Source organism: Epargyreus clarus, unplaced genomic scaffold, assembly GCF_041222505.1.
Source record: "Epargyreus clarus isolate Ecla_fem2 unplaced genomic scaffold, WU_Ecla_fem_2.2 ptg000027l, whole genome shotgun sequence".
Classification (NCBI taxonomy): Eukaryota; Metazoa; Arthropoda; class Insecta; order Lepidoptera; family Hesperiidae; genus Epargyreus; species Epargyreus clarus.
The window spans coordinates 7326294-7470472 of NW_027332234.1; the positions used below are offsets into that span (position 1 = coordinate 7326294).

Consider the following 144179-nt stretch of genomic DNA (forward strand, 5'->3'; position numbering starts at 1 on the left):
GTTACGCTACGAATATGATGCTGTCGGAGTTACACTACGAAAGATTCTTTCAAATTACGGTACTACCATTACAATTTAATTTTATATTCTGTAAAGTTATTTTAATACGCTAATTACTTGTGGTAACGGCATAGAATAATAGCATTTTTTATATTAGGAAACCTTGAAATTGCCACCAAACCAAAATTTAAAATTGGTCATTTACTCGTTGAAAATATATTTTCAGGTAACGAAATTCTTATTAAGCTTCTTGAATTGTTCAAATATAATCATATGAGATAATCTTTGCAAAGCTATCAGAGCTCGGATTATGTTACTGCTTCAATATCAAGATAAGTTTAACTACGCATTTAAACTTTTGGCTTTTCGCATAAACCATTTTACCGTGCAACTTTGAAAAATATTACGTACGTATTTTATTTTAAGAAGGTGGTAGAACCCTGTGTGGCTCGACTCCGGCGGCATCACCGCCACACCTATTTCTACCTAATAACAGCAGTGTTAGGCGCTGCTGTGTTCCGGTTTGAAGGGTGTGGTAAGGGAGACAGACTTTTCCAAGGCGTTCCAGCTTAGTCCTCAGGGGTAAGGCCGCATCTGTGGCCGACCTCAGGTAGGAATATCTAATCCTATCTGGGGTTGATTAAAGATGTCCATGGGCGGCAGCAGCCACTTACCATCAAGTGGACTGCATGGTCGTCAGCTACTCTCATATTATAAAAAAAGTACGAGCCTCCAATCCCCCTGATAGTCACTGCCGACAATGGAAAATAGGACATTTGTAACCCACTTTATACAGAACAGGTTAGGACGTAACGTAGATCTCAATCTGATCATGGATATGAAAAATAGATATCGCGGTGGTGCTACCCAGTCGAACCATACTAGCTCTACTATCTGTCTATTCCCATTATAATTCTAATTGATTTATTACCAAGAAATTAAGTATTAAAGCTTTACATATAATAGCATAATACCTACAAGTTAAAACAATTTGTTATAATATTGCATGTTTATCTTACGAGTAAATTAGAATTGTATGGATTAACTAAACTACATTTTGGCTAAACACCGTCACCAGTCACATGCACTGAGCAGTAATTTTCTAGATATGTACATACATGTTAGTTATCTTACTGATTGCGTTGTTTAAACTTGTTTACCTCCGCTATTGTTCGGTGAATGTCCACCGGAAATTGTGTAATAGACCACCAAAAATGAAATTAAAAGAAAATTGAATGGTATGAACCAGAGAATTATTCATCATTGATTAGGATATTTCTCTATTCTCTCTCCAGAAAAAAGCTATTGCAAACTTGATATCATATCACGAATTCATGGGATCCGACTACTATCCTCCAATCAGGTAGATATCGATATAGACCTGTTGATTACGTGGCTAACAGACACAATACCTATCTGATACGTTTTTCACATGAATACACACTTGTTTTAAGCGTGGGTTTAGGACGTGTGGGTCTTTGTGGTTCGTGGAGCATCTACGACACACAAGGATTTACATAATACCACACTAGTCCGTGTGCGATAAGCTATTTTAAGTTCCACCAAATATTTGACCACATTACAACAGGATCATTGGGGTAGTGTGGGTTCTGGCCTTTTTTTCTTGAGGGGCAAATCTTCAAAAGGTACCCGGTACCTTGGGAGCGACATGGGGTTATGTGGGAATTTTACCGGGGTTATGTTTTGAAATATCGATACGAAAAAGGTGAAAACTACGAAAATTGTAAAATTTTGGCGTCAACTTTACCGCCCGGGGAAGTTAAAGTTAAAAGTTTTCTTTTCTAATGAATATTTTGTCATCATATTTATATGTTAATGGGGACCACGACATAGATAACCTTAGTGTAGATGATGTGTAAAAATGTCAATTTTAAAAGAAGCTCTTTGGAAGATCAAACTTGTGAAATAAAATTATTTAGGTTATAGCGATGGTACTACAAATAGGACAGTTTCCTGCTGTCATTGTGTTTACTCTTTCAACAACACTTACCTGCATCATGACGCTCTATTTGAAGAGAGAACAAGCTGATCAGCAAGGTGACGTTAAAATAGCTAGGTATAACAAAATATGACGTCATAACTTACTATGACTGTTTATTGTAGCGGTAAACGGTATTTGGTTATTATATGCAATTAAAATCAGTAATCAAATAACTATTTGTAAACTTTTAATGTAGTATTTAGAAAAAATATCCAATTGCCTACAGATTTTTTTAAGAAATAAGTAATAGGTATCTTTGTACAATCATAACTATACGTCAAAAGCATGTTTTGTACGTGTTTAGGTATAGGTATAATAATTTCACTTATTCTCAATGTAAAACAAATCCTTTTATATAAGGTTGTTATAATTACAAAGAAAAAGTAAATCTTTTTATGGTTACTTAAATTTTCTTTACAGTAAAGGGAATCTTATTTTACCGTCACCAACTTCCCTTAATACTGAGATATAAATCACTTCTACCTACGATCATCAGATTAATTTAATCCGGTACCTTCCATATCCCTGTAACCCATGGTCATATTTAACCGACCCCAAATAATCTTATTTAAAGTCAATAATATATCAGTCGCTACCCCTGACGATACCTTACATAGCTACTTATTTAAATATATTTAAAAATAAATGCATGTTTGTCTGTTTGTCATATATCATTCATGCACGGCTATTATAATATTTTAAAGTTGTTGAGCATACGCAAAGATTTCAGGCATAGTACATAATTATATCCTACCCTAATCGAAAATTATAAACAAATTCAAGCAAAAGAAATCATTATAATGTTATATGTATGGTTGAATCCAGGTTGAAAATATTTTGATAGTGTTGGACACGTGGGGCGCTATATCGAGATTTATTGTGACAAACACTGATCTGCTAAGAGGCATGATGACACTATAGAAGTCAGGCCGTAGAGCCTTTTACCATGAAATGCTCAAGAATAATACGAAGAGAGTGAATGCGAAATAAAAAGTAACTAAATCGGTGTGATTACACGAAACTAGGAAGTTAGTATTACTTAGTATCATACAATCTTGGTGATATAAAAACTTGTTTGCCCGTGCAATTCTTTATATACAGTATGAAGTTTTGAAAGTGGTAGAAGCCTGTGAGGTTCGACGTGGCGGCACCACCGCCATACCTGTTTTTGCCTCATAACAGCAGTGTTAAGCGTTGTTGCGTTTTGGTTTGAAGACTGTTGTAAGGGAGACATACTTTTCCGAGGCGTTCCAGCTTAGTCTTCAGGGACAGGGGCGCATCTGCGGCCGACCGTGCGGCCGACCGTCGGCCGAATGTCTAATCCTATCTGGGGATTCTTACATAAATCCATGGGCGACAGTACCCACTTACCATCAGCTCGACTGCATGCTCGTCTGCAACTTCTTTATTATATAAAAAAATGTGTTTTTCATTTGACCGCGAAGAAATGTAACAATAAAAATATTTACATAAAGTTTCATAAGATCTAATGAAAATAAACTGAATTATCCTAAAAATGCTATAGTTTTTCCTTTATCATTAATTTCCAGAATTTTTTTCCTTGTGAGCAACACTAACCAATATTGCAACAATTAATTTTTTATGGAACTCATTCGATTCTCACCTAGGCCAAAGTTTATATTTAAAGTCTATCTACTTATCCAGTTTCAGTTTTAAACAACATCGGTCTTCATGTTTTAGTATATTATTCCTTATGCTTTCAGATTTCGCTATTAACGTCCACTTAAAAATTCACTCTGTATATCTATCTACCTACTTCATAACAATATCTTAAGTCTAATTTCGTTCATGAATGATGTAAGTACGTAATAAGAAATATTTACACAAACATAATATTATCACCACGTCAAAAAGAATTATAATATGACGCTCCGTCGTCTCATTGTTTGTATGAAGCTGCCTCGACACACAAATGTCTCGCATGCCTCGCAGCCACATTGTATCTTGTGTCATCAAAATCTTCCGTAGTAAATTCTTGTTGAATATTTCATATTCGTCTATTAATATATTTTATATGTCATTATCCATTACTGTCCTCATGTGCACGGTTCTTCTCGCACAAACTCTTTTTTTTTATATAATAATATAGGATATCCTATAATAGTATCCTATAATAGTAGCAGACGAGCATGCAGTCCACCTGATGGTAAGTGGCTACTGCCGCCCATGGACATCTGTAATCAACCCCAGATAGGATTAGATGCTACCCCTGAGGACTAAGCTGGAACGCCTCGGAAAAGTCTGTCTCCCTTACCACACCCTTCAAAACGGAACACAGCAGCGCTTAACACTGCTGTTATTAGGCAGAAATAGGTGTGGTGGTGGTGCCGCCGGAGTCGAACCACAAAGGGTTCTACCACCTTCAAAATACACTCAGGGTCATACTCTTCCGTTCTAGATTTTTTGTAATTTTTAAAAGTGGCTAACTAACGGGCTGTCTACCTGTTTTATATATTATAGAAGAAGCAGACGAGCGTGTAGTCCATCTGATAGTAAGTAGCTACTGCCGCCCATAGATATCTGCAATCAACGCTAGACAAGACCAGATTTCCAATTTAGTTCGAACACAGACACATCGCTACCCCAGAGAACTAAATTGGAATGCCTCTGAAAAGTATGTCTCCCTTATTGCACCTTTCAAATCAAAACACAACAGCACTTAATACTGTTGTTAATAGGCAGAATTAGACGTGGCAGTGGTGCCGCCGGAGATGAACCGCAAAGGGTTCTACCACTTTTAACAAGTGGTCATTGCCCGTAGACATCTTCTGTAACCCCAGGTTAGATTTTGTCTAAGGTTTCCACATATTACTTGCTACACCCGACAAAGTAATATTTTGAAACGTTCCAAGATGTCTGTCTTACCACCTTCAAACCGAATTTCAGTTGTAAACTGTAAAATGTTTTATAATTAATTAATGCGTCGCACGATAAAAGATAGATACGACTATGACTTTTATATGATACGAGAATAATTTTCCTCATAAATCTGTGTTGTTCGCTTGGGAATTTCTTAGTAAAATCACGTAAGAATTCTCAACAGTGCCACTTAAAAATCATCATTTGTCTTAAAACAAATATTTTTATGGAAATTTGTTCTTTACATTTCCAGAAAGTTTTCTACTTACAGGTAATAATAAATTCTTAGAAGCCACTATTAGTTTGTAAGCTACCACTTTCCCCGATTTTTCTGAATTACATTTCGTATATTTATATTTTTCGCAAAACACAATTTCACGGTGTCCTGCTCTAATTGTGATGTGTACTTGTCGTGCTCTAGCTGTTATTAAACCCTACGTGGTCTGTACCTCTCGAATAAATCTCGAAGATTTCCACCACTTGACTCCTTTATTACCTGTCTTATTGGATACACATTGGGGTTAGGACGAGTGCCACTATTACGAGTTGTTATTGCAAACAAAGCATTGTGTATCAGGGAAGTTAAGATATTATATAACTATGTAACAGTAACCGAATCTATAGAAATAAATCTCTTTAGAAATAAATTCAAATTAATTGAATTTGAACCCATTTGATTTTTTCTTTACAATTCTTAAAATCTAATATCCAGAATCAAACTATCCGAAACTATCGTATAATCCACATTAATTCCATATCCGTAACCGAATCTGAGATCAGTATAATATTTTAAGTATTCATACTATCCCTACTGTATGGCTATACTTCATGTTCGTATTTGAAGTATTCTAGATAAGAATACCTTCACTATTTTGGTTATATTTAGTGAAGCAAATATTGGAATAGTAATAACAGGTTATGATTTCAAATATAAATGTTTTCCTTAGCTCATTATGTAACATATACAACAACATAACATGTAGGTACATCATACATATATATTATTTTATAACAAGATTGAGTTTTTATATCTATCATTAAAGAGTAGAAATTGGAGAATCTGACGTGATTTACACACAAAGTTTCTGTAGCTAGTTCGTCTCCACTATTACAGGTTTGGGGTTAAATCTCCAAATAAATAAATTGTATTACGGGTCTAAATGATTGTGTACCTAATTGTTGTTACGTGCACGAAGCGCGCACGATACAAATATCCTATTATTGAATACATCAAAATATGGTTATAGCTTATTCTTACTAAATAAGCATAACATACATTACCACTGTACAACAAATTAAAATACGTTTTGCTAGGTACTAATGCATTAGGTAAAGGTCCTTAGTAAATGGCGCAAACGTAGGCTGAAGGCCAATTTCTGGGAAATTACTAAAAAAATGTATAAGTACAGAATTTGTTATGTACAATGAATAGATACATTATTGATACTCGTATAAAATTTAGTATTTGTTAAATTCTATTGCCTCGAATAATAAAGTGTCAAAAACTTACATTTTTATAAAATTTCTTCTATAGTATATGCTCTTAATATTGTTATTTTCACTTCATATAACAATATTATGATACTGCCATTATCGCTTTCTTAGGAAATTCTCTCAATTAATGCAATATTATTCGGATATGGATCAAACGCCATATATTATTTACATAGATGTTTAACGTTAAGCAATTTTTGCTCATAATAAATTATAAGGCGTTTTATATTCCCTATATTGATATAATTACGAATAACATTTAACTTATCAAAAAGTGACAGTTAAATTAATAAAAATTGTTAACTTAATGATACTTATTTAATAATAAAGTTATATAACGTTAAAATTCTTCCAAAATTCGACAGACACGAGTAAGTAAAACGTATAAATAAAGACACGCTTATAAATAAAGTTTATAATATCATCATTAGCTTAATTATAAGACCTACTTAATGTCACTTTCCTAGTAGTAAAATGAAACAACGACGAAATAGTGGATTTTTGGAAGAACACGATTGTCTTTTTTCTAAGGTGTAGAGTTTTAACGTGTAGAACATCATAGCTATGGCGTGCATCTCTTGAAAACAGTAGAGTGACACTTGTTCCTATATTATAAAATAGTTACATATTTCAGTTAGAAACCAGATGAGTCTGAGGTAGAGGAACATAATCCGATGTAGGTATATCGTAGTTATCAATGTGTAATGTTTTATGAACAATTACGTATTTACCCAACCACCAACGAAACGAATCTTATCTTTAATCAACAGAGACGGAAAATCCAGACACGACATGGATGACTGCGAAAATGAGTTTCTTTTCATCATAATCACTATTTTTTTCAAAAACTGCTTTCAGATTTAAAGAAAAAGGGTCAGACTAGATTTTCTCAAAAACAATAAACGCCTTTTATCGCCCTTTTTGAGAAAATCTGGTATCTATCTACCCTAAAAGGATCGAAAAGACGTACCCTTAATCGAGGGGTTCCAACTTAGCTATGAGCAACCTTAGGTACACTTCTATATAAGAATGTGGTTTGTTACAATCAAAGTACAGGTAATCTTTTGGATGCAATTAATGGGTGGTATAGATGTAACACGGATAGGCAGCGTGGTAATTTCGTACTTCTATGAACTGCTTTTATTACAAAAAATGAATCCTACTTCGTAAGTTTACGCATAAATAACAGTCCTATTCTAAGCATGTGGGCAGAAATTTAAAATTGAAATGAACATTATTTATCATTGAATTGAAATACTTTCATACAGAAAATTGTCTTCTTTAAATTTAATGCCTTCTATAAATCATGAGCATTCGGAGAAACTTATATTCTCCATGAAGGGGAAAGGTTTTTTCCATTATTCCTTCACAGTACAGGCGACACTACTTTGGAACGCCCTGCCCGAAAACATCAGAAAAGCCACTCGTAGGAACACCTTCAAGAGAATGGTTCGGGAGCATTACCTTCGCATGTCCTCCAATACTTGAGTCTTCCAATTTTCCTTAACTGACTGTGTTGTATATATTTATTTGTATATATTTTATTTGTATTATATATTTATATATTATTTATATTTATTATTATTATATGTAGATATTGTATGTTTTTTTTTTCTTTCTCTTACAGTTGTATTTCTTGTCTATGCCTACCACATGTTATCGCCATCACCCAGGGTCGACTGGCAGAGAATGCCATTAGGCATTAAGTTTACCCTTTGTAACCCTTAGTTTAAGGTGTACAAAAATAAATAAATAAATAAATAAATAAAAAAGGCATAATAAACAATAGTATTTCTGGAAATAACTTAACATGACCTGAATCCGTCCTGAAAACGTTTGCAATTAACTTCACTTTGCGCCTGAACTTAATATCTGGTATGTTACCCAGACCTTTGTTGTTGTGTGCCTGGAAGCTAATATGCTTCATTCTAAAGAACGAGGAACTATTCTTAGTTTCTCATTGTAACGTAAGTTCACTATGAATAGAAATATTTTACCCGACTGCGGAGAGCAATGTCTTTCGAGCGTATGTCCGTATGTCACATTCTTTGGCAAGTTTTTAGCCCAAACGGCTTGAAGGATTTTAACATTGGTGTCGTTAGATTTGTCTAAATTATATGTCTTAAGCTATATATTTAAACTGTCGTGTTCTTTGTTTTATAATAAAACAAGCTTTTGCCCGCGTTACGAAGTAATATTTCCATCCCCTATTTTATCCCCTTGGGGGTAGAATTGATCAAAATCCTTTCTTAGCGGATACCTACGTCGTAACATCTACCTGCATTGCAAATTTCAGCACGATCCGTCCAGTGGTTTGGGCTGTGCGTTGATAGATCACTATGTCAGTCAGTCACCTTTGAGTTATATATATTTAAATAGACTGTAGTATCCAAGTACAAGTTACAAGTGTAGTAATGTTACTTTACGTAACCTAAAATAAGATTCATCATCAAACGATTTATGAGCCATCATTGAGTTAGTCTCCGATAAATAATATTAATAAATAATAGTTTAAAAAAACTAAAAAATACACTTTTTATAGAAAATCCAACTAAAAAATAGAAAATATTTTTTTTTAAATTTGAATTAAGAATAGTGTAAATAAGATAAAAATATTTTTTATTGTAAAAAAAGCGTGTGGTGCATGGTGTCAATAGTTATAAATATTTTATTGATAGATATTGAGTAGAAGGATTATCATTTTGATAATATCTTAAAAAGCACCCCACGCTTTTTTTACAATAAAAAATATTTTTATCACACATTGGTGTTTATTTTGAATTGTCATCGGTCCTTAATAAGTATGCCAAATTTCAAGTTAATCCGACGTTTTGAAGGGGGTTAAAATCATGTTCAAAGATTCCGTTACATACTAACATACCAACATACATACGTCTGAAGCTAATAAAAGCGTATTAAAAAGGGTTTACTTTCTGGCTACCATGCTAACTAAAATACGCTTTGATAGTCTTCAAACCACATTGAGAACTTTTTATAGAACTCCAGGGCGTGTACATTTCCTCACAATTTTCCTTCACCGTTAAAACAAATGATTATTAATTTCTGTTTACCATGAATTAATCTTTGAGTTTATGAACTTTTACTGTTTCTGTTACCATTTGTGTTACGTTAAGTCAATAATCTTAACACCAACGCAAACAGTTGGAGTGAGATAATATTAACAGAGCGATTTTTGGTAGTGGAAAATTCAGTAGACTTTCGTTGGTACGGTCGGAAAAGTTTTGCAGAAAGAATATATTATTTTTTATTGTTTTTTAGAATATTCGCAACCGAAACAGTTTTAGTAGGTCTTAAAATAGTTAGTACGATTTTTGCGTTTATGACTAAATTATCTTTGAATTGAATATAAATATATAGTATAGAAGTAAAATACATTTGCATGTATGTATTATATTGTATATTCTATTTTAGCCGCACACTGCCTTATAAAGTTATTTGTATATGACACTATATGATGATAATATGACTGTGATACGACGGTAGCATGGCCGTAACCTTGGTTTTCTAATGGTTAGAAGGTGTATAACTTCGGTAACACCTGCAAGGCCTTATCTACTTCTACTTTATAGTAGTAACACTTCTGTGCTCTAATTTAAAGGATGTGGTAAGACAAATCATTTTTTTCTAGACATTCCACCTTAATTATTATGTAAAGAAATGCATGTGGATCGATTTCAATTAGAACACCAATTATATTATAATTATTAATGAAAATAATTATACAGATGTCCATGGTCAACAGTAACCACTTCAAATAAGGGATGTTCATTTTAATAAATAATAGTGGCATGGAGAGATCGTGTACTGACCCCACGAAGCCGTACTGCAACACATAACTATAATAGCTCTAACCGAATTAAATAAAAGTAATTAATATAACAATCATTGACTTCATATAACAATCATTGAAAATAGAAAACAATAGATTAATGTTACCATTAATGTTAAATCAACCTTAATGAATTCCCCATTAGCAACAACACATAATTGAAAGTTATTGTTCTTACATAATTACTTTATAACTTTGTTATTTGATATCTTAAATCCCATCCTGTTATGTTGACGCTACTAGAAGCCGTGTTATCTTGTGTTGTTTATTTGTTTCTATTGGGAAAACCATATCTACCTAATGAGGTGCAATCGCTAAAGCAAACGAAACGCATATAAAAGCAATCTGGTGTTTTAGTGGTACCATAGTAACGAAATCGTCTGTCGAAGAAACGAGCAACTAACTAGACATGGCTTCGAAAATAATTCTGGTGCTTCTGGTTGTGGTAAGTTACCTTTCCTTTCTACTTCAGATAATCTTCCATGTGGTATGGACCCACACAGAGATGATTACACAAACTCGACGCAGAACTCATATCCAAGTTCATCATTTAGGTGTCTCTCGGTAGGGGTAGCGATCTGAGAATAATTAATCGAAGAATCGGTCTTTGGGTTCAAAAAACTCGATTATTCTTCTTTGGGCCTCGATATTTTTGTGATCGATTTTAATACTTCGATTCGAATAGATTCAAGAATCGATATTTCTATCGATATTTATAAAATCGTCATGCCCATCTCTCGGCTTACATCGAACCCAGAACTATGTTAATGTGAAACCGATATGGCTACCACTTTACCACATGTAACGTTAAAATATACAGTTTTGAAATTTATTTCGATTTTACATCGAGTTAAAGGAACGAATAAATATATTTTTAAAGGAGTTAATTTTAATTAAAGTGTAATTGGGAATTTGCATAATTGCATATCAATATATTTTTGTATCAATTTATTTTTAATTTAATTTCCTTAGATCGCAGCGGCTGCCGCAATTCCGGCGCAGGCTGCAGCTGGAGCGAAGTGGCCTGTAGCGGGCGGACCGAACCCCTGGGTCCCGTCTTGGGTGGCCGCGGCCCCCTGGTTCCCGCAATGGACTACAACGTGTACAACAATAGGATCAACCTGCAGTGACTGCTCGACGAAACTCATTTGCACCAAGATCGGTGGTATGGAGATACAGTGTACTGACCCCACGAAGCCGTACTGCAACCTGGGCGAATGCTCCGCGACTCCGTCTGCTGAATGTGCACCAGTGTCTCCCGCACCAGCTGAAATTGTGTCAGAATAAGCAGTACACAAAACTTTACAACTGCAACGGAGATCTCTTATGAAGCTATTCTGACAAGAAACTGGTTTTCAACAATCTGCAATCATTGGAAAATACATAGAGATCTAGAAACTTTTGGACTTGTAACTATAACCTCGCAAAGAACATATCGTGATTATTGTAAGGAAATTGAACGAAATTTTATTAAATAGAAATATGTAATTTTTTTTATTAAACATTTAATTTTAGTGACTGCAATTACGCATTTTGTATTTTTTCGCTACTTTATTTTATAACTTTTATTTACTTATTAATTTATTTGGAATTAAACTTCATATAATATATTTACATGACTACAATATGTCATACAACACCGCAGCGTTGTAGTAAAAATCATAAAAAAAGATGTGCTTCCCTACATTCAAAAACTGTTAAGTTCTTCCTACATAATGTTTGAGTAAAGCTACTTAAACAGAATAAAATATTATTATTTAAGAGTATGCTTTGACGATTTATTTAACATTTACTTCTATTTGAAGATTTTTAAAGAATATTTGTATCTTTACTCAATATAATGTTCAAGTAGTTTGTTTGGACATTATTTACAATGAAATAAAACAGTAAAGTTTAAATATGCATAATTGCACAAGCAACCAATACTAATTTAATCACAAAGATTCTGCAAAATCAAAAACAAGTTCATTTGATGTTTATGAGAATATGACTAATTAAAGACAAGATATTGTACTTTCAATACCTACCTTTATCTTCCTTAAAGACAGCTAAACTTCTTATGAAAATATTATTTGATGTGTATGCTTTTCCAGTTGAAAACTCACGCACATAAGTGCTAATAATTTACATACTTAATGATACTTACATAGTGTATGATAGTTGGTGAAGGTCGGTATCTAGGGTTGAATCTAGCGTTAATTTTATTATAAATAATCTACCTATCAGCTACTTTTTATGCAACTTCCATCCTCTCTACGGATTTTTTAAATTTTTAGTTGTAACTCTAGTAATTTCTTTCTACTTTCTTAAAGTAAGCATTGCATCTATTCCTATTTGTAACGTGCTTGTTACTAGAGGAGCTTTACCCATTGACCAAATAGAGAAAAAATATTCTATAAATTTCATAAAGGGTTCATTCAGTTCATAATAGTCGCACTGCCAAAGCAGTGTCTGTCTTTTATATTTACCATATAATATGGCTATTATTATACGTAACATTTATTTTTATTTATTTATTTAATATCTATGCATATACAATATAGACAATAGAAAAAAACATAAACAGATATCATGTACAAGAATAGTAGGTATGTATTTCTGTAAAAAATAAGCAGTACCTACATTTGATTTATTTTATCAAAAATTATATAAATAATATAATAGTAACATATTCGGTAGACGTGTCCAATAACCACAATACGAAACCTATTGTGCACTTTTCGTGGAAATATGAAACTATATTTCTCAGTAAGCCTTCCTCCATTTCTTATTCAAGTGTGCACTTCAAACGTATAGATATGTAGCAACCACACAAATGGGAAATTGAACCGCTTTGTATGCAATATCATTTTTCTTTGACAATTGTATTGGTATCGGGAAGCCGTAAATTGATGTGACACACGAGACAAGGACTATTATAAAATAACAAAATATTGAAATAATATATGCAGCTTACTTTGTGTTATAAGGGACACATACTTCTCCGATGTGTTCCAGCTTAGTCCTCAAAGGTAGCGGCGCATCTGTGGCCGACCTCAGGGATCTAATCCTATCTGGGGTTGATTACTGATGTCCATGTGCGGCAGAAGCCACTTACCATCAGGCGGAGTGCATGCTCGTCTACTACCGATATTATAAAAAAAAACTTACCAAAAAGAGTAGATATAGATATAATTTAAACTATAAGCATACACAGGTCAACTTATACGCAATAGGTGGTAGAGCTGGCTGACTTACGTATGAAGTGACATTTTAGTTTAAAAGGGAGTAACAACACAACTTTGATCGGCTTCAAGTAGAACTCTTGTTATCTATAAAGTTAACTAAATGCTCATGGGCGATACAAACCACTACCATGAGGAGGGCTGCATATTCATTTGCTACTCGTTTCATATAACTTTTTTTTTTATGAAAGTACACATGAGGAATGTAAACTAACTTTTTCTGTGGACAAATTATCACCGTCACGACATATTAAAATCGGCCCGAAATAATCTCGTTCTCGCTATCGGCTTGGTGACGGTGCGGTGAACAAACGACCTTACGCTGTTTGTCCACCGCCACCGTCACCGAGCCGATACCGATAATTAATGACGGCGCCGAAGTAGCGTAACATACATTTACTATAGCCGCTTGTCCACCGCACGTCCGTCACCCGAGCACCGTCATCCCGGCCGGCGTGACCGCTAGATCAGCACCGAGATTTTGACGGACATCGGTCCGCCGGCAATATAAAACACATTGGAACTTGTCCATACACTGGCGTCACACGCGTGACAGCTGGAACAAAATAAACCGCTGATATCGGTCGCGGTGGACAAACTGTCGCCGTCACGACATATGAAAATCGGCCCGAAATAATCTCGTTCTCGGTATCGCTATCGGGCTCGGTAACGGTGCGGTGGACAAACGACCTTACGCTTTGAAATTTGGCCACCCACCACGCTCAGCTGAAAAAACTATCACATTGTACTAAGATTAATAGCACAATTAAAATAATTAGTGCACACGACCTACGACATGACGACACGACTCATGTACCTGTTTACGAAAGTGTGAAAACATATTTCAGATTAGATAACAGGTTCAAAACAATTACGAGTAGGTTTATAGTTTCTGTGAAAATTCCGTTCGGAAAACAATAAACATTTGTGTTGATTCTCCACCGTTGGAAAACCCTCTACATATCTACCTGTGATTTTCTTATTTGCACTTTCTTGACGGGGGATATAAGTTGTTGATAACTGATACACGATAAATATATAAAAGCGAATGCACGCAAGATCTAATAACTGTTCACCTCTCAGTGTTTCTACCTTAAATCAAAGATGGCTAGTTTCAAAAGCATTGCTGTCCTAATTGCAGTGGTAAGTTATTTCAGTTTGAAGTTTACTTCTTAATAAACTCTTATCTTTTTCATTAAATACTCCGCCGAATGGGAAGGTATTGGACCCGAATCCAATTATAGCTACGTTACTTTATAAGATCTAAAATTTTTAGTGTCATAGTGTCATTTTAGTAACATAAAGTTTCCAATATATTTTTAGGAGTAAACTTCTTTAGCACTTTGGCTAAAAAGTTAATATTAGATTTATAATCGTTTACTTCTGAACAAGTCGATTCATTATGGTCAATGGTCATATTTTATACAATGTGCTCATATTTTGATATATTCATAGCCAGGATCGAACAGTGTAAACACTGTGAACGAATGTGGTATTCCTGTAATTTATGAACTTCACTCTTTCACATTTTCTTAATCTCCAAGACATCAAACTATGAATTACAAATCACATTGCTTTACTTCTAAAAGGGCAAGACGACGCCCACCGGGACAGTTATGTATTGGTATACCTATAAAAATAGGTATAAGTTGATACCTCTACCAAAACCTATACCTAAGATTAGGTTAAGTTAACTTATACCAAATAAATACCATAAATAAAAAATATGAAAAATCTACAAACTTATAGATCTTTATATATATATATATATATATATATATATATATATATTTGTGCGTGTGTATGTCACTGAACTCCTCCTAAATGACTGGCCTGACTTTGACGAAATTTGTTGTGTGTGTTTAAGAGGACTTGAGAATGGTTTAGATTCACAATTTAGTCCGTGGGAAAAGGTTTTTTAAATTAATTTTTAATTCGTAAGTACTTATAGAAACGGAAACTATGCATTTGATCAAGTGATGATCTTTAGCAAAGTTGTTGTCCAAGAGCCCACGAGGGTTTGGGAGTTGGTACGTCTAATTTTCGACAGATGGCACCACTGTCATTCCAATGCAGGTACAAATTTTCCGTTTTATGTATGTCATATTATTTCTTTAAAATGCGGGTGAAGCCGCGGGCACCACTAGTTTCTATATAAATTCATACGTTAAATTTTATATACTGAAAATAAACTTCGTCTCACAATTACAAATATTGCTATTCCAATTAATTTTTAATTTGAAATCGTCTGCAAAAACAAATAAGTAGCATCGATATCAAATAAATGAAAGTCAACATTAAATCTATATTTCTCATAAGTTGAAGGAAAATGTCTCTTCTAACCATCTCTTTGTTTGTTTTTAATAACAGTCCATTCCGAACAAAGCTTTCTCGATATAATTGAGACCGATCGTCATTATTTACCGATCCTTATTTATATTTTCTGTTTTCTCAATCGATTTGCAGTACGCTCTGTTCACTGCGGGTTCGTGTCAGAATTCCCAAGGGAAGCCCCATGAGGATCAAGGTGGAGCTCATGAGGACCAAGGAGGTGCTCATGAGGACCAAGGAGGTGCTCATGAGGTCCAGGGAGGACCTCATGTATCACAAGGGAGAGTTCGCCGTCAAGCTGCCCAGGGACCTGGTAACCAGGGTCTGGTAGAGTGGACTTCGTGCGACTTCACAGCGCCTTCAAAGATTTCATGCTACGATTGCAACACGCGTGTCATCTGCAAGCCAATTGGTGGCATTATAAAGCCATGCGGACCTCAGAGACCTTTCTGCAACAATGGCTTGTGTTCTGCTGTTCCGAGTCCTGATTGCGCTTAGATTCTGTTTCGTAGTTTTATATCACAAAAATAATTATGTAGAAGGATAGAGTATCAAAAGATATTTACATTAACTGTGTAGGAATTATTTTTTGCTAAAAATATAGTAACTATGACATAAAACATTGTTTTCATTAAAATTACCTGTATTTAGTGTAATTCATCAGTAACCCGTTACTGTCCTATTTCTGAGTATGCGTCTAACCGCGCTGCTAAGTGCGAGTTGATGGACTTCACATACCTTTGATGTTTTTTTAAAAGATCTCTCCAGATAGATTTTATTTCTCCTCACGATGCTTTCCATCAACGTTAAAGCACACGATAATTAAATCTAATACGCAAAGATAATTTTGTCAACATCAAAATCGAACATCCTTGTCCGGAATTCGAACTATGATCCCTTCAATTGAGAGGCGTTTCAACCACTGGGCTATAAAGCTATATTCAGTATAATAATGATCTACTAATGTGTTTAAATCGCCGATCAAAGTGGTTACTATGGCGTAACAAAAACAATTAGAAAATACCTATCGCTCTCTTTAGGAAAAATGTAGCGAAGAAAAGAATGTAATTAGATAGCTGGAGCTCAAATTGAACATAAAAGCAATGTTGGGATGTAATGAAAATTCTTCTGTCGACGTAACAATGACAATGGTATCCTATAACCCGTTACGTTTACAAGTCACACTTGATACGACCCGAGATATGAACCCGAGCGTGTAAAGCTTTTCTTGGCATCCACTCGTACATATCAGCAAATTCCTGGTTTCGGTTTGTCATTTTAAAGTAGATGTTATTTTCATAAGAAGTAGCAGTTATAAGTTACTAGCTGACCCGGCAAACTGTACCGCCTCAAAATCTATTTATCAAATATATTTCATATAAAATATAGCCTATGTTACGCGTGGATAATGTAGCTTACGAATGGTGAAAGGTTTTTTAAAATCAGTCCAGTAGTTTTTGAGCCTATTCATTACAATCAAACAAACAAACAAAGTTTTCCTCTTTATAATATTAGTATAGATTATTATAGACAAACTAGTGAGCAACATAATTTTGTAAAGTCTTTTCCTAGGTACCTTTAAAAGTGATAAAACTCTTACTGGTTCGACTCTGGTGGCACCACCGCCACACCGTACGCTGCTATGTTCTGGTTTGAAGAGTATGGTAAGGGAGACTTTTCCGACGCGTTCCAGCTTAGTTTTCAGGGCATCTGTAGCCGACCTCGAGTAGAAATCTAATCTTATCTGGGGTTGATTATGAAATGAAATGAAATGAAATGAAATGAAATGAAATATATTTATTTTGTATAGGCCAACGGCGGCACTTACAAATTGTCAGTTACAATATTTTCTTAAACTACTACCGGATCGGAACGCGACCTCTACTGAGAAGATCCGGTAAGAAACTCAGTGGGTTTGTCTTTTTTAATTTTAAAAATAATTATTCTCTTTTTAATTTTTTTTTTAAATGCCATTATTTTTACATATAATTAATAAAGCATTAGCTCCAGTATCTTGCTTTACATTTATCTAAAAAAAAAGAAGTTTGTTCAGCAAGATACGCTACACTTTGACATTTTCTTAATTAACTAATAATTATGTTATTGATCAGTCCCAAGCTGTTTTATCATTAGTATAATCAGAAATTTTATAATAAGCTTTACGACTAAGTGTGCTTTTGATAATAACTTTAAATTTATTAATTGACAAATTTCTGATTTTGATGGGCAGTTTATTATAAAAACGTATACATTGACCCACAAAAGAATTACTTATTTTGTGGAGACGAGTAACATGTGTAGAAAGGTTAAGTTTGTTCCTTGTATTTACATTATGCGTGTCACACCGTTTTACAAATTTATCAATATTTTTCCTTACATAAATTAGGTTTTCATATATGTATTGGGATATAACAGTTAGAATATTTATTTCTTTAAATAGTTCTTTTAGTGAAGCTCTTGGAGGCAGGCTGTAGATAGCTCGTATAGCTCTCTTTTGCAATAATAAGATTATCGATTTCCATAGGCGCCAGTAGCCAATTACAATCAGGTAGACTGCATGCTTGTCTGCTACTCTAATAAAAAGTCTTATTCTAAATAGGAACCTTGAAAATTCTCTAATTATGCTTAATAATAGTATATTTTTTGTGGAGTAAATAGACATAGGTATAGTCAGATTGGTAAAGTTGTTTTTCAAGAAAATTTCCTTAAATATTAAGTTCCTTTGTTTCCATTACAGGTTTTTTACTTCCATTCATAAAAATAACCTGTTATAGGGTTCTAACTAGCTTAATAAAACTATTTAAACTAGTTTAATTTGGATTTAAGAGGATATAAACAGAATTAGCATAAGTTTAATCGGCTCACTATCAATGAATTTAAAACCTGAATTTTCGAGTACGAGTGTATATAATCACATTACTTGAAGCACTATGAATATTAGTTTACTGAGTTGATTCATCCACAATGGGTCTCATTTCATTCTTCACTGCTCTGGTAACTATTAATATTTATTATACATTATTCAGCACTGTTACTTATAAGGTTAGAGGACGGAACAGAAAAAACTATAGAGTCATTGGTTAAAGTAAGAGAAAATTATAACTATCTTTTACCTACAGTTTTTATTCTCTGTGTGCGAACTGCGAAAGCACCTCTCTGAAAAACACTGTTATAACGCTTAGAATGTAGTTATTTAATCGATCAATTATTAATCATATCCTAATTTATTTATTTGTTCAATAATGAATTACTCGATTTTAATCACGTTCTCATAGCATTTTAATTACATATTTTAGCCATTTATTCTAATGTGGTGTTTTGTGCGTAAAATAGTTATACAACCTAAAAATCGAATTCTTTTAATATCATAATTTTATTCAATATGGGAGTAGCAAATGAGCACGCAGTCCACCAGATGGTTTTTTTTTTTTTTATAATAAAGGAGTAGCAGACGAGCATGCAGTCCACCTGATGGTAAGTGACTACTGCCGCCCATGGACATCTGTAATCAACTTCAGATAGGATTAGATATTCCTAGCTGAGGTTAGCCACAGATGCGCTGCTACCCCTGAGGACTAAGCTGGAAGGCCTCGGAAAAGTCTGTCTCCCTTACCACACCCTTCAAACCGGAACACAGCAGCGCCTAACACTGCTGTTATTAGGTAGAAATAGGTGTGGCGGTGGTGCCGCCGGAGTTGAACCACAAAGGGTTCTACCACCTTTAAACCCACCCAACCCACTACCACTGGCTACCCATGGACATCTGTAATCAACCACACATAGGGTTATATATCCTACCTGAGGTCGGCCACAGGTAGGAATATATAACCCTATCTGTGTTTCTACGAGTTTTCAAAACATCCCACAATTTTACGTTACGTTTACTCAAACCATTATTCTGTTCTGTTTGCTTTAGTAGACTGAGTAACCGTAATAAGTAATTGCTCAAGTCTTTTTGTCTGCCTTACATGTTCGCAAAAAAGAGAGACAAAACATAAAGCGCAATTTTGTCAATTTAGACATTTAATGTTCCGTTACTGATACTATAGTTCTGATACAATCCGCTAGCGGCGCTGATTGGAAATTGCATGGCCAATACGTAAACAAGTACCAAAACAGTCATATTTGTCAAAACGTAAAATCTCATGGTAATGGTACAGTGTGTCTTCTCGATGTTTTCCTCCATCGTTAACGCACATACATAAAAAATTAGAGGTGTGTGCCTATGGTTTGAACCTGGGACCTACCGATTGTGTGGCCAAGTTTCCACCAATACTCTATCACTACAAAAACTACTATATAAAGTACTACTCTTTTTTTATAATATTGGAGTAGCAGACGAGCATGCAGTCCACCTGATGGTAAGTGGCTATTGCCGCCCATGGACATCTGTAATCAACCCCAGACATGATTAGATATTCCTACCTGAGGTCGACGACAGATGCGCCGCTAGCCCTGAGGACAAAGCTGGAACGCCTCGGAAAAGTCTGTCTCCCTTGTGGACTACAAACTTGTAAATTGAGTTTGTACTCAATGAACTTACGGAATTTCTATTGTTATTAATTGCTGATGTACTTGTGAAAAATAAATCTTATTTATTTCACAGGTTTTAATTAATATAATTTTGGCCAAACATGACAATCCGATAAAAAGTGCAAACATCGAGAATCTTCTCGACGAAACGGATCGTCATTTGCTCACAAGGATACCGAGAGCGTTGGGGAACTTCAGCCTAGATTTTCCAAAATATATCAGTATAATCCCCTGTAATTATACAACTGATGTAAGTAAAGTGGTTATTACAATAACTTTATTTTATCGTCGTCAACCCATTACTGTCCTACTGCTGGGCACGGATCTTCTGTCAGAATGAGAAGGATCAGACCAGAGTCCACCGCGCTGGACAAGTGCGTATAAGTAGAAGTTACATACCTTTGAGAACTTTTTTAAACATCTCTTAGGTATGCAAGTTTCTTAACGGTGTTTTCCTTTGTCGTTTTAGCAAGTGATAATTTCTAATACGCAAATAACTTTGAAAAATCATTGCTGCCTGGGATCTTATCTCGAACCTCTCGAACAGGAGGCCGAGTTTCAACCATTAGGCTTGTCATCAAAGTTTGTCATCAAAGCTACGAATGCTTGTCATCAAAGTTTTTGTAAAGTGGTTTGTTAAAGTTCTTACATATATGCATGGGAGGAAATACTATATTATAAAAAAATCTTTGAGAACGAATGAGAGTATGAATTATTGTTGTAGACGGCTGCTAGTTGCCCAAGCTGCTCCCAGGCTCTTCACTGTTCTATGTTCAACGTTGGGATTGCACGCAACTGCTCTTTGCTCGGCTTGACCTGCAGGGAGGGTCACTGCTCCTTCCTGAACAACACTGAATGCCCCACCTCTTAATAAATATAATTAAGGTATGTATTCGGCTTTAAGTTTTATTCCCCACTTCTAGACCCTGAAAATTGAGATAAGTCTAGAGCAAGCAAAAGAGAGGTCTGAATCACAGGTTTTAACTTTTTTCGTATATCACTCAAATTTATAATCAGTTTTTTTTCCAGCGCTCCCCAAAAGTCGGGGTAAAAAACCCTATTTTATCTTATAAAACAAATCGCAGAACTCTACATTTGATTTAGACCTTTCACCGCCCCCCTAACACCTACGATGTAGCGTTATCTCTCACTTTGAGAAACACCGACCAAAGTGCATGAATCAAATTTGTTCCTGGAAGAATATATATCTAATTAATTAATTGCTTATGAAGCATTATATGATTAAAACATTAAATAAGTAATAATCTTCAAAATACTGTGGCATAAATATTCCTTCCAATTTTTTCAGATAATCGTGTAACAGAATAAGAAGAAGAAGACACAAAGCATTGAATAAATTAAGATTTTATTTAAAAAATAAATTCAATTATTTAATTGGAAACTGTTTTACGCTTTATTTTTAAATCGCTCGTAATCCCAATAAAAAATACCTCCATGAGGACTTTAACACGTTTGGATGTTTTAAGTTAAACAGTTTGAGGCTGCTTTTCCACTGGAGACATGTGAGGCTTCGGCCCCTTATAAAGGCACAATAAGATGTGATGTGTGAAAATACTTACTATATAGCTACACGGACATACTCACGTATACGGCTATACTCACGATATAGTTACACGGACCTTAGCTCGCATTCCTAGCTCAAATTCTTAGCTCGTAGCTGACGATATAAAAAACAAACGTTAACTACCAGATCTAAACTAAGGGATGAACTAATGACTAATTTGGCACCTAAGTACATAAGCAAGTAAGTTGATTGGAAACCAACGTACACAATTATAGTTGGTGATATTTTGTAGATAACAATAAACTTGACATACTCACGAGTTTCTATTATAAAATCAGCCGCGGTGAGACATAGCACGCATCCCTTTCATTCGAAAATACATGTCATGATGTTTACAAGAAAGTGAATGAGGTATGATTACTTTTGTACATCATTTCTTATATATTATTTTTAATAATATAAAACAATACATACGCTGCTAAAAGGAATACCAATTACATGACAGTTTTTCACAAACGGATATCATTTAACATGCAATATCTAATGTTAATGAGAAATAAGGTATACTATTATGATACTATATCGAAGGTGGTAGAACCCTTTGTGGTTCGACTCCGGCGGCACCACCGCCACACCTATTTCTACCTAATAACAGCAGTGTTAGGCGCTGCTGTGTTCCGGTTTGAAGGGTGTGGTAAGGGAGACAGACTTTTCCGAGGCATTCCAGCTTAGTCCTCAGGGGTAGCGGCGCATCTGTGGCCGACCATAGGTGGGAATATCTAATCCTATCTGGGGTTGATTAAAGATGTCCATGGGCGGCAGTAGCCACTTACCATCAGGTGGACTGTATGCTCGTCTGCTACTCTTGTATTATAAAAAAAAAAAAAAAGAAATATAGAAAGAACTTAAGTAGTAGGTCTGTTAAAACAATCGATACACGTCTTCCACATAACATCTAAACTGTTTTTAGTCCTTAAATAATATATTATAAACGAGTACTTCGTAAGTAATTTTAGCAACAGGTCGACTGAGCATGACCACGGGTATGCTGTATAGGTAGATAAATAAATACTCGTATTATGTTTTTTTTTCTTGATGTTCGTTTATTTTTAGACATCACAGGGAATTTTTCAGTGTTGTGGAAGCCAATGTGTTCATTCAAAAGTCTTTGGTTAATATAAGCTTTACTGTAAATGAACGATTTTATTTGATAAATCTGTACTTTCACTTCATTTTTTTTCCAAAACGTTATTTTTCCAGTTGTTTTATCGGATCATTATGTCAAAATTATTTTAGGACGGATCCGAAACGTTGGCAAATGATGATCACTTTTATAACTTACTAGCTGACCCGGCAAACTTTGTACCGCCTCAGAATCCATTTATGAAATATATTTTATATTTTCTCACCTTTTAAGCCTTCCCTGGACTTCCTCCACAAATTATTCTAAACTAAAATGAGCCAAATCGGTCCAGCTGTTCTCGAGTTTTAGTGAGACTAACGAACAGCAGTTGATTTTTATATATATAGATTTACTAGCTGACCCGGCAAACGTTGTGTTGTCATATAAAAATGAATTTTCTAATGCCACATTATAGAAAAATAAAAACAAAAAAAAATGTACAAAAATTAAAAAAAAATTAAGGGTGAACAACCCTTATCACTTAGGGGTATGAAAAATAGATAGTAGCCGACCTACTCAATATGCATATAAAATTTGGTGAAAATCGGTAAAGCCGTTTCGGAGGAGTACGGTAACTAACATTGTGACACAAGAATTTTATATATACGAGTAAGATACGTATATTTCGTTTTACTTATATGGAACCCTAAAATATGTACTACGTCAAATATGTTACGTCAGAGGTAAGTGTAAAATGTACATACAAAATATTGTTTGTCTAATTGCCTGATACATGTCACTCCTTTGTCATTACACTTGAATATAGTCTTTCTTTATAGAAATGGGAGAAATGTTTGTCACTGTTGGCATAAAATTAACATAAATCATTATGTATAAATCGTATATATACTCAAGTAGGAAAGTGTCCCTCATTGGTTACGTCGACTTGCATCCGATCAACTTACATCTGAAATCATCGTCAACAGATAATATGGCTTTCAAGCTTATTGTACTTCCTTTTCTCACAGCTTTGGTAAGATCATTGGGTTTATTTATTTTTACGATTTATTGACGTTCAGTTTGTCAGTTAAGTAACTTATTAGCACTTGCCTGTCCCCAAACTTTGCGATGGTGCGATGGATGGTGAAGCTAGAGGCCCTCTCCAGAGACCTGTCTTTCTTTTTTTATATTACATCGGAGTTGCAGACGAGTATGCAGTCCACCTGATGGTAAGTGGCTACTGCCGACCGTGTACATCTGTAGTCAAATCCAGATAGGATTATATTCCTTCCAGAGGTAGGCTACAGATGCGCCGCTACCCTTGAGGACTAAGCTGGGATGCCTCGGAAAAGTATGTTTCCCTTGCTACACCTTTCAAACCAGAGCACAGCAGCGCTGAACACTGCTGTTTTTAGGTAGAAATAGGTGTGGCGTCGCAATCGAAACACCTGTATCAACAGTATAGCAATGAGCTGCAGCCACTAGTAATATTATAAATATTATTAACTGGATTATAAATATACCCTATCGGTACGTGCTGATAGAACCCTTCGTGGTTAAACTCTGGAGGTACCACCGTCACTCCTATTTATACCTTGACACAGCAGTAGCAGTAGCAATGGCCACTAACCATCAGATGGACTAAATGCTCGTTTGCTACTTCTAAATTAAAAAGTTAAGATTGCTTATTCATTTTTGAAAGAAAGTTCTTTTTAGTAAAGTTATTCGTTTCCAGGTTGCTGTTAACTTAATATTTGCTGAAGGATTCGGATTGCCATCTTCAGGCGACGGCAATAGTTCCGATCCAAGCTCAGCACTTTCTGGATTATTAAGTCAACTGCCGTTCCCTCTTCCTTTCGGATCCCGTCAAGAGCGATCTGCTGAGCCCGAAGAGTCTGATGATGGGGAACATCAGAACAGATTCTTTTTCGCTAGTCGTGTCGCTTGTAACTACACTGCTCAAGTAAGTAATTTCTTAAAAGCGGCAAACCAACTTACATTGCTGATATAATGTAGTGGCATGTTTACGGAGTTTTCAGTTTCATTTTAGCGCGTTGCTTACTACGTACCACGTATTCGGATATTACAGGCTTTAATCTGAGTGAAACACTGGATTGAAGGGGATGATGACAAATTTTCAAAACCCCTTCTATAAAGTACATGTCTAGAGAATCCAAAAATCGTATTATTTCGGCAATAAGTTGAGTATTAAAGAAAATAATAGCATTTTTATAGCCATTTTGAATTCAGCGTGAAAACGCTCGCGAGTGTCATGACGTTCTTCGGTGGTGTCATACTAGGACATCCCATACAAAAGTTCAAGCAATTTAGAGACATATCCAAAAATGACGTCATTATTTTACTTTTTTTTATTAAAAATTTAATATATCTTAAAGTTATTTTTTAAACTGGGTAGTTTTTGAGAATCCTATCAATATATTGATTATATATCTTCCTAATCCTTTCAATATATATCTTATATTTTTTAACTATCATCATGCCTTTGTAGTGTAGTTTGTTGGCAAGCGAGTAATCAAGATTCGGAGCGAATAACCTTATAAATTATAAACCTCATTTCGTATGTTTACGCGTAAAATTCATGACAAAAAGTCAATTATTTTAATTATTTTCCAGGGTGGCACCACGTGCAGTAGCTGCAGGCAAGCATTAGCGTGCTACCCCAACAACGTAGGCCGCCTACGCACTTGCCGCGGTTTCCTCAGCTACTGCAACAATGGCCGATGCTCCTTCATCCCTGGCCCACAGTGTGCCAACTCGACCAGCGGATAAATTTACACACCTATGAAACAAGGTATACTTTTTGAAGTGAAATCGTCTTTAGCGGTCTTGTACACTTTTTGTAATGGGTAAAAAATGTTAAACTCGAGTCAGGACACGTGACCTGATCGAAAATTCGTAAGACGGCAAAACAAACTGCAAGTCAAGGTGTCATCTGGTGTCAGCATGGAAAAAAGATGTCAATGGGTGTCAGTTTCATTTTTTATTTATATTTTATTATTCAGCTTAGGTTTCAAAAGTTTTCACTTTTGCTGGCACTCCCACTGAGTGCAACCCGTTGATTTTGCTACATGCTGCCCGCTCACCAGAATTATTTATCACCCAAATCAAATCATTTTTTTTAATTCAAAATGGTTCTTTACAGATCACTTTTTGAATGCCAATACAACTACCACCACTTCACAAGGTGTTTCGTTATGGAGAAGAAGCGGCGAAAGAAACTCCATCAATACTTAGACCCAGACAGATAGAGATAGATAGAGAATAGAATTACAGTTTTACCAGAGATCGGTCTCAAATGCGTTGCTTTATTGCTAAAACTTTAGACTTAAAACTATAGATACATAATAAGTAAGCGCGCGCCACCGCGCTAGCCAAGTGCGTATTAGTAGACACGTGGTTGTGTCTTTGAGATTTTTTTTTATAAATCTCTCCGGTGTGCAGGGTTCTTAACGATGTTTTCCTTCGCCGTTTAAGCAAGTGATAATTAATTTCTGATACGTACATAACTGTAAAAAATCAGAAATACGTTATTTTCCTGGTATTTTTCACTATTTCTAACAATGTCTGTCCATTTCAACTCATCTCTTCCCTTCTTCATTTGGTTTGAAAAGGGTTTGAACCAATAAATTAATTTTTATTTGTGTTTTGTTTCAGCTCGCATACTTAAGACCTTGAATAATTGGTTGTAAGTGAGTGGTATATAAAAATAAATGTTTCATAAAATCAGTACCGACTACCGATAAGTATGTAAACCACAATAATTAATTGAATAATAAATTGATTTACACTTTAAAATATACTTTTATTACCCTGCTGTATGAACCGTATACACAAATTTTGAAGGCGCTCCAGCTTATTTATTTGCTCCACGGTAATGACATTACACACACATCAGCATAGCCAAGTGTAGGTAGAAGTAGAGGTTGTGCAAGCTGTATTTTAGTGGCAATAGGTAGGTAATACATTCTTCAACTCGGAGCGAGCTCACTGCGGCAAACAGCTCTTACTGACATCAGTTATCTATGATATCCCGTACCCAGCAGTGGGCCCCCCGAAAGAAACATACATAAGTGCGGTTATACACGGCGAAATTTCTTGTAACTTAAAGTAAAATACATTTATTTAATACAAAAATCTTAAATTTTATTTTATAGGTACCTATTAGTAACTATTAGGGCTCGAACACAAAACTGCGATGCGACGCGATGCGAATTCGCAACGCAGTAAATTGCGATGCGAATTGCTGCGATGCGATATCGTGCGGCGTAGCGTCTCTCAGGGTGACCAACAACAACAACCACTGTGCGATGCGAATCAATTCGCAAGTTCTTGCGATGCGAAGAGGGAGCTCGCAGATTTTTGCGATGCGACGTCGCATCGCAGTTTTGTGTACGAACCCTTATAGTAAATAATAAAATAAATGACTACAAAAGTTTTTTGTTTTTATTTATATGTACCTATACACTCTGTAAGTAAGGAACTTCAAAGATGGTTATCGATAAATTTGCCTCCCTTATTGATAATCAGTAGATATGTGCCGAATAGTGGTTTCACCGAATAACCGAATACCGAATAATATTCGGTTTAACCTTTACCGAACCGAATATTCGGCCAAATTATTCGGTTTACCATTTCTTTATTGTCAATTTGCCAGTTATGTGTGTTCATTAATACTTTAAAATATTGATTTGAGTTTTAAAAATAAATACCTATTAAAAGGTTTAAAATAAATGTTTACTATTCTAACTGCAGATTAAGTAATGAATGTGTTGACTTGAGGTTTCAAAATAAATGTTGATTTGAAGTTTAATTGCTTTATTTTATTAGCCTTATTCAACACATTCTTCATAGCATTTGAGTTTAACTTATAATATAACATAAAACTTACATAAGAAGTTTTGTGTTTTAATCCTGTACAATGTCGTGTACACAAGAAAATAACCGAATAATTCGGCCGAATACAAATAGCAAAAGAGATGCCGAATACGCCGAATACCGAACACCAAACGAATATTCAGCGTATCTCTAATAATCATTCTATCCAATATTTCTGATATTTGACAATTTGTGTTATTTGTATACCCACGTACTAGAAATGGTCAAATTTCAATCTTTGCAAAATAAGATAGATAGATTATTAAAAAAGGGCATTAATCAAGTGTGTGTCAGACCACAATGTGGTCCCACACGCAGTATAAACATTTGTAATTCGTGGTCGTTGCAATACATATTATAGTAAAAACAAGCTGACCCGGCAAATGTTGTGTTACCATATAAATAAAAAAATATTGAGGGTGAACAACTCTTATCACTTAGGGGTATGAAAAATAGATAGTAGCCGATTCTCAGACCTACTGAATATGCATATAAAATTTGGGGAAAATCGGTAAAGCCGTTTCGGAGGAGTACGATAACTAACATTGTGACACGAGAATTGTATGTATAAGATAATAATATATTGTACACATTACAATGTTATATTTTATGAAATAAAGTAAAAAATATGATTTCCGCAAAAATATTTTTCCGAATTTTCCGGTCACCGGTCAATACCTGGATTAATTACGCCTATAATCTATCCAAAGTTTTGTCTACTAAAGATTGATATATGACAATGTCTATATACTAAACATTGTATACGTAGATATACATATTTAAATTACAGAAAATAGCTGATATTCCTTTTAAAAAAACCATAAAACTACTAATAACAATTTGATTTTATAAGGAAGTTGGTCGTGGGATCTTTGTGTTGTTCACACAAACACAAAGTTCCTTCTTCCAAAGTTCCTTGAAGACTAAGTTCCACCTCACCACACCCTTAATTCTGGCACACATCGATTACGAATTATCTATATATTTATATAAATCTTAGATTTACCACCTATTAGCCACTTAAGCAACTATTTGCTTAAGCTAACATCTCGTCGTTTAAGCTGCTAAACACTTAGCCGCTGCCGCTCGTGCGTCCCATATGCTTGAGCGATCAATATGATATTTTATTCAAAAAATCTATCAACAGTCAAGTGTTTACGCGTCCGCATAATATAGATCGATAAGCTACTCTTTATTTGCTGAACGGTTTATGAAAAAAAATGTATTCATAACTTATATCCAAAATTGCCTCCGCCTTCTCCTCCGAGCTGGTTAAGCGCCCCCTCCTTTGCTCGCTCGGCGTCTTCCTTCGCAGACATGACCACGTCGCAGAAGGTGATCATGCCGTCCCAGGCTTCGCTGCACTGAACCATCGCTCCGACGATGGCCGACGGAGAGAGATCCGGTCCCACTTTTTCGACGAGGATCCGCCGCTGCGATTCCCACGCCGGGCAGAACTGCAGCGTGTGCTGAGCGGAATCCTCGTCGAGCCCGCAATGATGACACTGGGCCGTCTCTTCTCTTTGTATCCTTTTCAGATACTCACCGAAACAGCCATATCCGGTGAGTATCTGAGTAAGGCAGTAGGTCACTCTACCCCTGCTCTTCAGCCAGGCCCGAAATTTCGGATAAGAATAAGAAAGTTAGGATAGCGTCAACGTCGGACAGTTACCTACGAGTACCTCGAAATTGCTTTCGGACGGATTCTAAAACCTTGACATCCTAAGACCTAACAACTGTTTCAAGTTTATACCTTTATTCTTTTTTAGTAATATACGGAATACTAAAATAATAAGTATATCTTATTATTAAAATGTGCTATAAAATCCTACTAATATTATAAAGGCGAAAGTTTGTAAGGATGCCTTTTTGCCTGGATGCCTGGATAACCTTTTTAATATGCTTATTTTACGGTATTTACTTTACGGTACAGTAATTTCTTATCAAAATAAATACTTTTATCGCCTTTGACATTTAAAGTAGATAAACTTTGTCCTCAATAATTATTACATCAAATAATTTGGACAGATACTTTAAAACTTATCACGTGAATATGTGAACATGGCAAACTTGTGAACGTCAGTTGCTATTAGTTTCGGGTTCATAAGGTGGTATGTCATGTTTTTTGTACAAGGTGAAACCGCGGGCACAACTAGTAATATTATATTTCTATATACCTTTGCATTATTTTCTGTATGGAGTTTGTATACACATGAATGATTTATGTTTAAATACACGGTAGTCCTTTGTCATCATACCTTTGAATAGTCTTTCTGTTATAGAAATGGGAGATTTGTTTGTCATTGTTGTCATAAAATTAACATAAACCATTATGTAGAAATCGTATATAAACTCAGTTAGCAAAGTGTTCCTCATTGGTTTCGTCGACTTGTAGCCGATCAACTTTCATCTTAAATAAAATGGCTTCCAAGCTTATTATACTTCCTGTTCTCGCAGCTGTGGTAAGAATGATTAAATGTACTTTTTAACATTTTTATTTTTAAGCTTTTTTTGAGGCCTCTACTTCGTAGGCACCCTTGCCATTCACTTTCGTTTCACTATTACTATTTCAGCCTAATTACAGCAGCATTAAGCACTGCTGTTTTCTGGTTTGAAGGGTTGGTAATGGTTACATACAATTCAGAAGTATTCCAGCTTAGTTCCCAGGGTTAGCAGCTGATCGCGAACGAATGCTTTTAGCGTACCCGCAGTCCCGTTAAAGGGCGTGCAGAGGAACACCGTGGGGTTTTAGCCGGTCGGAGTCCGGCATATCCTCTCCGCTGCCCCCGCGGCTGAGAGAAACCCATGACTGGTTTTCCCACCTAAAAAAAGGGTTAGCAACTGCACTGAACTGCAGGTTGACTGTAGGTATTGTATGAGCATTTAACGTCTACGGTCTAATATAGCTTGCCCGTCCACTGACCGTCATGAATCAACATGAATTGGAATAGTATTGATGTACGCTCTGGGTGTCCTCCAGAGACCTATGTTTTTCTGATCAATTCTACACAGGTCCATCGGCGAGACATACATAGAATTGCAGACACCAGCGAAATATCGTCGTCTACTCCTTTCCTCCCAAAATGAGAATCCTCCTCCCACCTACTCAGCGAAATATAAATATAAAAATATATTATACTAAGATATATTAAGATCGTTATACTAAGATATTTAAGAGGCAACACAGTCGCACTTAGCTTTGCCTTGTAACATCGATATTTACATAAGATTTTGGTTTAAAGATTATGATAAGGGAGAAATACTTAGTGCCGTTCCGACTTAGTCTTTTGAGACGGAAATGCTCCTGTGGGTACCCTCTGGTAGGAATGCAATTTATTTTTATAAGTTAATACATTTTAACAAGACTTATTCGTTTCCAGGTTGCTGTTAACTTATATTTTGCTGAAGGGTTGCCGGCATCTGAAGATGGTGCCTCCGCCTTGGGGCTCCTCCCCAAGCGTGTTACTTGCGACTACAGTAAAACAGTACGTATTTTTAAAGCCGGAAAAATTCGCTATAGTGATTGTAAGGAGTGACGAAATTTTTGCATTCATTTTATACCTACCGCATTGTTTCAATAAAAGTAGAGGACTTACGACATCTAACTTGTTCCACATCCCACTATATCTCACAACGACTAGATTTAATATTTATTTGTGGTACTAAAATGTTACTGTCTCGACAAATTTTACGTACGATACGTGTAGGTACATCGAGTGGCATTATAAATACTTAAATTTTCTTATGAAAATATCTTTAGGCCAGTTCATACTCGTAACTTCGTTTATATAAGAGTTCTGGTATGATGATACTCGTACCTATATTTGCTTTCTGACACCTGAGTTAAGTAATGAGAAGTTAGTGAAAATTAAAAAAAAAAACAAAATCCTACCAAACCGTATAGTGTCGCATATATTTTTAATTAATGCATAGCAAATTTATTATAGAATTCATCCTATATTTTTCTCAATATAGAAGCCCGCGCATTATTGATCAATTATTTAATTAGAATGTTTTAAATTCCAGCCTGGTAGCAGTTGCGTTAGCTGCAGGGAATCCTTGACGTGCCGCCCCGACAACAAAGGCGTTATACACACTTGCCGCGGTCTCCTCCGCTACTGTAACTACGGAAGATGCAGCTTATTCGCAGAGAAGAAGTGTGAGGACAGTAGCGAAGAGAACAACGGCAGTGGAGAGGGCAACGGAGGGAACAATGATGGAGGCAGTGGAGGAAACAACGATGGAGGCAGCGGAGGGAACAACGGAGGAAACAACGATGGGAGCAGCGGAGGGAATAACGGAGGAAACAACGATGGGGGCAGCGGAGGGAGCAACGATGGAGGCAGCGGAGGCAACACCGACTAATAGATAACATACAACCGATGTATCATAAAATTAAATAAGGGTTATAGCATTCTGTGGCCTAAACCCGCATTTTAGTCACGCTTTTCCGTGTCCAAAGTACCCAATTTTTACACCGTACGAATCAATAGACTAATTCAAATTCAAATTCAAATTCTTTATTGCTCATGCTTATTTTCAAAGTCTTACAAATTAATCATAGTACAAGCATGCACCCTGTTAGGGTAATGCAATATAATATTTACATACTTTTTTAAGAACCGAAATATCTTTATAATTATTAAACAATAATTTAAAATAATAGATATAATTGTAACATCGTCAAGATAGAATAATTAATACGATGTCAATTATTTTAAAGAATGTATATAATATAATAATTATAATAGTTAATTAGTCAATTATCTGTATAAGTCAGAATTTCAATGTCTGTTATGTAAATAATTATTATTTAATAGCCAATTTGGTTAAGATTCAATAAAGGACTTAATAAAGGAGTTAATAAGGATTACTTTGTTTAAAGCAATAATATTAACATAATATTTTATTTTTGGTGTATTTACGTTCTTGAAAATGTATACCTATATTCTAAGCAATCGCATCACTGTAAGTCTGTTGGACTGTATCGAATTTTATTGGTTTTTTTTTCACATCAAAGTAGATATCCTCGCTGCTTTAACGGGCGCTAACTTCACGCCGTGCGGTAATTGGCAACTTAGGCCACGTGTATAGTAATATACTGTTAGTTTTATAAGACACGTAGCAAACGAACATACAGTTCACCTCATTGTAAGTGGCAACTGTCTTCCAAAGTCTTATTTCTCTTTATCTTATCGTCAGCCCATTACTGCCCCATTACATTTACATTACGGCATAAGTCTCCTCTTACGCTTTTTGTCCACCGAAACCGTCACCGAGCCGATACCGATAATTAATGACGGCGCCGAAGTAGCGTACATACATCACTATCACTACTATAAAACAAAGTCGCTTCCTGCTGACTGTCCCCATGTTCGCTTAGATCTTTATAACTACGGACCTGATTTTGATGCAGTGTTTTTTAATAGACAGAGTGATTCAACAGGAAGGTTTGTATGTATAATACATGCATAACATAGTAGAACAACACTGATGATTTTACAGATTTCGTAAATAAACACATATGTTTGTTGTAATATATGGGGAAGCACGCGCTATCAACACAAGTGATTTTCATTCGGATTAACAGAAAGTTACCATAACATAGTCGATAGTATAGACTGTATTCCTTAATTATGAAAGTAGAAAAAAAGGATGCAGTATACCTGGAAAGTGGTCACTGCCGCGCATAAGGATCAGTAACCAACTCCATATAAATTGAAGATTTTACTTAAAGCCTATCAAAGACGCGTAGCCACTCCTGAGTAGGTACCTACAGAATTGTGAATCAATCCATATGTGGAAGCTCTTCCGCAGAAACGACTGAACTGCTATAAGTTAGAAATAGGTGTGGGGGTGGTACCATTATGATTCCGGTTAAACCATATTGATCCTAGTACTTTTCAAATACATTGTTATGAAATATATTTCACCAAGAATGCGAGGTTACGAAGCGGCTTTCACGTTATTGGACGTGTGATCAACGAGGCAGGGATCCGACTACGGATGAGAGCATGTGTGGTCGTAAACACTTGAAGGTGTAAGATGATTGCAAGCCTGTGCACGGAGAGCCCAAATCTCCTGCGCTCAGGGGACTTCGTTTGCGTCCCATCGGAGATGAGCGAGTTCTCTACATAATGCCGAGGGAGACCACCAAGTTGTATGGTAAAAAAATCCTGCAGCCTGCACAGTGGCGCTCACAAATTAGAATTTTTGTATGTCGAACCTTGATAAGTCCAAAAATCGAAAATAATGTTTTTTCTCCTTGTTGAACTCTAAAATCTTTATTACTCGAAACCCTCTAAAGAACTACTAGTTGATGTGTCAATAGGTTTAATAATAATAATGACATAATGAATAATCCATTCATAAATTTCGATATTCGATTCGATTTTGATTTTTATACAAATAAAAATCAAGCATGTAATGTAGGTATGTAGAAAATAAAATAAATGTATATTTGGCCATTATCGTACAAGTATGTAATTTGGATGCATAGTTTAGTAGACTTCCGGTCTGTATCATATTGCGAAATCGATTAATGGAGGAGCGCACGAAAATATGATTTTGAGTGGATTTAGTAGAAATTAACCATAACGAAACATAATTCCATTTCTTAGAACGAAACATAATTAAATTTCTTAAATTAACATAGTATATTTATTGTTGTGTAATACCTATTGAACCGTAAAACATGTGAACGTCCCGTCATCCCAAGCATCCCGCTCATGGATATATCACCCTTCGAACCGAGCAGTGCTTAACACTGCTGTTATTAGGCAGAAATAGGTGTGGCGGTGGTGCCGATGTGTCGGCAATATAAAACATGTTGGAACTTGTCCATACACTGTTGTCACACGCCGATGTCGATCGAACAAAATAAACCGCCGATATCGGTCGCGGTGGACAAACTATCGCCGTCACGACATATTAAAATCGGTCCGAAATAAACCTTGTTCTCGGTATCGGCTCGGTGACGGTGCAGTGGACAAACGACCTCAGAGTGCACCACGCTGCAGAATTGCGAATTGGTAGACCTCATGCATCTTTGAGAAGTTGTGTTTTAGGGATGTTTTTCTTCACTGTGACAAATTAAAACACGTTTACTTCTTCCGTGAATATTTTTTTATATTGTTAACACAAAAATAAGTAAACGAAGCAAAATAATTGATATATAGTAATAATAATTTGTAATATGATATTACTTTCTTTTTGTATCACAAAAATAAATTGATTTTTTATTTATTTTTTTCAGCTCGCAGACTTTACACACTTATGTATTGTTTTAGTGAGTGATTAATCAATATACTCGTAAATAAAGAAAGAAATGTTTTCAGTATAATCCATATGTAATTCAAAATAATTAATTAAAAAATAAAATAATTAACACTTTATAATGTACTTTTATTAAGTATACTAGCAGAACCCACGGCTTCGCTCGCGTAAAAAAATAGTATATGACATAAAATATACTGTAATTGTAAATTTGTACCTTTAACAATTTTAACGCTAAAGTAGTATTAATATTTAATTAAACGAATATTTTTTTCTTTCTTTCTTTCTTTCTAATTGAAACGAAAATTCATTTCACCAGTGAAAAAATATATACTTATTATCATAAATCCTAGACACCAAAAACAAGTTTTTTTAAGAAATTAAAGTAACATGCAGTCTATCTAACAGTAAGTTAACGTATGTGCCCTCTGTACATTAAAAAATAATATCAAAAAACTCATAGGCAGTTCATAGAAACTGCCAAGTAAAATGACAGCATTAATTTTTAAAACAAGCTTTATAATATATATTAAAATGAGTCTGCTAACAATAACTCACTGTACATTATAACGAAAAGATACCATGCACCTACCTATAAATTATAATTATCTTAAATAATCAGTAATATATCGTCAAGGTTTTTAAACTTGATTGATTAGAATCAAAAAGCAAAAAGTGCCTTTGCCAAATTGACGCCGAACGCACGCAGTGCTACACAGTGCAGTATTATACGAAACGTTTCAGCGTGTTTTTACCCCTTTCATAATCCACATCTACTGTATCCTTACCAGGAGTTTTTACGTTTCGACAAATATGACTGTTTTGGTATTTGTTCACGTATTGGCCCATACGATTTCCTAGTTCTGACACAATCCGCTAGGGGCGCTGATTGGAATTTGTATGGGCAAATACGTAAACAAATACCAAAACAGTCATATTTGTCGAAACATAAAAATCCTGGTAAGGGTACTGGACTCATGGCGGTCCACGACGGTTCGGATTGCACGATCATTTATGCCGACTATGTGCAAAATGAATTGTATTCCCGAAGTATTCCCCTGAGCGCCTGAGCTTCAAGGAAGGTGCAAAAAGAGCTCTTCTTTAAAGCCGGCGATACATTGGCCACTCCTCTGGTGTAGTAAATGTCCAAAGGCGACGATGACTGCTTTCCATCAGGTAACTCGTCTGCCTTATCGTTAGGTATACATATAAAAAAATCCTTTATTATAAAAATCTCGGGAAGCGCAAACTTGCCAGGAAATAAAAAAATATGTAACCTAGCTAGGTTATATAACGCTATCAATTACAAGTACGGTCGAAGCCGGGTCTGCCCTTATTACGACGATAACATTATTTGCCTATGCCTATTACACCGCTACCCTTTTACTAATCCTATATAATTACTATCCTAAGTACTTATCGGACTGCCCAGGTATATTTATATGAGACTTATACTGACTACCCATTAGCTACTTAAGCTATAGTTGCTTAAGGTACCATCTCGTCGTTTAAGCTGCTACGCAAACCGCTGCCGCTCGTGCGTCCTCTTTGTTGCTTGAGCGATTAACATGTTTTTATTTTATTCGAAAATCCTATCCACAGTCAATTGTTTACGCGTCCGTATAATATAGATGGATAAGCTACTCTTTATTTGCCGAACGATTTATAAATAAAATTAAAAAAATAATGTATACATAACTTTTATCCAAAATTCGAAAATTTTCTGCTGTGGAGTATAGTCCGCGTAAAACTGCTAGATCGAGGGGTCCGAGGTTCAAATCCCACGTACGCACCTCTGATTTTTCAAAATTATGTGCGGATCACTTGCTTAAACGGTGAAGGAAAACATCGTGAGGAAACCTGCATATCTGAGAGATTTATAAAAAAAAATCTCTAAGGTATGTGAAGTCTACCAATACGCACTTGCTCAACGCGGTGGACTATTAGTAGAAGATCCGAAGCTAAGTCGAACTGGACCGAGCTGATAATAGAATGAAACTCATTTTATAACGAAATTAGTACATTGGGTAATACATTAAAAATGGGTTTGCTAAAAAAATCCTGGACAGGATAATTTTAATTATTTTTTGAAAAATTAATTTTCATTTTGCAGACAACCCTATATCAACGTGTTCACAATAAAACAGCGCTTCTACTGATATAAAATTTTATCTATTATCATCATGAGTGAAAGTAGTTGCCAGCGAAATACCTGTTTATACCTGACAACCCAGTAGTTCGTCCACGTAAATAATAGGCAACCCAAAGCCTGCACATTCTGTATGTTTTTAACATTCACTCAGAATAGAATTTTCTTATTATCTTGATGTTGCAAAATTTAATTTTCAATTAAATTTTAATTTTTCAAAAAATAATTAAAATTATCCTGTCCAGGATTTTTTTAGCAAACCCATTTTTAATGTATTACCCAATGTACTAATTTCATTATAAAATGAGTTTCATTCTATTATCAGCTCGGTCCAGTTCGATTTAGCTTCGGATCTTAGACCATATGGCCTAATCCTTCTCATTGTGAGAGGAGACCCGTGCCCAGCAGTGGGGCAGCGATGGATTGATGATGTTGATGATGAAGTATATACTATTACTAAGATGTGCTATGAAGTCCTACTAATATTATAAAGGCGAAAGTTTGCGAGGATGGATGGAGGGATGTTTGTCACTTCTTGTAGCAAAACTGCAAACAGATTTGAATGAAACTTTCCAATAATATAGTTTGTATATCAGAATAACATATGGACTAAAATTCATAAAGATATTGCGTGGCTTCACTATAATATAACGATAAGTAACAAGTAAGTCGCAATAATTCTTACCCTCTGAGAGCTGTCTGGGCTAACCCTGCCTAGTCCGTTACAGTTACATAAAAATAATGTATGGTAGCATTTTTTTGCCTTCAATAGTTATAATACAAGTCCGCGACAGCATATACATATCTATCTTTTACGTGGTAATCATTATAGATAAGATAGTCGGTCATATTACCTTTTTATTAAGCTTATTTTATGGTATTTATCCAACTCTTATCAAAAAAATACTTTAATCGCCTTTGACATTTCGTCTTTTACATTTAATAATTTTGACGGATAGTTTAAAATTTATCACGATAAGATTGACTTGACCGGAGCTATATTAAAACACGTGAATATGTGAACATGGCAAACAAGTGAACGCAAGTACTATTAGTTTGGGTTCATAAGGTAAGTTTATCATGTTTTTGGTTTCACCCGCGGAACATGATAATTATACCTTTACATTATCATGTTCAGCGAGTGAAACCGCGGGCACAACTAGTAATATTATATTCCTATATACTTGCTTTATATTCTGTTTGGAGGAAGTATACACATGAATGATTTATGTTTAAATACACGGTAGTCCTTTGTCATCATACCTTTGAATAGTCTTTCTGTTATAGAAATGGGAGAAATGTTTGTCATTGTTGGCATAAAATTAACATAAACCATTATGTATAAATCGTATATAAACTCAGTTAGCAAAGTGTTCCTCATTGGTTTCGTCGACTTGCAGCCGATCAACTTTCGTCTTAAATAAAATGGCTTCCAAGCTTTTTATACTTCCTGTTCTCGCAGCTGTGGTAAGAATTATTAAATGTACTTTTTAACATTTTTATTTTTAAGCTTTTTTTGAGGCCTCTACTTCGTAGGCACCCTTGCCATTCACTTTCATTTCACTTTTACTATTTCAGCCTAAATACAGCAGCATTAAGCACTGCTGTTTTCTGGTTTGAAGGGTTGGTAATGGTTACATACAATTCAGAAGTATTCCAGCTTAGTTCCCAGGGTTAGCAGCTGACCGCGGACGAATGCTTTTATCGTACCCGCAGTCCCGTTAAAGGGCGTGCAGAGGAACACCGTGGGGTTTTAGCCGGTAGGAGTCCGGCATATCCTCTCCGCTGCCCCGCGGCTGAGAGAAACCCATGATGGGTTTCCCCACGTAAAAAAAGGGTTAGCAGCTGCACTGAACTGCAGGTAGACTGTAGGTATTGTATTAGCATTTAACGTCTGATATAGCTTGCCCATCTACTCACCATCATGAATCAATATGAATTGGAATAGTATTGATGTACGCTCTAGGTATCCAGAGACCCATGTTTTTCTGATCAACTGTACACGAGTCCATCGACGAGACATATATACATAGGATTGCAGAGTGTAGACACCAGCGAGATATCGTAGTCAACCCATTACTCCTTTCCTCCTAGAATGAGATTCCCCCTCCTTCCTTCTCAGCGAGATATGAATATAAAAATATATTATACTAAGATATATTAAGATCGTTATACTAAGATCTTTAAGAGGCAACACAGTCTCACTTAGTTTTTCCTTGTAACATCAATATTTAGATAATATTTTGATTTAAAGGTTATGATAAGGAAGAAACACTTATATGTGCCGTTCCGACATAGTCCTTGAGACGGAAATGCTTCTGTGGGCACCCTCTGGTGGGAATGCATCTTATTTTTATAAGTTAATACATTTTAACAAGTCTTATTCGTTTCCAGGTTGCTGTTAACTTATATCTTGCTGAAGGGTTGCCGGCATCTGAAGATGGTGCCTCCGCCTTGGGGCTCCTCCCCAAGCGTGTTCCTTGCGACTACAGTAAAACAGTACGTATTTTTAAAGCCGGAAAAATTCGCTATAGTGATTGTAAGGAGTAACGAAATTTTTACATCGCGTGGCATTATAAATAGTTAAATTTTCTTATGAAAATATCTTTAGGCCAGTTCATACTCGTAACTTCGTTTATATAAGGGTTTTGGTATGATGATACTTGTAACTATATTTGCTTCCTGACACCTGAGTTAAGTAATGAGAAGTTAGTGGAAATTAAAAAACATAATGTCCTACCAAACCGTATAGTGCCGCATACATTTCAAATTAATGCAGAGCAAATTTATTGTAGAAGTCATCCTATATTTTTACTCAATATAGAATCTCACACATTATAAATCAATTATTTAATTAGAATTTTTTAAGTACTTACAATGTAATTTTAAATAACTTCCAGCCTGGTAGCAGTTGCATTAACTGCAGGCAAACCTTGACGTGCCACCCCAACAACAAAGGCGTTATACACACTTGCCGCGGTCTGCTCCGTCACTGTAACTACGGGAGATGCAGCTTATTCGCAGAGGAGAAGTGTGAGAACAACAGCGGAGAGGGCAACGGCAGTGGAGAGGGCAACGGAGGAGGCAACGGAGGAAGCAACGAAGGGGGTAGCGGAGGTAGCAACGAAGGGGGCAGCGGAGGAAGCAACGAAGGGGGCAGCGGAGGTAGCAACGAAGGAGGCAGTGGAGGAAGCAACGAAGGGGGCAGCGGAGGTAGTAACGAAGGAGGCAGCGGAGGAAGTAACGAAGGGGGTAGCGGAGGTAGCAACGAAGGAGGCAGCGGAGGAAGCAACGAAGGGGGTAGCGGAGGTAGCAACGAAGGAGGCAGCGGAGGAAGCAACGAAGGGGGCAGCGGAGGTAGTAACGAAGGAGGCACCGGTGGAAGCAACGAAGGAGGCAGCGAAGGGAGCAACGGAGGAGGCAGCGGAGGGAGCAACGAAGGGGGCAGCGAAGGGAGCAACGAAGGAGGCAGCGCTGGAAGCAACGAAGGAGGCAGCGCTGGAAGCAACGAAGGAGGCAGTGCTGGAAGCAACGAAGGAGGCAGCGCTGGAAGCAACGAAGGAGGCAGCGCTGGAAGCAACGAAGGAGGCAGCGCTGGAAGCAACGAAGGAGGCAGCGCTGGAAGCAACGAAGGAGGCAGTGCTGGAAGCAACGAAGGAGGCAGCGAAGGGAGCAACGAAGGAGGCAGCGAAGGGAGCAACGAATAATAGATTTGATGACATACAACCGAGGTAAGTATGGTATACAACCGAGGTATATCATAAAATTAAATAAGTTTTAATTTTATAATACACGTAGCAAACAAACATACAATCCACCTTAATGTAAGTGGCAACTGTCTTCTAAAGAGTACTTTGTTTGGACTCATTTATCTTTATCTTATCGTTAGCCCATTAGTGTCCTACTACTGAGCATAGCATCTCCTCTCAGAGTGCACCGCGCTGCACTATTGCGAACTGGTATAGGTTCATGCATCTTAGAGAAGCTTTCACTTTGACAAATAAAAACTCTTTTTCTTGTTCCGTGAATATATTATAAACACAGGTCTAAATAAATGAAATAATTGACATATAGTAATAATAATTTATAATATGATATTACTTTTTTTTCAGCTCGCAGACCTCAGTTATGTATTGTTTTAGTGAGTGATTAATCAATATAAATATAAAAAGAAATGTTTTCAGTATATCCATATGTAAATCAAAATAATTAATTAAATAATAAATTAATGTACACTTTAAAATATACTTTTATTAATACTTCATCCCTGGTCTATTTCGGGTATCTAAGGCTAGTAATATTCATCTTAGTTCGCGCATGTTGAATGACTCGCATTTTACGTAATACGTATAATGATTATATTTACAAAGGAAAAATCGTATAATTAGTAGACGAAATATGCACTGAAAAAGGGCGAAATATGCACTAAAAGGTCTAAATATGGCCAAAATATGCACGATCGAATTACCATTATTTTTTATGATGATTTTCGCAAATTGATATAGGGTATCTAGTAAATGGAGTCTTTAGTTTTTGCCCAGGCTTAGAGTCAAGTTTTATTGACAAATCTAAAATTATTTTTCATTTTTGTGGAACCATACTAAAATGACAAACATATTTTTATGTTACCAAAGTGTAGTAAGTGTAGAACGTACAAGAACATTTTATAATACTATCAAACTAATAAAAATATTTATGAAGACATTTTTAATAAGTGACTGGAAAATGGAAAAGTTGAAAAAACCTTTTTCAATATTTTTAACGTTTCCGAATTTCTGAAATATCAAGGTCAATGAAAAATTACTAAAATATGCAATAACGACAAAAAGTGGTGTCCAATCCGATGTCCAATAATTAGCAATTAACGAAGCTACAATTTTAAATGTAGCACCTTCGGTGCAACAAAGTCACAAAAGCACATTTCGTGATTACAGGAAAGAATTTTCAAGTTTTTTTCAGGATTATCGTATTGGTTTATTGTATTATTACTGGATTAGCGTATTTTTTATAAACTTTTACGGCTGTCTTTGTTGCCAAACGAAGGTATTATTTTTAAGCAATTTGGCGTACTTAAGTCGATTTTCCTACTTTGGATTTATGACTTTGTTGCACGGAAGATGCGTTGTGTTACAAACAAACTTGCACTACTTTTCTTCTAATTTGTACACATTATATAACAGTGCATTGTAATTATAATGTTCTCACGAGTACATATTATAAAACCAACCGATGTGCTGAATAGCGTTACAATTAAAATTTCATAAGTATGTATTAAGTACTTAGGTATAGTCCGTGCTGAGCCAGGGAGCGCGCTGAACCCGCTCGGAGGAGGAGCCGCCGCGGCCGTAGGTAAGGGCCCCCGACGCGGTGTCCCTGTAGTTCCGGGACTAGAATAGGGCTACGGTATCTCCTGCCTGTCGTAAGAGGCGACTAAAAGGGGGCTTCCGGGGTTGCGGGCGGCAAGAGTGGGAGCTCGAACCGCCCGGCCAGCGGCCCCGGGAAGGACGACGGTATGTGTGGTCGCATACCGTCGTATACACCAGATGGTGTGGCGAGCGTCAAGCTCACCTGGGCGGAGCCCGACGGGGCAACGCGCTTAGAGGACTCCGGTTGCGTTCCTTTGGAGATCCCGGAGCCCTCAACGCAGCGCAGAGGACGGCCACCGGGGGGGTTTTAGTGCGGTAAAAATCCCACATAACTCGGCGTCGCTCCCACGTTGTCGGGTACCTTTTGAAGGTTTCCCCCTCGACAAAAAAAAAAAAAAAAAAGGTATAGTCCGTGCCAAACTGCTAGTCCGCTCTAAACTAAAACTAGAAAAATAATTAATGACAAAGAGTTTAAGAGTAAAAGGTTTCCATTCAGAGTAAACAGTGTGTGGTTGATATTTTAAATGTTACAATCAGTCTATTGGCAATTATCTATGAGAGAATAGTTATGAACCGCAGTAAAATGCACCCTACGATGCTTACTCTGAATTGAAACTCTTTACTCTTAAACTCTTTGTCATTAAAACGTATTTTCTAGTTTTTAGTTCGATTAGCAATAAAAGAGTGTTTTTTTTTTTCATTTTTTTAGTCTGTGACAAACTCTTGACAAATAAATTGGGGAATTATTTAATCTAATAAAGATAATAGGAAACTGTTATTAAATTATTGCATTATCATCGGTCCTTTATACGTGTGAAAAGTTTCAAATTAATCAGAGCTGTGGAAGTTGGTGAAAATAATGCTCAAAGATTCCGTTACATACATACATACATACATACATACAACCTAAGCTAATAAAAGCGTGTTAAAAACAGTAAAGAGATTGGAAAAAAATGTGTATATTAAAATGTTCGAACTACGACTCACACTTAGTCAGTTATACTTCCTTTAAGATAAAAAATAAAACGATCCAATTTGCAGTGTCTACTAAATGAAATGAAATTGAAATGAAATTTATTTATTGCAAGAATTTATAAAAGGACAGACACTTACGATCCATTCCAACTTAGCTCTGTGCTCAGCACTGCTATTTGTCGGCGAATATATTTCTTCACTTGTACACATAGATTAGTATAGATATCTCACCGCCTTGTAATTGAGGGAAGCCACAAATGGCTGACATACGTAAAATGGCTGACTGTTTTTCCATTACGTCTCCGACTGTCATGGTGTAATTTATGCGGAACAATGCCGACATGTGCAGTTAAGTGGTGCAAAAACAAGGCGAAATCGAAGAAAAAGTGTGGAGAAATATCGTTTCATTGGTAAATGCTCTAGAAACCTTTCTTCCTTTCTTTATATTTTTCAAACACAAAAATAGATGACAGTGACAATTTCAATTGTCAAAACTGGTTACATTCTCTGGTTAGTAATAAGTAATCTTTACTAATCTATGCTTGTATATTACAAACTTTAAAGTTTATCGTTATTGCAACAAATTTTAAATATATCTACATTACAATAACTATATTATAACTATATTTATGTACATAATAATATATACAAAAAAGGGGAATAAAAACAATAATCACTATAAATAAAACAAACCATCTAAAATTGCCGTGTGAGGCATGGTTCCCAAAACGCTGGCGGCGTTCCCTTGCTGCACTGCTAGGCTCAATCTTTGGGCGAAGTAGCCGCCAGCTCTTTGGTCACCAGAAGCGAGGACAAGTCTGGTCGACATATCTGACATGAATTTCTTCATGTCAGATGACCATGGACCCATTGTCTCTACTGCAAGCGCCGCAAACAAATAATTATCCAATATATTACTATATTTGCGGCGCTTTAGCATCTGGGCATGGTCGGCTGCAGCCCCAGCGCTCACAGATGTATTACCAACGTGAGATGGGGCTAGAGTGTCGACACAGGTCGCGTCCCATACCAGGGGTCGTCCGAGACTCCACGGCACCAAAGTGATACCATCGGGTCTCTTGCCATCGTCTCTGAATAGACCAGAAGGTTCCAGTGTCGCTGGTACAGAAACGGTAGCAAGAGCACGACGAAAAAGATCGTTAAGAGTCCCGTGACGATAAAGCCGACCGGCACTCCTGGTACAGGACAAGCCATGTCGACCCAACGTGTCCACCGCCTGCCCACACGGACAAAAGTGAGACTCGCATACCTTGGCACCGAGCCGGAGACCTACAGAAATTCTTAAGGTAACTGGATCCAGCACGGTGCCAATATTACTAGACGGTAGCGCATGTAACCAATAGCCTGACTCGCTTTGAGCAACAGCTAGTAAACGGGCCCTATCGAAGTTATCCGAACATCGTTCAAGAAGGCAGGCAATAACAGATTTAATTGCTGGCATATCCCAAATGCATTGTTTAGATTTATCTATAATTGAGGTATCTTCAGACGGAAATAAAGCACTCCAGGCCTCCGTAGCCTCCGACATGTACGCTACCCGAACATCATCCATAGAAATGTTTAAGATGTCGGCGATGAGGGTAGTCGTACTATGACAAGAGGCCAGGAAAGCCGGGAGCGCCAAACTTTCCGTCCTGCGGATATCTATGCCACCGAACTTAATCGGAAGAGTTGCCTGCATCCAGGAACGATCATCAAATTGTAAATTTAGAATTTTGGACACAATTTTTTAATGATAAGTCTAAAATGTGAGTAAACGTAGGAAATTTCCAAATAGGACAACAACGAAGTAAGTACAAGAATTTAGGTGCGAAGGAGGCAAAGGCGTAAAATGTAGATAGCCATATGCGGTTTTATGTCGTAAAGTCGTTCCGAATTTAATTCAAAGTGTGTCAATTTAGAATTTATAATGGGCAAAAATGCATCTTCAAATATTGGAGCACCTAATAACGTTAAATTTTCTTTATCTACAATAGCTATATTTGGAGATAATAAATTGAATTGTTCGTTAATATGATGACAACTTCCGACTGATAATTTGTCCGAAAAAAAAAATTCACACTTATTAAAATTTAAATTTAAACCAATTTGGTTAAAGCGATCGATTATAAATTGAAGGTCCCCCAATACAGTTGATAAATTTCCTCCCAAAGAACCATCATCAAGGTACCATACATTAAATTTTGAATTTAGTTGTGTAATAATTGGTTGTATTGCCAGACTAAACATAACTGGGCCAAGAGGGTCGCCTTGCTGACAGCTCACACAAGATTCAATAAATTTATCGCCAAATAATAATTTTGATGGGGTACCATAACACTGCCACATACATTAACATTACAAACTAGAAAATGCTTATAAAAACAAAAAAACTCGCCTGCGTTTTAACGCAGGCGAGTTTTTTTAATATTATCTATTATATTATTATCGATAATATTTTAATATTATCTAGTCTTTCTCACTATCACACTTTAGACAAATCCATTAACACCTCATATGTATACCGTCAAGGCGTTTGAGATCAAAAGAATGAGACATAAATACACATTACCATCGATATATTACTAATAAAGACGCACATTACCCTTGACGATCAAGAAAAAAATACAAGTAAGAATTTTAAAAATTGCACCACTTTGTTTCATAATATAGAACACAAGAACAATGTGTCTACTCCTTTATTTGATAAGACAAAGAAGCGCAGTGTCAGAGGAGGCTACGTTCATTATGTAATTATTTAACAGTTTAAGTAAGTAGAATTACTCATTAGTCTTCAATTAGGCTATATGTAATTAATATAAAGAACTTTATTACTCACGTGGTACTTTATATATACAAAAAAATTGTTTCATAATTAATTCCCGTTAGTGGATTTCTATGTTTTCTTCTGTGTATTGTGTCTAGTCTAGACCTTGCAGCACCAACTCACATAATAACTAGCCTTTAAGGACTGAAGAGGTTGACTTTATTACCATAGATTAGCATAATGTATAATACATCAATCGTATATAAACTCTGCTAAGAATCTATTCCACATTGATTCTGCAAACGTCTCCCTGATCAGTTTTACTTCAGTTAAATCGTCACAGCGTACAAAATGGCTTTCAAGCTCATTTTCCATCTTTTTACAGCTATGGTAAGAATGATAGAATTAATTTACCTACTTTTAAATTAATCTACAATTTATTATTATTTACAATGTCAATGGAAATTTAAAGTAAAAAAATGTAAAAAACTACAAACTAAACAAAAAAATATATTCACCAAATTTACAAAAAAATATATTTTATAAATGAATAATCTATAATCGTAATCGCTCAAATCATCAGATTATTATAAATTTATTATTTTCAACATGTTATTTTTGAATTATACTTTATTTTTATTTATTTTTTTGTTCGACCTGCGGAGGCACTGCCGTGCCCCCAGATATTGTACTACGATAATCAATAATTAAATTACTCGTTGGATTTGTTTAAATTTAGCATATTTTGTCGTATGCGTATAAATGTTATGCTCTGTATGATCTCTCTCTCTCGTGTGATGAACTCAATACTCTCATTATCTACCCATAGGTCACTATTACTATTTGCCAACTTGTAATAAAGTTTGTTAAAAGATTCTGCGCAGACGATGGACCGATTAGTATAGTGTTTTTTCTGGAAAGTTATTCACCCCGTTCCCAATATAAGTACATTTTATACTTGTATATATATACTAACCGCATTTGTAAAACGCATATAATGATATTTAGTTTCATACTAACTGAATGAATAATATTATTTTTAAAAAATATTATCTTATAGGTTGCATTTAACTTAATTTGCGCTCAAGAAGAACTTGAAAGGCACTTCGGATTACCATCATTTGGCATTGGTAACAGTTCTGGGCTAAACTTCCCGTTTCTTGGATTATTCAGTCAACTGCCCTTACCCTTCTCCTTGGGATCTCGTCAAGAGAGATCCGCTGAACCTCAGGAAGTGGAAGAAAGTGATCACCAGAACAGACTTGGCACTTATGTCTCTTGTAACTACACTGCTGAAGTGAGTATTTTTTAATAATATAGGAATGAACGAACATGAAGTCAAAATGATGGTAAGTGGCTATTGCCGCCCATGGACATCTATAATCAATCCCAGATATAATTAGATATTCCTACCAGAGTCGGCCACAGATGCGCTGCTACCCCTGAGAACGTTCCAACTTAACGCTTCGGAAAAGTATGTCTTCCTTACCATTCCTTACTCTCTTGCCAGAAAACAGCAGCGCTTAACACTACTGTTATGAGGCAGAATAGTTGTGGCGGTGATGCCGCCGGAGTCGAACCACAATGACTTCTATCACTTTCAAATATACTATAATACTCGTATAAATAGGCATTAGACACTACATGGCTGTAGTACCGTCCCGATTCGACGACAATAGATCTAATATCTTTTAAATATGCGCAATTTTATTATTTTCCAGGGTGGTACAACATGTTCTGGATGTAGGCAATCCCTATCTTGTTTCCCCAACAATGTAGGTCGTGTGCGCTCTTGCACCGGTCTGCTCAGATACTGCAATGACGGTCGGTGCTCCTTTACCCCTGGAGTACTGTGCACATAATTCTTCACCAAGGTATGAAAATGATAAACGGTTTTCACATTTGTTTACTTCATCGCCCCATCACCATACGACTGCTGGGCACCAGGCTCCTCTCAGAGTGAAAGGCGTTCAAGCCATAATTTGAATTCACACATTTTAAGAACTCTCGGGCGTGCAGGTTGCAGGATGTTTATCTTCTCTAACTGAGAAGACCCGTCTTAACACCCCATAAACCCATCTAAAAGTAAAACTCTTTAAACGTAAACCTTAATAGAATAAAAAAGAGAATCATAATTTAAGTTTAAGAAATTCGGGCTCTTGATCGGGGTCCGCGGTTCAAATCTCAGGCCTGCCTCCTCTCAGATCTCTGATATTTTAAAGTTATTTGCGTATAAGAAAATTAGAAATTAAGTAATTGTCACTTGCTTAAACGGTGAAGGAAAACATCGTGAGGAAAACTGCATACCTGAGAAATCTTAAAAAAATCATAGGTATGTGAAGTCCACCAGTTCGCACTTGGCCAGCGTGGTAGTAATCCTTTTCATTCTGAGAGGAGACCCGTGCCCGGCATTGGGACATTAATGGATTGATTATGAATATCTGTTTATCTAAAAGCTATATTGAAATTTTTGAGAAATTTATTTGAGTATGATTCATTTTTTTCCAGGCCGCCAAACATGCATTTGGGGATTGTTATAAAAGTGCCATATTATTTAATACGAGTACATTTTAAAGCCTATTAATTATTATTCAAAGTAATTATACATATAGTGTTCATTAATAAATGGCTATGCTTTGTAAATGTTTGGTTTTAATTAAATATTGAAAACTCATGTGAAGGAATATTTTATTTTACTTATTACTTTATAAGAATTAACGATTGCCCGATTATTCAATAAAAATAATATAAAAAAAACATTAAAATTGTTAATTATTCTTTGATAATTTTATTTGTAGGAAATAATTATCTTGTATTTAATTTAATTTGTAAGGATCATTTTTTTCTAAATATCAATACTGCTAATTAATGATATTAAATGAAACATTTTAGAATAAAACAAACATATACTTTGGTTTTCTTTATTTATTTACAATAAACACGACATTAAAATTTATAAGTAGATATTAATTTCTAAATACATCAAGAACGAAGAAAAGGAAAAAAGAGTATATTATTTTTCAGGACACTGTCAATTTTATTGTCAAAGGTTAGTAAGGTATACAAGGTTCTTTAGTTTAAAGCTTAAGATAAATAGATGTATATATTTTTACATAAGATTAGTTATTTGTCAAACACAGCGAATTCTAGTCAAAAAGAGACTAACGTATTTATAAAGTGAGCTATTAATTGTGCGACCACTTAGTGTGTTCACCTCAACTTTTGAAGGCTCTTTTGCCACTTTATAATCATTCTAACATTACAGACATATTATAAAGATAGGAAGCATTCAATAATTAATATTTAATACTCTCATCTAAATATATTTTAGTTTCCCGAACTATAATATGTTGGAAAAATTACAAATTCCCTTTTATAAGTATTTGCGATTGACAACGTATTCTTAAATCTATCTAAAATTATAAATTACTTCATTTTATCTGTAATTTTCAATCAAGCCAGGTCGTTTTCTTAAATTAAGATCCGTTGGAGCTTATTTTATTAGATTATTGTATAATTTCAATACTTGAAATTGCATCGCAACTTTTATTATCAAATAGAGATTGTTATTATCTAAGTTATTGTCTAGGTTAATGTTCAGGTCCGTTCTCAGTTTTTTAAACAGTTGTTTTTTACAGCATAAAGTTTGACATCAAAAAGCGTAAACTGTCTCTGTTCGGGCATTAGCCATTTTAGAACCTCACCCTGAGGCCTACGTGCGGGATGACGTGACGTCATCCTGCGCGCACGGACATAGCTACAGGTTCTTACGACGGCTCGGTAGACTGCTGTTGCGGTAGCTCTTGCGGATTGCCTTATCGACCGCGGGAAGGAGAAGGTACCGCTTCCCGGACGTGTGGTGGGGGACTTTTAACGACCTGAAGTAGTAGAACTTGTTTGGTTCTTTAGGAGGTTGCCAGCGGTTTCGCGTCATTGCTTCATAGTGGGAAAGGGTGAGGGGAGGCGGTATGGAAGGCGAGTTGCTAGGAGGAACTTCGTTGCTTAGCGCTCGGTGGAAGTACCGCCCGGTCGGGTGCGGGTGAGCAGGTATTGCCGGCGGCGATATGTAGGTGTCGTCGCCTGCGTCGATGGATGCGTCATCTTCGGTATTAGAGATATATTCCCTATAACCAAAAAAATATGTAAGACTAATTCATTCGTTCAGAATTTCAGAAATTATTTCAAGATGTTCTTAACTCCGGTGTTGTCAATTTTTTTGTCTAATTCTCCCCCAAATCGACTTAAAAAATGTATGTACCTAACCAGATATATTTTTTTTTTAATAAATATTATTAATATAACTTCTACGTATGTTATTTTATCGTACAATATCTGTAAAATTATTAAAGTTACGTTCGTAGTTTAAGTTAAATCATTCTACAGAATAAATTAAACTGGGCAAGTATTTAGAGCATTTGAAAAGGTTTTTAATTTCACAGAACAAAAGGTAATGTAGCGTTCGCAAACAATAAACAGACACACGGGAAACAATGCAGTGCTATCGCAGTTCCGGACACTTGTCGTGTCGTGCAAAGTTCCGACGTAAACTTGTGACGTCACTAGTAAATGAAAGTTCATTTTATAATATAGAAGTAGCAAACGGACACGTTTCCTTTGGTATTTGTTCACGTATGCCCATACATTTCTGATCAGTGCCCCTAGCGGACTGTATCAGAACTGATTGGAAATGTATGGGAGATACATAAACAAATACAGAAACAGTCATTTTTGTAAAAACTCATACTAAGGGTACTGATAGTAAGTTACCACTGCCGTAGTTAGACATGTGTATTTTGCTTGTAATATTGTGAATAAAGAATTTTAACATTATACAAGTCGGAATAGATGTAAAATATGTAAGTTATTCATATTTTGAAATATTTATGTACATACTCACCGAGTTTGGACATTCTCGTTAGAGGGATACTTCCTGTGGGAATTAATAGACCATGTTAAACATTGCTCAATATAAGTAAAACTTTAAAATTAAATATTAATCCTTCGCTAAGTAAATTGAACGTGTTTATTGGGCAACATTTTGATTTTTTTGTTATTGCTAGGTAACACAAAAAATCCCAATTAATGAGTCTAAAAAAATTTAAGGTTTTTAATTCAGTAGCTATGTATATGTTGTCCGTCAATAAATCAGTATTTATTTTAGGTATCTGCTACGTTACTCGATATTTAAAATGTAAATCTGAAAGGAAATTCTATTCATGGGTGGTCCTGTAAAAGAATTACATCTTCATCATTTACAAGATAGCTTTAAGAACTGAATCCTTTTCTATTATTATGTGTCTTTTACAGTTTAAATAATTTCATTTTCCAAAAATGATCATAAGTTAAAATTAGTAAATAGGAATTGTTCAGAACCTGTGCAATGTGCATGGTACAAGTTGAGAAATTAAAAACCATGAGGCATTCCAACTTAGTCCTCTAATCAAGGCAGGAATTGCATCTGAAGTTGATTACGTTACTACCTCTAAGGGCTAAGTTAGAACGCCTTGTGTGCGTCTGCCTTACTATAAACCTGTAGTGTATTCATCTGCGGAAATAGTGTCATATAGTTGAGGCGGCAGTGCCACCGCGGTGCAACAGAGAGTTCTATCATTATCGAAAAAACACGAAAAAAATGAAAAAAAACTGTCGTTATAACAATCTACAAAGCATCAAAAATAAAGATGAAGAATCCATGCTGCTAGTCTTCGAAACACCAAATACCTGTGCAGCTTTTGAACATCGGCCTAGTACAAAATAAACAAAATGTGCTCCAGTTCACAAGTTCCTAGAAGAATCACATGTACATATTGTACCTAACATTTATCACAAGTCTAATAGACGGCATGCTGTTTCCGGCCTAATCCTATGCAATTTTGCACAGAAGCACTAAAGCACATAGACTTCTAGTTAACTACGATCCTGAACATCGATGGCTACCACATCTAACATTTAAGTAACCTGTAAGGTAGATATTCCTGACTGGGTAGCAAGAGCCTAGCGCGCCCAGATCGGCTATATCTGCCCCCAGAGTACCTAAACGTGGGTAATAAGCCATAGCGGGCCAATGACCCAATGTGACGTTTAACAAAAGTTTGTTGATCGTAATCTTCATCTGCAACAAACGCAACAAATGCAAAATAAAATAGATTACAATTTAAATAGACTTTGATTTACCACTGATTGTTTTAATTACTAAAAGAGCTTAATAAAAGGTAAATTTTAGGAGTTTAATTAGTTTTCAATCAGAAAGTGACCCAAAAAGACCCTGTCAGACCTATGTCCGCACACAAGTCTTTGAAATTAATTATGCGTGAAAATTTTAATGAGTTTTACCTAATAATAAGTTTGATGTTGATTTTCCAGAATAACTAATAAATTATTATAGTCCAGTGGAATGATTTGGAGTCCCCTTCTCTGGTGGTCGGAGTTCGAATCCGACACTACTTTCTCAAGGTATAATTGTGGAAAACTTATATGCCTCCTTCATTTTAGGTTGAGTCTTAATACCTGCACTTGAAACAGTTCAGCTGTGGGACAGTAATGACTTCATAATTATGAGAATAATAGTGGATTTGCACAATTCGACTCACCTACGGAACGTTTATCATCACTTTCGTTTTCGTAGTCTTCTGAATCTTCGTCAATATCATTTTTATCAATGACATCGGGAATTAGGAGTACAGAGCGCTTATTCCTGTTATTATTGTCAGTGTATATTGGGCGGTAAAGACCCAGAGCTGGCAAGCCGACAGAACCCCTTTTCAGATTCCAGTACCCGTCACTGTCCATTTGATTTGGCACAAACATATTGGGGTAGATTCCAACATCGCTCCGTTTTAGCACGCGAGACAAAGGAGGAAACATATCTGGGTTGACTGACTGTTGGAAGTCGTACATTTCGTTAAAGTCATAGGGCCCATCGATTTCAGACAGAGGCGGTATGGGATTTTGATAGAACGGATAGTAATATTCGTCTCCTGCGATCTCATCCTTTTTGTGAATCAAGCCGTTACGGGCCAACGCTGCGATGTTACGTTTCTCATTTGGCTGGCTGTATTGACCTCTTCCGAAGCGATGCCCATCTCGAGCTAATGCTTGAATATTTCTCTTCATTGTTGAGTAGCTTCGAAGGCGAGCGATAGAGGCCATGTTTCTTTTATCAGGAGACTCGTCATCTTCTTCCTGTTTGTCGGTTTCATCGTAAGGTGATCTGAAGGTTGGCAGCTGGCCGTTTTTAGCTAAGGTCGAAATGCTTCTCTTCAGTCCATTGACTGGGCTGCGCAGATAACCTTCCCTGGCCAAGGCTGCGATGTTTCGCCGGGGCATACTTGGCCACTGAATTGTTGGTGCATCGCTCTCTAAGCCAACAACCTATCATATAAAACAAAAATAATTAAAATGCTGCTGGTACATATTAAAAAAATCATCAATAATATGTTTTTTTTAAATGAGTGAAAAATAAAGCAAGCCAATGTTTAGTGGCTTCTGCAGCTAATGGGGACTTGTCATAATATCCAAACACCTTGATACCATTAAGGACTAAGTTGCCAAGTCTCATATAGTTAAGTTCCGCCTCACTCAAACTAGGATCTCTACCACCTATGAAAGCTACTTACTTGATTAATATAAGTTGAGAATGCGAGAACAATGGTGGCGCCTAAAAGGAAGCGAGTCCGGCGCCGCGAATGGAGTTTTCTAATGTGCCTCCGCATCTAAATGGAATATACAAAAATGAACATGAAACAACTACAATTACTTATATCATTTTTTAAAATATCGATTATGTTCAATTTAAATTATTTTAGTTGAACAGTATCAGTATTTTGTAAAATAATTTACTAAAGTCGTAAGATTATTTCCACGTAACCGAAACATAATCTAGGTTTTTATGCCTGCTTTGCGGGCTAATCTTGGAAACAGCTGAGCCGGATTTAACGAAATTCCATGTAATCATAGGTAAATTTACAGTTACGGGTTTTTACGGCGAATATACAGGATTCTGGCGTCAACTACGATGTCTACGTCAGACTTCGTCTAACTCCCGTTATAAATAATCAATCTATCTAATGTTCTGCTAACCAGAGATTTCGACCTTTGTAAGGAAAAGTTTGGATAGATCGAATATTAATAACGGACAAGCTGATTGCCAGAGTACTCTTCTTTTATTAAATGTTTAAAATAGTTCAATTGATAGGTACTAATATATCTGCAATGCAGCTGTAGCGCACTTTGCTAGTTGGTTACTATAGCTTTTGAAGAAACTAATTTTATCCTTAGTAATAAATTCAAGATTCACGCTTATAACCACTCTTGAATAAGAATATCTGTTTAAATACTCAGATAGAGAGAAAATTACTTCACAATATAGTAAATACCTATTATCCTTAACTTCAGTTGGGATTTAAGTAAATATGTTAAATGTTAATGCAATAAATATGAATAAAACAAGCCCGATAATATTAAAACAGAAAAAAATTGTGAAGGATATCTTCACAAATTTTGCAGTGCCCGTAAAAATAACGAATGACTAAATATGTGGTTAACGATTTACGAAAAATATCTTGATATCAAACGAACATTTTACCTTATCCGTCTATTTATTATCTAAATAAACTTCAAAGCTATCTAAATTACTCGTTCCTAGTTAAAACCCGAAACGTAGTTGTAAAAACAACAATAAAAGTCCTCATAAAATCGTTTACTCAATTTCAGTGGTTTAACTCCGAGCCCGCATAATAGACTCGCAGGTGAGACATAAACTTGGCGCTTGGCAGCACTTAGCAATTCAATTACCTGCCAACGAATGAAGTGTTTTCCATTAAACAGAAACAACTGAGTTTCAACCGAGGTTTGATTAACAAGTTCTTAACTTCTTTAAATTTTTATTAATGTTCAAAATATTGAAAGGAAAAGTCTGTATGAAAAAAGTAAATAGTATAAAAACTCAAAAAACTGCATCAATACGTTGGAAATATTAATATTGTAACTGTCGCCGGTGTACAAGTAGGAATAGCTGCACAAATTATTTAGACAAATTAAATATTTATAAACACAGAGCGATTACGGTTTGCTTCGCTACAATTAGCATAGGTTTATGTTTTATTGGTTTTGCTTCGCTACAATTATAATAAATTTATGTTTTATTGCTGACTGGCCGAATATTTTATTTACTTTTTCTTTGAACAGTTAATCGTATAAGATGTTGATTGTACAGGAAAATTTGTTTAGGCTCGACTTGGCGGAGGCACTGCCGTGCCTCCAGATATATGACCGATTTTTTAATTCTTATGAATAATGACGATTTATTTATTTCGTGGAAAATTCACTAAGCCTTAAGATATGTTTAACTCAATATTAAATCAAAGAATTGTATTATTTTCTATTTTATTTATCAACAGGATTTTATTGAATTTTGATGGTAAAGTTAAAAATTAGAATACATAAAATTAAGTATTTTACTTATTGTCGTTTTGAAAATTAGGTACCTAAGTAGGAACATTATTTTTATTTAGAAAAATAATTCACATAATTAATTAATATTAGGAAATACTTTTAAAGGGGTGTAAAAACAGACATAATGTATATGCTTTAAAAATAATTATTTTTAAATGACACTGAGCGGCCAATTTCTTTGTAGGTACATATGAAGACTTTTCTGCGAAAAGTTTTAATACGCAAGAGAAAGTTTCCAAAAGTTTTTCTCACTTGATTAATTAAACAAACCATAATAAAATAAAAATAAGATATGAAATTAAATTTAAAATTAAAGAAAAGTTTCTAAAAAAAGTTTTTCTGTGCTATAAAAATTTTAAAACAAATTTTAATAAAAAAATATATTAAAAAATATAAATATTAACTTACCTTCGGAACTAAGGTCACAAACTACAATAGAAACATACAACTTTCACGGCTTTACTGTGAATTTAACTTGCTGGAACTGTCCCGTTGCTAGAGGCAATGATGCTACGCTTTCTGGTCTCCCGGCTTTTATACCATCTCCAGCTCCTGTAATACGCATGCGTGGTCCCTAAGGACGGGGTTGAGTACATATGCAGCATGCACTTTAATTGATAGGATTTAGTTTCAGGGCTATATTTAAATAGACTACTGTGGTTTCACCATATACGGAGGTTTTTACGTCTAATGGAAAGTTTCCACGTGTCATACGGTGTTAGGGAGCTATTCTATAATCTTGCTAGATAGGTAAAAGGTTAAAATCTAAGTCGTAACATGTATTGAAAGAATAGGTAGACAAAGACTTTAAAAATATATATTTTTTATTTTTTAAGATTGATTCGACTACGGTGGTACCAGCGACACGCCGATCGACTTTACAAAAGCAATTGAATGCTACGGTGTTTTCTTAGGAGTAATGAGTGTATAAATTATAAGACGAATAAATGAATGTAAATTAAAAAATATCTTAATGTAAAAATTCTCTTCAATTAGGTATAATAAGTAACTTAATATTGTTCAAGAATAGTTAGATCTCTTAGAGCTGAACGCTTTTTTTTTTATAATATAAGAGTAGCAGAGCATGCAGTCCACCTGATGGTAAGTGGCTACTGCCGCCCATGGACATCTGTAATTAACCCCAGATAGGATTAGATATTCCTACCTGAGGTCGGCCACAGATGCGCCGCTACCCCTGAGGACTAAGCTGGAACGCCTCGGAAAAGTCTGTCTCCCTTACCATACCCTTCAAACCGGAACACAGCTGCGCCTAACACTGCTGTTATTAGGTAGAAATAGGTGTGGCGATGGTGCCGCCGGAGTCGAACCACAAAGGGTTCTACCACCTTCGAATCTTCGAACGCTCTAACTTTGCTTCCCATAATCACAAAATGTGTGACTATTTGTATAGAGCTATTTTTTGCTGTAGATAGGTATGGGGTCGTCCTGTAGTTTTTGATATCGTACTTTGTTTTCACATAATTTTAAAGGGGGCTAGCACCATGGCTAGTTAGATAGAGAATACGCTGTAGCAACTTAGTTTCTTAGTCTTTAAATATATCACCGTTTTACGCGAATTTATCCGAATTCACAATGAGATGTCGGTGGAGTAACATATGCTATAATTGTAAGCAGTCAGATTTTTTTATATAAAAGAGTATACGGCCTGGAGCATAGACTTCGATTTTTTTCGCTACGCTAGTCTGGAGACCCTGTAGAAAAGAGGGCAAGCAACTACTGTCGATACAAATTCGAAAAGGGTATTTGGGAAAAAAGGGAAACGGTGCTTATGCTAAAAATCTAAAAAGTGTAAAATTCCGCGGTTTTTTAACGAAGTGCGTAGATTTCATTCGTAAATCATTAAATGTCAGTAATAAGAGGATTGGCCACCGGATCCGTTCCCAGTGCGCCCAATCAGTTTGATTTGTATGTCCTCTGGTGTTTATTTACGTAACTAGGGAGGTGGCAGTGTGATGAGTGTCTACCCACACTATTCGGATGATTCGGATGCAGGGATAGGAGTAGTGGTACCTCGTGTTACCTACTAGTAGCTACTACGAGATTCCACCGATATATTAGACATTGCATTACAATTTGCCGAATCGGTTACCGACTATTTTACAACAAAAAAGTATCGCACGAGTTTCCAGTCCACCGGATGGTGAGTGGCCACTGTCATTCTTAATCATCTATAATCAAACCTAGAGTTGATTGTTTTACCACAGCCCATCTCAAATAGACTACCTGAGATGGACTACCGGTGTTAAAACTGTCAATTTTTGCCTACGTAAATTGACAAATTTCTAACAGTGTTGCAAAAGTAGCTAAAATTGATTATTAGTAGCGGAAGTTAGGTAATTCGCCCTTCAATCCTGAATACAAAGAAAACTCAACATTGCTGTTATTAGTCAACAGCCACAGTGGTGATTGCCACCATTGCCAAAATTATTCCCGAGTCGAACCACGGAGCGTTTTACCATCTTCAATTCACATTTCAGACATTGCATCAAATATTTCCGTCGTGGTAAATTCTTTAATGTCCCACTGCTGGGCGCGGGTCTCCTGTCAGAGTAAGGAGTTTAGGCGACCACACTGACCAAATGCGAATTGGTAGACTTTTTTTTATAGAACTCTTCAGCGTGTATTTTCCTCGTGTTGTTTTCCTACACCGTTTAAGCAAGTGATAAATAATTGATGTCTAATATGTACACAACTTTGAATATTCAGAGGTGCGTGCCTGATATTCGCACCTAGATCTGCCAATTGAGAGGTCGTATCTAACCACTTGATTACCACTGCTTAGGTAAGCAGGTAGTTGAATTGGTATTCAAAAATATTTATCACTATTATGTTTGAAATGTGTGTGTGTGTGTGTACCTTTATCTAAAATTCCCAAAACCAATCTGTATACCAATCCGCACTTGGTCATATAATTCTCATGTGAAGTTGAAAAATTATTGTCATTAAGAATAAATACGTGTGGCGATGGTGCCGCTGAAGTCGAACCACAGAGAATTACCACCTTTATAGGTATTCCTTTTTTTATTAATTTATTCTTATTTAGTTCTGAAGACTAACTGTGATCGGTGAAGTGCTACAAGGTGCAATCCGGTCCCATATAATTAAGCTAGTTAAACAAAAACTTGTGATAAAATCAATGTGTACACTAAAATTAAGTGTCCTTTTGAGTGGACATAAAAGTATCTTATTTATTACATTTTATGAATAAAACTTCGTAATAAAATTCTACAAGTTCTAAAATAAAATCTTGTTGTATTTTAAAACAGTTTTGTAGGAGGCGGATATCGGACAATTCGATGTTATTTCTATGAAGCGGTAAGCTTTCATCATTCACTCTCAATGGTACTAGACAGATATGAAAGGAAATATAAAAATAACGTGTCCTTGATAATAATATTATAAATATTTTATTTACTTTAAAATAAATACATTTAATTCATTTTGATTACATAATAAGTATACATAATTATACAAAAATATAAATATTAAGCTTATTAAAAAATGTAAACATGTGATATTATTGTAAAAAAATACTTAATTTTACAATATTACATTATAAAACCACCTTAATGTTTCTTAAAAGTTAAAAGATATAACTACTACTAAACTACTATTAACTAGCACTAAGGACCTTTTTTGTCACGCAGTTTTATGACCGCGTGTGAATCTCACCTGTATACGTGAATTAACCTGCTGCAGTCTCTTAGCATACCGCTTGTGTGTACATGACAGGAAAAGTATCTATGATACGTTAGGATAAGAGTGGCATGCATACGGATTACGGACCATACAAACGGGCAAAAAGCCATGTGACAGGAAAAGGAAATAGAAATATAATATTAGTATAGAAAGAAGCATTTCTATACTAATATTATAAAGAGGAAAACTTTGTTTGTTTGATTGATTGTAATGAATAGGCTCAATGACTACTGGACCGATTTTAAAAATTCTTTTACCATTCGAAAGCTACATTATCCACGGGTAACATAGGCTATATTTTATATGAAATATATTTGATAAATAGATTTTGAGGCGGTACAAAGTTTGTCGGGTCAGTTAGTATTTTATAAACCGCTTACAAATTACACTTTAATATTTCCAATATTCACTTATTGTCTTTAAAAACAGAACACATTTTTTATGACAAAAATAGACCAAACATCATAAATAATAAATTGAAATAATTTTTACATTATTTACATTTTATTAAAAATATGGCTACTTATAAACTAGTTTCCATCTGCAATGTCATTAGTTCATTTAACTTGTTCTCCACGAATTCCAAATCGTTAATTCTTTCCAAAGTAGTCACATTAGACGGCAGAGTGATATTCGAAGCTTGCGAACTATCAACATTTGATTCGCTCGAGTTCACAGAAATGTTCCAGACATGTTTGAACTTAGCCGTATTTTCATTGTTTATAGTCAACCTTAATATATTACTTCGAATATCCTTGTCTTCTGTGAATGTCTCTTGATTTATACTTACCGTAGGATTGTTAGGTAATCTTGACACTGTCGATAAGTTTGTCAAGTCGTTTATTTGATTTAGAACTTCTGTAAAAGAAAAAGATTATGAAACATATATCACACTTATATAATTTTTAAGGGGTCGCAAAATATATCGAAATCGTAATTTTTATAAAGTTATTCAAACAAGAATTGTCTTAATAGCGTAGGGATACATCGTGACGTAACATTAATTTTCAAAGTAAGCTATTCTAAGGTGGTAGAACCCTTTGTAGTTCGACTCCGGCGGCACCACTGCCACACCTATTTCTACCTAATAACAGCAGTGTTAGGCGCTGCTAAGTTCCGGTTTGAAGGGTGTGGTAAGGGAGACAGGCTTTTCCGAGGCGTTCCAGCTTAGTCCTGAGGGGTAGCGGCGCATTTGTGGCCGACATCAGGTAGGAATATCTAATCCTATCTGGGGTTGATTACAAATGTCCATGGGCGGCAGTAGCCAATTACCATCAGGTGGACTGCATGCTCGTCTGCTACTCTTATATTATAAAAAAAAGAAAATCTACCAATCTGCACATGGCCCGCGTCGTGGACAATATCCTAAAGGGACTAGCTAGATAACATTTTTAACAGCTGTGGGTGACAAACGGTGATACTAATCGAGGACTGCAATAAGATACTTAATTGAAGGTTGAGGATTCAAGTAATTGCACTTTCATGTATAGACAGGGGTCGTTCTTGCCAAAATATGTATCAAAAAATATAGTTACGTTTGACACATTCAATGTTTAAAAATATATAAGGGCCTAATGCAATTTAAATTTAATGCAAAATTTAAAGTTACCTGTAATTTGCAAACTTGTTGTAGCGTCCATCAAGCTGCCTTTTTCCGAAATAGCACTACTTTCCCAGGCATTTTCATTTCGTAACACATCTCGGTCCTTATACACGGCCTTGCATTGTCGACTCAGCACTGCCTTTCTTAGAGAACATCTCTGCATCGGCGAGTTATACAGGATAGATTTACTTCGCTTAGACTTATATGACGAGTCGCATATCTCATCCAACTTTACTGAGAAACTCAAGTCTTTAAACTGTTTCACTTTGAGATTCTTCGTCAGAATAGACAACGGATATTTCGCGGTTGAAGAACGAATGTTCGCTGTTCTCGTGAATATACTCCTAGATATCGTATTTATACGCTTTCTTGGCGAATTGATGTATGTACACCCATTTTTGCCGTATAATGTGTGTGTCATATTTCTATCTTCGATCGTAGGATCATCCTCATAGAAATGTTGATCATTGTCTTTCGGGCTGATCAATGCATTAATTCTTGATACTAACGTGAAAAGCAGTTTAAGTCTTTTTAGTAGCTGTGCAAATGTAACTTCTTTTAATGATTTAGATTTGTTTGTGTCGTACACAAAATCGTCACCTGAACTCAGCATGTTGCTTACAACTTTACATTCCAATTGAACTAAAAAAATATAATATAAGGGAAACAAAAATTAATATATTGCTTGGTAAGTTTTTTTTATATAATAGGAGTAGCAGACGAGCATACAGTCCATCTAATATTAAGTGGCTACTGCCTCCCATGGACATCTGTAATCAACCCCAGATAGGATCAAATATTCCTACCTGAGGTCGGCCATAGATGCGCCGCTACCCCAGAGGACTGAGCTGGAACGCCTCGGAAAAGTATGTCTCCCTTACCACACCCTTCAAACCAGAACACAGCAGCGCTTAACACTGCTACTATGAGACAGAAATCGGTGTGGTGGTGGTGCCAGAAATGGGTTGTTAATAGTGTATTTATTAACTAGTAAAGGTGCTAGGGTGGTCCAATTTGAAATCAAATTGAACTTTAGGTAATAAGCCTTTATCTTATCACGCGCGTTTATGTCCGCGCGCGTGTCTCTTGCACACGCGTGATTTATTTCGCTGAAGTATCTCAGTGTGTATTGTGTAATGTGACAGCAAAATGATCTATGAACTGTTTGTATGCGAATGACACACATGCGAACCAGAACTATACACGAGTGAAACCGCGTAATAGCAAAAAGTTAGGCCATTTTCCTAGCACGCGGGTTGAAGTACAAATCTTATAAATCACGAATATTAATCATAATTTTATAAGATATTTACTAAAATGTAAACGTATATGATTTTTTGTTTGTCTATCTGTTCTTGCTAGACTTTAAGAAATAAAACAGAATGCAACAATTATTCCTACCTTTATTTAAATCCTTTAACAGCGGAACCAATTCCGCATTCTGTTCCAATGCCTCTGGTTCGTATTTATTGTAAATATTGAAAAAATCGCACACAGTACAGCCAATGTTGATCACTGCACACACTTTACTGTTGTTGTAGCCATTCTCTTTAGTTACATCTAACAACAATTGATGCATCATCTGTTTTACTCTCTGTAATAAAAATAATTATACATAGTTTAAAAACTAAAAACCACGCTAAAGTCGCACAAGGAAAATCGTTAATCCTGATGATCCTGATGAGAAGAACGGGATATAATTATTAAAAACGTGTATTGTCATCGGTTCTTGATAATTCTCCAAAATTATAAATTAATCGGACCGTTAAAAGTGGGTAAATATCGAGTTCAAAGATTCCTTTACATACATACATAGATACAACCCAAGCTAATAAAAGCGTGGTAAAAAGTAGAATGTTACTTCATCATTAATCCATTATTGTCCTAGTGTTAGGCAGGTTAGTAAAGGAAGAATTTAGGCCATGTATAACAATGCGTGTTTGTCCAGCTAGCCAAAGCGCGAATTGTTAGCTTGTTGTTGTTGTTGTTATATGACGTCACATACCTTTAAAAAGTTTTTATAGAACTCTTCGGCGTGAAGTTTTATGATATTTACCTTTACCGCTAAAGCAAGTGAAAAGTTATTTCAAATACGCACATAACTTTAAAAAATCAGAGATACTTGCGTGCCTGGGATTCGAACCACGGGCTCTTAGAAGACGCCAATTTCAAACCAGTAGGCTGTTATGGGTATTCAAACTCAATTCACAAAAAAGCAAACATAGTAAGTGTAAGAATTAGAAAAAAAGCAGGAAAATAAGAGTACATTAGATCAGAAAAACAAATTAAACACATGTATAAGCTACTACACTTCAAATAAAAATAATTAAATATTTTCATTACGTCAGAAAAAGCAATCGGGTCGACGATTAGAAACACGTTATTCTTAATCTCAGATATTTCCTGATTCCACGAGTCAATCAGCAGGTCGGAGTGTGTGCTGTTAGGAGACATCATGAGCGCGGGGACCAAATGAGGGTCCAAGGCTTCTAGGCTAGCAAGACCGCTCTTCAGGGACAACACTCCTGTAATTACACAAATAACAGCTTTTAAAAAGATACCACAACCAACGACATAAATGTATGATGTCTTGAATGGTCATCAATTTAAGAAAAAATAACGCAGTATACGCACGCAATAACGTTCATTATAAAGTAACCGTATCGTCTACGAGACAGATCGTAAAAAATCACGACACGGCGTCGTACGTTTATGGGTTAGCCATTAAACAGACTTAGTACTTGTGGTGCATTGTAATATTGATGCCTTAAATATTTTTGCTTAGGCAGTCTGAAAGGTGTGATACGAGTATCGCAGATGGCCACAATAAATGTCTTTGCCTTTGCAATATGGCTGGCTCTCGCATGATCTGTGACTGTTGTTGCCATTATTTGTTTCTGACCTTATCACAAGACTCCAATCCCAATGAAGTAAATTAAAAATATCTATAGGCAACTCCAAATTTATTAGCAATGGGATGTACCTACTGCATGCTACCATACTAATTTAACACTTGAATAAAGAAGAACCAATAAGGATCCATTGCTCTTCCAATAAACGCTTTCTACACTTTCTACACTTATAGCCCCACAAAGATTACCTGTATCATGAGTGCTATGGACATACACAAACTTCATTATTTAGATATATCTGGCCAGGGATCGAATCCGGGACCCTCTGACCGTCGGACCGGTATGGTGACCTGCGGGTCGTCGATAGTTTTTTTTTTTTTTTTTTTTTTTTTTATATTATAGGAGTAGCAGACGAGCATGCATGTCCACCTGATGGTAAATGGCTACTGCCGCCCATGGACATCTGTAATCAACCCCAGATAGGATTAGATATTCCTACCTGAGGTCGGCCACAGATGCGCTGCTACCCCTGTCGATAGATATTAGTTATTCAATTGGAGTATCCAACCTCATACTAATATACTTACTTTTCTGGTCTGACGAGCAAGATATAGCGAAAGAACCTATTTGCAAGAGCCTCTCATTGTACAAATCAAAATCCTTCACAAATACGCAACTTTCGGCCACATCATCATAGTTGACATTGCAGGGACACATGTTATCCTTCTTTGATTTTAGATGGTTCCTCAGAACCTCCACAAGGGAAGTACTATGGCTGAAACAATGTACTAACAGGGCTAATAATGCTGTATTTGTGTTTGTTTCTAGTACATAGAGAACATCTTTCAGAACATCAATCAATAGATTGGTGTTGGACGGCTTGATTGGCAATTTTAACGACTCCGTTGTAGCATGGAATACCGCATCTAAGTCGCCTTCAATCACATCACTTAGTAAGGCTTTCGTTTCTCTTAACACCTGAAACAAAAGTATATTAAAAAATTGGTGTAATGTGCCGAGAAGTAACACTGATCACATATTTCTACATTTCACAAATTCTAATCAAATAATAATATTTAAATTGAGAAGGGAATCGTACATCTACTTTAATGAAGATCATGAATAGGTACCAAATAAAATAAATAAGACAATTGTTTGACAATAGAAAATGTACCAAACTGTTTCTCAGTGCCAAGTATTAAAAAAATAAATTAAATAAAAATGCATTTATTTAAGAAATTTATTTATTTATTTATAATGTATGGATAATATTAATATTTTTTATAAGTCACTTACCACTTGACATCTAACTTTCACAATGGGTTGGTCTGAGGGTAAACAATATCTACAAAGAGTCATTGCTGACAATAGAAGCTCATCTATAGATGTGTGCAATTCACTTACACATTCAACTACCTGAAAATAGAATTGTTTAACAACAAATAACAATTGGTTATTATAGGTGGTAGAACTCATTGTGATTCAACTCCAGAGGCACCACCGGCACACCTATTTCTGCCTAACAATAGCAGTGTCAAGAGCTGCTGTGTTTTGGTTTGAAGAATATGGTAACGGAGACATACTTTTCAGAGGCTTTCTAGCTTAGCCCTCAGAGGTAGCCGCGCATCTGTGGCCGACCTCAAGGAATGTCTAATCCTATCTGGGGTTGATTACAGATATCAATGGGCGGCAGTAGCCACTTACTACCAGGTTGAATGACAGTCCTATATTATAAAAAAACTTACCTCATTTTTCCATTCTTCATATATTTCATCAGATTCCTTGTAATCCGTTCTATAGACAACTGTTGACATTTTATTGAGAATCTCAAAAGTTTGGTCAATCCAATTCACAAAGTACATCGTAGTTATCAACAGGGAGCTGTTTAAAGTATCCACACTACTATTACCAGATTCTAGAAGGCATTCCTCAATGGAATACAACTTTTCAAAGCAGCATATCAATCTCTCTAAAATATATTGTCTGCTCTCCTAAAAAATAACAAAGGAATAATTGTAAATGGTACAACAGATGCCATAATTTTGTGTCATTAAAACAATGATTATAGCCACACATTAGTCGGCATCAACCCATTACTGTCTCACTGCTGGGCACAGGTCTCCTATTGTGTAATCAAATAAGCATTGTCTAAGCGCAAGACAATGACTGTTATTATACTATTTTATAGGTAAAATGTATAATTATCCAATTTGAAAAATTGGGACAGAGCTCAAGCTAGAGGGTTGAATTTTTGACACAATGTATTTAAACACTAAGAATGCATTTTTGTAACTTTATCCCAGAAGAGCTACATAAGGTATAGTCCGCTCTGAAGTAATTACGAGCAGGTGTAGTCATACAATTTCCTATGGCGACGCGATTCATTTCTATATTCAGAGCGGACTAGCAGTTTTACGCGGATTCAAAGCTTGTAGATATTATTTGACTGAAAAACAGACCTGTAGACACAATTGTTGGTTATGTTCGTGTTTAAACACATCTAATAAGTTAAGGACACACTTCTTGATCTGGTTGGAGCAAAGTGAATAAACATCGCGAATTTTAAACAGTATACTCTCATCCAATGTTCCATCTTTGATACGAAGCTGTATCTTGTTCGAAATTCTTTGAAGTAAAGGATATACATTTTGCAGCAATATTTCCTGGAAATAACAACATTATTCAATAATATTAATTGTAACACATATATTCCAACAATACGTTATCAAGTTTTACCACAAAGTATTTTGTAGCACTCTGAGGATCTTTAGGTAAACGGGAAATATTGAAATAATTTTGATCCATTACTATATACCAGATACAAATTAAAAATAGAAAAAATATAAAAATAAAACTTATCACAAAACTTTTGTATAACAAAAATTTTGAAAACAGTTCAAACTTTCAATTTAAATCCAACGATTATTTTGACAATTGACATATTTGGCATTGCTTAAGTTTTTCAATAGATGTTTTATGCCTTTACCTTGGATTCTTTCCTTTCGATCTTTATTTTGACAATTTTATTCAAACTTATCTATTCAAAGTTGAGTTACACAGATACAGTATTAATAAATAACTATGGCAGTGGCTTAAGATGGATTATACTTTCCAAGTTAGATTCGTCCCCACAACCTTAATGGTTGGGCGACAACCACCCCAGCATCCTAGGTATTTTATGAATATTAAAAAAAAGGTTTAAAAATAAAATAAAAATACGTTAATATAAAAAAATAGTAATAAAATTATATTTCAACCATTGAAATATTTTTATAAGTGGAGTACAATGCATTTCACATGCTAGTTAATTTTAATATGTATTATTAATATTGGTTAGCGCAGTAGTACAATGTGCGACAGTCTTTATAATGAAATGACATTTACAAATTTTAATCTGTGGCTAGTGGATGCCAATATTGCATTTCTCAGACTCAGAGACAAGAGCTCTGCTCTGAGCTATCGAAAAATATTGAAGACATTGAAGTTGATTTACTATTTTTCAGATACGAACGGGAAGAAATTAGAAAGTACGTAAAAATGAGTGAATTGGTCTGGGGTATTAAAAACGGCGATATAGATCAAGTGAAAGACATAGTAGAAAAAAATGTAAGTAGTTTTATTACTTTATTTTATGAACGAATAATTGGGCGAATTGATGATGAGTCTTTTGTAAAATGATGAAAACTTCCCTTTTTTCCTCTTACAAAAAAATATATGTGTAAAGGAAAATCTATAACAAAATTATCAAAAGGAAAAATATGAAAATGTGTCATATTGGAGCCGATTTATTGGTTTTTACAGAAAGTCGATGTAAATGCTCTCATAGACGGCCGGGTCCCACTGCACTACGCGGCTGATTATGGGCAAACAGTCGTTGTGAACTATTTGCTAGACAAGGGTGCGGATCCTAATGTAAGTAACACCTCCATATATTCAGAATAATCGAAAGTCCCTTAAAACATTTCAATAAATAAGATAAATTCTTCGTAAATCGAGCTAAACAAAATGCGTAACAAGAGAATATATCAAAAAAGATTTATTTGTATTAGTTGTTTGTATGAGATTAGATTCTACAAATACTTGGACACATTGTCATACACACATGATAATAATAATTTAATGTCCAAGATAGTAATGATGACTCAGTAATTTTAGTGTAACGCTAGACGTCTAGACATTTGATTGAAGTGTTCTTCAATTGAAATGAAGTTCAGTGAGCATACACGGTCATATATACATGTAACTATTCACATATCTATGTGCCTGGAACACAAATACAATAGATTTTAACATTAATAAAATTTTGGTTTTAATTAAATGTAGTAAAAAAAATGTGTGTGTTGCTTTTATTAGCTTGTAAGAAGTTACACTTTGCCAAAAGTTGTTAAATATTTTATTGGCATTTTGCACTCTGGCAAAAGTAGATACTATAATAATATGTGTACTTTATCCCACGGGTAAAACTACTCTGATTTCTTTTCCTAACTGTGCCAAAAGGAGTACAACTCCATAATTAGTAATTATTACTCCCACATTTTAAAAGGTACCAATGACACCTCATATACCAAATTCATCAAGCCATTTTAACTTACGGGCATGCCAAAAAATTAGACATATATTCTCGAAAAATATTATCTTCCATAGTCGGGTAATCTGATACATACTTTACATCTACAAATTAAAGAGTTTATCAAAAATATCAGTCATGAAGCACCATTATATTACACTATGTTTATATGTTCATGTAATTTATATTCAATGTATTCATATAATAAAATATTTTGAAATGAATGATTTCAGATGGTGGACAAGCATGGAATATCAGTAATCTTGGCGGCTATTTGGGAAGGTCATACTGATTGCGTGAAAACCTTACTGAAGCATGTAAGTGTTGATAACATTTGCTTAATTTTAATTATAGTAAAAGCTCCTGATTCAAGTTTTCCATATCACGGATTGCAGTTGGGTGATGCCACATTTGCATTATTCTCCGTCCAATAAGTGCACATTTCAATAAATTGTATTCTGTAATGTGTATGAATGAAACATGAAAAGTATAGGTTATCATTAGAAAAGTATAGAATATTGTTTTCAAAACAGTAGCTAAAAATATAAAACAGGCATTCAGTCTAAATTTTCCTTCTGCCAATTATTTTTAGTCTACTATTTAAAAATATATGTGAGATTTTTACTTTGGTTCATGTTACTAAATTGTGTTACATGTGCACATATAAATGATTGCCATTATTTAATGTTTGGGTAAAAATGATAAACATTCGTGATTTGTCGATAAAATGAATTATATTCTGTATCAATGTAGGCTACGCTATATCAATAAATAGTGAAAATAAATGTAATTCTAGTAATATATCGTACTTTTTATTGTGCTTAATTTGCGCTTTTGGTAGCTATGCGAAATCTGATGTCTAGTCAACAAAAACCAATTCGCTGTGAAAGCAGTGACCTTGTAACCTGTTGAATGGCTGCTTACAAAAAGTGAATTAAATTCTTTGCATATTCTTGGAGTGGTTATATAAAATTGATACAAAACCTGTCTTAAGTAAAATGACAATTCTGAAGTCAAACAATTGTATACTTTTATCATAAAACATATATTTGTATAAGATAGTATGTTATCTATAAGCAATTAATTGATAAATTATAATTACAGGGTGCTTCCAAGAATGGCAAAACTCCAGACGGAACACCATACATTGAAGCCGCCGAAAAGGATGAAATCAAAGAGCTTCTAACATAAAGAGAAGCAGGTCTCATGTTTATTTAAGTATACATCAAATTCGCTCACATATTATATAATTTTCTACAGCTATGATAGAATCACTAGATCGAAAAATAAGCATCTTAATATTTTTACATGCATTTATTTTTATTGCGATTAATTATTTTTATAAGCTCAACATATGATAATGTAATAACATATGTTTTAATGACTGCGTCCATTAGTAGTATTGATGTTTTTAACAATTTTGATGTAGCTGAGAACTTATAATCATTGTGCGAGTCCTATTAGCAGACCGGGTGAGATATTTTAGAGGAACAAGTCAAAGTAAGGTTTAAATTTGTTTTTATTTGCCTTATAAGGAGTGTGTTGTGTAATTTATCAATGATTTGTATATGTTTTTACATAACAAACATCTGAACAAGCCAAACATTATTTCTACTCTAATTTATATGAATTATGCCAATTGGACTCATACAAATCTTTCATTGGTAATATTCAGAAAATGAATTTTGTGATTACCATTGGCTCTGTTTTGGTGTGTGACTTCCAAGGGCCTATACTCTAAATTTAGCATATTTAATTATTTTATATTAAGGTCCCAAAAGGGCAGGGATGTAATTTTTATTGCTAAAATAAAAAAATAATAATCAATGGACTTTTTTATTTATATCTATCATTTTACAAGACATTTCTTTTAGAAAATAATGCATATATTATACTACCATTTTGGTAACATTGAATACATTATTAATAAACTACCTTTTTTGGTACCACTGAGATTATATTCATACTGTTACTATAATCTCATTACAGTAATAATAATTTATTAAACACTTAGTGCCTATTCACATGTATGACAACCACAACACATGACAGCAAATATTACTGCAGTCTATTATAATTGTAGCGACTATTCAAATATTCCAGCTGTGCACGCAAAATGTTGTTTATAGTTTTTTTGCACTTAATATAGTCAGTATAGTCCACAATAGAATAGCAAATAAAGCCTCGTATTCATTAGGCAACATTTGTCAATAAAGACTGATTATCAATGTTTCATCATCTCTGTAAACGTTTTATAAGACTACATTTTTTTACAAATTTGCACTATATAGTTGGTCTGGTGTGATGTGGTGGTAAATTTAAATAGGCACTATGAGTCATAAGAAGACAAAACAGGAAACAATTATACTGTACAAATACATACCTATTACATAGGTAAATTAGTAGAAAATTATTTGAATAAATAATAGAACTAAGACCAGCACAATTAAATAAATAAATAAATTTCCTAATACTTGTTTCGAAACATTTTTAACTACTAATCTAAGGTAATAAACAAAAACATAATGGTAATTAGGTACAGTCCACGGCAAACTGCTAGTCCGCTCTCTGAATATAAAAACGAGTTGCATCGAATAGCGAAGTGCCCCTCCCGGCACTCATCCGCTGCCTGCTCTCGTCCACGGGTACATAGCTGCGTTAGTATGCCCTTACGTTGCTATGGAATATATGATTGTAGTTGTGTGCAACAACTTCAGAGCGGACTTGCAGTTTGGTGCGGACTATACACTTATATAAAACTAGGGAGGGATACTTTAATATAACTGCCTATAATTCCCCATTTCCTGGGGTATACTTTTTGTATTTATTATTTTTTGGTGGACAGTAGCAAGCAGTTTTCTGTGCATCCAAATAAGATTTACATCCAAGTGTTAGTGTTCCAGTAAATAGTAACTTGGCTGCTGCTTTACACCCTGCAAAATAATAAGACTTTTCAAGCATCATCTTAAATGTTACAAGAAAGAAGATACAGAGTGGAATAGTCACAAATTTTATGAAAAAGTTTCTGTGGTAAGGAAAAGACACTTATATGAGGCTTAGGTTTATAACTGTCCTCAGAGATTTCACTAAAAATGATTCCCTAGTGGTTAAGAATCACTGCCTCTCGTTCGAGGGGTCTGAGATTCAAATCCCAGGCATGCACCCTGGATTTTTCAAAGTTATGTGCATATTAGAAATTAATTAACTTGCTTAAAATGGTGAAGGAAAATATTGTAAGAGAAGCTGCACAACTGAGAGATTTAAAAAAACTCATAGGTGTGTGTAGTCTACCAATACGCACTTGGCTAGTGAAGTGGACTATGGCCTGATCCTTTTCATTCTGAGACGAGACACTTGCCCAGCAGTGTCCCACTGCTGGGCAAGTGTATATATAATGGGTTGATGATGATGAAAAAAAGTTAATTACCTTTTGTAATAGTATCCCCAGCTACATTAACAGATTTGTAGGTATCACAGTAATTGTAGAGGCATCGCTTGAAATCCAAATCACACACCTCCTTCCCGCTATTACACGTATCATAGCAAATGTCATGGCTATCACAGCATTTCGTCATCTCATCTAAAGGGAGATACTCGGATGATATCTCAAATCCTAAAGAACCGCACCCATCAGACTTGGGGATGTGGTTCCTGTTGCGGACTGGTCTTTGACCTGAAAGTTTAAGTTAAGAATAGGACCATCAATCAACATAATAGAATTTCAGTGAGGGCTAAAGAATATAAACTTAAAGATATATAAAGAATATAAGCTTAAAGATATAAATGTACCATCGCAAGGGCTATCAACAATGGTATCTAGGCAGAAGGTTTTTTTATAACAAAATTCTAAGATCTCATATTTTAATAACAAAAAAGAGATAATGATATTGTTGAGTGGAATTTAGAGTTAAATAATGAATGAATATTATAATAAATGAACCGTGTTAATAGTATGTATTAACTGTAGCTTATAATTTCTAGGATTTCATATTTGTTTGCTGTTTGCCCTTATGTGTTAAAACAAAGAAGTGCAGTGTCAGAGGACGCCACCTTCATTATATGATTATTTAGCAGTTTAAGTTAGCGTAGAATTACTCATTAGTCTTAAATTAGGCTAGATCGTAATTAATATAAAGTACCTATTACTCACTTGGTACTTTATACAAACAAAAAAAATATATATATTTGTTTGCTTTCTAGACAAGAGATCATACCTTCAGGGCACGTAAACACACACTCCTCTTCAACAGCCGCGTCAAACACATCGTGAAGTGATTTAAATTTTTCAGCGACCGTTATTGCATTTCGAAGCATATCACCGAAAACAGATTCAGCGGAGAGTACCGCATCTTTTAAATTTCGTAACATATTTGAACCTATGCCTGTGTACGCATAAGCCGCGAATGTTAACACATAAATGAATATTTTTTTGTACGGAATCTCCATGTTTATCCAAATGGTATGGGTAAATTCGTGGTCATGTCTCGATACTTATTTTAGTACCCGAATCACTGACGTGGTTTTAAAGAATTTATAAATAAAAATAAAGCTTCGCTCAGCAACAGCTGCTTGTCAGAGTGACAGCTGACATTGATGCATTTGGTAAGTTTCAAAATGTAAAATTGTCCATTTTTTTAATTGCTATACTAGGAACTGACAAATACGATCATACAGCCAGGCTCATTAAGGCAGATGCAGACCAAATATCAGACCAGACCAAAGCTACGCAGAAGTTTTAATGATAAGTAACAACCTTTTTCTTGTTTCGTGCAACTAACTACACTAGTTTCATAAAATGTTTCTGTTCCTATAGTTTTCAGTGTTGAGTTCATAGTCGTAACAAATATTTTCATTATAAACATTACTTTTGTTTTATTGAATATTATAAATTTTTGTCTTATATATATATATTATACAACATAGCAATAGACATATAGGGTACAATAATTTTATAATAACAATGTTGAAAACTTAATATAAAGCTCCAGAAAAAATCACGTCATTTTCCTTTTTTTAAGTTGAGTAAAAATATGTGATACATTTTTGTTTGGCAGAGTAGGATTAGCATCTAGTTACAGCAGAACCATAAACTATATCCGGTAGCCATCTTGGTTTAAAAAACTGTTCTTTTCCGTTTTGTTGTCGTGAAAATGACGGGCTTTAGTAATAAGGTGAGAGAGAAAAATAAGATTTTAGTGAAAATATTACCAATTTGTAGTGATTGTATTGATTTAATGTGAAAATAATTAATTATACATATAATACGCATGGAATTATTGACCATGCCGGAATTTCACCAGTTGCAATGTAGTACACGTGTTTGCTTCTCACATTTTTAACATTAATCGTAAATAAAATTAGGAAATGTGTCGGTATTTATTGGATACGTTTAATTATCTTAACCGTAGCAGTTTTAAAGGTATATTATTACAGTGTTCAGTGTTAGTATAAAATTGCGTTAGGTTAGGTTAGCATTATAACCACACTATGAACGCAGTGTGTTAAAGTAATTATTCTGTTGTGGTTCACAGGCCATTGTAATCGATGGCCGCGGCCATCTACTGGGCCGCCTGTCGGCAGTCATTGCGAAGGTCCTGCTTGAAGGAAACAAAGTTGTTGTCGTACGATGCGAGCAGCTTAACATTTCCGGTAACTTCTTCAGGTAAGTTTACATCTATTAGTTTACAAGTTTACAAGTTATTCCTAGTAATGTCGAGGCACGTTTATCTCATACTGAATAGACCATCTAGGTCGGGTGTTTCATTAGCTTATATTCTCCATATTTACTCAGCTACCATGCAATCGTCAAATAGTACAGCAAGTATGTCCTTTTTACTATATATTTCAAGATTTTCGATATATTCTATAAATAAGTTAAAAATAAGCAATCGTTACACGTATATCTATATTTCTAGTATGTGATATGTGATTTTAATATTTTTGTACTCTTCCCATATTCAATTTTATTCGCAGTGGCCATTGTGCTAAAATTGTAACTAAATATACAGCATATACACATTGCTGCTATTATCACTAGCGTCACATTCCTAGCCAAGCTCTTCTATAAAATATTATACTAAATACTTTAAATGAATAATTAAAATTTACTATTTCCATATATGATGTTTTCTTTTGGGTAATTTGCGTCTGAACAATAGATGTTGTTATTAAAAAAAGTCTGATTGCTGTAACAATCATTTGAAAAGACAAATCACAGATATTACAAATAACTAAAATGTGGCTTATTTTCAGGAATAAGTTGAAGTTCATGTCATTCTTGCGCAAGCGGTGCAATGTTAACCCAGCCCGTGGCCCTTTCCACTTTAGAGCACCATCCAAGATTCTGTGGAAGACTGTCAGAGGTAAGATGACCAATAGTGTCCTAAGAATAGGATAGTAATAGCGGTTGCAACCTTTTTTTATCCTATTGATAGTCTTTAACAGTAACTGGAGGAGGCTTGAAGCATATTCCAATTTTTTTTTAAATATATAAGTAGCTTGGAGCATGAAGTCTGATACTGCTGATCCATCAATATCTGTATTCCACCCCAAATTAGGTTCATTTGAGGTGTTTCAGTCATACTGATGTGGTATCTGGTGTGCAGGTTTCCTCACGATGTTTTTACTTCACCGTTTAAGCATGTTATAATATTTTTTAATGCACATAATTTTGATAAACCAGAGGTGCATGCCTAAGATTTTACCCCCGGACCCCTTGATCAAGAGGCAGAATATGTGGAACAAGCAGTTACCCACCAAATTCTTAATTCAACCTGCCACTGGTAAACTTTAGGTACTCAAGCTATGGCTACACATACTTTAAAGAACTTAATTTTTTTTACAATATAGGAGTAGCAGACGAGCACGCAGTCAACCTGATGGTAAGTGGCTACTGCCGCCCATGGACATCTGTAATCAACCCCAGATAGGATTAGATATTCCTACCTAAGGTCTGCCACAGATGCGCCGCTACCCCTGAGGACTAAGTTGGAATGCCTTGGAAAAGTCTGTCTCCCCTACCACACCCTTCAAACCGGAACACAGCAGCGCCTAACACTGCTGTTATTAAGTAGAAATAGGTGTGGCGGTAGTGCTGCCCGAGTCGAACCACAAAGGGTTCTACCACCTTCAAATTACTTTTGTATGCACTTTTTTATGTTGTAACTATTACTGCTAATGATTATTATCTACTATTACCTACATTATTTGAGTAGTCTGTGATAATACAATTAATATGAAGTAATTTTCTTCCAAAATACAATGACATCACCTTTGATAGTCATGAATTACATTTGTGTTATTCATTCCAGGCATGATCCCACACAAAACTGAGCGCGGAAAGGACGCTCTGAGGAGACTGCGTGCCTATGACGGTTGCCCACCCCCCTATGATAACCGTCGCCGCGTGGTCGTACCAGCAGCTCTCCGTGTGTTCTGCTTGAAACCCGGACGCAAGGTACATTTTATCAGTTTTCATGTTATACCCTTTTTATATTGAAAGTCATAACAGACATATCGGATTTACTAAACTTTAAAGCACTGCAATTAATAACTATATCTAATAAATAGTTTGACAATGTACAATAATATAGTATAGTTTGTGTAAAACTGCTAGTCCGCTCTGAATATAGAAATGAATCGCGTCGCCGTAACAAATTGTATGATTACATCTGCTCGCAAAAACTTCAGAGCGGACTAGCAGTTTGGCGCGGACTATACCATGTAAAAGATATGATTTGATGTTATATTTATGAGATCATAAAGTTGACTGATTGTGTTCGTGTTCCCTTTTATATAGCTACTTGTTGTAGCCTTACTTTTGCTTTTTGTATTAGATTCTTGTACCATATGAAAGTTAAATTATTTTAAAATTTCTTCACTGAATGATGATTTTCAAGGGTAATTTGCGACTGAACATACAGCAATGTTGAAATCATTTGGAATCTGACCATTTATAATATTTAAAATTAATTTCTGTTAATTATTTAAGTTTGAATATTGCCTATATTTCTGCAGTACTGTCACGTTGGCAGACTTTCTCATGAAGTTGGATGGAAGTACCGTGATGTTGTCCGCAAACTGGAGGACAAGAGGAAGTTCAAGGCTATCCACAGAGTTGCCTTTGAAAGGAAACTCAAGGTATTGTTAATATTATGTACATTTTCTTATGTTATAAGTAAGCTTACACACAAAAATCCTGTTTTACAGCAACCTTCATATAAAATAGAAGTATTTAATATATCATATTAGCTGTTCCATATTTTTACTCAAATAATTAAGATTTCAATGATGATCAACTTTCTTACCTACATTATTTGATGTGCTATGAAAATAACTTAAAACTGAGTTCAAATTATAGTTAAGTTACAACTTTATTGATTTATCAGAAGGTTTAATTAACTTGCAATTTTTTTTTACAGAGTATCACCAAGGAGGCCGGTGAAAAGGTGGCGAAATCAACAGCGCCCTTCAACACTGTCATCCAATCCTACGGATACAATTAGAACTAAGGATATTAAAAAAAAATAAACCTCTGGTTAACCAAACGGCAGTTTTATTTGTTATACTCATATCATTTAGATTCTTAAGCAACGCAAATTGGGATTGTATGTTATAGGCTAGGAATAGGTATATAGCGTGTATTAATTCGCTAAAATTGACTGACCTGTTTAACTTGCAATGAACTTCCAGTATAATAAAATTGTCTTAAAGATTGTAAGATAAAACGTATTTGTATGGTCTTTGTATGATTGCGTGAGTTAACATGAACTTATCTGACTGACTTCTATACTTATTCGTTCAATTTGTAACAATACAGTTTGTTACACAATTTTAGAAGAATTACCGAATTCTTTTTCTTTTTTCATTCATTATTTCGTTCTTAATAAGACTGCTGCCGTTACGTATGAACGTATGTAATCGGTAGGCTTAATAAGTTAGAACCATTGATATACTACCAGTGTATGGCGTAGTTAACTACAATTTGTAATCTGGTTACTAACTACGATTAAAAGTAGTTAACTACATGTAGTTATGATTACATTGTAGTTGATTGCTGCAATCTAGTACTTATAACTACTGATTATTTGAATTCTATGGACTTATATTTTCAATGAAATAAAACTTGGAATAAGAGTACAGCCACCCGAGTTAAAACCCGAAGGCGTGGGTTCGATTCCCGCCTGTGGTCTGCTGGGTGGTGGGACTTAGCGCTGCATTCTCGCTCTAACAGGCTCTTGACTAACTACCTAGCAAACTACAAGTAGGTACATGAATAACGCGCGCGTGTATGCGATTTTTAAAGGCCCAACATTTTAAATATGTAGTTATAAAAAGTAATCATGTAACCGTGATTGTAGTTGCAACAATTAGTAGGTAGTAATCAAAATGTTTAACTACTTTTTGTAATTTGTAGTTATAATTACTGATTACTATATGTAATCGTAGTTAGTAATCAGTAGTTAGATTTCATATTGCCCAACACTATACTACTAATAAAGACTGTTAGAATACCTCATATTATTCATCATGGCCTAAATCCTATCTAAATGAATGTCCTACCAAATTTAAGATTTGTCTATTGAAGGTTGTCTATCAGCTTCTTGCTATCCTCCTTGCTTTTAGGTCTGCGAAATAGCTCAGCGGCGCTGGCTATTCCGGTCCACTCTCGGATGTTACGTAACCACAACTTCTTTGTCCTGCCAACCTTCCGTCTTCCAGCCGTCATTTGATCAATACTTCCAGATATTAGTGCTCTCAAGCAAACAAATACAGGTCTTTTTCAAGCAAAAAAATCGGTTTTGTAATTTAAACGTAAAAATAACGTTTACTTTATATAAGTTAAAAGTATGACCCCAGTCCAGGAACTGTTGCCATCTAATCCAATGCAATTACGTGAGGCATTTGATGAAGACAAGTATCACGCGGGGAAGACTGGAGTTGAGCCAAATTTCACGTACCTACCTACTTCTCAGCAAAAAGCTGTGTAAACTTGGGAGAACTGGGTTTAAGTAAACCGTGTTGATGTAGTAAAATATGGCTAAATCGTATTTACACAAAAAGAACCATACCTTACCTTACCTTTGAAAACCATTTTTTTAAAGATCTCTCAGGTACGCTGGTTTCCTCGCGATGTTTACCTTCACCATTGAAGCAAGTGATAATTAATTTCTAATATGTACATAACAATGAAAAATCAGTGGTGTCTCCCTGGGATTCGAACGCCGGATCCGTTGATGATCAAGAGGACGAGTTTTTTTTTTATGTAATATAAGAGTAGCGGACGAGCATGCAGTCCACCTGATGGTAAGTGGCTACTGCCGCCCATGGACATCTGTAATCAACCCCAGATAGGATTAGATATTCCTACCTGAGGTCGGCCACAGATGCGCCGCTACCCCTGAGGACTAAGCTGGAACGCCTCGGAAAAGTCTGTCTCCCTTACCACACCCTTCAAACCGGAACACAGCAGCGCCTAACACTGCTGTTATAAGGTAGAAATAGGTGTGGCGGTGGTGCCGCCGGAGTCGAACCATTAAGGGTTCTACCACCCTCATTCCACCACTAGGCTTCTATCACTGCCTTCGTACCCATCATTGTTTCATGATCATGCCACTAACGTCGTCGGAGGCCCGAGGTGGAAAGTTGAATGGAGGGCCCCAGTGTAAAAACCTTTTGTTTTTGATAACTTTTAGCAACTGTATTTGGAGGCCCTCACGATCAAAAACTTTACACTGCCTCAGAATTTATTTATGAAATATATTTCATATTTACTCACCTTTTAAACCTCCCCTGGACTTCCACAAATTATTCTAAACTAAAATTAGCCAAATCGGTCCAGCCGTTCTCGAGTTTTAGCGAGACTACCGAACAGCAACTTTTATATATCTATTTAGATGTAGGTACAGCGCATTGATGTACTACTAATAATTAGTAATTATATTAGTAGTACTTCAATGGTCGTGAGAAAAATAGCTTAGTGTTACTAAAATTATATAGCAAAATAAGTTACAGTTCAATTTTATATGCCTACTTACATTTTTTATAATATATGAGTAGCAGACGAGTATGCAGTCCACCTGATGGTAAGTGGCTATTGCGGTTGCCGCGCATGCAATCAAGCCTGATAAGATTACTTTCTACCTGAGGTCGACTATAGTTGCGCCGCTACCCCTGAGGACTAAGCTGAATGCCTCGGAAAAGTATGTCTCCCTTACCATACCCTCCAAACCAGAAAACAGCAGCGCTGAAAATTCCTGTTATTAGGTAGAAATAGGTGTGCCGGTGGTCCTGATGCAGTCGAATCACAAAGGATTCTACCACCTTCAATTTTGGCTTGTTTCTCACAGAAAAATATATTAAAAAATAGCAGGTAAATTTATTATTTTTTGTGGGCAAAGGTCAATCAATTGTACTTACCCAGAAAAATTAAGATTCCAGGTATGCCAGCATGTTACCTGATATATATATCGGAGAAAACATGATTAGGACATCAAAGGGGCACGTCAGTCAGTAATTAAGTAAACCGACAGTTTCGCATTGGAGATGTATCCGGGTCCGTGTCTCATCGTAAACTACAAACTACCCTCATTCTCGAATACGACTGTCCGCATGGCGCACCATTTTAAATAAAAGTGACGTCACGGCGTCTACCTGAGGTACAGATAATCAAATTAGCAATCTTATCAAACAACTATATCGCTATCCATGACATTTATATATATAATTAACCGATATTCTTTTGAAATTATATTTTTTTGCAAAAAATAGAAGAACATAATGTACTTTTCCTAACGTCATAGAAATTCAATTTATACGATGGTCTCATCTATTGCTCCAGTGAGTTAGATCAGATAATTATTTCGCGCGCGGAGACAAATTTTCTTGTGCAGCTGTGGCCGGCGATAACACGCAGCGTAGAATGTGTGATCCAAACGCTCTTGATACTTGCATATATTTACAATGTTCGATCTTAGAAATAGATTATCCTGCCGTGAAGAGAGATAATTTTCAGTAATCACCATGCTTTTTGTCCAAATCGATATCCGCAAGAGAAAATACAAAATAAAAATATTAAGAAAAAATAAAATAGTAGCACAGATTAAATAATAGTTACTACGTAAATAGTAGATAGAGGCATTAACGCAGAATGAAATTAACACGATATTGTTACGTTGTTTGTCCACCGCCACCGTCACCGAGCCGATACCGATAATTCATGAGGGCGCCGAAGTAGCGGTACATACCTACATTAACTATAGTCACTTGTCCACCGCACGTCCGTCACCGGAGCACCGTCATCCGGCCGCCGATATTTTGAGTAGATCGGCGTGACCGCAAGATCGGCACCGAGATTTCGACGGGCCGATGTGCCGGCAATATAAAACACATTGGAACTTGTCCATACACTGCCGTCACACGCGTGACAGCAGGAACAAAATAAACCGCCGATATCGGTCGCGGTGGACAAACTATTGCCTTCACGACATATTAAAATCGGCCCCAAAATATTCCCGTTCTTGGTATCAGCTCGGTGACGGTGCGGTGGACAAACGACCTTACTGTTGTATTTTATTTTAATATACGTAACTAAACGTTCATTCGAATAATATCAATAAGCTAATAATGTTAGGATCGAATAAAAAAGCTAATTAATCATTACAGCTACTACGAATATCCGACCTAGGTAACGTAAATGAACTTGATGATTTTTGGAGTTTAATCAGTGGCGATCTAAACCCGTCGGAGGTCCGAGGCGCACCCCCTCTGTATCCCCCCTCCCCCCGCTTTGTCCGCCAGTGAGTTCAATAAAGGATATATATAAGTAAATAAAGGGCTAGAAAGAATTCCTTCCTATTAATAAAGTGATACAGGTGTTTATTATAATACCAGTAACCGTATCCAACTAAAAGGATGGAGACGAGTTAGGCGAACTATCCAACATCCTTGCGTAGGATATTGAAAATTGAATGCGTTCTAGCGCTTAATAGAAGTCCAATAGCTACACCGTACGATTTCGTATAAAAGGACCCGCGGGATCTCTCTGAAATCAGTACAACAGCAACTTTCAACAGAGTTTCTACAATCTACAGAGAAGAACAAGAAAAATCATACACCCAGAGAACTGTTAATATGCATAACTGGCGTTTACTAATACTTCTAATACCTTGTTTGCTTCAGCCAATTTTGTCTGAGCATAGCTTCCTTTATGGCAGGCAGTATTGCATCCATTCCTCCCGTTCAACTCTTGCTGACGAAAGGTTTCTCCATGGACAGCATCGATTTGGCAAACCGACTTCCAACAGTGAGCGCCTAGTTGTCCAACTACCAACCGACCAACGTGAATTTCGCCGCTACCGCTATGATGTACGAGACGTCGAACCCAAATTCTCCTCGAATGAGCAACAATTAGATCGCCGTGTCTTCGCATCTGATGACCGAAAAACAATTGTACAGGTCAGAAGACATAGCCCGATCACAAATGTAAATCGGAATGTCGAAACGAAAATTATTCGTGAACAAAATCACAAGAACTTCAGAAATGCCCGTGACACCGATACATCTTTGTATGCTCGTCTCCCTGATGAAAATAGAGAACGCAAAAGCAGAGAAATTTCTGAGCATAGGCTTGATACCCGTCTGGACACACGGCGTTCCCATATTCGTCACACGCGTCAAGACGTTTCTGAGAGGAATGCTGAATCTAATACCGCACGCAAGAATAATGCTGTAACACGAAATTTTAGACACGAACATATACTTAATCGTCAGTCACGAGACGTGAATCGTCGAGAAGATAATGTTCGACAAATGAGTAAAAATACCGTTGATTCATCGGAGCGAAATATTCGCAAACGTAATCTTGACGGAGATTCTATCAGAGACAATGCCCGCGCAGAAACATCTACAGATCGTAGCCGTGAACGTGTTAATATTAGAAATATTGAACTTAACATCCGCCAACACGACACCGATCGAGTACAAAACCGGAATATCATTCGTAACCAAATTAGAGTAAATTCTCGTATTGAGAGTAACCTCGACAATCGTAACAGTGAGAGGAATTATAGAGCTAACGTTCGTGAAAGGGCTTTTGTATCAGACGAAAGAAATTTAAAACGCATCATTCACGTAAAAACTGATTCTGCTGAACGTTTCGTAAGCGAGTCAGGTGAGGAGAAGCGTACAGATATACGTAGTGCTGTTAAAGGTGAAGAAATAAACCGAATCAATCGTGACGAACGCCTTGTTTCAAGAAACAATATTCGCGAAAGAGGTACTACTGTCGAACGTGATATGCACCAATCAGATTCAAGGAAAATTGACACACACAGCGAGCAACGTACAGATGTTAGAAATTCAAGAGATAACATTCGTGATGAGAGATACTACCAAGAAACACATCAACACGATACGCGTAGAATTACGGACAAACGCGTAGCCCCTAGCCAAGAGGTACCAAATAATAACGTAAGGTATGAGCGCCCTAATAATAGGAATTTTGAACGACACTCGAGAGATATCGATAGCTACCGATCTATTTCCGCTGACCGGGAAGTACGCAATGCAAAGGTAGTTTTGGATTCATCTATTGATCGAAGCCGTAGCAAACAAAATTCTAATGTTAGGGTTGAGAGGATTAGTATAAGCAATGATGAAAGGTATTCAAGGGAACACATTCGCGAAAGGGCTGTAGCAAACGAACGTGATGAACGCCAAACACAGCCGATAAGACTATCAGATGTTCGAAGCGGGGTGGCTCGCAGCCGAGAAGAAATAAATACAAGCCGTAGGGAACCAAATTCACATGTAAGGGTTGAGCGAATTCAAACAAGGAATGACGAAAGGTATTCAAGGAAGCATATTCGCGAAAGATCTGTATCAAACGATCATGATGTACGCCAAACAGAACTGAAAAGAGTTTCAGATGTTCGAAGCCGGGAAGCTCGCAGCCGAGAAGAAATAGACACAAGCCGGAGGGAACAAAATTCGAATATAAGGGTTGAGCGCATTCGAACAAGGAATGACGAAAGGTATTCAAGGGAGCATATTCGCGAAAGGTCTATATCAAATGAACGTGATGAACGTCAAACAGAACCGAAAAGAATTTCAGATGTTCGAAGCCGGGCAGCTCGCAGCCGTGAAGAAATAAATACAAGCCGTAGGGAACAAAACTCCAATGTAAGGGTTGAGAACATTCGTACAAGAAATGACGAAAGGTATTCAAGGGAGCAAATTCGCGAAAGATCTGTATCAAACGATCGTGATGTACACCAAACAGAACTGAAAAGAGTTTCAGATGTTCGAAGCCGGGAAGCTCGCAGCCGAGAAGAAATAGACACAAGCCGGAGAGAACAAAATTCGAATATAAGGGTTGAGCGCATTCGAACAAGGAATGACGAAAGGTATTCAAAGGAGCATATTCGCGAAAGGTCTGTATCAAATGAACGTGATGAACGTCAAACAGAACCGAAAAGAATTTCAGATGTTCGAAGCCGGGAAGCTCGCAGCCGTGAAGAAATAAATACAAGCCGTAGGGAACAAAACTCCAATGTAAGGGTTGAGAACATTCGTACAAGAAATGACGAAAGGTATTCAAGGGAGCATATTCGCGAAAGACCTGTATCAAACGATCGTGATGTACGCCAATCAGAACCAGAAAAAGTTTCTGATGTTCGAAGGGAAGGAGGAAATCAAAGGTATTCAAGGGAACACATTCGCGAAAGGGCTGTAGCAAACGAACGTGATGAACGCCAAACACAACCGATAAGACTATCAGATGTTCGAAGCGGGGAGGCTCGCAGCCGACAAGAAACAAACACAAACCGAAGGGAACAAAATTCGAATGTAAGGGTTGAGCGCATTCGTACAAGAAATGACGAAAGGTACTCAAGGGAGCATATTCGCGAAAGGGCTGTATCAAATGACCGTGACGTACGCCAAACAGAACCAAAAAGAGTTTCAGATGTTCGAAGCCATGAAGCTCGCACCCGTGAAGAAATAAATGTTGATGGGAGCCGCAGTGAACAAAATTCGGAAGTAAGGGCTGAGCGCATTCGTACAAGGCATGACGAAAGGTATTCAAGGGAGCACATTCGTGAAAGGGCTGAATCAAACGTACGTGATGAGCGCCGAACACAACCGACAAGACTTTCAGATGTTCGAAGCCTGGAAACTCGCAGCCGAGAGGAAATAAACGCAAGCCAGAGGGAACCAAATTCGAATGTAAGGGTTGAGCGCATTCGTACAAGGAATGACGAAAGATTTTCAAGAGAGCACATTCGCGAAAGAGCTGTATCAAATGACCGTGACGATATCAGGAAAACCGAAAGATATTCAAGGGAAGGAGATTTCAACGAGAGACAAATACTTAGATCTGATGCGAGAAGAAATAATGATGAAAACTATGTTGAAAAACGTAATGTTCGTACAAGAGTAGAGCGCACCGACTTAAGGTATGTCGAACGATATGTAAACGATAACATTCGCGAAAGATCTTTGAAACGCGACGTACGCCAACATGACATGCAGAGGATGACGAACAGTCGCCTAACCCGCCTTCAGAAAAACCGAAACACATATGTAAGTCATGAGCGCGCCGATCTAAGATATTCAGAAGACAATACTCGTGATAGATCTGTTTCCATGGACCGAGAAATACGCGAATCAAATCTAAGACGGGTTTCAGATGTTCAGAATCATCGAAACCATGAGGAACGCAACATCAGAAATAGACGCACCGATATTCGAAATGACGAAAGATACCTAAGAGCTACTCGCGAAAGAACCAATTTAATTGAACGCAGTGAAGACATTCGCCATGCACTCATGATGAGAAACGATGATAGGCAAATCACTCGCCGTAGTGACGTACAAAACCGGAATGTAAGACAAGAACGCAGTAATGTAAGATATAACAGAGATGATCGCGTTCGTGACCGAACTGCTTATATCAATGATCGTGAACTCCGCGAATCTAATGGTCAAAGGATACTCCGGAATCAAATTATTATAAATGATATTGATAAACGGTCGTACTCGAGGTTCAGGGAGCAAAATTTCAGAGACTCCACTAACGAAATGACATATCCGCGATTTGGTCATATCCATAGGATTTCACAAGAACAAACACGCAACAGAGATTACTTACGATCTTCTGATGCCCGTGTTCCAGAATCTAGAACAGTAATTGCCATGCGAAGCTCTACTACAGATACCAACCGGGAAAGGGAGACAGGTGTTCGTGAGGGATATAGAAGTAACATGAATATGCGACGTGACTATACCTCAAGACAAAATTCTGAATTTACTAACGCACTTAAACCTGTGGCCCGAACCGAACCTATTGAATCCACCATTAAAGAAACTGAAAATCAGTTTAGCGCGCTCTTCTATTGGCAATATTTCTTCTACGCAGTCCAGGGAATTTACATCCTTGGAGTTTTAATCCAAGTATTCAAAGAAAAGGAACACTCTAAAACTAGGTAAGTTTTTTAAGTGGACTTTCATAAACTTTTATATATATATTTTTAAAGATTGTAGTCGCAGACGATCATGCAGTCATCAGTAAATGATATAAGCAACTCCATATAAGACAGGGGTCCTACCTGAAACCGACCATAAACCACAAATTCTTGAGGCCTAATATGTACGCCTTTAATATGAGGCATCCTCACCCTAGGTTCCATTGAAACTCAAAAACCGCTAGAAGTAGCCGTGGCGGTGCTAGTACATAAATCCACAGTCCAACTATACTGGTTTTACTCCTTTACCTTTTAAAACGTACATTATTATGTCGTTTATTATATAATCTTTTCTTTTCTGTTACAGCTCTATGGCCTGGCTCTCTTCCACCCGTCTTGTGAAAGTGGATTAAAAATCAAATCGGCGAATTGATCGGCGACGGATCCTATATAAATAACTTGTACTATTGGCATTCGTATTAAATTGTTAATCAAATATGTAGTAGATTTCATGTTAAAAATCATTTACAAATGTTTAATTAATATAACTATGTAGATGTTAATATTATATTTAAATTAATAAAAATATGATCTCAGATAAAATGTTTCATTTAAAATCATTAACTTTCCCTCCAGTTTCAAATACATACTTTAATAGTCTAAGTTTCGATAATGTGATCATTTACTTTTAGTTAACAGAAATTTAATAAGAAAGATTTAGTTAAATTATAATAAGACGTACTTGAAGAGAATGATGATATGCAATTAGAGCCATTACGAACCATTACTTTATTTATGGTTTTAGCTACATCACCCCATGAAAATCGTCAGATTACATTTTTTCCGTAACCCTTAAAAGATTTCCTTCAAAATAAAAAATAATTAATCGCGCTCGAGTATTTCGAGGTAACGTATTTTTTTTACATCGTGACTCGCCTATTTCCTTAGACCACGCTAGTTTCGTCAGATTATTGAAATCTAAGCTATTCTGCATGTACTCAACTTACCTTGCCTTTATCTGACGCGCACGAGATTTTCGGAGGATCGATTTTTTTTACTAATTTGACGGTCTGCCCTCAACGCAAACCCCATATATTAAAGGTTCATATATGGTAGGGGTACATTACAGGGTATGTTTCTCCCCAAATAATTTTCAGACGTGCTTTAGTAACACGGAATATCCCCGCTTGGGCTCCCCTACTACTACAAATTGAGGCGCTAGCGCAGTGTCATATACGATAATATTGAAATCTGTATTTTTTGTTATGATTTTCTTTACCCAAGAAAAATCAATGGTATAATATTTTTTCATCGGAATACAATTTTTTTTCATAATATAGGAGTAGCAGACGAGCCTACAGTCCACCTGATGGGAAGAGGCTACTGCTGCCCATGGACATCTGTAATAACCCCAGATAGGATTAAATATTTCTAGTTGAGTTCGGCCACAGATGCGTCGTTACCACTGAGGGCTAAGCTGGAATGCCTCTGAAAAGTATGACTGTCTCCCTTACCACACCCTTCAAACCAGAACACAGCAGCGATTACAGCTGCTGTTATGAGGCAGAAATAGGTGTGGCGGTGGTACCGAAATCGAACCGCATAGGGTTCTACCACTTTCAAAACATTATATCGTTATCTACAGCTTAAAATTGATGTACTCAATATAACATACAGTCAAATCTATTACTACTGTTATATAAATGTAAAGAAGGAATGTTATGTAGGTAAAAAGACACCATAAACATCAGTATTGATTTATTCTTAAACTTAAATTTGCTTAAAAGTAAAATAAAACACGCACTTAATACTTAAAGTTCCATTGTATCTGTCTTTTTCTTCTGTTGCCCCTCATACCAAGCTTTGGAAATCATTCTCTTCATGTCATCATCCCCACTTTCATACCTGGTAGAAATAGAAATAGGATTTCTTGATTATCTATTTTGTTAAATCATATATTTTATATTCAATTACCTACATTGTTTCGTAAAAATGTTGCCTTCATTTACACCTATTGTAGTTCATAGTAATTAAGTATTGCCATACTTCTCTAGGCAATAGGCATAATGACAATATTAAAAATCAAAGAATAAGTGTAAATCACTTGTGTAAAGGCAATATATTGAAAGGATTCTCAAAAATGACCCACTTTAAAAAAAAGTTTAAGCAGTCGGCCATCTTGTCTGAAACGCTAATCGGGGCGAATGACGTCATTTGTAGGTGTGTCACTGAATTGTATGGGAACTTTTGTATGGGATGTCATAGTGTGACGTCAGCAACGGACGTCATGACACCCGCGAGCATATTCGCGCTAATTCAAAATAGGTATAAAATATTTTCGTTATTATTAATAAGCCGAAATCATACGATTTTTGGAATCAGTAGACATGTAGGTACATTATAGAAGAGGTTTTCAAAATTTGTCATCATGCCCATTCTCCTATTCTAATTTAATTAAAATCAAACCTGCAATCCATGAAATCCATCGACTGTACTATTGAATAAAATCATTGCTCCAATCCATGGTACACACCAAATTTTTCTGTGTTATTTTGATATTAGAAATTTATGATCACATGTTGTAATGGTGAAGAAAACAATGTCAGGAAACCTACACTGCAAGTTCTAAAAAATCGTTATCAAAGGTGTGCATAATCTACTAATCAGTACTTGACAAAGGAGGTGGACTATGGTCTGAATACCACTCACTCTGGAGCCTGTGCCTCAAGTGGGGCAAATTTAGGTTGAAATTAAAGAAAAATGACAGCCTATATTACACTTACATGTTCCTCATAAGACTCATGATGGACTCCTGAGGATCTTTCTTATCCATGTCCTCTGGTTTGAACTTACTGTTGCGTTGGTCTTCAAATTTCTTCTCCAGCTCAGTCATGTGTGACCATTTTATATTTTGGCGAGACTTGGCCAAGAAGACAACCACCATATCTACAAACATAAAAAAGAGATATTCATGATTATATTTTGAGGTCATTTAGTGAAATATAGCATAAGTACAAAACAAAATCCTATTCCTATTTTTTTCAATTCATGCATCATAATTTTTTTATATGTAGAAAACAAATGCTGTGTATATATATGGTGGTTCTAAATTATATTAATTCATCCACAATTATTAAGAGAATTTAATACATAAATTTAATATTGTCTTTTATGAAATTATTGTTTATTCATATAGGGCCGACACTAATTTTGGAATTGTATTTAACAATTATGAAGTGGATTTTCACATAAAAGGAGATGCAGAGAATTCTAAACGCTATATAGTAAGTCTTATAATTAGTCACTTTGAGAAACGGTGTCTATACAACAGTACATAATTTGACACTCAGCTTTATTTCGACTTTATACTGCACTCCATTTACCTGTCTTTTGTTTCCAGAAGCTTCCTTCGACATCAATGGGGTCTAGGAGTTTGTTGATGACGAGCAGGTAGTCCTTATTGTCCAAGTTGTCCACATGCAACTCCATGGAGCGTTCCGTTAACTTGCAGTAAACTTGTTCCTTTGCAACATTTTGTACATCCTTTAGAGTGACAAACACTTTGATATACTTGTCCGATTGATCCCAGCCTGAAATTATTGCATTATTTTGAATTTTTTTATTCAATCAACATTTATACAATATTAAGTAGACACTGTAGGATGCATGTATGGATTCATTTGAAATTTTTGCACGTTTTTGAAATGCAAGTGTTTTTTAGGAGTCTGAAGTTTGTATCCCTGGTAAACCCACCTTTGATTTTTCAGTTAGATGCATAATATACATTTTTCACTTGCTTATAAGGTGAATAAAAACATTATAAGAAAACCTGAACATCTGAGAACTAAACAATAGTTGAGAGTGATAAAGTCTACCAACAATCACTGGGCCACGACATTGGACTATGGCCTATATCCCTAGCAGGGCTCTCAAAGGCCTTTGCCCAGAAGTGAGACAATTATGAGTTAGAATAGTACCAAGTCATACCATATCCATTAAGTTTGATCTGGTATCGTTTTTCTTGCTTCGTAGAGGTGCTAGCGGCCGGTGTGTCATCAACATTGCTTTTAACAAGCTGTTTCTGATTTAACCAATCCGTTTCTAATTTCCTAATTTCAATGGATAACAAATCCTGAACTCTCTTCCGTGTTGCTTGCTTTAAGAGTGCATTGAGCTCATTAATGTCAGATTGTAACTGTAAACAATAATTATATTATAGATAGATAACACATTTAATTCAATCATATATTGTTAATTTGTATGTGAAGTCTAATAAATAGTAAGTCAAATGAATAGGGTGCCTTTACGATTTGCTAAGATCTCTATACTAAGAGCCTTTACGATATAAAATAAATTTATATAATATGCAATAAAAAAATACTCGACTCACATCTACAAGAATCACTTATAATAATTTATTATAATAGTTATAGATTGTGTAACATTAACCTTTATCAATGTATACTTTGAATTTAAGAATGATCTATTAGAATTTTAAGTCACATTACTTATTATGTGCATTGTTTAAACCTTTTTTATTGATTTACGTTTATAGAGTTTTCTTACCTCGTTAAGTTTTGCTTCAGCCATGACGTAAGTCCAATGTGTTGATTATAATTGTTTAAATTTTGGATAATTACACGCGAATTCAATCAAATCACTCAGTACCGTATAAATAGCAATGAGATCAAAGTTTGATCATCAAACTCAAACCATGCGAGCGGCAACCACTTGATTGACAGTGACAGTGAGGGTGAGGAATTGCTACTTGCAAAGTTGCAAGTTTACGAGTACAGACGAGAACAAGCTTCTAGAAATTACGAGACGCCCACAGAGTGTTAATAGACTCGTTTTTTGTATTTAAGAACATAGCACACAACCGACAAAACTTTTCACGATACTAAATACAACGAATTAATGGATCATAAAATAAAATAATTATTTATATGCATTGTGTATTTCTTGAAATTATTTAATTACGTTAAATAGTGTGTATGCTGCATGGCGGAGTAGAAATTACATTTACCGGTTTCTGCGGGTCGACGAAAAGCTTTTCCTATATGAAAATTATAATACCCCCCCCCCCCAAGCCCGTCTAAAAGCGCCAAATCCGAAAGGTAATGAGAACGAGTAAGTTTTCCATAGATATAAGTTATGTTATAGGTTAACTCAGGGGTTCCCAAAGTGTGCGCCGCGGCGCCCTGGTGCGCCGTAGAAAGTAAAGAGGGGCGCCGTGAGCCGATCTTCTAATTATTGGACACCACAGATATTGGCGTTTTGGTTATTGATTCAAAATGAATATCCAAATTTAACATCCAAAGCATTAAAAATTTTCATTCCGTATGCAACATAGGGTATATATATATAGTAAGGACTCGTGGAAGTGGTCAAGCGTGGACGTGTTCTTGTGCTGTTGCACCGGTTTTACTAAAGAGTTAATTCCATGAAGTTATAGGTAAATATGGAGAACACACTTCGAATACCTACTTGAAGCAAAACCTATGTATCACCATCTCGCTCTCTGTGGGCAGACCCTCTCTGTCTAAGTAGGGTAACCTTTATTTATTTTTTCCAGGACATAGCTATAATTGTTGCTGTCCATTTATAGGTTTACAATAATATTTATATAATTATCTACATCTCATTATTACTAAGACCGAGCCCCTAAAGATTATAATATAGATCATGATAATTATGCATGCGTATAGTAAATTATGAAAGAAGCTGTTTGTTAAAGTGTGAAAGTTTAGATGTTTCTGGGTTTGTAAATTTGGCTGTTTGTTATTAGTCTAATCACGCAGAAAGTGCTGGGTTGACATGGACTGAATTTTTCGCGGAAATAGATCATGACCAGGACATAGGTTTAGTTACCGCGGCAATACGAAATGAATGACTGAGATCTGTGCGGGCGCGAGAAATAGACATCATTGTACACATCAATTTACAACAACTGGTACTAAGAGACCAACCCAGAAATTGCGAAAAAGAAATCAGATGTTTCGTTAATTTTGTTGAATAATGTAACATAATAAACAGCTATTTTTTTTACAAATTTCTGGGTTAGTCAGTGTTAAGGAGCAGGAGTGGTAAGGAGGGTGTTAAGGTGTTTTTTAACTCGTGTGCTATTTTTAATATTACGTATATATATTATACGGGAATATAATAGGAACGGCAATATATAAAAAAAAAACAAAAACACTTTCCAAATTAAAATCATATATTATATATTTTTTTATTTATTATAAATGACTAAATATGATTGTTCTGTGTAGTTTCTGTCTCTTACCACGTAAATCTCGGAAAATATTTTCTTTTTGGCTCTTTAAGTGAGCACGTATACGCATTAAAAAAAACGAATGAGCTAATTGTTTAACTATCTTAGTTTCATGCAAATCATTACATTGAATGGAGTCCGTGATCGGATGGTTAAACATTTCCTGCAACAGAGGAGTAAAATATTGTGATACGACATTGATTAATTTGTTTTCTATGTTATTTTCTCCAAGTTGGCCCATCAATTTAGCTCGTTGAAAAATTTTGTCACAATATTTTACAATTTTGTAAGCTGCTACCGAAGGAAAATAAAGTTTGCCTTGGTTCACAAATGACGTAAATGAATTAAATTTATTTATAATCAAAGAATATGAATGATCTCTTGGCGGATTTTTAAGTGTTACTAAAGCATTATAACAATGTTCACAAGAAACGCGGGTAAAAATTTGTTTTACAATGTAACCAGTTATATAATATAAAATATTTTCCTGGTATGGACTAGTATGAAATGCGTCTAAATTTTGAAACACATTTTCAACATCTTCTTGATAGTCAGGTTCATCCCGAGGTAGAAACAAACTTTTCGGTTTACGGTTTTCGGTTGGTTTCGGTATATACTCTTCATGTAATGTACTTGCTGTCTGAAAATTATAATATGGTTATGTATTTTACAAAATGTTGCCTTGTCATCATTAAACTTGAACTACCATTATTTCTAAATACTTATGTATAAGTAAAGGAAAGGGAAACTTACAGTTAACTTGTTAAGATTGCTTATATTTCCAAGAACTTCCCGACACTGTATTTTACTGAAATGGTCTTCAACATTGCAGCCAGCACTTTTAACTCCCATTTCCTTATGTGGAGAATTACTTTTATAAATAGTAGAACTAGTGCTTGGTACAGCCAAAGCAGCTGTTGGCACCATAGACTCTTCATGTAATGTACTTGATGTCTGAAAATTATAATATGATTACGTATTTTACAAAATGTTGCCTTTTGTCATAATTATATTTGAACTACCATTATTTATAAATACTTATGTATATGTAATATAGGTAATTAAATTAAGTGACATTTTTACCTTGACTTATTATTTGTTGATTTAATAATATAGTAGGAACTGCTGTTGATTTTAATCGTCTTGTTTTTAAATCATAATCTGTTTCTTGAAAATACAAATTGCAAATCCTTGCGCTTTTATAGAACTTCATTTTCAATGGTACAATGGATAGCCACAATTTTCTTCGAGTATCATTTTGAGGAAATCTAAAAAATAACATATTTATGGTTTTAATGTTAACTTATTAACATATCAGAATAGTTATAAATAAAAATTTATATAATAAATTCAATATTATCTAAAAAAATAGTCTGCCTTAAGAATGGAGAAGAGTCTATGCAATAACTAAGTAACCTAGATAATTAGTTAAAACTGTTAAGGTCCTACGGTCTACGGAAAGTCCCAGATATATCCTCATTATGGTCACACTACTGCAATACTTCGTCATGTAAACAAAATAAATTAACTTCCAAAAAATCAATGAAATTCAATGTAAATGTATTTGATCTTGACATAGTTATCTTTTACAATTATTTTGAAAACACTGGTTAATCGATTTAGGAGGAAATTATGTGAAAATACAAAGAAATATGTTTACAATGATTCCATGTCAGAAATCAGGGTTTAAACACTTACGCGTGAAATTTTATATCACCATTTGGACACCACGTACTATCGCAACCACTCACAACACAACTTTGCACCATTTTTATTAACTATAACAATGTTTAACGCGAAAAATCTCAAACCAAGCTATGAACCGAAAAGTAAACAACCGCCATATTGCACGATTTATTTTGGCACATAGGGCCAATGTTGCCACATTACCGAATCCTTAAGAAACGGGATTATAATTCGTTGAATTGCCAACCCAGATATGCATACGTGACCTACGATTTTGGGATTTTCAATTGAACTAATCATAGTTCAAGTATTTATTTAAAGGTAAATTATTTGACAGTGTTTAACTTCTGGTTAGGCTAGTGTGGTGACTAATTCTAAGAATTTTCTAGGAGATTTAAAGAAGAAGCTAGCAATACTATAGTCCACACTAGAAAGAGAGGTCGGCCCACAGAAAGCGGGATGGAGATACGTAGGTATTTGCCTCAAGATTTTGTTCTAAGTCTGGCCTCCATATTTACCTATAACTTCATGGTTAATTCATACGATTAGGACTAAAAAGTGTATTGACAATAAGTGAGTAAAGTACTAAAGTGGTGTGAACTTTAAATAGTGCAATTTACTCCGTGCGATCTCCGCAGTAACTGAGGTAGGCCCCGCCTCACCTCGGGTAAACGAGACGGGCTGCGAAAAACTACATAATTCATCTCCGTCGTGCTACAGTGGAGAGGTTACCGGACTGCGTGAGCGCCGTTTGCATTATCTAAAACGTTTTTATTTTAAAGAATACATCGTATTGCGAGATGCCGAATAATAAGTGCAGCGCTTGTTGTACTGTTATAGTAAGCAATTTTTACATGGAATGCTCGAATTTAAAATGTCACAAGAAATATGATATAAAATGTCTGAATATTGAGACAGATACTTTTAAGTCGTATACGCAAGCTTATAAGAAAAAATGGATATGCCCAGAGTGTGTGTCTTCTAATCCTAAAAAAGGTAACACTGGTACTCCTATTAGAGCGAATCCGACTGAGTTTCAAACATACACTTCTCCCGTCGATGCCGTAATCTCTCAACGCGGTGGTCAAATTAATTATTCACCGACAATAATTGATACGAACTCGCTATTACTAGAAGAGTTCAGACAATTACGAGCGGAATTGGTAGATCGTTTAGAGTGCCAGGCAAATGCAATAACTCAATTGCAATATCAATTGTGCGAAACGAAAAGCGATCTTGATAAGCTGCTCAATGTTATGAGAGTTCTAGAGGAAAAAGTAGAAGTCAATCTGCGGATTAGTCGAAACCGGGAGTTAGGCGAAGAAACGTCACCTAATAATTCTTGTGCTAGGTCTGAACCAGTTAGTCTACCACCTATTCCAAGCATAACGAGGCATAAAAATGTAGATCACCAACAATCTTTCGGTAAAAAAGTCAATAAGCCTCCGGCAGAGCTGACAATTAATACCATCAAGTACCCCCCAGAAACGATAGAAAAAACAGTAATAACAACAGCATCACTTAATAACAGGCAAGGGGAGTGTATAAAAGGCAGCGATTCGGTAGCACAGGATAAGGGAAAGAATAAGGGGAGAGCTCATAGGTTGTCCAAGGTGGGGCTAGGTAATAATACACAGTTAAAAGCGATTCAAGGAACGGAACGCAAAAAATATTTACATGTGTGGCGACTACACTCTGAAACTACTATAGAAGCTTTAACTGACCACGTCCAAAATATTTGCGGTCGAGATGTGAGCATAAAAGTAGAGAAAATTAAACATAAGACGGAACGGGATTATTCGTCTTTTATTATTGGGATGCCCGAACGGTTATTTGATAAATTAAACCAACCTGAAATATGGCCTTTAAATGCAGAATTTACTGAGTGGATATGGTTTCGGAGGTCAACAAAAAAACCAGCCTCCCAATAAATCTGTAGAACTATTTTATCAAAACGTCCGAGGTCTTCGGACTAAATTAGACCAATTTAGAAACAATATTGAATCACTCAATGCAGACTTATACGCCGTCACGGAATCGGGCTGTAACCAATCTATACAGGATGCTGAAATCGTCCCTCCAGGATATCAAATACTCCGTTGCGACAGGACGGATGGACGGAAACAGGGTGGTGCATTACTGGTGGCAAAGCAAACGTTGGAGTTACGGCGTGTAAGCATATCGGATATATCGGTCGATAGTTGCGTTTTTGAAATTGTCGGTGCGACAGTATATTTAAAAAAAGTTTTCTTGTTTTTATGTTGTGTTATTTACATCCCACCGGGAAGTTCTGAAAATGATTACATGGTTTTGTTTGGCATAATAGAAAAATTATGTACTAAATATAGTAAAGTACTAGTAGTCGGGGATTTCAATATGTATTCGTGTTCTAGTAATGTTAATAATTATTTTCAGTGTTTTCTCTCATTTTGCGAATTCACTCAAAGTAATAATGTTCCGAATTGTATGGATCGTCAATTGGATCTAGTACTGAGTGCGGGGAGCTGGAGTGAGGTCTTAGTAACGGCGGCGGACGACGCTCTCGTGCCGGTGGACTCGCAACACCCGCCGCTTACAGTTAACTTGCGCATACTCGGGCAAGACTGCCCCACGGTTGGGACGGATGGCAACCGCGAAGCGTTCGCGATCAGTGGAGTAGTGCAGAATCGTAGACCGCGGTGGAATTTCTATAAAGCTGACTACCAAAAATTGTACGCGATGTTGGGTTCCACAGATTGGAGTCCCATGTATAGGATGCAAGAGCTAGAAAGAGTTTTAAATTGGTTCTATAATAGGGTGTATGAATTATTTGACGCATGCATACCGAGGAAAAAATCTCATTTAAATGTCTGCCGTAAGTACAGTTACCCGGAGTGGTATACGATCGATATTATAAAAGATTTAAGAACAAAGAGAGAGCTACATAGAAAGTATAAAATTACAAAACTTCATGATGATTACATGGAATTTTCAAAGTGTAGGATGCGTATTAAGAGAGCTATAAATATTGCACATGAACTACATAAAAAACGTATTCAATGCCAATTTGTCAAAGATCCCAAGTCATTTTGGCAATATATCCGGACAAAAAGAATGATGAGGGGTAGGCAGACTATAGTACAAGATGGTCAGCATCTAACAAACGAGGAGTGTGCTAGGGAATTCGCAAAGTATTTTGAGTCGGTTTACAGTAGCGAGCCGCCTCAGCTTGACGTGCACGCGGCGATGGCGGCGGGCGCGACGACCAGCGCCCGCGTACACTTAGACCATTTTAATCTAGAAGATGTTGAACTGGCTCTTAAGCATCTTAAGTCAAAACACTCGACGGGTCCAGATGGTATACCAACATTTTTGTTCAAAGACTGCAGTAGAGTACTCGCGGGCTTCATGTATTTAATATTTGTCTGAGACGTGCAGAGTTTCCAGCTCAATGGAAGCTGACCAGGGTTATACCAGTCCCTAAAGGCAAAGAGGGACCTGATATTGGGGCTTATAGACCGGTGGCGATACTCTCGACGCCGGCGAAGGTGTTCGAATCCGCTGTACAGCGCTGCTTGCAAAGTCAGGTGCGTGCGCAGCTGTCGGACTCGCAACACGGGTTCCGGCCGGGGCGCAGTACCGCCACCAATCTTCTTAGTTTTATGACAATAGTGGTGCCCTCTGTAGATGCTGGCGTGCAAGTCGACGCAGCTTACTTTGACTTTAAAAAAGCGTTCGACATGGTCGATAACGATATCCTGTTGAGGAAGCTTGCGAAGTTCGGCTTTACGCCACATCTTTTACAATTCTTTGCAAATTATATGAGGGATAGGCAGCAATATGTAGATTATAATGGGGTAGAATCTGAGCCATATTTCACTAAATCTGGCGTGAGCCAAGGCAGCAATTTGGGTCCTCTTGAATTCACGCGGAACTTGGGTTTTGTTCTAAGGCAATCGCGAGGTTTTAACAATATTACCGCAGTTAAGGTTCTATATGATGCATTGGTGAGGAGTAACCTGGAACACAGTGCTGTCATATGGTCCCCATATGAAGAAAAGTATGCGGTAATGTTGGAGCGTGTACAGAATAAATTTACAAGGCACCTGTACATGAAATTATATGGCGTATATCCGTTTTATCCTTTGATGTATCCCACGCTATTCGTGTTAGGTATGGTGGGATACAACGAACTGAGGGTGCGTCGTGAATTTACGTTGGTGGCGTATATAGCAAAATTACTTCGAGGGGCGACTTACAACCCTTTAGTGTTGCAATCTTTAAATATTTGCGTGCCAAATCGGTATGTGTGGCGACGGCATCGCCTGCCGCTGTTGGCGCCTCCGGCAGCTAGGACCAAGCTACTGGCCAAGGCTCCCCTCACCAGAGCTGTTCGGATTCTTAATGAGGTCCACAATAGAAGTGACGTCTTTTGTTGTCACTGGAGTGAATTCGCAAAAGTGTCAGTATATTTAATATCTTATATTATGTAATGCTATAATTGGGCTACTCTATCGCTTTAGGTTAAGAATACCTGTAATGATAGAAGTAACGATAAATAAATAAATAAATAAACATCATATCTATGTGAAGCTGGGTTTTCAGATGTAGCTGTGATAAAGAACAAATATCGGATCAATGTGGAGCAAGAAATGAGAATAGCAGTGTCAAGTGATATTCCCCGCTTTGAAAAACTGCGCGGAGATCACTTAGCTCACCCTTCACATTGATTTGACTGAATAAATATCGTATTTTATTTTTGTTATCCTCAAGTCTTTCTTGTTGTTTTCCGTTTAAATTATTTTATAATAACGTATTGTACAATTTCATATTGTGGTGTTTTAAATTTCGTTTCGATCAACCTAAGGTAACTACTATTATTGTAGTTACCTATTTCTTTCGACTGTCTTCTTCAAATAGTTAGCTAGGACAGGGCACAGGGCGCCGTGGAAGAATATTAAACTTGTAACTGCGCCGCGGGTTACAAAAGATTGGGAACCCCTGGGTTAACCCTATACTTGGCAGAGAATTTTACCTTAAATAATTATACTTTTGCTACTTCCCTACGTTAATGGGCTTATCAGGAAAAATAAAAAAAATCTGAATTTCCGTTTTTAGAATATATTGTGTCTTCCAGTGCACACTGCCAGGCTCACAAGAAAAAGAAAGAAACATAAATGTGTCTTTAAGAGGTCCTCTATTAATGGCCGCAGAATTCAGATAGGTTTTTAGCGTCGGTTCCTGTACCTTATGATGTAATAAAATGAAACACGAATTCATGAGAGTATTTATTAAGCACGACTACAATGTTGCACACCAATAACATACATGTCTTATACAATGACATTTTAAAATGGAGTTTATTAAATAAATAAATACGAATAATTATGAGAGTATTTATTAAGCACTACTACAAAGTTGTACATAAACAACGAATATGCCTTATACATTGGCATGTAATGAATTAATATTAATTTATATTAATTCTTTCGGTGGGCGCGATTGCGACGCATATTAGTCTGGCACTGCGGGCAGTACCACTTCCCTTTTGGCGGGGCCGTGATTCCCACACACGGGTAGTGGAACCATTCGAAAGGACACTGAAATCATTTTAAGAATACGTATTACACATAGTCATTACTTGAACTAGAACAGATAATTATAATCCAAACCAAAAACCCTATGACTTAAAAATATAGCCTATGCCACTCTGCAATTGCACACGCCACAAGCAAATCCATTGCCACTTCCTATTTATAATCCGTTAAGGTGTGTGGACGACAGGACATGCCATAGAAGGAGACACAAACATTCATACGCTCAAAAATAAAACAATTCGTTGTACAACAAACTGTTAATAATACAATTAAATTAAAAGTAAGTTTGTAAATATTTGTTGAGGTAATATCATATGGGGTCAAACCATAAATACCAAAATATGTGCTAACTGTTACACTTGTATAGTCCTCACCAAAATGCTAGTCCGCTTTGAAGTTGATGCGAGCAGGTGTAGGCATACAATTTGCTATGGCGACGCGATTCATTACTATATTCAGAGCGGACTAGCAGTTTTACGCGGACTATAATAGTTATGCAGTCCAATACATTTTAACTGCATTCTTATAATGCACATTTACATTTTAAGTAGATACTGTTTTTAAGTTAATTAAATGTTTTCTACTTACATCTTGATTGTCACAGGCCACCATGTCGCCGTAAGACACCTGGTTGCAGATGCAGTAGCGAGGCTCGTTGGGATCGTATGTCCATTCTTCCTCCATTGGCTCCTCTATGGCCACGTTATTCACCACATTATTTATGCCCCTAAAAATACAGTTTATTTATACTTAGAAATTATATAGATAAATGGTGGTAGAATGTTATATATCTAAATATTATGTTACATATAGAATTGAGTGTAATAATAATCTCACAATTATTTGTATTGGTGAGATTGAGAGTGTGATTTAAAGTTGGCCAGAGATGCGTTGAACATTTCATAATATGAGTCTCTCCTCTACAGCACACTCTTAAGACCAGAACATATCAATGAAGAAACTGTAGTGCTATATTGCTACATATTTTTTTTTAATAGCAATGTTTCTAGTTTCAATAAGGCAGATGCAGACATAGCAGTTCCTACGATATGGAGCAAATTTATTTGCGAATACAATTTATATTTTATGTTATCTATTTCTACTAAATAAATAAATAGTTTTATATATTTAACTAACACAACAGTGGGTGAAGACGAACGACTGGCGGCCGCGGCAACAGCCTGTTGGGAGTGCACCGACACTCCGCTGGAAGAACTGTATGAAGTCTTCCTGTAAAACAAACATATACATATTAGTAAATACTTTTATTTTTGTAATTATATTTAATATTATAACCGCGCAGAAACCCTAAGTAAACATAATAAAAAAGTTAAGTCACAAAATATTTCACATTTAACACAAAAATCACCAATGTTATTTACTATTTCTTGTTCAAATCAAATTCAGTGCAAATTTCCTATTATAAGAAAAAAATAAAAAGTTATTCATTAACTTTTTATTTTTGTAACAAAAATATTTACATAGACTATTATAAGAACATTAATTTTGAATCTATATTGCCAAGTCGTGGAGTACACATTAAATTACTTACTTCTGTTTGTTATGACGTTTGTTTGAGGAAGAAGCTGAGGAGCTATGTCCGTGAGATGTAGTATGATGTCCATGAGCACTGCCGCTGCTTTGGCTATGGGTCGGGGCAATGCCGTGACCTGCAGTTATATCAAATATTAATTTACATGACCTTAATAAATAGAGCCTCTGATTTGTTCGAAAATAACCGTTTCACTAGATGTAACAAATATTTTGCATATTGTCCTATTCATCGTCTGAAATTCTTGATAAATATTAGAAGTCATCCAAAAATTAAATTGAACTTTTTATGGAGCGTGGAGTTAGTACTATAAGCTATTGATATTTTCAAATATGTATAGAAGAAAAAATAAGACCTCTCAACAAATAATGTTTCGTACATGATAACAAAAGTGGCATAATGAGAATTTTGGTCTTTGGGGAGTAAAAAACTATACAAATGTAAAATAGTACCTATGACCCTTAAATTTTGTATCAATATGACAACTAATTACTAACCATGATCATGATGAGTGGTGTGATGAGCGTGATGCTGAGTGTGTATAGTGTGATGAGCCAATTCACCTCCAGTCACTGCCTCGTACGACGCTTTGAGCGTCGCCGTACGGCGGCCCTGCGACATCTGTTTACATAGTTAAAAAACGTCATGAGTGATGTTAAATCATTATTGAGTAAAATTAAGTTATTGTTATTTTTATTTTATTACATACTAATAAGCTTCTAAAAGTAGAAGAATTTGAGACTGAGAAGGGAAGATTAGGGGTACTTTTGTATTTTTTTAATAAGTATCTATTTTTCTTTGCAAAAATGTTTAATTCCTAATTCCAAGTCACATATAGTAAGAATATAGTATCTACTTCACCATCTTCACCTCTAATTTGCCAGTTTTTTCTTAACAAAGAGTCCTTTAATATCCTATTACTACTATAGGTATTCATGAGATATAATAAGTATATGAAAATAGAATATTTCTGGTACCTGTTGTGTGGCGGCGATGGCTTGACTAGCCGCAGCGGCAATGGTGCTTCCGGCGTGACCCAGAGTGTAGGAATCACGTCCCAAAGCCACCTGAAATAATTTTGGTTCAAATGATATTAGAAATTAATTATGACTTACCTAAACGGCGAAGAAAAACATAGTGACTATGGCCTAATCCATTTCATTCTGAGAGGAGACCCGTGCCCAACAGTGGGTCAGTAATGGGTCGATGATGATAATAGAATGTATACTTATCGAAAAACAGAAACAAATATTGTTAAAATTTTGTAAATATTTTTTTGGATAAATTCAAGAACTAATTAAATGTATCATCTTATATTATTATTGGAAATTAAATTGTTTAAAAAAAACAAACACCAAAAACATACCAAACCTTATGGAATTGAAAAGAAATAGACTTTTTGATTAACATAAAAATTGTAATTTGTATAAATTACCGATAGATTACCCATGGATAATGTGTAAATAGTCTAGAACATAGCCGTATATGTGTACCTGCATAGCAGGATCACTTCTGGGCACAGTCCCATTGCCGGCGGAGTGTCCGCGGGGCTCGCGCGGCGCCCAGCTCTCGCGGCGCTTCTCAGCGCGGATGCGGTATCTGATACAAATGTAACATTTAAATTAGTTTATTTTTGAAATTATATAAATCATAAATTTTGAGATGAATAATAAATTTTGATGATAGTAGAACCCATGGTTCGACCCCAAAGGCGCTACTGCCACATATTTCTGTCCAAAATAGCAATATTGAGCAGGATTATATTCTGGTTTTTAATGGAGACACTTGTGTTAAGCATTTCAACTTAATCCACAGGGGTAGCATACCTGTGACCAATCACAGGACAACACATACTCACACGATGTATAAAAAAATAACCTATGTAAGTATATGAGTTTTAGACCTTTACTTCAAACAGTGTAATTGTTCCGACACCTTATAGACATTCAATTAAGTAAAATAAAAGCATTCAAACTTTCCGTTTCCCTGGTAGCTCTTTGATGTGTTATATATCTTACCGGCTTTCCTTGTAATGGTTGTTGTTAGATGTGCTGGTGTGATTGGTGTTCACATCCAGATCCAATGAACGTTTCTCCAACAGCTCAGTAATCCCCTTGTTGTCAGCCTCCAGCTCACACTTGAACTTGTGCAGTTCAGTATCTACAAATACAATGTACACAGTTAAATATGATCATCATATTTATATAAACCATTCGAAGTAAAATGTTAAATGTTTTAATAAAATTGTTTGAATAGAACTGAGCTATTTCATACTCATAAGGATCTTATCGGGGAATGTATACAAATATGTTCTTTACAACAATAAATTAAGTCATATAAATTCACTCAGAGACAATTGAATATAAATAAAATCTGGAAATTGTGTTCAGAGCTACTTAAAAGAGTAGGAAACTTTACTGTGTATTTATTTTATTTATTGTATCACATTATAAGTCTTTTCCTATTTAATTTGTTATTTTTACAACCTGTGTTGTAGTTGTGTCCATCAATCAATGCTTATAGCATGAAATCCAATTTTATTTTTGTACATTTTAATAAAGTGCTCATAGCATTAAGTCTGCCTTTGTAGCACATTTTAGGTATAAGATTTAAATAAATAAATAAAGTTATAAAAGAACAAATAATGAAGATTTAATTAATAAATCATTACTTACCCAGTCTGCGTAAATAACGATCAACAAGATCATACATCTGGTTGGCCAGAGTGACCTTCTCATCGGCCTCCTCCAGAGTCTTATTGTACCCACGTTTAATATCGGAGTACTCAGTATTAGCTTGTTCAGTGTTCATCTCGCCACGCCGGCAATTCCCAAATAGAGTGCGCACACGCTTCTCTAATGTGTCCATATTGTCTATGTAACAATAGTATTACATTGTAAATAGTAGTAGATACATTTTGAAATAGAATGAAAGTAAATGGTCATTCAATTATATTTGCGTTTTTAATATTTTTTATTGAATAGTCCATTCTTAAGTTATTTTCTTCCAACTTGCAGTTTAATAAATTTTATTTGAGTACTGTATACTTGGATAGATCATTAACATTAGGGACGTAATGGCACTATACCAACATTCATAAACAGTAAATAGCAAATAAAAAATACTAACTTTGAACAGACAAATCCATTTCTCGCATTTCCGTGAATCTGTCCCTCAACTCTTGAGGAAGATGTTCAATCACTGTAAATAATATTCATAATATTAATTAAGTATAATTAAGCACAAATATATGACCACCGAAATGTATTGTTGAAATATTCTCAATGGCAGAAATCTTTGTTGCTGGAACAATGAATAAGGTTAATAATAGATATTTAACGCACATTTTTTAATTATAACTACTTCGGTGTGATCATAACCAGTCTACTATTATTTATCTAGAAACAGAAAAATTTTGGTCCAAAATAGGCAAGTAGTCAAGTTAGGCCACATTAACCGAATAGGCATTTTATAATAATGTGCCTTATAAGTTATTTTAAGTAAATAACTATTAACTTATATTATAATTTATTATGTATATAACGAAACTCTCTAAAAGTATTTCCCCAACTTAAAACCATATTATAATGGATAAAATATTAAAACGTTAAGTTCTACTATAGGTAGCGTAGCATAGGTAGCGATTAAATTTCGCGCCAGTACAATTGACAAAATCAATAAATGTGGTGCCAACCGTAATGGCGATAGGCGTGGTGAAATCTTTATAGAACAAAGAACTTACTTTCAAGATAATCCTCCAGGTACAACATTTTGGTAAGTTTATTTAGTTTCTCTTTGAATAGTTTTAATAAATTATCCGTATATGCTATATATACACGTTAATGAGATCAGTTAAACGACAAATTTTACAAGATGACGTGTATTATAAACGACGTCACACGCGTAATAATAATACTCGAGTGAGAGTGGTCGATTGATTTTAGTCTGTCAGGTTGGTATTCTTGTTATATGTTCGGAAACTAAACCGAAAATATTGTTTCAAAATATCTTGGTGTTAATTATTATATTTAAAATAAAAGTCCCAATACACAGTCATCTTGGCAGCATAATTCACTTAAATGGGTGCATTTAATCATAGGCGACTATACTCTTTGATTTAATCTATGTGGCTCCTACCTTTACCGCGCGGCTACATACTGGTCGAGTGGCAAGGGAAGTGGGCAGGGACAAAACACCTATAGGATAATCCTGGCACAGACGTCGTGTAGCCGAGCTCCGTCGTGCCGCTGGTCCCGCTGGTCGTTTACCGAATCAAGGATAGTAATCTGAGATCGATTAATGGAAGAATCGAACTTTTGGAGCAAAAAGATCGATTATTTTTGGTTGGCTTGTTTGGTCTTGATTCCTTGAAAAGATCGAAGATCGATTTTTGACACTTCGATTCGAATTGATTCCAGAATACATCTTTTTCGGAACGATATTGTACTCTACAGTGTAGAGTACAATATCGTTCCGTTCGATATTGTACTCTACAGTGTAGAGTACAATTACTAAAATATATAGTGTAGAGTCTACACAACGGAAATAATCTCGTTAACACGAGGAGCAGCGCGAGGTGCCACTGTAAAAAATAAAAATGACTTATGAACAATAGATAACCACCAAACAAACTGTACAAATACCTCACAGAGTAAAATTAGTAGTTGTAGAGGTATATATAATTTCATGTTTTCTTGTTGCAGATACAAAATGATCAGGCGACCATTAACAGAAGTAGTGTTAAAACTGAGCGATTTACAAGAGTACGAGACGTATCGTCGTGAGTTAGCAAACAATTCTTCGGCTGCTAACGAGATGCAGGAAGATACACCGAAATCGTTGGCTCCTGGCACTAAAACAACTGACGAAATTCACAACAGGATTGGCTATGCCCCTAAGAAGAAGCCAAGTGGCCCAAGTACTGTTTGAAGAAGAAGTCTAATATTAATAAGCTTTATAATTTAACATGTACTTCCGGTGCGTTATAACTGTAAGGCAGATCTTTGTCCATTATTCACTTTATAGTTTAATCGATATGGAAAAAAGTGTCATGTTTATTTAATATAAGTAGTTTCATTGCTGTTAATAATCTCTTACAGTCTATTAAACATCTGATAATAGGTTTTTCTTCCATATTTTACAACTATTTCGCTTGACCTCATACGCTGTCTCGTGCGCTATGCACGAGCGCACGGCTTCGTACAATAATAAATTTAATCCTTTGCCATATACATTAGATTATTTCTCGTTAAATTAACCTAAAACTGTTTTTTAAGTAATCAAAACATTCCGCTGTCTTTATTTCCATTATTTATAAATTATAACACTGATATTGTGGCAAACATTAAGTATATTTAAATACTTAAGAATAGTCGTTATGAAATAAAAGTGTTTTCTTTAGATATTTTTATTGAATAAAATTTAAACATTACACAATGACTTTACAAATAACAGTGCAATTAATTTATGTAACTAGAAGTTAGCAAACGTGTAAATGGAATAAATTGTTACGATTTTTTAAATCAAATAGCGTGTTTACTCGTAGTTTTTGAGTTTGGGCCAAGTTTCATTGAATTCCTTCTTACGCGCGCTTCGATGCTTACTTATTAAACAGCATAATCTGCAAAAAATAATGTTCAGTAAATAAATAATCCGTTCACGGTATTTGCTACATTAGAATTAAACTAATTTCTCAACTGCGCCTCTTTCGCGCATATTTCTACGCACGTTTTCTAGATTCATTAGCTTAACTATTTCTCTAATATGTGTGAGGTAAAAAGTGTTTTTTAACACTCAAGTAATAATAATACAAACGTATTTTTTTCTATAATTTCTGATATCAGTCTATGTTCAAACCCATAGACATGTCTCTGTTTTTACCAGTGTTTTTATTTCATTGTTTTTTGTCATTAATACTGGTGATTAACAACATTTTAATGTTTAAAAATAACGCTTACCTCAAAGTAAGGAAATAGATGATTTCAGCTACACTTAGGAAGGAAAATCCCATAAACAGTCCGAGAAGGCCACCACAATTAGCAAGAAAGTCAGTTTGTCCATAAAGTTCAGATCGACGCGATGTAATGAATTGTGCTTCCTTGAAAAATATCATCACTCTTGAGAAGTACATGCTGAAAGAAAATTAAATTAATTACCAATAAGAACAAACAACACAACTACATTCAGATTTCATTTGTGATTTTATTGAATGAATATAGTTTTAAACATCTCCGTAAATTATCGAAATGGGGTATGAGGGGGAAAACAATTGGACATTTGGTTTAGAAATCGTATTTCTATAAAAACACAAGCAAACCTAAATATATAGAGCTTTGTTTACCATGGAGAAGATTTAAGAATGAGTAAATTATTACGTACAAGCTATCAATTGTTTTCCTGGTTCTATTGCAATGGTAGATAGGTGCTTGGCTGGATGGTTACCAAACAGGGATTTGTAACTATTGAATAGTAGGTAGTTTATTATTATAGTTAGTGGTAGTTTAGTACCTATATTAGTGGTAGTTTATTATTATTAATGACGTCATACATATTTTATAGTACGTAGCATCTTATATTTAAGTTACAGGGAAGTATTAAATAATAGAGCGGTCATATCCTTTCATGCGCTATCAAACAATTGATGTGGTGATTTAGTAATAGTAACATGCTCCCCCTTAGTTTACATGTGACGGTCACGGTCAAACGCAATCATATCGTTGCATACATCCTGCTAAGGATCTTCCAGAAATAATTTCGAATTATATTGCTTACCGCTCTTCTACAACTTCTGGCAATACATAGATAGATAAGTGATAGACACGCCTAACAAGAAAGTGTATCCAGTTTAGAGAATTGAAATTGTTGCGTAAATAAATTTTGCCACGTCTCCGTGCTTAAATATCTCTAAAATATTTGAAATACTTATTACGTAAATTACGTAGTATTAGTTATTTATGGCTATTTTTTCTCAATTTTTTTATATGTCAAGAATTAATATAAAAATTGTTAGTACAAATCCGCTATTTGTGGCTTCATCCAATTTTATGGTGGTGAAGTATCTTTCTATTTTACTTATCAAATGTCCCATGTTACAATAATTTACATCATTTATTTGCAAACTTCGAAAGCCGTATAACTAATAAGATACTAATGGAAGTAACAATTGTTTGCATATAGGATTTATGCCTTGCAATAGAAATTTCGATTTTTCTGCCTACTAGAATCAGGCGTAAGACAATACCGCAAGAACACAATACTCATAAGGGCGAGAGCGAAGTTGTGGTGGTCCAGTGCAAATTGTGGTTACCTATTTAAAGTGGTTGGGTAACTGGTTTGATAAAGATGAAGTACTTACTCGTCGCTGTCGATCTTTTGGTTGAAGGCTCGGTACAGAGCTTTCCAATCGAAGTCCGCTTGTGACGTCTCAGCTTCATACTCGATGGAGGTGCAGGCGGGCAGGCACCGGCACCGCGCCGCGACTTCACGAGCCTCGCGTAACGTGTCGTTGTCACTCATCTTTTCATCTATACCAGACTGAATTTCCACAGTCACGAGTTCCACTAAAATATATGTATACATTCATGTACGTATATATGTTTTTGAATAACTTTTGTACTAAATAAAAAAGTGATTTTGAGTAATAGAAATCTTTAAGGACCTGTAACAAAATAGGATGATAATTTTGCGCCATCCTGTATTTGTTACTTGTTTCACTTACTTTGAGCGTCTTTTATGCATTTCATGCTGCCTGCGCTGCACACTTTCATGTCAGGTCCACCTTAGAAAGAATAAAATAAAACAAGCCTTAAGATAACTTTTATTTGTATGTTAGATGGAAGGTAGCATGACCTCTTTCTAAAACGTCTACAATGCTTAGTAATGCATAATAAAGCGTAGGATGAGGATTCAATAGTTCAAGCGAAATGCCAGAATCGTGAAGCGTTTTGAAATGTCGAGGACGATACTTGCGCTTGCTTTTCTATGTATAAACGGAAGTAGAAATGTAACATGGTGTATTGGATCATGACCTCTACATCTAGTACCACTTTTATGTATCAATCTACCTATGTTGGTAAATACTTGTTATAATATACAAGTAGCAGACGAGCATGCAGTCCACCTGATAGTAGGTAAGTGGCTACTGCCGCCCATGGACATTTATAATCAACCCCAAATAAGACTAGATTCCTGCCTGGGTTCGGCCACTGATGCGTGCACACTGAGCAATAAGCTGGAATGACTCGGAAAAATAAGTCTCCTATCAAACCAGAATACAGAAGCACTTAACACTGCTGTTATTAGACAGAGATAGGTGTGGCGGTGGTACCGCCCAAATCGAACTACAGAAGGTTACTCCCACCTTCATTAAATAATTAGGTATAGGTATCATCAACCAATTCCAAAAAAATATTTTATTTTCTAATTGTAGCTATTATATTTTAGTACAAAATACTCACGCGGCAGTCCAAAATGTATACATCCACATCTCGTATAGGTGAAATTAGTCAAACACTCCATTTCACAATTAGCTTGAGTGTAAATTTTGAAGTATTGAAGGTATCGCTCGCTGGGGAAATAACACTGGCGTCTGCAAATAGACATGATTATTTCAATGTAAGTAATTAATTTATTTTAAACTAGTTTTTAAAAGAAAATAATATGACATACTAACATACATAAAACTGAAAATTCGTACCTTCATTGGAATGAAAGTTCAGTTCGTTTATTCCGGGATAAAAACTATCCTATGTCCTTTCTCGGGTCTCAGATTATCTTTGTACAAAATTTCATTAAAATCGGTTCAGTGGTTTAGGCGTGAAGAAGAAGAAAGAGACAGACAGAGTTACTTTCGGATTTATAATATTTGTAAGGATAAGGATTAAATTAATTTGCCTTTAATTCATTGCCATGCAGTACGTTTAAAGGGATCCGTACCCAAAGGGCGAAAACTGGACCCTATTACTTACCTTTGCTGTTTGTCTGTGATTTTTGTTAATTGATGGTAGGTACGGAAATCTCCGTGTGTTAGTTCTTGGCCAATTATTATTTATTTTATCTGACGGAAGTAACAAATGAGTATGCCCTCTATCTGACTTTAAACAGACATTATTACCCATACATCATTCAAATCCAGATGATATCTAAATAACCGCCACCTGCAGTTGATTACAAATGTGTTGTTGTCGTTCATGACCAAGTATACACTTACACGTGTGGGTATATACACATATGAATACTATATAAAAATTGAAAATATTAGTAATGATGGTCTCAGTCTCGCACCGGGGTGTAGGTTAGAACCTCAAGTCAAATTTCAGAGGCCATGCCTATAATAAATTAAAAAAAAAATTATGAGACTTTCTACCCTCATGCTTTATAAGAAGACGAGCTTTTGCCCGCGGCTTCGCTCGCGTTACGAAGTAATATTTTCATCCCCTATTTTATCCCCTTGGGGGTAGAATTGATCAAAATCCTTTCTTAGCGGATGCCTACGTCATAACATCTACCTGCATGCCAAATTTCAGCCCGATCCGTCGAGTGGTTTGGGCTGTGCGTTGATAGATCACTATGTCAGTCAGTCACCTTTAAGTTATATATACCTACTTAGATTCGGGTAACACACACAAAATATCACTTGCTCTTACAGTTAAGTCAAACATCACGAAGAATACCTTAATGCCTCATATTAATACCTTAAAGCATCGTAGGGCCTGAGTCCCTCTGACGTCGTCATCATGTTCGGTTTGACTGCGACCACTACTTCTTGGGAGAGTGGTAGCCTGAAATACTGCTGCGAAAGACGTGGCAACTCGGCGGGGTTGTGGAGCAATATCTACAATAACACATTGACATATAATATAGAAGTAGTAATGAACATGCAATCTCTCGATGGTAAATGATCTATAGTCAACCTCAGATCGGTTACAGACGCGTCGCTATTTCTGAGGATTGAGTTGCAATCCCTCGTACAGGATCGCTTGATTTTCTTGTTTTAAGGCAGAAATAGGTACCGCCGTGGTTGTCCCTGTAGTTCCGGGACTAGAATAGAGCTACGGTATCCCCTGCCTGTCGTAAGAGGCGACTAAAAGGGGGCTTCCGGGGTTGCGGGCGGCAAGAGTGGGAGCTCGAACCGCCCGGCCAGCGGCCCCGGGAAGGACGACGGTATGTGTGGTCGCATACCGTCGTATACACCAGATGGTGTGGCGAGCGTCAAGCTCACCTGGGCGGAGCCCTACGGGGCAACGCGCTAAGAGGACTCCGGTTGCGTTCCTTTGGAGATCCCGGAGCCCTCAACGCAGCGCAGAGGACGGCCACCGGGGGGGTTTTAGTGCGGTAAAAATCCCACATAACTCGGCGTCGCTCCCACGTTGTCGGGTACCTTTTGAAGGTTTCCCCCACGACAAAAAAAAAAAAAGGTACCGCCGTGGTGCCTCAACAGTCGAGCTACGAAGCTACGTATTTTTCTATCTTATATATTTTCCTTAGCATTAGCATTACTAGTTGCTTTTTTCTTTCTATTGAAATGAAATCATATGGATCCTAAATAATCCTAAACACTGGAATGAAATTTATATCGGTCGTGTATTGAACCCAAATATGGATTTAATTGTTCTCAATATCAGTAATTGTATTAGGTAGGTATATTTTTGATAAGGTACATAATTCATTAACAAAAATATAATTTTCTATGTAAGAAAATAAGTATTTTGTGTTTTTGATTAGTATTGCTGTTATGAAAGTTCTTACAAAACATATTGCTATATTACCTTGAAACCTTGAACTGGACCTTTACATAGATAATCCATGTCGATTCTCTTGCCAGTTAGTAACATAACTAGACCGGCCTTTGCACCGTAGCCCTGCGAAAAAAAGTATTAACTGCAAGAAAACAAAATCACAAACATAGGCGGACTAAGGTCATCGGAGGCTGAATGTTGAATGGCCCCCAGAAGTGTAAAAAGAATAATGTTTTTTTACAAAATGACAAATGTGTCATATAAGTATTCGCCTGTGATTCGGTGAGTTTTTTTCGCTAAGTTACACATAGATTGTTTGGATCTGACGACCTTTTTTTAGCAAATGTGTTTGGAGGCTCCCGCAGGATCGGAGGCCCGGCGCAGACCGCCCCTTATAAGCCGCTAGAGATCATCAAACATACTATATAAGTGTGTATTTAGATTAATTATTAAGAATCAAACCGATCTATAATGTTAAATACCTAATATTTGGCGTGGTCGGTAGTTTGGGAGACTGCTGATGGCTAAACATACACGCTTACGTGTTTCGAAGGCATGTTCAATTGTCGTCGTTCAATTGTTAAGATCGCATGGTTGTTCTTAAATCTTTTTGGGGGGCGGTTTAACAACATCCGATGCGGGTCAGCCACTAATCCATAACCATCCTTATATCCGTGTTGGAGTACGCTCCAGGGCTCCCTCCGTTTTAAGTAGAGACTTGTTCACAGTAGTAAGACATAAAATATCTTGCAGTTGCAGTCAAGAATATAAGTAACCTGTTTGGTGACATATAGGCAATTGCCGCGAACCCAAACTTTCCTCTTAAAATCCACTCGTTTGGAGAACATTCTCTATGCTTCCTCCAGTTATGTGCTAAGAGAACCAAGCCCAGCAGTGGGGTATAGAAACGACTTGCTCTATCGAAGTTTATCTACAGTGGTTTTGAATTTGGTTGTGTTTGTCAGTAGTTACTTACAGATCCTCGATGTGGATATGTTTTGAGTGGAGTAGAGAGTGGGTAACCTCCTTCCAAGGTCCATGTTGTTGTCAAATTTCTTGATTCCATGTATTCGTATTCCGTATGTAAACTTAAGAAAAACGAATCGTATTAAAATCTTTAAATGTTTGATGGCTGACGCCAATCATATGCATAGATTGTACACGATTTGGTTAATACTTAAGAATACAACTCAATAGGTAATTAGATACTTAGATAATTTCATCTACACTAATATTATAAAGAGGAAAACTTTGTTTGCATGTTTGGTTGTAATGAATAGGCTCAAAAACTACTGGAGCGATTTTAAAAATTCTTTCACCATTCGAAAGCTACATTATCTACGTGTAATATAAGCTATATTTTATATGAAATATATTTGATAAGTGCATTTTGAGGCGGTACAAAATTTGCCGGGTCAGCTAGTATGTCATAAATACAGAGTAAGCCATTATAAGCTAGAAGATAAAGCGTTTTATTGTAAAAAAATAAAATTACTTCTCAGTTCTGAATAGTTGATCGGCGCCTAAAGTGTTGAAAGTGTAACATAAACCTTCTTCTGTAATAATTGGAGAAAATAAAGCTTCACAGTTGTCTAACAACTCGCCCTGCCACTTGCAACCGAAGAATAATTCCCGTAAATTGGCCGAGAGCTATAAAGTAATTTAAATAGGTATTAGTTTCAATAGTTTGGATGTCATTTACCTTGGTGATTCGGTCAGTACATAGATAGAATGGTATTAGTTATTTAAATAGGCAACAGTACCCTTACCATGAGTTTTTACGTTTTGACAAATAGGACTGTTTTGGTATTTGTTTACGTATTGGCACATACAATTTCCAAGTTCTGATATTATCCGCTAGGGGTGCTGATTGGAACTTGTATGGGTAAACACGTAAACAAATACCAAAACAGTCATATTTGTCAAAATGTAAACACTCATAGTAAGGGTACAGTTTAAAATTTGGAACAGTGACATCAATTCACGTCAATTGTTTTATTCTTAAATCGTCTCCACATTTCGTTTTCTCGCGTTCTCGCGAGATTCTCGCGAGAATGTGGAGCGATTAAGTAAGTAAGATTTTTTTTTAATTTTTCTGTGACGTACCGTGTGACGATCTTAAACGTTACGAAATATGAAAGAAAAAGGCTGTCAAGAGTAAAATTTTTACAGCGTAAGAGTATACTTATTATGAATGGAAAAATAATACTAAGCAATAATTGTAAAATAATCCTCACATACCCTTTTAATATTGTCTATTGTTACGTTTCCGGGTGAAAACTTCCGGCCTGTTTCAGGAGCTAAATGGTCATCGCAAACCATCGCAACATCTTCAAAAGTATGCATCCTGAAAAAAAAGCAATACATGTAATATGAAAGCTACATTATCTTGTATATAAAATTCTCGTGTCAAAATGTTAGTAACCGTACTCCTCCGAAACGGCTTTACTGATTTTCACCAAATTTTATATGCATATTCAGTAGGTCTGAGAATCGGCTACTATCTATTTTTCATACCCCTAAGTGATAAGGGTTGTTCACCCTTAACATTTTTTTATTTATATGGCAACACAACGTTTGCCGGGTTGGCTAGTTTGAATTTAAAATGTTAATGGTCGGATTATGCTGGTAAAAGTCCTTTTCTTCGCATAGATCGTGCTGATCTTGGTATTTCCACAGATAATGGTAGGCTGTGTGATGAGCAATGATCACTTATATTTGGATGGATTGCAAACTTTTTAGCTATAGCAATAAAAAATAGTTACGTATGAAATATTACAAATACTTACTCTTCTTCTGTTAGATTAGCTTTAGTGGTCTCATTAAGATACATATGGTAATATTTGGTGAAATTGAACCTCGTTTGCATTGCCTTGGTTTCGAAGCAAACGGTAATAGCTGGGTAAGGAATCTGGAAAAAATAAAAGGGAGATGTTATTATTCAAATTGAAATATTTATAATAATAAATTATTGAGTTATACCTACTTGCCAAACTGGAGTTGAATTTTCAGCGAAGCTGACAATCACTGGACTCTCAGTCCATTTTATCCAAACCTTCCGTATAAGAAACGAGCAGAATACCACGCATAATATGAACATGAATAGCCAAAATATTCTGAAAAGTATGGTAATACATAATATGAGATTACTTTAAGTAATAAAACTATATTTTCTATCTCTTCGATAAATCTTTATTAAAGTATACTTTTGAACCTGTCTACAAAAAAGGCTCAGCATGTATTGACAATAGAGTCAATACACAAACCATTATTGTACCACTGCTGGGCACGGGTCTCCTCTTAAAGTGAGAAGGATTAGGCGATAGTCCACCGCGCTGGCCAAGTGCGTATTGGTAGATTTCACATACCTTACAGATTTTTTTTAATAAATCTCTCAGGTATGCAGGTTTCCTCACGATGTTTTCCTTCATCGTTTAAGCAAGTGATTTTCTAATACACACATCATTTTGAAAAATCAGAGGTGCGTGCCTGGGATTTGAACCTCGGACCCCTCGATCGAGAGGCCGAGTTTCTTAACCACTAGGCTATCACTGCTATATATAGAGATGATATATACTAGGTAAAATGTGTACTGAGATTAGAAGTATGCGTCCGAGTAAAGACTTATTCCAAAAACTAGGTCCACGAGAGAGGACTAAGGCGTCTATGGTTTAAAGAAGTTTCCATAACTAGCGTATAACTAATTTGCACTGTACAAAAATATAAGTAAGTATAAATTGTTGTAACATTTTCATTGTCCTTTGTAGGCTAATCTTAAAATCAGTAAATAGATTCCGAGCGCGGATGCTCATTATTAAAAACTTACTTTTCAACAGGCGTTCTCTTTTTCTCTCCAATGTATCTGAGTCCATGAAGATTAGAATTTGCGGTATAGTCAATGAAATATTCTTTAATCAACTTTAATTTTTCTTTCTTGTGACCGTCATCTTTAATCTTCTTAACTTCCTTGACATTATTTTCCAAATCTGGAATTCTCTCAGTGCTGTTCGATCTAAAAGGTTAAAGGCAGTTATTACGATATTGTTTTGTATTACATATAGGAGTAGCAGACGGGTATGTAGTCCACCTGATGGTAAGTGCCTTCTGCCGCCGATGGATATCTGTAATCAACCCCATATAAGATAATATATTCCTACCTTACGTTGGCCACAGATGTGCTAAGTTGACAAAGCTGGAACACCTCGGAAACACAGTTACTACACCCTTTAAACACACAGAACACAGCAGCCCTTAACACTGCTGTTATGAGGCAGAAATAGGCGGTGGTGCCACCGGAGTCGAACCACAATGGGTTCTACCTTCCAATTATTATATTGAACGGCAGTAGGAACCAACGGGGAACGTGCCACAGCTACACCTATTTCTCGCGTGGAGCAGCTCTACATGTGAGCGACTATCTTAGTCCTCAGAAGAAGCAACGCATCTGTAATTGCAAGGTGGGTATATGTTTATTATCGCGTTACAAATTACTTTTTGTCATCTTAAGTATATATAAAATTCTCGTGTCACAATGTTAGTTACCGTACTCCTCCGGAACGGATTTATCGATTTTCACCAAATTTTGTATGCATATTCAGTAGGTCTGAGAATCGGCTACTAGCTATTTTTCATAACCCTAAGTAATAAGGGTTGTTCACTATTAACATTTTTTATTTATATGGCAACACAACGTTTGCCGGGTCAGCTACTTGTTTATAAATATTTCCTTCAATGATCAGAGTTTATTAAACAGTTAGGAATTGTTTATATTCGGTAAAATAAAATACGCAATACGCGAACATAAAGTTGATAAACATTTTTAGAATTGTAGATTTTGCTCGTTTTAATATGGTTATGATATTTATGAAATTGATATATTACGTTCTTTTAAGTAAAGTATTTGTGTCATTATGTGATTACTACCTATCGTTAATATTATTCTCACTATTATTTTAAAATTATTAACGGTAATACCTATAACTATTATGTTTGTCCCCTTATTATAAGTAGACATGCATTAAGTAGACCGTTTAACAATTAATATTCTAACTTTGTGACATTCTAACATTTTAGCGCATTGGGGATTCCACCAGTGTGGGACAAAGAGAAGGGCCTTAAAAGTTGTGTCATATGTGGTTCGTAAGCTATTGTATCCTTATGAGTTATACCTCCGAAACTAAACGGATCTATGTTAAAAATAGTGATGGGTTATAGGCGAGGTGAAGCAATACAAGAACAATTGAATTACACTTACAATAGTGTTGTTACTGGTCTCTCTTGGTTGTCAATATCAATATTTATGTCCATAGATAACGGATTCTTGACGACGGGGCTCGATAGTCGCCCAGGCGACTCGCGACGCGATTCTCTATACATAGAGTTGCCTAATCTATCACAAACTGACCCGAGAGTATCCTAACGACTGCGGTAATATTTGCTACGTCGGCGGACCAACAAAAAGCGAGCTTTTCGTAAACTTAATTTATTAAAATAAATCTTAAGCTAACCTACACTGTCTAGATCGAAGTGTGATTTATTTGTGCGCTAATTACGAGTATCTTAACCTACGGTTCGAGGCGTCGCGAATGATGTAAAGAACCGATCATTGTTGTTGATAAAACAACAGTTTAACTGCGACCTCGGTGTCAGCGATCATCTTAGGGTTCCGCAACATAATTTACCTATATATTTATTATAGTAATACCAACTAAAATTATCTCATTTCAAATAGACGATGCGTTTTAGCAGATCAAAAAAAAAACTATTAAAGGAAAAGAAAATGGACAGTCCGGTAACTTCAATCATCAATTAATCTTGATTGATGATTGAAGTTGTAGCTTTTAAATGAATAAGCTAAGCTAAGCTTATAAATTTCAACTTGCCTCAAAGGGATCAGGGACTCTGTGTATCGTATTGGAAGGGAGAATAAATACAGACAGTAAAAGAGGTAAGCATTTATAAGAAATAAGACGATGCGTATTAGCAGATCAAAAAAAAAAACGATAAAAGAAAATGGACAGTCCGGTAAGTTTGCAAAGCGAAAAGAGTGTTCTCACAAAGAGTGGCAATTGAAAATTTGGAAGACAATATTTAGAAGATGTGGTCAAAATTTTTAAAACTTTAAATAATTTTTGTGCACATATATGAAAATAATAATATCAGTAACTACAATACCTCGAGTGTCGCCTCATGACGTCCAGTAATGACTGACACCAGTCACGGTTTGAGGAGTTTTGTTAATTTGTTCTGTTAATTTGGGCTCGGTTTGAACTAAAACGTCCATTATGTCAGCGAAATAGCCCTAGGGAGCTCCATAAAAATTATGAAATTCAAATGGATGCTTGGAATATCCATATCTACAAACGTAATTACAAACAACGTGTAATTATGACTTCAATACGTTGTTGTGAACAACAAAGTCAATTTTCAATTCATTAGTTTCAAATTAGCTTAAAATTATAGGTAGGTGTTCCCTGGAGATAGAGGCGTGTGCCCGAAGTGATCGTTCGACACGCGAAGAATGATAAGTATATTATAATGATATTTTTCCAAATAAGTAAAAAAACACAACGCTTTTTAAGTTTCATTATCATAATTATCTGCTCCGGTACGCATAGAGCTGTATCGAACATGTATTATACAAGTGATTCCTAATTTAAAAGAATGTTAAAAAGTTTTAAAGATATTTTTTTTGGAGTCATATTTTCCAAAAAAAAAAATTCACAACATAAATACTTACATAGGTCAAATATTATTTAACACTTGAATATAAAAATTCAATTTACTCTAATTGTGCTTTCATTACATATATTGTGTTAGTATATTAAAATAATTTAATCGACGTATACGACGTATACGACGTAAAATAGATACGCAAAAATAATACTTTTACACGCGTTGTTTTTCCTATTATATTTGAGTTTATAGGTAACTGAATCTGCCTGTTTCTGATAATGGCAGTGTTAAGCGCTGCTCTGTTCCGGTTTGGTAAGGCAGGCATTTTTATCTTTTTTTATAATATAGGAGTAGCAGACGAGCATACAGTCCACCTGATGGTAAGTGGCTACTGCCGCCCATGGACATCTTTAATCAACCCCAGATAGGATTAGATATTCCTACCTGAGGTCGGCTACAGATGCGCCGCTACCCCTGGGACTAAGCTTGAACGCCTCTGAAAAGTCCGTCTCCCTTACCACACCCTTCAAACCGGAACACAGCAGCGACCACACTGCTGTTATTATGTAGAAATAGGTGTGGCGGTGGTGCCGCCGGAGTCGAACCACAAAGGGTTCTACCACCTTCGAGGCCTATACTTATCCGAGGCATTCTAATAGGCCCAGGGGTAGCAACCAGTGGCGGACAATGGTCGTCGGAGGCCCGGCGCGGAAAGTTGAATGGAGGTCCCCAAAAGAGTAAAATGACAAATGTGTCAATTATTCGCCTCTGATTCGGTGAACTTTTTTTTCGCTGAATGAAACACATTTCATAGATTGTTTTGTTCTGACGACCTTTTTTAGCAACTGTGTTGGCCCCCCAGGAGGCCCGGGGCGGAGCGTCCCTTCCGCCCCACTCCCTCTTAAGCCGCTAAAAATAGCAACGTATCACTTCGATATTATTTTGTTTGGTTACAGAGAAGTCCATGGGCGGAAGTTGCCCTTTATCATCGGGCGGGCTGCATGCTGGCTTGCAACTTAACACCCACCATAACCAACCCACCCACGAACCCACAATAATGCACAAATAATGTTAAGAAACTCGGCCTCTCGATCGAGGGGTGCGAGGTTCAAATCCCAATTTTTTCGGACACCGCTGAGAGTGTTGGAGTTGTAGGTGTTTTTTTCCGCATTGTACACTTTGAAATTTGATTTAATTTACATCACATGAAACTTCGTGTGATGTAATATTAATAACAACGATAAAGATAAGATCCAGTTTTGCCGAAACATTCGTTTATATTATTTTACTAGTTGACCCGGCAAACGCAAAAATAAAAAAAATTAAGGGTGAACAATCATTATCACTTAGGGGTATGAAAAATAGATAGTAGCCGATTCTCCGACCTACTGAATATGCATATAAAAATTGGTGATAATCGATAAAGCCGTTTGGGAGGAGTACGGTAACTAATATTGTGACACGAGAATTTTATATAATTTTATTTTACAGGCAGAATTCTTCATTATGCCAGCTTGTAGGCATTTGGCCATCGGCACCAGCTCCACACCTATTTATCTTTCTGTTCTTAATATAGAGAAACAGCAAATACTTAGGCTAAGATACTACTACTAAGATAATACTACTTCAGACACTTTCTGTCGTTTTTTATTTTAATTTTAGGTGAATTGCATAAAGGTAGGACCCTTCATGTTCCTACTGCGGCTCCACCGCCACACCTATATCTGCTATTAAACAGCAATGTCCCGTACTGCTGTGTACTGGTTTAAAAGGTGAAGAAAAAGAGAGCCAATTATTCGAGGAGTTCTAACTACGCAACAATCGACTTTAGATAGTCAGATCATATCTGGGGTTGATTATAGATGTCCATGGGTGGCAGTGGCCATTTACCATTATAACTTGTATGCTCTATTGATCTGATTTACAATTATAATCTACCACATTTGGGGGCATACCACCATCTTTTAAAAACCATCATAGTTCAGGAACGTTTTATTTCCTCCGTAAAACAGTAAAATATTCCGTCATACACAGTTGAACAAACTTAAACCCTTATTAATTTTTCGCTTATCCATTTTATAAAACCAATTGAAATTGTCATATTTTGCTTAAAAAGTTAAATTTGCTGCAAAAAAAGTAAAAGTATGTTAAAAATAATATTGTGTCAAGAGATGGTAGTAAACCCCTGGATTACAATTTTTATTATAAAAAGTAATATCTACAGTACCTCTTGTGTCTCCTGATGTCCTGTTATGACTGAAACCTGCTAGCGTTTGATAGGTTTTATTAATTTAGGCTAGGTCGAAGCCTGCTTTAATTTAGGACGAATAATGAATTAAGTATATAAGCAAAATATCCCTCGTGAGCTATATAAACGAGAAAATGAAATAGGTAAGTAATTGGTAATTGAAATAGGTAATATTTGTTCACCTTTCAATAAAATTAGCTTAGTTATTAATATTGAGGTCGTAGGTACCTACTTATAATTTAGCTATTTGTTCAACTGGGACTAATTGACATGAATTAGACTGGTATCGTTACATTTTATTGCCATTAAGTATTAGTTAGGTTACTTAGTACCTAACTAATGTTCTAAGTAATAAATTACATTGGAATTAATAACTTTTCATTAGAGTTGATTAGAGGTACAGTTGGGAGCAATTTTTGATATAGGGACCATAGATTACTAATCTATGATAGGGACGTAGGAACTCCTCTTGTATTATGTAAGTACCTCCTCCTCCTCCTCCTCCTCCTCTTGTAAGATAGATGAATATTAGGGTTCTGTACAGCAATACGAAAAAACAGAACGTCTTAGTAGAAAAAGTAGTTCTTTGGTAAGGTTTACGAAAACGAGAAACGCCACACAATTAGCGGGCGTATCTCTAACGACAAGCAATCTTCTTAAATACCTACCTATTGATAAAAAGAGTAATCGTAGTAATTGTTTTGAAGTATTTCTTATACATACGGAACCCTTTGTTTTCGAGCCCGACTCGCTGTTGGCTGATTTTTTTCCTTGTATTTTTAACAAAGATACATAAATAATGTCTAAAGTGTGTCAAATTATCTATTAGAGTGACACATATTTTAAAAGGACGCTTTATTATGTTTATTTTATTTATTATGTTCTGATGTTATGCTCATACATTATCTAGGATTCCCTTATTAGATTACAGATTTTAAATTAAATTTTCATTATCTTTTATCTAATTTTAAGTTAATTATAGAAATAGGTACATTTTTAATTTACTTTACATACGATGTTTATTTCATATTGTATTTACAGTTAATTCACTACTTTTATCATGAAAACAGACTTTATAAGCGAATATTTTGGTATTGTGTCAACGTTTTAAAACACATTAAAAATTACAAATAGCTTAATACCTTTCATTCGGAGATCATTCTAATCATAATACGGGCTGTATATCTGTGGCAATTTCACGCAATCGTCAAGATGATGCTGACGAATTCTGAATCACGCTATAGAAGTTTTCTCAATACCTTGCATTTGAACATATACACATGTATATGTTCAAAACGGAGATCTGGACCGACGGGAAATCTCTCCTTGCCAGAGGCGTAATATAAAAATATAGTTCAAAAAACTAAAAAAACACGTTTTTAAGATAAAATCAACTAAAAAGTATTTATTAATTTTCTATTTTTTATTGACTTTATCATAAAAGGGTGTTTTTTAATTTTTTGAACTATATTTATTTTATTAATTTTTAGTATTTGTTGTTATAGCGGGCACATGACGGGACATGGGACATTCTACAAGAGGACATTGTAGATATGTTTCAGAATATTTGAGTTATAGGGAAATAACATTATTCTTCACATACATACATACAACCAGGACAGGAAAAGTGCATGAAGAGGATGATGTAAAAATTATTGCTGAATTTAAGATTTTTATTACTTAGCCGAACATTTTTGTAGAATTTGTTTGCTTATAAATTTTGAAGTATTGAAGATATTGCTCGTTAGAGAAATAACTATAGCGTCTGTAAATAGATAGGTTAAGATAAATGGATTATTTTATTTCAAACGATTGCGTGCTAATGCAATGCAAATAAGCATAGGCATTGAAAAGTAAGATGTCTGTGTTTCGGACTCATTTCTTATCAATTGTAGAGGAAGAGGACATCGTAGCAAACAGTGATGATCATAGTTATTGTAACATGCGTATCAAATTGTTAATTTACGTACCTAACATTAAGGATACTAGGAACTGTAATTACGAGTACTTAATGTTTAATAAATGAGTTTCATATGCGGAAATACGTATAGCATCATAGTATAGCATACATATAAGATGCGTAATTGTATAATAATTGCTTTAAACAATGCATTTAATCATTGGTATATTGCATTCAAACCTTGAATATTTTTCCATATCCAATCCAGGTTTAAAACATCGGTATAGACAACGATGACTCAATTGTTTTAACCCTCGTTATCCTGTAAAAAAAACGTGGGTATGGAGTAATTTGGGAAAAAAATAACAAAAAAATAAAACCGACTTCTATGTCACTACAAAGTAAAAAATAATTTAAATAAATGGTGGTTAAGTACATAGTTATCGGCGCTTGCAATTTCCGGGAAAACTGGCTAAAATTTTCGAATTTCCTCGAAATGGGACCCCTTGTTTGAATCATGTCGATCGGTCGCGGCATCGCGAAAAAATCGCTGAACATACATAAAAAATATATATATGTGCGTCGAATAGATAACATCTCTTTGGGAAGTCAATTCTCTCGATAAAAAAGTCTCGATAAAAGGACGGATCATCTACGTATCGATCTACAATCGTCCATAGATGTTTACCTCGTCATTGCCATCATCATAGTATTTTATAATGTATTCTGAAACAGACGATGTCGTGGTCAATCAATCTCGGTGGATACATTCTATCGACGATCGATTCTGGATCGACTGAAGTAATAACGATCGACGTTGAATGATCGATCTTCACATCAATTGATAGCATCGATCGACTGGTATGTGCGGATAGCCAAAATGTTTTGCTTTACCACGGGTATATTTTTTTCGGAATAGAGTACCCTATGATATTTTCTGGATCCCTCACAACATGTCTACAAAATTTCAGTAGTTGATATAGTTAAATAATAAATAATAATTAGGTTAAAATTTTAGGTAGGTCTTCCCTGGAGATATACCGACGAGTCGTTTACACGAAGCGATCGTGAAATACGCAAACTGTGACAAATTACAACGATATTATTACATCTATACATGTAAAAAGGTACATCGTTAGAGTTGCGTATGCCCTAATGACAAAACAGAACCGGAGTTCACTTGTGAATCCGTCTGTCCATCTTTCAAAGCTAACTTCTTTACATTACATGTATTGCATGACATTACATCAACAAAGACTATTACTATTTCCAAAATTATATAGAGTCAAAAGTTTCGTGGACGGAACCTTGTGTTTGGGGTCCACTCGCACTTGGCTGGTTTTAATTATAAGTATCACACCCTCCGATACCTGTGTAGCTATTATTAAGTAGTTACTATACCTAATGACCTATGTAATACCTACTTCAATGATAGATAAATGTCGTAGATATCGATGTCGTTGTTTAATAATTTGCTAATTTTATTGTATTAGTACTTGTAGCTCAGGTAAGCTGTGACGTCACTTCGTTTAAAGAAGGTGTGCCATGTGGACAGAGTCGTTTTGGAGAGTGAGGGCTATGCGCTGCGGCAGTTTACTGAGAGACACGTACCCGGTCACATCTCCAAGGCGAAACTGTCGGTTTACATAAGTAACGCATTTGATCGCTAACTGTTTCAATAGGCTATCATAGCCCTTTTCCCTGTAGTTTCGGGACTAGAATAGGGCTACGGTAACCCCTGCATGTCGTAAGAGGCGACTAAAAGGAGGCTTCCGAGGTTGCGGGCGGAAAGAGTAGGAACTCGAACCGTCCAGTAAGCGATCCCGGGAACCGGGGTCTGGGGATGGCGGTACGTGTGGTCGCATACCGTCGTGAACATCAGATGGTACGGGAGGAGCGAAAACTGCTCCCCCAGGACAGAGCCCGATCGGGGCATCGTGCTTGGAGGACTCCGGTGTGTTCCGTCGGAGATCCCGGAGTTCTCCCACAAATTTGAGGACGGCCACCGGGGGGTTTTAGTGCGGTAGAAATCCCACATAACCCGGCGTCGCTCCCACGTCGTCGGGTACCTTTTGCAGGTTTTCCCCTCGTAAAGAAAAAAAAAGACTATCATAACCCTGGCTATTGTTGGCTATATACTTGACCGACTAACTATGATAACAAATGTTATTATTACTGAATTACTGACCGACGTGTCCCTTTGATGTCCTAATCGTGCTTTCTAAATAAATAAAATAAATATATAGATAGATACTATACATCTTTTACGTTTAGCCAAATGACGAGGCCTCCGGTGTAAAAAATTGATTAGATTTTACAAAATGGCAAATGTGTCATAGAATTATTCACCTGTGATTTCGTGACCTTTTTTTTCGCTGACTGATACACATTTCATAGATTCTTCGGTTCGACTACTTTTTTTTGCAACTGCGTTTGGGGCCCCGCAGGCCCGGGGGCCCGGGGCGGACCGATGATGAAATGAATATCATGTCGATGCTTGAACGCTTAATTCAATAAATTAGAGATATATTATAAACGCTCGTTACTGCCATAATTTAAGCGAATCTAGCGTGACCACAAATTTTGTTAAAAATTGTCAAGCCGTTTGGACTGCTTAGTTAAGAATGATACATAGTAATACATACACATGCGCTCGAAAAACATTATATGCGCAGTCGGGTAAAATAAACACTATTTTTCTAGATGGGGTTTGAACAAGTTAATCTAGACTAATATTATAAAGAGGAAAACTTTGTTTGTTTGTTTAGTTGTAATGAATAGGCTCAAAAACTACTGGACGGATTTTAAAAATGCTTTCACCATTCGAAAGCTACATTATCCACGAGTAAAATAGGCTATATTTTATATGAAATATATTTGATAAATAGATTTTGAGACGGTACAAAGTTTGCCGTGTCAGCTAGTTATGGATAAAAATACACCCTGTAATATTACGCTATCCTATAATATTGATGTCTGTCTCCGTGGGAATAGATTTTGCGTTTAATGGACATTGGACATGTTAGTGGTACATACAACAAAGCGAAAACGGGAAATTGTGTTTAAATGGTGACTGGCTTCCATCATTGCTGTTCGTCATGAAGGAACAGTTAAGGTATTGTAATAGTAATATAAAAAATATTTTCAAACAAATTATATTTTGATCTAAGAAAATTCGACCACATCTAAATTTACTCAACTACTTCACTACTACTTCACTTTAATCTAATTGTTATGCTTGTTCTAAGATTTTTTAAACCATTTTGTATCCATTGTCTCTTGTTGTTGTCGACTAAATGAAGATCATATTTTAATTTTGTCTTCTAATAATAATTATCCACTGGGTTTGGTCTATTATATATTTTAAATTATTTCTTCCAGTTTTCAGTTATGCCGATGCCTTTTATGTATTAATGCCAAATTATACGTATTTATATACACGTAGGTATACTCTATAAATTGACTATTATTATGCAGTTCATGATAATTATTTAACGTGTTTACATCATATTTCATACTATAGGTAAAAGCTATATGCACATTAAAAAACTTGCCAGTTACATAACATGTATGTTACATAAGGTAAAGTCACCTATTTCCGCGGTATTTTTAAACTTATTTTTACTCTTATCTGTCGAGAAATAAGCACAATATTTAAATGTTATCGATTCCATATATAATCAATATAATGTTTTCATCGATCAAATTTATTGAAAAAATCTCTATTTGAGAAATCGTGACATTCACGTGCAAAAAGCCCAAAATGTATGAAGCATACGTTTGATGGAGGCACTAATGCAAAACTATGCGATTATTTAAAAAACCATACACATAATACTATTACGATAGCCATATGACAAAAGAGTGATAAATTATCTATTAAATAATATACCTTTTATTAAAAATGAGTTGGTAAATAGTTTATCAAAGCCGTTTTTGTACCCTGTGACCTGTTTTACAACGCCTTTATTAGCTTGACTTGTATGTACGAGTATGTAGATATGCATCGGAATCTAATTCATCAACATTTAAACTCAATTTTTACCCACTTTCAACGGTCGAATTAATTTAAAATTTTGAATATTTATCAAGAACCGATGACAATACACGATATAATAATTTTGTCCCATTCAGCAGGATCGTCAGGATTAACGATTTTCCTTGTGCGATGTTAGCGTGGTTTTAGGTTTTAGCTATAATTATTAACCTTTAGATCCAAGAACACTGGAAGACTTCCTAAAAAAGATTTGGAAAGTAACGTGCCGAACGTTGACAGTAACTATGAAGTTTGTAAAAAGGGAAAAGAAAGATTTATTAAGGAATATTTAATTGACTTTACCGCAAATTCTAATCTTCACGGGCTTAGATACATTGGAGAGAAAAAAAGGACAACCGCTGAAAAGTAAGTTGTGTTATTTATCTAAGATAAGACTAACAAATGACTTGCACCCCTCCGTATAATGAATGAAATCTTTTTTTTGTATCAACGTTAATAAGTATGTTCAAAAATTATGATCATGTAAGAAAAAATCTTATAATTAAAATAAATTTAAGTATTAATTAATTGACAAATGTCGATCTTTGGTATGACCATTATTTTGTTAGGACCTCATTGGTCTTTAATAACAGGCGTAAGCGGGCAATATAATTATGCTTTTATTTCATTAAAATAATGTAATTCTTTATTTTTCAGACTATTTTGGTTTGTTATGTTCTTTTCATGCGTAATATATTGCGCGATGCTCATACAGAAGGTTTGGAGAAAATGGGATGAAAGTCCAGTGATGGTCAGCTTCGCTGAAAATTTGACCCCTGCTTGGCAAGTAAGTATACTGTCAATAATAAATACTTAGATCTTCATACTTTTATCTGTACAATAAAATTTTTTGCAGATTCCTTTCCCAGCTGTAACCATTTGTTTTCAAACCAAGTCACTACCAAGGTTATTCAATTTGACTAAGTATTTTCATCTCCAATTAGATGAAACCAGTAGAGCTAACCTTACAGAAGAAGAGTGAGTATTAACAATAAATAGTATTATTTATACCCAGTTATTTATGTATTTAATTACATATATTGAAATAGCGAACTAGCAAGCAGTTCGCTGATTTCGAATCATCATTCGCATCATCTGTACTATCAATCAATCAATCACATATACAATCAATTTTAGACGGAATTGCAACAAGCATCTGTAATGTCCACCCATTTTTAATAAAAGAATAATAAATCAATTGCTAATTATTATAAATCTACGACTTTTCGTTTATTTACACGCTTGTATAATAAATCTTCTTTTTTTTTCTTCCACTCTACCGGACTGAACTAAAATCTATTGATTGAACTAAAATCTCTTCTTTAGGAAACGTACTTTTGAAGATATTTCGATGATTTGCAATATAATGTTGGTTCATTTTGACAACCAATTCACAGATGGTAACATAACCGTGCGAAATATAATAAAGGTATGTTAATTTTTTTATAAGCTCATAAGTAGCTTCATCAGTACCAAACGATCTATATACGATACGATGAGAGTCTTACGATCCACTACTTAATTTTCAATTGAGTACCACCAACCCATTACTGTCCCGCTGCTGGCCACGGGTCTCCTCTCATAATGAGAAGGATTAGGCCATAGTCCACCGCGCTGGCCAAGTGCGTATTGGTAGACTTAACATACCTTTGAGAACTTCCTACTATTAGAATTAAATCTACTCTATTATACTTTTGATGTTCAAAGATATTGTCATGTGAATATGTATTATTAGGTACTTGCTATTTAAGTCACTCATATTAACTTTAATTTCGCTTTTTACTAAGTAAATATAAATAAATTGTTCAGCTACCAAGCTAACACATACATATGTACAATTGTACATGTATTGTTTTATAGCTTTCAGATAAGTTTGATATTTACACATCCTCATGCAAATGGTGGAAACGAACCCCGTGCGTTATGATATTTTCACCCATTATTACAGAAGAAGGTTTATGCCAAACTTTCAACATTTTAGACCCTGGAGACCTATTCAGACTTGAGAAGTAAATAATCAATTTGGCTATTAACGTGCCAGTCAATTTTCTTTAGTCACTCCCAAGAGGCAGGCAGTGATTTCGACTTTTTATGTAACCTTTAAATTATTTGTTGGCTTTTTTAGTTATTTTTAAGTATTAGTAGTTTGTATGAATTATGTTATGTATATAGGTAATATTTACATGAAAAAATAATTACTTAAAATTATATAATTCTATTAATTAATTTTACCTATGTCAAAGCGTAGGCGCTTTCTCATCTCATCGTGTAATGCACGTTTGCGCATCTCAAATATATATTAATTGCTTATTATTTCTTACAGATTTCATGCATGGGCGCCCTTCACATTTACATTTCAAAATATTTCATTTAAGTACACTTAAATAAAATCTTTTTGCTTTATAGTCCAAAAAATAAGTAAGCCTGACGTTTATTTTTATACGCTATTAATTATTTTTATTGATAATTTATTTAAAGCCTACATACGGATTACAATTACTATAGAAGATCATTAGATAGAAAAGAACGACAACGGGCTGCTGAGCCCCAACATTCCAAACAATCATGGACTTTAGACGGAGGTTACCCACCCTTGACTCCCTTTGAAACATATCCATATCGAGGAACCGTAAGTTATAAAAATAAAAGATTTTTTTTTAACACAAAATGCAACCGACTTCTATGTCACTACAAAGTAAAAAATAATTGAAATAAATGTTGGTTTAGTACATATTTCTGAAGTCGGCGCTCAAAATGTTTCGTTGGATAACGATGTAAACAGCGTGTCTAATATGAGCAACCAACTTCTAGCTTATCTCTATACAATAAAAAAAAAATTATTAAAATCGGTCCACTAACGGCGGAGTAATTCGTGTACATACATAAAAAAAAGATACCGGCCGAATTGATAACCACCTTCTTTTTAAAGTCGGTTAAAAATTCCACAGCCTAAAAATAATAAACTGAAAAGGGAAAGCCAAGTACTAATATAATAAAATAAAATATATATTTTTAAAGGATACTGCAGGAGGAAATAACAATCACAGAAAGTAGTACTACAGCTAAGCTTTGAAGGTGGTAGAACCCTTTGTGGTTCGACTCCGGCAGCACCACCGCCACACCTATTTCTGCCTCATAACAGCAGTTTTGGGCACAGCTGTGTTTCGGTTTGAAGGGTGTGGTGTGAAGCGAGACATACTTTTTCGAGGCGTTCCAGCTTAGTCCTCAGGGGTAACGGCGCATTTGTGGCCGATCTCAGGTAGGGATATCTAAACCTATCTGGGTTTGATTACAGATGTTCATGAGCGGCAGTAACATACCATTAGGTGGACTGCATGCTAGGTTGCTACTTCTATATTATAAAAAAACTTTACGTTCACGTTAAATTGTTTCGAAATATTTTTCAGGGAAATGGTGGTAAAGACACTTTAGTGGTCACTTTGAATAATTTTCTTTCCGACCTGGATTATATGTGTACAAACGTTCAAGGTCATAAGGTAATCTACAAGGTTAAGGTTTGTCTTTACGTTTATATTTTTAAAAAGGTGAAACATTTTTTTTATGTTATTGTAGATATTTTTACACAATCCTGCTGAGCTGCCAAGTGTGTGGCGACACTCTATTAATGTACCGCTGTCCCAGGAAGTAACGATTGCAGTCAAACCGAAGATGATGACTACGACAGTGGGACTCAGGCCTTACAGTCCTTTAAAGTAAAATTACTATTACCTTACTATAATCTTTTCTTTACTAACCATTAAAGCGAATGAGATTTTTGATTGATTGTTTTGAAAATCAGCGACAATTATGGCCTAGAAAATCTAGAGCCAGGTCGCTCAGATAATATATTCTGCACAGGTCGTGCTCGAATGCACAATATAACTTTGTAGTGGCGTCGAATTTATTATGAAAGTTTTAATATTGTTTACAATACGTTATGTGAACGAAATATCTCAGGACAGGACAAGATCACAAGTCGGACGGTAAGAGATCCACATAAATAGTTATAATGGTAACAGTACCCTTACCATGAGTTTTTACGTTTTGACAAATATGACTGTTTTGGTATTTGTTTACGTATTTGCCCATACAAATTCCAATCAGCGCCCCTAGCGGATTGCATCAGAACTGTAGTGTCAGTAACGTAACATTAAATGTCTAAATTGACAAAATAGCGCTTTATGTTTTGTTTCTCTTTTTTGCGAATATGTAAGGCAGACAAAAATACTTGAGCACTTACTTATTGTTACGTTTACTCAGTCTACTGAAGCAAACGGAACAGAACAATGGATTGAGTTAACGTAACGTAAACTTGTGGGATGTTTTGAAAACTCATGGTAAGGGTACCGCAGACAATAGCACACGCCGTGGAAATAATCATCATCATGAAAACTGTAACTGTCATTTGCCTGCATTTTTTAAGATTTATGATTGCTTTTTAAATGATTCTTTATGAGTCGAGGCTTATTAATTGGAAATTTAAGATTTTTATTAAATATTACGAGTTCCTATTTGGTTATTTTTGCCGAAACACACATGTAATCTCGACAAATAGTTGGAAATAAAGCAGTCAATTGACCTAAATTATTTTATTCGCAGACGTCAGTGTTATTTCTCTGACGAGCGGTATCTACGATACTTCAAAATTTACACACAATCAAATTGTGAAACAGAGTGTATGGTTAATTTTACTCACGCAATATGTGGTTGTGTACACTTTGGACTACCACGTAAGTTTTTATTTTTTATCGACTTACTGAATGTACCTCCCTGTAGAGGTTTTATAATACTTATATACATATATATCTTATTATGTACAGTCACGAGCATAAATATATGACTATGGGCAGCAGACATGAATAGGCAGCAAAAATATGTGATGATAACGTTGATCAAATAATTGAGACCACCTTACGAAACATACCTTACCAAAAATATATGACAATATGAATCTATTCACTTTTGTTATTCCGGCTCAAAATACAATTCGCACATCAAGCCGCGTTCTTTTTCCTTTTTACGCTAAGTCATAGAATCGTATCAGCCAGTGACTTTATAAAAAAACAGGGTTTAAGACAAAGCGAAAATCCTAAAAGGAGTTACGAGGCCGATTTTGATAAAAAGTAATACTGCATCAATCGTTTTTAGGGATCCGTACCCAAAGGATAAAAAGGGAACCGGAAAATAAGTATTTTACTTCTTTTTAAAAAATAATAACCATCTGGTTGTACGGAAGCGTCCATGTGCAAGTTTGACTCGTACGTGGCGAATTATTTAAAATATCCCTAAACGGGAATCGAACGAGTTCATTTTGAAAAAAAAATACACTTTGCATATTATTCCACTATCTGATAGTGTCTCTTATAAGGATCAAATTCTGGGAAGTAATGTTATGTGACAAATTAAAGGAAAAAGAAAATTTTAAAGAAAAATAACATATTTTTTTGTTACATAGAGTGTGTTTTTTTTAAATGAACTCGTTTGATTCCCGGCTAGGGAAAAGATATTTAAAATAAGTAATGATGCATTTTTCGTTTTTATCAAAATCGGCCTCGTAACTCCTTTCAGCATTTTTCGCTAATCCCTATAGTTTCCGATTTGGCCCCGAAGGCCCGTTTGAAAAATTCATCCTGTATATCTATCTCCATCATACTTATTGTAATTATTTATTTCTCCTGTTGTATTATACTGCCTTATAATAAACTTTCTATATAATATATTCTTTACAGTCTTTATATATTTTTTATTTAAGATGGACCAGACATAAAAACTTGCGGCGCGAAAAGCATAAGATGTGGCTTCAGCACAAAGTGAGTAGCTATTAGAACAAAATTAAACCAATTAGACCAATTAGGGTTCCAATTCGGTAAAAGGAGTACAGGACGCCCCCGACCAGGTGGACTGATGACCTGAAGCGGACGGCGGGTAACCGCTGGATCCAGATTGCTCAAGACCAGTCGGAGTGGCGTAGATTAGGGGAGGGCTATGTCCAGCAGTGGACTATTAAAGGCTGATGGATGGATGGAGACCAATTAGGTCGAGTACGAGTCGAACCCGCACATTGAGTCTTCCGTACCATCAAATAAAAATACATATAAAAAGTTAGATTTCTAAGTTTATAATTATTATTGAGTTGTAAGAATAATATTTCTATTTATTTTATATAAAAAAAGAATGTCTATATATTACGGTTCAAGATAGAGCCTTGTGACAGACGGACAGATATCGGAGGCTTAGTAATAGGGATCCGTTTACACCCTTTAGGTATGTAACCCTATAAAAAAAACTGATTCACAGCAACACGTCCGGAATATTTTTAATCCACGTCTCAAATAAAAGTGATTATTTATTTGTAGAGCTATTCGATTTACCCTTTTACATATCTTTATTTATTTAAAAACATACAAACACCTTTTGAACTGCTATAATTGGCAAATTTTCAGAATATACATACATATATAAATCATATTTTTTTTTACTTATTTTAGTTAAACTGATGCAGCTGGAAGTTAAATCTTATGTAGATGCACAGACAATTGATGCCAACAGATTTAATGGCGCTCATGCCGTCGCGGCGCGGTGCAGGTGCCTGCCCGCCTGCACCTCCATAGAGTATGAAGCTGAGACGTCACAAGCGGACGTAGATTTAAAAGCTATTTTAAAAGCACGTAACAGAACAGCCTTTGACAAAGAGTAAGTAAATATTTATCAAAATTCGATATAAGGTATTGGACGGTTAATATTTCATGTTTATGGTAAGACACAGATAATATCGTTTATGGTAGCAGTAGCCTAATGGTTGAAGGTTCCGAGGTTCGAATCCCAGGCAAACCTCTCATTAAGTGAATTATAACTCTGACGGAGAACCTGCTTAACTGAGAGATTTTTAGAACAAGTAATTAATTTAAAAAATCAAAAACCCGACTGCACCAAAAAGGCTGAAGTAAAATTTCCAAAAGCAGTGAAATAGGCATTTCATTATTTTTATCCAGAAAGCCAAATACAAAGTTTCATAGTAGGTGTCTGCTTCAAAAACAAAAGATGTTCAAACAATATTATCCTATTTTATCCTCGTAGTGTTCATTTACGCTAATAAAGAACCTATGTGTAAAATTCCAGCACGCTTAAGTTCAGCGGTTTCCCTTTGCGTTGATCTCTGGTACAGCACCTCACTCATTTAGTCAGACAGTTATCTCGATGTGTATATACGAGTATTTATGTACTAGCTGACCCGGTAAACGTTGTGTTGCCATATAAATAAAAAAATGTTACGGATGAACAACCCTTATCACTTAGGTGTAAAAAAAAATAGATAGTGGCCGATTCTCAGACCTACTGAAATTGTATATAAAATTTGGTGAAAATCGGTGAAGCCGTTTCGGAGGAGTACGGTAACTAACACGATAATTTTATATATAAGATATATTATATAATGTATGTGTAATCTCCTCTTAATTTCCTTTATTTTGACACCCTACTCGATAGGTTTGGTTAACTTTTTTAAAACGTGTTACTATTTCGCGAAAAAAATCACTATTTACGGTCTATAAAATATATAACTTCAGTAAATCAAAGTTTCGGTCATTATTTTACCTCGTTAGAGGTAGCATTTCATTATTTTAATCCAACAAGCCTGATACAAAACTTCATAGAGTTTGCTTCAAATATGACGATTGTTCAAATGAATTTTAACCCTTATTTTACCCTCTACGGGGTTGATTTTTCGGAGGGGGATAAATAAGTGCGTTCTTGTTCCTATCCAGAAAGCCAAATACAAAATTTTATAGTATTTGCTTCAAAATTAAAGGATTTCAAAAAAACTGTTTTCCCCTATTTTACCCTCTTAAGGGTAGAATTTCCAAAAGGCCTTTCTTAGTACTTATTCAAGCTATATAGAGAACTTGTGTACAAAATTTCAGAACTGTAAGGTCCTTGGTTTAGGCTGTACTTTGATTTCTTACCTTTACCTTACTGTTTTATATATATACAAATATGTTTTTATAATCTCCGTTTAATTTCCTTTCATTTGATACCCTACTTGATAGGTTCGGTTAACTTTTTTTTTTAAATGTGTTACTATTTCGCGCCAAAAATCCGCCATTTAGATTTTTTTTTTACTCACACCTATCTAAGGACACTCGGGTCATTGAGACAAATATAATGACACTTTAACTGTTGAAATTTATCCAGCCGTTTGTTAGATCGGATCAAATAAAGAAAGACAAACATACAAGATACGCGCGAAAAACATAACCCTTCCTTGGCAGTCGGGTAAAAAGGCCTCGTGGTTATGTGAAGTCTACCAATTCTATTGCTTAATCCTTGTCATTTTCTGAGAGAGACACCATATGATATCATCATAATATATATTTTCTTTGGCACTCTTTCCATTTTTTGCGCGTGTACAATGTATATACTAAAACGCACTTTTTTCCAATAGATCCCTTTCACTCGTGAAGATTTATTTGAAAGAACTTCAATTCACTACAATGCAACGGTCGGAACTTTATGGACAAGTAGACTTCCTCGCCAACTGTGGTGGTCTTCTAGGGCTGTTCATGGGCTTTTCAGTTCTAAGTGTAGCTGAAATTATCTATTTCCTCACTTTGAGGTAAGCAATACTCGTACCTATGTTTACTGATTGACATTCATTATATACATAGATAAGATGTATATATCCTATATATATATATATATATATATATATATATATATATATATATATATATATATAGTATATCCTCTCACCACTTGTTGTTATAATAACAGCAGTGTTAAGCGCTGCTGAGTTCTGGTTTAAAGAGCAAGGGAGAAATACTTTTGCAAGGCATTCCAGCTTGGTTCTCCGGGGTAGGGGAGCTGTGGCCGAGCTCAGGTATGAATCTTATCTTATCTAGGGTTGATTACATATCTCCATGAGCGGCAGTAGCCACTTACCATCAGGTGACTGCGTGCTTCCCCTATAAATAAAAAAGATGCCTCCTAACAGTCAATTATATCGCTCACCTTTTTTTGCAGATGGTGGTGTTTAATCACTAAGAAACGACGTAATGATGAGGAAATATGTACATGTAAACACGGGAACTAAACAATTATATTATTATTGCTGTGGATCAATAATTTGTATTATTTTTCATTGAAGCTGTTAGAAAAAGTGTGCTTTGACAAGAAACTACTGCATTTTTATTATAACCTTTGATTGTATAATTAATCGCACTTTTCATGTCTAAATGTACAATAAAAAATATATATTATAAAAATAATAATTCGCCAAGTACGAGTCGAACTCGCACATGGAGGCTTCCGTACCACCAAATGTTCATTATTTTTTATTTATTTTTATTCATTTTGTTATTTTCATCAATACTTAGTTATATGACACAACAATAGATGGCGATGGGGTGATGATGAATGATATGTAAATTGTCAATAATACCTAAGTATTATTTGCCCCAACGCCATCTATTTTTGTGTACCATAATTAGTTATGTCACAAAAATAGATGGCCTAAAAATTTCATCTGTCTATCTATTACGTTTCTGGAGATATAGGCCTGTGACAGATGGACAGACGGACAGACAGCGAACTCTTAGTAATAGGGTTCCGTTTTTACCCTTTGGGTACGGAACCCTAAAAATCATAAATTGTTTATGTTGGATTTTAAAGATTTTGTCTACAATAAAATTGTATTTTTTACACGACTGAGTGAGAATGTGGGTAATGTTTTTCGATCTTATATGTATATGTTTCTATATATTTATATGTAGGTTGGTAGGTATGTTTGCCTTTGCTTCGGCACGCTCTCTATCCTAACGATTGGAACAATGGGAAAAGTATATTCATATTGAATTAAAAGAATATAATTAAATGCATTAAGACTAACATTTCACAATGGAAGGGATTAGGACAACTATCGAACTAATTTACAGACAATACTTCCTAGTAGGTGCTATGCATTTTAATGACAATATATAATAGTTTAAAAAAACTAAAAAACACGCTTTTATTGCTAAAATTTGATTTATTTATTGCTAATCGGACTAAACTCTAGAAAATAATTGTAATAAAATTTAAGTTATTAAAATAACAATTCAATTCAGAGTAAAAAGTGTGGGATGCTTCATATTTTAAATGTTACAATCATTCTATTGACAAAATTATCTATGAGAGAATAGTTATGAACCGCAGTAAAATGCATATATAACATTGTCTCTGTAACGCCCATTGACTTAATCTAATTATACTTAAGCTATCTAAATTTTGCTGATCAAAGATTAAAATTGGGCAGTTTCTAATATGAAAAAATATCAAATGTTGATTTTTGGTAGGTATACGACATACACTTACAATTTGTTCAGAGGGATACTTGTACTTTATTATTGTACTCGTAGGTATCTGGTTTCACTGTTGGTGTTTGTCTACAGCCTTGCTACTGCCAGTGCACCTGCTGGTGAGTGTACTGCCTTGCTACCCTTGAGTACTAAGTTGGAACGCCTCGGTTCTCTCCATTGTCACAACCTTGAAACCGGAACACAGCAGTGCCTATGTGGCGATGGTGCCTCTGGGGTAAATCACAAAGGGTTCTACAAGTAGATTGTACCTTAAACTTATCGAATGACGAGCAATATTTCTCAATATTATAATGGTAATGGGAAAATCAGTCATCAGACTTGTATAGATCATGTTACAACAAAAATATAAAGTGAAACGATTTACTTATTACTTTTCTTATATTTCACGTGGGGAACCCTTCGTGGATGAGTCCGACTAGCACTTGGCCAGTTCTTTTTCAATGTTCGATAGTTATATGACGAGTAACGACATCTTTTGAAAGTATCTGTGTCAATTAATTTAGATCAAAGTTAAGTAATTTCGCCAATGGATAGAAGACGGCGTCTAAGTTATAATATTAGTACTAGTAAGTTATGATATAAAGTCATAAATAGTCTTGGCCTGAAACTTAAATAATGCATTTTTTTAAAAATACTCGGTTTTTGTAAGATATTATTTTTATTTCACAAACTTTACATAATCATGATATAAATGTATAAAAAGAGCGATTAGTGCAGCGATCACAATAGAAAGTGTCAAGATTCATACATTTATTTCAACTGAATTACTAAATTTTAGTACTTATTATAGATGGCAGGTAATAATATATTTATTCGGTATCAACTTGTTGTTTTTTATTGAACTCCTTAAGATTATGTTGACGCTTACGGAATAAGCACCACCATCTGAAAAAAGTGTCAGCTATCAATTGTACCAATAAATTTCTGATTGATCGTCACAAAGTGATATCATGCGGTAAGAAAGTCCATCTTTAATGTGTGACTCAAGGTTGAAAGTAATTCATGTTAATTTTAATCATATTATAGAAGGTATAGTCCATGCCAATCTGCTAGAACGCTCTGAAGTTAATGCGAGCAGATGTAGTCACACAATTTGCTATGGCGACGCGATTCATTTCTACATTTCAAGTGGACTAGCAGTTCTACGCGGGCTATAAATAAATAAATTCTACATATGGTCAAAATTACCATGAATCGTATCAAATATATTTTATGTTTATTTGTGTTCAAACCAGGGTTCGATTTCGGAGCTCGTGAGAAACTTTCGGCCTCAATTAACACTTCAGTCCTTTTTGACTAAAGCCGAAAGGTTTTTAATTTCGGTTTGTGGCTTTTTTTGTTTTTTGGTTATGCAAACTAACTTATCTAATAATGAGCATAGCTATCTTTAGCTATGGATTCCGACGCCCGATGGATAGGACGGATAGAAGAACTTACAGATATTGTGTCTAACTAAAAATATGACTTTCATATTTTACTTCCACTACTTTGTCCCAGTATTTTAATACTGGTTTTGAACTCCACTTACCTTAGGGTAAGAAAATAGATTATTTCAACAACGCTTAGAACTGAAAAACCCATTAACAGCCCGAGAAGGCCACCACAGTTGGCAAGGAAGTCAACTTGTCCAAAAAGCTCAGATCTTCGCAACGTAGTAAATTGGGATTCTTTTAAATAGATCTTCACTCTCGAGGTCAAAAAAGCCATCCTGAAAAAGACGTAATATCTCATAATTCTAAAAAATAGTCTGTACATTTTTTAATATTTCAAAATAATATGGTACTTTAATATTTTATAAACAATACAAAAAAGCGCTTTCATCACTAAACACTGAACAGCAATTTCTCCCAACAATGCTTCAGAAAATTAAAGTAGGGATGAATAGAAAAACAGGCAGGATGTTAATAAAAGTATTACGAGGGAGTAAAAACGTTGATAGATATCAAATATGTATGTTTTATTCCTAAAATAAAGTATGTATTTAAATTTAAACACTTAAAACAGATTAAACTTTCTCTCCATAGCTCAAAGATATTGAATGTCAGTAAAATGTCTAAAATGATTTTTGCGGGTGCGTAAAATCTTAATAAATTCTTTATCAAAATTAATGATTACAATAATATTTTAAATATTTGTGTGTATTGTCCGGTTGCGATCCTTTGGTGATCTCGGAGTGCCGAGTATGGTCACAGTTGGGGTTGAGTGGTAAGAATCCCATATAATCCCGTGTCTCTCTTTGTAAAAAAATACTTACTCATTGGTCATCGGATATTTGTACGCTCTACTAACAGCTTTTTCATCTACGGTCGCTTGTGACGTCTCAGCTTCATACTCTATGGAGGTGCAGGCGGGCAGGCACCTGCACCGCGCCGCGACGGCACGGGCCTCGCGTGTCGTGTCATTATCACTCGGCTGTACATTCATGCCAGATTCAATTGTCAACTTCATGAGTTCCCCTAAATAATGCAAGGTACAACGAGATAAATTAAATGAATATAAAAATCATTAAAAAAGCTGAATACAAATTAAGAATAAGAAAGTATATTATACTATATTATACTTTATAACTTCAAATAACTATTATAGTATGTTATACTACTTTGTAACTATTGCAATAAAATGATAAAATTATGGGTTTACAAGACTGCCCAGGAGTACTTATAATACAAAGTTGTGTCTGCTATTTCCCGTTAAGGAGATCTTTCATTAGAATATGACCTTCGACTTTAAAACTTGATGCTCTAATTGATTTTTTTAAGAGGAAGTTACAATTCAATTTGCAAGATTTGACTTATATTGTTGGTTTCATTTGCTAACAAATATTGTGAGCTGAAAATACTTAATCTTGTAAAAATACAAGGAAACAACAGAATATTTTAGCAGACGAGCAGATCTGTTAATCAAAAAGTTAATATAGTTTTATTATAATAATTGTGCACTTACTTCGAGCCTCAGACATACATAAGATGCTGCCTGCGGCGCAAACTTTCGTGCCGGGTCCATCTTTAAACCAAAAAATCACCAAGTTAAGATAGGAGAAAAGAAATAACTATATATAATTTTCAAAAAAGGGAATAAGGTGAAAAAATCGTTTTAGGGAAGATACCTACGGCTAACTTTAACAATACAAGGAAAAATAATTGATTTTAACAAAATATTGATAAAAATTTACGTAGTTATAAAGTCTGATAACAAAATATAGGTACGGCTGTTATCGAAAGTTCCCATTGATCCCATTGTATGAGCAAACTGGACACCAAAAAGGCCTCAGTACCACATCTATCTTTAGCACAATAATCTGGCGTTCTATGTCTAAGGTTAAGGCTGTTCAATCTCTCGAGACCTTGGTGGTTCTGTGACGGGGGCGGAATGTCTGACAGGGTATAGGCATTCACCGAAGCTATTTACCGTCGCGTTGGAAGATATGATCAAGCTTATTAACAGGAAGGTCCATGGCGTTAACAACATAGTTGAACACGTCACACTACTTCATGTTGATGATGATCCTGATGATGATACTGGGAAACTTGCTGAACGTCTTCAGCGTAATACAAATAGCAATTGTAGCACCTTACAATGGGAGAGTCTTAAAGTTAATATGAAAGTCTATTAAAATACTTACGCGGTAATCCAAAATGAACACAACCACATTTTGTTTGAGTAAAATTAGTCAAACATTCTATTTCGCAATTTGTTTGCGTATAAATTTTGAAGTACTGAAGGTATCGCTCGTTGGAGAAGTAACATTTACGTCTGCAAATTAATATATTTGAGATAAATTGATTAATTAATTTTTAATTATTGTCCGCGACTTTGTCCTGGCCAATATCCGACATTGTATTTGGCAAAGGGAGACCTCCGGCCGTGTTCGGGTAGTCTCAATTCGGAGCTTGTATATATGCAAGATGTTTAGAAAACTTCGATAGCGAGATTCAGCAGCGCCATCTCTTGACGAGTAGCGGAAAGTCGCTACACTGTAGGTACATAAAACCAGTCGACAATGTCTTACTAGTGCTATTTTCTAAATTAATATATATCCATGTTGCTCTGTACTCGTGTAGGTTTCGCAAAAATAATGAATCGTTTTAATAATTATAGATATTATCTCGAATGTTCGTAGAAATGAATCATCATTTGTTTTATCGGCGAAGCAAACATGGTAAAGCAACCTACATGCTATTAATTCTATGTTTATTTGTAAAGGTGAATTCTATTAATATGCCTTTGGTCAGCGTGCTGGACTAGGTCCTAAACCCGAAAGGAAATCATCGTAAAGAAACTCTTAGAAAACGTATATAACCTTATAGGACTGTAGGGCCTGAGTCCTTCTGCTGTTATAATCATCTTCGGTTTGACTGCGATCATTACGTCGTGGGACTGTGGCAAATTGATATAGTGTCGCGAGACACGTGGCAGCTCGGCAGGACTATGTAGGAATATCTACAATAACATAACATGTTATTCTTCAATATGTTAAGTAAGGCCATTTTGTTAAAATGTTTTCACCCGACTACGGCGAAGACGAAATGAGGGTAATGTATGATAAAATTTAAGGCAGTGTGTGTGTAGAGGCTCTCTCAAACAAACTGCATATTTGCAGATGATGTGATTAAACTGAGCGGTCGGATTTTAACTGCACGCAGTCGTGACTGAAGCTGCATGCTTTTGGCTGCTGTTATGTGGCGTGGACGGACATGTTGTCAATTGTGAACTGTGCGCAGTTTAATACATTGAGCACACTACCTTGATACCTTGCTTAAAATTGCATACATAATCCAGGTCGGATGCCATGGTAAAGGTAAAGATCTCCAAGTTGTCTTCACCGCCATTCCCCTGTGAAATAGATTAACAACATGTATTATAATAATAAATATTGGCGCCGTGATAGGTCCAGTAACCTTAAGAAATTCTGCAGGTGCCAAGATATGCGGTCACATTTTTATCCGCGTGGGCAGGAATGGTGGACACGTCGCGGAACTTTAAACGATCTACGAGTAATTCCTCGGGCTCTTGCTAGCGTTTCTATACCAGCGATGCTGGAACACTGGGCTATTTAAGGACGATGGCAAGAGACCCAATGGTAATTTGGTAACGTGGAGACTCGCACGACCCCTGATATGGGACACGACCTATGTGGAGACCCTAGACCCATATCACATTGTTAATACCTCTGTGAGCACGGGGGCTGCAGCTGATCATGCCCAGATGTTAAAGGGCTGCAAATATAGTAATATATGGGAGAATTATTTGTTTGCGGCGCTTGCAGTAGAGTCAATGGGTCCACTTGACATTATGTCAGATTGTAATTGTAATCTCTTTTCTTTTTACTTACGGATCCCCGATACGGATAAGTTTCAAGCGGAGTAGAGGGTGGGTAACCTGCTTCCAGAGTCCATGATTGTGTAGAATTGCTATATCTCTCTTGCATGTACTCGTAATCCTTGTGTAAACTTAAAGAAAGTATTAAAATAAATCTATTGTAAATTAAAGTATTGAACTATGAAGCAATGAGATATCTCAACTAAATGTGCGATATATAAAAGTATAAGTATAAAGAATATAAATTAAAGATAAAGTCGAGAGTCAATCACTGCTCTTCGGTGTCTCAAGAAAGCTGGTTGAATTACCACGTTGTATTTACTAAGTTGTTTATTTACTTTTCCATTCTGAATAGTTGATCAGGACCTAAAGCGTTGAACGTATGGCATAAACCTTTTTCCGTAATAACTGGAGAAAATAATTCCTGGCAATCCACCCAGTTCTTCCATAAACACAAACTGCTGAAATCTCCGAAGTTTGCCGAAAACTATAAAAACAATGTATTCATTAGTTTTAATTAATTGGAGCATCGGTAATAAATATTACCTTATACAATGATATAATTATTATGGTTCAATCTCACTAGTTATCATAGACCTTATAAATAAAAAAATTCTCAAATGCTTAATGCTTTGCTTCAAGTAGAATACTGTCCCAAGCTTCAAGCTTTTAACGATTCTTTTACTTTTTAATTTATTTTTGACTGCTTAACAAGTGTTAAGGTACTTATCAAGCTAATTTCAAAGAAGTCAAGCACAACGTGGTAAATGGGATGATGCTCAGTGGAAAATACTAAGTGCATCGCTCGGACCCATTGCTCGACCAGCCCGTGGCATTATCAAGCCATCTTTATATATACAGGGTGAATTTTTAAAACGGGCCTTCAGGGCCAAATCCGAAACTATAAGAATTAGCGAAAAATGCTGAAAGGAGGTACGAGGCCGATTTTGATCAAAACTAAAACTGCATCATTAGTTTTTTAAAATATCTTTTTCCCTAGCCGGGAATCGAACGAGTTCATTTTAAAAAAAATTACACCCTCTATATTATTCCACCATCTGATAGTGTCGCTTATAAGAATCAAATTCTGGGAAGTAATGTTATGTGACAAATTAAAGGAAAAGGAAAATTTTGAAGAAAATACATATTTTTCCATACATTGCCATACTAATCCTTAAGGATTATACATAACAAATGATTTATGTGTAATTCTTTAGAAACATACGTAAGTCATACCATTGAAGAATTTGTTGGTTAATCAACTAATTATTCGATGTTATAACCGTGACATACGGCTTAGTATGAGAAAGTAATAGTTGGGCAAGTAAATTACGGCCGTTTTTAGGATTTATTTTTTAATAAAAATAGATAAGTGATTAAATAGTAAATTGTTATTGTTTGTTGTTTATAACTACGTTTCAACAGTAAATATAATTTTAAATATCTCTTTGTTTAGTTATCACTCGGATTTGACTCGAAACAGACATTCTCGCAAATTGTCAATTTTACATCTGTATTAAACGAAACTCCGCCCATAGCAAGTTAAATCTATTATAATGGTCCTAAAAGTAACCTTAACTAAGTCGGACATAAAATTGATGATGTTATTCTTGAACAACAAAACGTCCATTTCGAATGATTTGAAACATTGAGCCAAAAAATTGTTAATACGCGAAATGCTAATTGATGAATGCCGGGAACTTAACTGCCAAATTAATATAAAAAAATATGTATTTTCTTAAAATTGAGGCTTTTCCTTTAGTTTGTCATTTATCATT

At 35.6% G+C, this 144179-nt stretch overlaps 12 protein-coding genes, 2 long non-coding RNA genes and 1 other non-coding gene across 17 annotated transcripts in view; 9 read left to right on the forward strand and 6 right to left on the reverse strand.

The window, feature by feature from the left end:
- The first annotated feature begins 20357 nt into the window (after positions 1-20357).
- On the forward strand, positions 20358-21716 carry LOC140753868 (uncharacterized). The gene is made up of 3 exons (XR_012103605.1): positions 20358-20564; positions 21039-21199; positions 21624-21716. It is a non-coding gene; the product is annotated as an uncharacterized LOC140753868 (long non-coding RNA).
- Positions 21717-23754: 2038 nt separating this feature from the next.
- On the forward strand, positions 23755-26759 carry LOC140754172 (uncharacterized). 2 transcript variants are annotated; one of them, XM_073089122.1, is made up of 4 exons: positions 23755-23995; positions 24698-24925; positions 25597-25774; positions 26638-26759. In XM_073089122.1, exons 1-3 carry the CDS (start codon positions 23852-23854, stop codon positions 25750-25752), a joined length of 528 nt encoding a protein of 175 aa, XP_072945223.1. In that variant the 5' UTR covers positions 23755-23851; the 3' UTR covers positions 25753-25774; positions 26638-26759. The 2 variants fall into 2 exon arrangements, with proteins under 2 accessions (XP_072945223.1, XP_072945224.1); XM_073089123.1 differs by lacking the exon at positions 26638-26759 and adding an exon at positions 26126-26468.
- Positions 26760-30247: 3488 nt separating this feature from the next.
- Positions 30248-32732, forward strand: LOC140754167 (uncharacterized). Its single transcript, XM_073089116.1, has 3 exons — positions 30248-30320; positions 31239-31343; positions 31885-32732. Exons 1-3 carry the CDS (start codon positions 30279-30281, stop codon positions 32221-32223), a joined length of 486 nt encoding a protein of 161 aa, XP_072945217.1. The 5' UTR covers positions 30248-30278; the 3' UTR covers positions 32224-32732.
- A 16670-nt stretch (positions 32733-49402) lies between these two features.
- Positions 49403-66932, reverse strand: LOC140753818 (uncharacterized). The gene is made up of 14 exons (XM_073088610.1): positions 66755-66932; positions 66478-66681; positions 65764-66009; positions 65315-65434; positions 64606-64996; positions 63510-63691; positions 62568-62760; positions 61173-61808; positions 60116-60421; positions 54007-54104; positions 52981-53761; positions 52349-52502; positions 51288-51320; positions 49403-50514 (listed from the first exon to the last, which is right to left on the reverse strand). The coding sequence occupies exons 1-14, from the start codon at positions 66821-66823 to the stop codon at positions 50148-50150; spliced, it is 3780 nt and encodes a 1259-aa protein (XP_072944711.1). The 5' UTR covers positions 66824-66932; the 3' UTR covers positions 49403-50147.
- A 498-nt stretch (positions 66933-67430) lies between these two features.
- On the forward strand, positions 67431-70412 carry LOC140753774 (myotrophin). Its single transcript, XM_073088552.1, has 4 exons — positions 67431-67624; positions 67820-67930; positions 68819-68902; positions 69690-70412. The coding sequence occupies exons 1-4, from the start codon at positions 67556-67558 to the stop codon at positions 69774-69776; spliced, it is 351 nt and encodes a 116-aa protein (XP_072944653.1). The 5' UTR covers positions 67431-67555; the 3' UTR covers positions 69777-70412.
- Positions 70408-73180, reverse strand: GXIVsPLA2 (phospholipase A2 group XII). The gene is made up of 3 exons (XM_073088551.1): positions 72800-73180; positions 72013-72258; positions 70408-71518 (listed from the first exon to the last, which is right to left on the reverse strand). Exons 1-3 carry the CDS (start codon positions 73029-73031, stop codon positions 71373-71375), a joined length of 624 nt encoding a protein of 207 aa, XP_072944652.1. The 5' UTR covers positions 73032-73180; the 3' UTR covers positions 70408-71372.
- A 426-nt stretch (positions 73181-73606) lies between these two features.
- On the forward strand, positions 73607-77131 carry RpL13A (ribosomal protein L13A). Its single transcript, XM_073088630.1, has 6 exons — positions 73607-73756; positions 74117-74247; positions 74838-74947; positions 75896-76041; positions 76602-76724; positions 77006-77131. The coding sequence occupies exons 1-6, from the start codon at positions 73736-73738 to the stop codon at positions 77087-77089; spliced, it is 615 nt and encodes a 204-aa protein (XP_072944731.1). The 5' UTR covers positions 73607-73735; the 3' UTR covers positions 77090-77131.
- On the forward strand, positions 75754-75830 carry LOC140754188 (small nucleolar RNA SNORD34). The gene has a single exon (XR_012103630.1). It is a non-coding gene; the product is annotated as a small nucleolar RNA SNORD34 (small nucleolar RNA).
- Positions 77132-81658: 4527 nt separating the features above from the next.
- Positions 81659-86646, forward strand: LOC140754022 (uncharacterized). The gene is made up of 2 exons (XM_073088923.1): positions 81659-86068; positions 86415-86646. The coding sequence occupies exons 1-2, from the start codon at positions 81717-81719 to the stop codon at positions 86458-86460; spliced, it is 4398 nt and encodes a 1465-aa protein (XP_072945024.1). The 5' UTR covers positions 81659-81716; the 3' UTR covers positions 86461-86646.
- A 1142-nt stretch (positions 86647-87788) lies between these two features.
- Positions 87789-90791, reverse strand: LOC140753898 (calcyclin-binding protein). The gene is made up of 5 exons (XM_073088725.1): positions 90614-90791; positions 90035-90242; positions 89431-89637; positions 88831-88993; positions 87789-87952 (listed from the first exon to the last, which is right to left on the reverse strand). The coding sequence occupies exons 1-5, from the start codon at positions 90635-90637 to the stop codon at positions 87859-87861; spliced, it is 696 nt and encodes a 231-aa protein (XP_072944826.1). The 5' UTR covers positions 90638-90791; the 3' UTR covers positions 87789-87858.
- Positions 90792-99261: 8470 nt separating this feature from the next.
- On the reverse strand, positions 99262-105066 carry Ing3 (Inhibitor of growth family, member 3). Its single transcript, XM_073088569.1, has 11 exons — positions 104878-105066; positions 104265-104336; positions 103811-104008; positions 103154-103295; positions 102629-102734; positions 102113-102202; positions 101633-101756; positions 101136-101253; positions 100721-100813; positions 100172-100310; positions 99262-99586 (listed from the first exon to the last, which is right to left on the reverse strand). Exons 1-11 carry the CDS (start codon positions 104903-104905, stop codon positions 99467-99469), a joined length of 1230 nt encoding a protein of 409 aa, XP_072944670.1. The 5' UTR covers positions 104906-105066; the 3' UTR covers positions 99262-99466.
- Positions 104751-106535, forward strand: LOC140753787 (uncharacterized). Of its 2 annotated transcripts, XR_012103601.1 has the most exons (3): positions 104763-104909; positions 105839-106159; positions 106207-106535. It is a non-coding gene; the product is annotated as an uncharacterized LOC140753787 (long non-coding RNA). The 2 variants fall into 2 exon arrangements; XR_012103600.1 differs by having other exon boundaries at positions 104751-104909; positions 105839-106535.
- Positions 106536-106570: 35 nt separating this feature from the next.
- On the reverse strand, positions 106571-117376 carry LOC140753786 (pickpocket protein 28). The gene is made up of 14 exons (XM_073088570.1): positions 117126-117376; positions 115698-115883; positions 114858-114987; positions 114661-114782; positions 114113-114218; positions 113367-113521; positions 112848-112959; positions 111902-111994; positions 110828-110967; positions 109592-109722; positions 108853-108912; positions 108490-108694; positions 107093-107266; positions 106571-106755 (listed from the first exon to the last, which is right to left on the reverse strand). The coding sequence occupies exons 1-14, from the start codon at positions 117245-117247 to the stop codon at positions 106671-106673; spliced, it is 1821 nt and encodes a 606-aa protein (XP_072944671.1). The 5' UTR covers positions 117248-117376; the 3' UTR covers positions 106571-106670.
- A 10046-nt stretch (positions 117377-127422) lies between these two features.
- On the forward strand, positions 127423-136974 carry LOC140754083 (pickpocket protein 28-like). The gene is made up of 11 exons (XM_073088996.1): positions 127423-127517; positions 127587-127708; positions 129236-129359; positions 130138-130227; positions 130304-130443; positions 131330-131460; positions 132483-132540; positions 133028-133068; positions 133219-133423; positions 135171-135341; positions 135749-136974. The coding sequence occupies exons 1-11, from the start codon at positions 127434-127436 to the stop codon at positions 135816-135818; spliced, it is 1236 nt and encodes a 411-aa protein (XP_072945097.1). The 5' UTR covers positions 127423-127433; the 3' UTR covers positions 135819-136974.
- A 622-nt stretch (positions 136975-137596) lies between these two features.
- LOC140754085 (pickpocket protein 28-like) overlaps positions 137597-144179 on the reverse strand; it is a 7958-nt gene continuing 1375 nt past the window's right edge. The window contains exons 4-13 of the mRNA XM_073088997.1: positions 142740-142888; positions 142674-142677; positions 142415-142579; positions 141826-141915; positions 141383-141522; positions 140705-140835; positions 140026-140085; positions 139337-139538; positions 138611-138790; positions 137597-137967 (exon numbers count right to left, since the gene is read on the reverse strand). Of these exons, the coding sequence (XP_072945098.1) occupies positions 137892-137967; positions 138611-138790; positions 139337-139538; positions 140026-140085; positions 140705-140835; positions 141383-141522; positions 141826-141915; positions 142415-142579; positions 142674-142677; positions 142740-142888 (1197 nt within the window). The 3' untranslated portion in view covers positions 137597-137891. The remainder of the gene's footprint in view (positions 137968-138610; positions 138791-139336; positions 139539-140025; positions 140086-140704; positions 140836-141382; positions 141523-141825; positions 141916-142414; positions 142580-142673; positions 142678-142739; positions 142889-144179) is intronic.

Excerpts from the sequence above, each read along its gene's own strand:
- LOC140754172 (XM_073089122.1), top strand. The coding sequence starts at position 23,852 with ATGTATAAATCGTATATATACTCAAGTAGGAAAGTGTCCCTCATTGGT. Across the intron at positions 23,996-24,697 it reads TTCCTTTTCTCACAGCTTTG|GTTGCTGTTAACTTAATATT; the intron begins GTAAGATCATTG and ends ATTCGTTTCCAG. Across the intron at positions 24,926-25,596 it reads CTTGTAACTACACTGCTCAA|GGTGGCACCACGTGCAGTAG; the intron begins GTAAGTAATTTC and ends ATTATTTTCCAG.
- LOC140754167 (XM_073089116.1), top strand. The coding sequence starts at position 30,279 with ATGGCTTCCAAGCTTATTATACTTCCTGTTCTCGCAGCTGTG. Across the intron at positions 30,321-31,238 it reads TTCCTGTTCTCGCAGCTGTG|GTTGCTGTTAACTTATATTT; the intron begins GTAAGAATGATT and ends ATTCGTTTCCAG. Across the intron at positions 31,344-31,884 it reads CTTGCGACTACAGTAAAACA|CCTGGTAGCAGTTGCGTTAG; the intron begins GTACGTATTTTT and ends TTTAAATTCCAG.
- LOC140753818 (XM_073088610.1), bottom strand. The coding sequence starts at position 66,823 with ATGGATCAAAATTATTTCAATATTTCCCGTTTACCTAAAGATCCTCAG. Across the intron at positions 66,682-66,754 it reads GTGCTACAAAATACTTTGTG|GAAATATTGCTGCAAAATGT; the intron begins GTAAAACTTGAT and ends TGTTATTTCCAG. Across the intron at positions 64,997-65,314 it reads TGAAAGTTAGATGTCAAGTG|GTGTTAAGAGAAACGAAAGC; the intron begins GTAAGTGACTTA and ends CTTTTGTTTCAG.
- LOC140753774 (XM_073088552.1), top strand. The coding sequence starts at position 67,556 with ATGAGTGAATTGGTCTGGGGTATTAAAAACGGCGATATAGATCAAGTG. Across the intron at positions 67,625-67,819 it reads AAGACATAGTAGAAAAAAAT|AAAGTCGATGTAAATGCTCT; the intron begins GTAAGTAGTTTT and ends TGGTTTTTACAG. Across the intron at positions 68,903-69,689 it reads TGAAAACCTTACTGAAGCAT|GGTGCTTCCAAGAATGGCAA; the intron begins GTAAGTGTTGAT and ends TTATAATTACAG.
- GXIVsPLA2 (XM_073088551.1), bottom strand. The coding sequence starts at position 73,031 with ATGGAGATTCCGTACAAAAAAATATTCATTTATGTGTTAACATTCGCG. Across the intron at positions 72,259-72,799 it reads TGTGTTTACGTGCCCTGAAG|GTCAAAGACCAGTCCGCAAC; the intron begins GTATGATCTCTT and ends TTAAACTTTCAG. Across the intron at positions 71,519-72,012 it reads TGGGGATACTATTACAAAAG|GGTGTAAAGCAGCAGCCAAG; the intron begins GTAATTAACTTT and ends ATTATTTTGCAG.
- RpL13A (XM_073088630.1), top strand. The coding sequence starts at position 73,736 with ATGACGGGCTTTAGTAATAAG. Across the intron at positions 73,757-74,116 it reads TGACGGGCTTTAGTAATAAG|GCCATTGTAATCGATGGCCG; the intron begins GTGAGAGAGAAA and ends TGTGGTTCACAG. Across the intron at positions 74,948-75,895 it reads TCTGTGGAAGACTGTCAGAG|GCATGATCCCACACAAAACT; the intron begins GTAAGATGACCA and ends TATTCATTCCAG.
- LOC140754022 (XM_073088923.1), top strand. The coding sequence starts at position 81,717 with ATGCATAACTGGCGTTTACTAATACTTCTAATACCTTGTTTGCTTCAG. Across the intron at positions 86,069-86,414 it reads AAGGAACACTCTAAAACTAG|CTCTATGGCCTGGCTCTCTT; the intron begins GTAAGTTTTTTA and ends TTTCTGTTACAG.
- LOC140753898 (XM_073088725.1), bottom strand. The coding sequence starts at position 90,637 with ATGGCTGAAGCAAAACTTAACGAG. Across the intron at positions 90,243-90,613 it reads CTGAAGCAAAACTTAACGAG|TTACAATCTGACATTAATGA; the intron begins GTAAGAAAACTC and ends TATTGTTTACAG. Across the intron at positions 87,953-88,830 it reads ATGAGTCTTATGAGGAACAT|GTATGAAAGTGGGGATGATG; the intron begins GTAAGTGTAATA and ends TATTTCTACCAG.
- Ing3 (XM_073088569.1), bottom strand. The coding sequence starts at position 104,905 with ATGTTGTACCTGGAGGATTATCTTGAAA. Across the intron at positions 101,757-102,112 it reads CCATCGCCGCCACACAACAG|ATGTCGCAGGGCCGCCGTAC; the intron begins GTACCAGAAATA and ends CTATGTAAACAG. Across the intron at positions 99,587-100,171 it reads TGGCCTGTGACAATCAAGAT|TGTCCTTTCGAATGGTTCCA; the intron begins GTAAGTAGAAAA and ends AAATGATTTCAG.
- LOC140753786 (XM_073088570.1), bottom strand. The coding sequence starts at position 117,247 with ATGTATAGAGAATCGCGTCGCGAGTCGCCTGGGCGACTATCGAGCCCC. Across the intron at positions 114,988-115,697 it reads AAGAGAACGCCTGTTGAAAA|AATATTTTGGCTATTCATGT; the intron begins GTAAGTTTTTAA and ends CATACTTTTCAG. Across the intron at positions 114,219-114,660 it reads GCTAATCTAACAGAAGAAGA|GATGCATACTTTTGAAGATG; the intron begins GTAAGTATTTGT and ends CTTTTTTTTCAG.
- LOC140754083 (XM_073088996.1), top strand. The coding sequence starts at position 127,434 with ATGCTCATACAGAAGGTTTGGAGAAAATGGGATGAAAGTCCAGTGATG. Across the intron at positions 127,518-127,586 it reads ATTTGACCCCTGCTTGGCAA|ATTCCTTTCCCAGCTGTAAC; the intron begins GTAAGTATACTG and ends AATTTTTTGCAG. Across the intron at positions 135,342-135,748 it reads ATCTATTTCCTCACTTTGAG|ATGGTGGTGTTTAATCACTA; the intron begins GTAAGCAATACT and ends CTTTTTTTGCAG.